At 38.6% G+C, this 132,552-nt stretch overlaps 10 protein-coding genes across 16 annotated transcripts in view; 6 read left to right on the forward strand and 4 right to left on the reverse strand.

Moving 5' to 3' along the window:
• LOC110850558 (venom dipeptidyl peptidase 4-like) overlaps nucleotides 1-1,809 on the reverse strand; it is a 6,439-nt gene extending 4,630 nt beyond the window's left edge. Inside the window, 1 exon segment of the mRNA XM_022097992.1 lies at nucleotides 1,568-1,809. Coding sequence (XP_021953684.1) covers nucleotides 1,568-1,809 — 242 coding nt within the window.
• A 19,479-nt stretch (nucleotides 1,810-21,288) lies between these two features.
• Nucleotides 21,289-26,018, reverse strand: LOC118435885 (tyrosine-protein kinase receptor old-1-like). 5 transcript variants are annotated; one of them, XR_004835049.1, is made up of 10 exons: nucleotides 25,840-26,018; nucleotides 25,122-25,543; nucleotides 24,509-24,679; nucleotides 23,985-24,152; nucleotides 23,538-23,668; nucleotides 23,070-23,238; nucleotides 22,890-23,011; nucleotides 22,681-22,781; nucleotides 22,427-22,621; nucleotides 22,251-22,341 (listed from the first exon to the last, which is right to left on the reverse strand). XR_004835049.1 is itself a non-coding variant. In XM_035852389.1 (7 exons), the coding sequence occupies exons 2-7, from the start codon at nucleotides 25,465-25,467 to the stop codon at nucleotides 22,815-22,817; spliced, it is 1,182 nt and encodes a 393-aa protein (XP_035708282.1). In that variant the 5' UTR covers nucleotides 25,468-25,543; nucleotides 25,840-26,018; the 3' UTR covers nucleotides 22,788-22,814. The 5 variants fall into 5 exon arrangements, 3 of the variants coding, with proteins under 3 accessions (XP_035708284.1, XP_035708282.1, XP_035708283.1); XR_004835050.1 differs by lacking the exon at nucleotides 22,251-22,341 and having other exon boundaries at nucleotides 22,571-22,621; nucleotides 22,681-22,776; XM_035852389.1 differs by lacking the exons at nucleotides 22,251-22,341; nucleotides 22,427-22,621; nucleotides 22,681-22,781 and having other exon boundaries at nucleotides 22,788-23,011.
• A 2,746-nt stretch (nucleotides 26,019-28,764) lies between these two features.
• On the reverse strand, nucleotides 28,765-33,018 carry LOC118435928. Its single transcript, XM_035852459.1, has 7 exons — nucleotides 32,719-33,018; nucleotides 32,128-32,308; nucleotides 31,936-32,057; nucleotides 29,372-29,837; nucleotides 29,175-29,298; nucleotides 28,915-28,943; nucleotides 28,765-28,832 (listed from the first exon to the last, which is right to left on the reverse strand). The coding sequence occupies exons 1-7, from the start codon at nucleotides 32,938-32,940 to the stop codon at nucleotides 28,765-28,767; spliced, it is 1,212 nt and encodes a 403-aa protein (XP_035708352.1). The 5' UTR covers nucleotides 32,941-33,018.
• A 29,671-nt stretch (nucleotides 33,019-62,689) lies between these two features.
• LOC118435800 lies at nucleotides 62,690-66,813 on the forward strand. 2 transcript variants are annotated; one of them, XM_035852227.1, is made up of 6 exons: nucleotides 62,690-63,291; nucleotides 63,361-63,615; nucleotides 63,745-63,921; nucleotides 64,013-64,197; nucleotides 64,274-64,439; nucleotides 64,514-66,813. In XM_035852227.1, exons 1-6 carry the CDS (start codon nucleotides 63,063-63,065, stop codon nucleotides 64,648-64,650), a joined length of 1,149 nt encoding a protein of 382 aa, XP_035708120.1. In that variant the 5' UTR covers nucleotides 62,690-63,062; the 3' UTR covers nucleotides 64,651-66,813. The 2 variants fall into 2 exon arrangements, with proteins under 2 accessions (XP_035708120.1, XP_035708119.1); XM_035852226.1 differs by having other exon boundaries at nucleotides 62,690-63,615.
• Nucleotides 66,814-78,042: 11,229 nt separating this feature from the next.
• Nucleotides 78,043-82,811, forward strand: LOC118435929 (MFS-type transporter SLC18B1-like). The gene is made up of 6 exons (XM_035852460.1): nucleotides 78,043-78,840; nucleotides 79,346-79,414; nucleotides 79,752-80,012; nucleotides 81,451-81,644; nucleotides 82,174-82,269; nucleotides 82,589-82,811. The coding sequence occupies exons 1-6, from the start codon at nucleotides 78,610-78,612 to the stop codon at nucleotides 82,809-82,811; spliced, it is 1,074 nt and encodes a 357-aa protein (XP_035708353.1). The 5' UTR covers nucleotides 78,043-78,609.
• Nucleotides 82,812-84,950: 2,139 nt separating this feature from the next.
• LOC118435930 (gastrula zinc finger protein XlCGF52.1-like) lies at nucleotides 84,951-86,984 on the forward strand. The gene is made up of 4 exons (XM_035852461.1): nucleotides 84,951-84,965; nucleotides 85,623-85,783; nucleotides 85,851-85,929; nucleotides 86,280-86,984. Exons 1-4 carry the CDS (start codon nucleotides 84,951-84,953, stop codon nucleotides 86,982-86,984), a joined length of 960 nt encoding a protein of 319 aa, XP_035708354.1.
• Nucleotides 86,985-87,956: 972 nt separating this feature from the next.
• LOC118435651 lies at nucleotides 87,957-88,723 on the reverse strand. Its single transcript, XM_035852010.1, has 2 exons — nucleotides 88,378-88,723; nucleotides 87,957-88,295 (listed from the first exon to the last, which is right to left on the reverse strand). Exons 1-2 carry the CDS (start codon nucleotides 88,605-88,607, stop codon nucleotides 87,998-88,000), a joined length of 528 nt encoding a protein of 175 aa, XP_035707903.1. The 5' UTR covers nucleotides 88,608-88,723; the 3' UTR covers nucleotides 87,957-87,997.
• A 62-nt stretch (nucleotides 88,724-88,785) lies between these two features.
• Nucleotides 88,786-91,828, forward strand: LOC118435650 (zinc finger protein 813-like). The gene is made up of 6 exons (XM_035852009.1): nucleotides 88,786-89,377; nucleotides 89,479-89,695; nucleotides 90,136-90,228; nucleotides 90,700-91,006; nucleotides 91,074-91,148; nucleotides 91,527-91,828. The coding sequence occupies exons 1-4, from the start codon at nucleotides 89,299-89,301 to the stop codon at nucleotides 90,911-90,913; spliced, it is 603 nt and encodes a 200-aa protein (XP_035707902.1). The 5' UTR covers nucleotides 88,786-89,298; the 3' UTR covers nucleotides 90,914-91,006; nucleotides 91,074-91,148; nucleotides 91,527-91,828.
• Nucleotides 91,829-94,120: 2,292 nt separating this feature from the next.
• Nucleotides 94,121-95,958, forward strand: LOC110850283. The gene is made up of 4 exons (XM_035852184.1): nucleotides 94,121-94,346; nucleotides 95,068-95,168; nucleotides 95,468-95,626; nucleotides 95,700-95,958. The coding sequence occupies exons 2-4, from the start codon at nucleotides 95,070-95,072 to the stop codon at nucleotides 95,802-95,804; spliced, it is 363 nt and encodes a 120-aa protein (XP_035708077.1). The 5' UTR covers nucleotides 94,121-94,346; nucleotides 95,068-95,069; the 3' UTR covers nucleotides 95,805-95,958.
• Nucleotides 95,959-101,541: 5,583 nt separating this feature from the next.
• On the forward strand, nucleotides 101,542-105,040 carry LOC110850264 (fibroblast growth factor receptor 2). 2 transcript variants are annotated; one of them, XM_022097720.2, is made up of 6 exons: nucleotides 101,542-101,657; nucleotides 101,944-102,105; nucleotides 103,830-103,901; nucleotides 104,185-104,310; nucleotides 104,385-104,598; nucleotides 104,666-105,040. In XM_022097720.2, the coding sequence occupies exons 1-5, from the start codon at nucleotides 101,604-101,606 to the stop codon at nucleotides 104,595-104,597; spliced, it is 627 nt and encodes a 208-aa protein (XP_021953412.1). In that variant the 5' UTR covers nucleotides 101,542-101,603; the 3' UTR covers nucleotide 104,598; nucleotides 104,666-105,040. The 2 variants fall into 2 exon arrangements, with proteins under 2 accessions (XP_021953412.1, XP_021953411.1); XM_022097719.2 differs by having other exon boundaries at nucleotides 104,385-104,593.
• The last annotated feature ends 27,512 nt before the right edge of the window (nucleotides 105,041-132,552 follow it).

Here is a 132,552-nt window from a genome sequence, read left to right on the forward strand (position 1 = left end):
CGAAAGAATAATTACTATGAAGGTACGTTCCATCAATGTCACGATTTGGATCAAGTTTTGACTCAGTAATTGCGTATAGGTCAAGGCAACTAAAATTAAGTAAAGAAAAAACCTCATCAACCTTGTTCCTAATACTATTCAAGTTTTGATGGGCTAATTTGAAACCACGAGTGTTTTTTATAAATAATAACGAATTGGATAAACTTGCGATCTTATGCGATGACGAGGGAGAAGGTGTGACGAAACTTGAAGATAACAGTTGATCTTGAGGACTGAGAGACGAACTTCCAGGCGAATGGGAGATTGAAGTGTCAAAGAATCCGTTTCAAATAATCGATGAAATGTTGTGAAGATTAGATGAGCAGGGGGGCATATCCACCCAGGAACGACGTTGGGCTTTGTGAATCCAGAAGGAGGTCTCTTCACGAGAGGGAAACATGTTTTGTGATGAGCAGGGCCACAGATTCCACAAAGTAGTCGATATTTTGACAGCGGGATCACATCTTGGCAGGTAGGACAGAGTAGAATCGACATTACTCATGTAGCAGATGACGTAATTTAACTTGACGAGTTAGAGATGATGAACCGAAAAACAACCAACATTTTGAATACACTTGGATAGTGTATTCAAAATAAATGACAAGAGAAATCAGGATAATAACTTGCCGGATACGGCACTTAAAAGTACCGAAGGGGGGGAGTACCTTCAGAGCGCATACATAAAAGGTCTAACTCCCCCCACCAGAATCCACATTTGGGGGGAAACAATACAAATCCGGATTCAGCTACGTAATAAATGACGGGAAGTAGGACAAGTCCATTCCAGGATGGGGGAGAAAGTATGTAACAAGAATCCACTCAAAAAAGGAAATCCTCGATAAGTCCCGAACGGAAACACGATAAGTGCACAAACCAGCACTAGGGTGTGGAGTTTTCGGAGGGTTACGGTTTTCGGAGGGTAAGAGGGTTACGGGGGTATATAAAACAAGGCTGGGGGTAGTGAAAAAGTGTAAAAACTTATAATTAAAAAAATAATATTTATCAGAGCAAACTGCACATACGTGCACACTCGCTCATGTATTTCGTGAAATCTTACAATTTGACAAAAATTTCGATTTTGAAAAGTTTCCGAGAAAATATTGTGAAGGTTTTTTAATTCAATTTTACAAAAAAAAGTTAAATTTCAGGGGAGAGGCAAACACTGGCCCCAAAGGTGACCAGTTTTACACATTTTTGGAATTTTGCATTACAAATTGGCGAGTTTTCTCATATTTTTATGCAAATATCCTAAACCTGCGCATTGGCAGATAGTTGCATTTGCAAATTTCATACTAACTAAATTTTTGATTGAGTGACACTAGTTTCGTCCAAATTGGTGAGCATACTTTGGGTGACCTCCATTGTAAGCGTAAATTTCGTCCAATATTGCATAAAAATTAGATGCAGCAGCCTTAACTCGTAATCTCCGTATATTAGCTGTCAAAATTTGTGAAATCTTCCCGAACTAAATTCCCGAATTACTTGGCGTTTTCTAACTGTTTTTTTGTAACCCGAATTTTATGCTCACAATTTGTTATTGGCTTCATCCCAGCCAAGGATTGCATCTACATGGAAGGCACCCGCAATCAGAGGTTGATGTTCTGGGTTTGGCGGGATCGAATTAATTAAAATCACGTTTCGGTAGGATCTTCGATTTGGATCCGTGGGTTGTTCACCGTTTACGAAGGTGAGAAATAATGATCCGTCGCGTGAAACGGTTGGTCGATGCGGATCCCACCATCCGACAGGTGTCGTAGCCCACTGTTCCATTATCTAATTTCGACACATTATTTTTAATAGTTGCTCGCCCTTTATTACAAAATATTTGGCCCTTTACCTGAGCACAAATCCCATCTGCGGCGTTACAAGTGTTCCAAACGGTTTTGTTTTGGTGTCGATTGAGGTTCTGAATGATAACACGGTCCGCCGTGGCCCACGTGATGGTGGCGATGTAATATTGCAATCTATTATGCGATTTAGTTAGGAATAAAATGCATACATACTTTCATGTGCTACGATTAACATTGGTTGGATCTAGGATCCATTTGCACCGTAAATTAGGCTGGTCTTATCCGATCCGATTCGAAATATGCGACCATTTACAAACATGGATCGGATCCAGAAATTTTATAGTAAATGGCTTAGTAAAAAATTCCGATTAAGATATTGTCGGATCGGATCGACCAAAAAAATCCTTAAAAATGCATTCTTTGTGGGTAACACTATACTTAAATATGTACTTAACTACGTACGTACGTAAGTACGTACTTATATATTTAAGTAAATTTGGAAAGTCTTACTCCACATCTTGGCTGGGAGGATAGACGATTTGGCGAATGGCCGTGGGATCATCCAATTTTACAATGTGGAGAGAAACAATGGGATTATCGCGTCCAGCCTGCAAACAAAAAATGCCCGATGACGAAAATATACATATTTTTATATTGCATATTAATTTAGCTGTGTGATCCTAATTAATTTTGCCGCGACGAATAACCATGGTTATTATTTTTGTTTTGTTTGCTTAAAAAAATATTTGGCTTTGTTGTAATAAAGTATGTAACTGCCAGTACAAAAAGTTTGAGGTTCTTGCAGAAAATAGACATCTGTCTAATTTGTCTGTTGCCAAAAATTAGTAAACTTCTATTTATTTAGTAGATATAGCTACTTATTGTGCAGGTTTTGTCCGTCTCTGTCAGCAAGATAGCTTTCGAGCGGATCAATTTGTAAGACCTATTTTATGGTATTGAGATCTAATTTTATGGCGGACGAGTTGGAAGATTGGGCCACTCGGGCCACCCCTAAGGGGTGTGGTCGAGGAAAAATCAGATTTTCATTGAAATTGAATCTTGAAGTGAAGCAGAGGGTACCCGCGCTATAGGGGGGATGGGGTGAAGTGAGACTGAAGCTACTTCCGTTTGGATAACGGAGTGGTTCGTAGACTGGGTAGACGGTCTTCCGCACGCCGGGCTCTCCGTAGAGGGGCCACTGGTAAAAATCTACCGTGGAGTCGTCAAACCGGACGAAGGCGAGGCTCGAACTGTCCGTGGAAAACCACATGGCCACCGGACTTCCGTACATTTCCTCTGCGTATTTATAAATCACTCATTTATCACGATTCTTGCTGTAATGATTATCCGACTTTAGAATAAAGTGGCCATCCGAACCGAATCCGGTTGGACCTGGATATTTTTTCATTTGAAAATTCAGATTCAGTTCTAATGGATGGTGTAGCAAGAGGAAATTTCGACTCGGTTCGGATGTAACGAATTTTTGCTAGCATTCGAATTAAAAATACATCAATTAAAAAATAATCAGAGAAAAAACACAATCCTAAAATTATTAAAACCGGAAATTAAACCCGTTATGTAATCTGCTGCCATAGAACTTTCAATTGGATAGCAACCCGATTATTACTCTTATCAGACAATTTAAATTACATGGGCGAATTTACGCCTACTTACTTACATATCTACCAAACCTATCTTTCCCGCTTTGTATGCATTTGGTACAATTACCCCTAAATACGTAAATTACCTTCATACACCCAATCCGAGATGCCGTTAAAGATCGAATCCCCACCGTCGGTAGTGATCTGCACGGCCGCCTCGCCCGCCGCGTGACCCGCTTTGTAGTGAACGTTGTTCCCGTACACGAAAGCGACCGAGTGACCATTCGCGTCCCACACGACGAGCTGCAACTCCTCCTGTTCACCCCCTTCCAAACCGGCCGGTTCAATTACGCTGAACTCGCTGGACATAAACAAACAAAACTTACAATGGAGACTCTTCAACGTATGCGCTCAGATTTTGAAAAAAAAATTACTAATTCAAAATTAGTGAAAATCAAGCATAAATTTAATTAATATAAAATTTTCAAAAAAAGATATCTCCGTTTTCGTTAGATATTTGCATCCGAATAGGAAAAAAATGCACGTTAAGGTGATCAAAGTTTACACTTTCTAAACGTGCATCTTAGGCCAATTTGTATCTCCACCAAAAGTGACCTTCGGGAAATCTCGGTGTCTTTTTGCAAATTTCAATTTAATTAATTTTGACATCGATTGATACAAATTTAGTCAAAATCTGAGTGCATTTGGTTATCTGGTCGTGGCGAGCATCCTCGTGCCAATTTCGTGATTAAATTTGATACACACATTAATTACATAATTAATTGTTCACTCACCCAGTTGCCAGTTCAAGCACGTCGTACTTGGCGAGATAGGAGTGACGCCAGAGCTACAGACAGATAAGGGCAGACTCATTACAAAACTAGACATGACAAGTTAGCTAGTTAGATGACATGGACAAGTTAGCGGGTCTTTCGTTAATGATATACCTTTTGAATAACATACCCATGACACGACTGGCACTTGAGAAGCATCCTCTGTTTGCTTTTCTTCCTTCGTTGGAGTTTAATTTCGTTAAGTCTTTGAGGTACGTTGAATTTTAATGGAGTTTAAAGTTATGTATATATTTACGTAGCCAATTGCGCCACGTGGAGGATTAACCTTGAAGAATGTCTTGAAGTAGATTAGAACTTGCTGACGTATGTAGGAAGACATTGCGTAAGGCAGGGTTCGAAATTTTGCCTGATTAAGCATTTAATGAGAAAATGAATCTAGTTTTAAAATTGGAATTACTGTCGGTTCGAAAAATAGAGAAATAGGGTCACCCGGGGTGGGTGTGATTTTGACTGAAATTAACTCTTAATTATTTTGAAACGACGCAACATTTTTGATTAAATACAACTACTGAATCTTAATCTACATATCATTGTGACAATATGTTAATGTTTTGATAAAGAAAAAACAAAAACTACCTGATATATAACCATTTTTACAAACGCTCGCTTCAAATACACGAAACTAAATCAGACGAAAAAATTTAAATGTACTCAGATTTAAAGGGTGTTAATAAAGTCCGATCCCATGCATTTTTTGGAGCGTGGTTGTTACAAATTCAGCTGGAACTTTTGAACCAGTGAAGTTATTTATTTCAAATTTTTACCATGGGAGGAACAACTAAACGTGTAAGTCATGAGCATCTTAGAGTTGAGATACAAACATTGCATCAGCAGGGGCTTAAACCTACAGAAATTGTGCAAAAATTGGGCTGCAGCCGCAGAACTGTTTGGAAATGGAAGAATAAAAATTTTGTCCACGACAAAATGCGACCAGGGCGACCCAGAAAGGTGTCACCTACCACAAAAAGAATGATTAAAAACAGACTTTGCAAGAAAACCGGTAGTTCATTACGTAATTGAGCAAGGGAGTTAAATGACTCAAAACGCTATAAAGAGAAGAAGAAGCAAATTAACTGTGTGACCGTGCAAAAATTTGTGAAAACTACGAAGTGGGGTCACACAGCTTACAAACTAACCAAAAAAACCTCTCATGTCACAAAAATATATCGATGACCGTCTGAAATTTGAAGAACCCCTTCAGAAAAGTGCCCATTTGAGTGAAAAAAGACTTGGTGAAGAATTGCGCAGTCACATCCTTTGGACTGACGAATCTATTATTGAACTATATCCAAAATTGAACCAACAAAATGTTCGTTACAGGACAGAAAACAAATCGGATGTACCATCAAGAGCGATCCCAAAATTCGGGCTTAAAGTTATGGTAGCGGGTGGATTTTGTGCACGTTGCGTGACCCCTCTACATATCATACCAAAAGGCCAATCAGTCAATGCAAAGCATTATATGGAAAAAATATTACCTATCTATTTCGATAGCATGGGGAACAAGGAAATATTTCCTAATGAAAGAAAAATAGTTTTCATGCAGGATGGTGCTACAGCCCATACAGCAAAAGCGAGTTTGAGTCTCATCAAGACGCAAGTTTCAACGGTCTGGAGCAAGGGGGTGTGGGCCGCTAACGGCCCAGATTTGAATCCCCTGAAGAACCAGTGGTCCATACTTAAGGAAAATGTATACAAAGAGCCACAACCCCGGACGAGGGAAGAGCTAGTAAAAAAAAGTTCAAGATGTATGGAATTCGATTTCCAGAGGCACATTGGAAAAATTAGCACAGAGCCTTAAACAAAGAGTTGAGGGCATGGTTAAAGTAAATGGTAACAAGACCAAATACTAAGGTAAATATGTCGAACATTTTTTGTAAGTATCACGGGTAGTTTTTTTTATACTAGCCTTCACTTTTTTACAGGAAAAATGGGATCGGACTTTATTAACACCCTGTAGGTGTGAATCACACTCGCCCCATAATAAATCACACTCGCCCCAGTTAGCGGGGCGAGTGTGATTCTCGTTTTTTTAAAGTTTGCCAATTTTTTGCTCAGAATATGCTGCTAATTTTTATTTTTTTTGTGGTGGATTTGTAACTAAAGAGTAGTAGTTTCAACATTTGTTGTCATTCTTTGGATATAATTATTGACCACGGATTTATTAGATGAAAAAGTGCAAAATTCAGTCAGTGCAATCACAGACACCCCAGACGACCCTACAAAAATGTGACAGGTTATTTGGCAGTTTGCTCGCATGGCATCAAACAAACACATAAATACTTATTTATAAAAAATTGTGTACTTTTTTTAAACGAGCAGTAATTTGTGTTGTATTTAATTTAGGTAGTTTTCAAAAAAGCATACGTAATGAAACCATTAAGCCTTAATCTTAGGCAACCTAATAAACTGTAAAAATTGTGTAAAACAGTTTTCAAAATTGCAAAATGCGCGAAACCTTGAAACCCGATTTAAATACTGGACACTGCATAGGTTCAAATGAACAAAAGCACATATGTACATAAGCATGTAAATATGTACACGTAGGTATTATAAACATGCCAGTTAAACGCGATCGCTTAAAAAGAGGCAATTTTGTTGTTCCATCCGCCCTAATAAGTAAATTTATAATGATAAATATCTAACCCTTGGCCTTTGTAAGTAAATATTCCATGGAAACAATTTTAGAGGAATTCGCCACCTAAGAAATACATCCTTTACCCCCATGGCTTTTGATGACACGATGTTCGACAAAATCGTGGAAAATTCCGGCGCTTTGGCGGCATATTGGGAGGAAAATTATTTAAGCTATTCGTTAGAGAAGTGCCGACAATCCGTGTGGAAGTCCAAGGCAGCTGTGAAATGCCACATTGTCACCGAGCCATTCTACGCGATTGAAGGTCATGTCAAATATGGCGTCATGTTCGTCCATCACATGGCAAATTCATTCCATCGAACTTCGACAAAGTTCTTTGAGTCCGGAATTTGGAGATTGCTAATCAAGATTCATATCTAGCAGAGCACAAATTTTCAAATTGAGGAAAAGCCGTGGGAAAATGGGGGCTTTAAACCGGCTGATTTGGGCTATGATTCGAGAATGTTGGTAGCTTTTATTGTTCCTCTGACCGGATTTTTTGTAGCGTCGGTTATTTTTGTTCTCGAGATGGTCAAGTTTACTAATGCTAATGTCATTATAAATCTCAGTGCTCTTAATATGTTTCTGACCATTAAACGTTTTAGGATACTCAAGTATATGATTTCTATACGTAAATGGAATAGTGGATAAAGCAACAATTATCGATAATTGCACTTTTTAAACTGTATGTATACTTCTAATGATTGCGTGTAAAAATGGTAAGGCACGTCCACTAAAGTATATGAGCTCGGATCGAGCCCATATTAAAAACTCAGGCTTATCTTATGCTAAAGGTAAAAAGTCCATTGAGAAATAGTCATTTTTATGCTTATCTGCGAGGTTATTAGCGATTTTGATAAGAACTAAATTGACTATACGGACTCGGATCGAGCCCAAATTGAAAATCTGGGCTTATCTTATGCTAAAAGTATCAATCCAATTAATAAATTGGTATTATATTGCTTATCAGCGACATTATTCAATACTAGCCTATAAGCCCGTCTTGAAGACGGGCCGCATTTTAAATTGGAGACTTATGTATCAAAATTATTGAATTATGCTAGGGTAAAACTCACGGACTGTGAACTGTGGTAGACTCCATGACAATTATGATTATGGAGTATTTCTCCACAATTTTCTCTGCCAAAGAGTTTCTCTCGCTGCACAACGAGGGAATGTGGCGTCGATTTTGGGTACACTTCCTCCAGGAAAGGAGTTGGAGGAGGTGTACTATTTGTAGTACCCCCTGCTTTCTACCCATATTTTTGCTACGATTTAATTTGATTTTCTACGATTTAATTTAATTTTCGGATAGGGATTTTTTTTGTGAAGCGACCGTCGTTTAGCTTTTGTTATAAATAATTTGTAACAACCCCTTCTCTCAACTCTGCGAACACAACTTAACTATAATGAATAAAAATAAAAATTATTATGGAGTAAATAAGACCACAAATAATAAAACAATATGGCTATAACAGTATTTGCTTTGTCTGTTAATTTTTTTCACGGTTGTTAAGGTATTTCTTGAAGGATGCTAAGGAATTTTTTCACGTTGCCAAGGAATTTTTTAAATGTTGCTAAGGAATTTTTTTACGTTGCTAAGGAATTTTTTTCACGTTGCTAAGGAATTTTTTTCACGTTGCCAAGGAATTTTTTAAATGTTGCTAAGGAATTTTTTTCACGTTGCTAAGGAATCTTTTTCACGTTGCTAAGGAATTTTTTCACGTTGCCAAGGAATTTTTTAAATGTTGCTAAGGAATTTTTTTCACGTTGCTAAGGAATTTTGTTCACGTTGCTAAGGAATTTTTTTAATGTTGCTAAGGAATTTTGTTAATGTTGCTGAGGAATTTTTTTAATGTTGCTAAGGAATTTTTTTCACGTTGCTAAGGAATTTTTTCACGTTGCCAAGGAATTTTTTTCACGTTGCTAAGGAATCTTTTTCACGTTGCTAAGGAATTTTTTCACGTTGCCAAGGAATTTTTTTAATGTTGCTAAGGAATTTTGTTAATGTTGCTGAGGAATTTTTTTAATGTTGCTAAGGAATTTTTTTCACGTTGCTAAGGAATTTTTTAAATGTTGCTAAGGAATTTTATTCACGTTCCTAAGCAATTTTTTTTACGTTGCTAGGAATTTTTTTGACGTTGCTAAGTAATTTTTGTAACGTTGCGAAGGAATTTTGTGGTCTCATAACCATAACCATAATGATAACTAAAACCATAATCATAACCATAACCATAACCATAACCATAATCATAACCAGAACCATAACCATAATCATAATCATAATCATAACCATAACCATAACCATAACCATAACCATAATCATAATCTAAGCCTAATTGGTGGGCCTAGAACTAGGGTTGCCGCGGGTAGCGAAAATGCTACCCGTTGCCCGGCCCGCTACCCGCAGCCCAACTACCCGTACCCGCACGGGTACCCGTGCGGGTACCCGTTGCCCGTTACCCGTTCTAAGAATTCAGTTAAACATTAACAAACTACCAAAATAACACATATTTCATTAATTAGGTACCCTTCTAGGTTAATAAGAACCTCGAGAGAGTGCTACTAGAAATCGTTGACGATATAATTAGCTGTATTTAACTAACTGTTCATGAAAACAAACTTATTGACTTAGGGTTAGGCAAGAAAGCAGTGGGACTTGATTGTTGACATTTTCATTTAAATGACATTTTTATTTAAAAACACTGGCTTGCAACCTCAATTTTTGCTTTAAATCGCACCATGCTTTTTTTTACTCCTACAAAAACTAGTTGAAGGATCACCAATACCACATAACTATAAAATTACTGAAATCGTAAGTAAGTTATGCTTGAGAAACAATAGTTTTTCCCCGTTTTCTGAATTTATAATGGAATGGTGTGAAGTGCAACATTCCTATTTTGTTTAAATTTTGGAATTGTGTCGTTCAAGTGAATGCAGGACAGTTTTAGCGATATTTGTAATTTGTCAATATATTTGGGATCAAAATTGATGAATTACCGATTTTTATTGGGGAGGGACTGGATTTTTCCCCACTAGTTAAAAATCGCTCCCTTTTCAAATTTGACTTGAAAATTTTTGATAAATTCTTACTATCACACAAACTGCCTCAATAAACACGTTGGTTGTATTGACTTTAACCTTATTTTTCAAAATTTCAAATTTGACAATCTGACAATTGTGAGTGTTGCAATTTACACCAGCTCATTGTTAGTTTGCACTGAGACTGTCGCAGAATTCCTGAAAAATGACGCTCACTATCAACTATGATTACATTCTGCATCAATAATGCAAAATAAATTGTCAAAGTAGATATGTAACTCTGATATAAATCAACTGCTCACTGGCTGCGCAAGGCAAGCTATTTAATTATGTAAAATCGAAATACCCGTTACCCGTGCGGGTAGTAGTAACTACCCGCAGACAAACGGGTACCCGCAATATCGTGCGGGTATGCGGGTAACGGGTACCCGGCCCGTTACCCGCGGCAACCTTACCTAGAACCCCAACAGCCAATCAGAATGCCGGAATGTCACGGAAAATTTTCACGGGACGAACTTTTCGAAATTATAATATAGATTTTGATAAGCATAAATTTAATTACATTATTTAATGTAGCGCCCAATTTAAAAACCTACTCTTATCTTAGGGTAACACTACAAATCAAATTAAGAAATTGGTATTATAATGCTTATCTGCAACAATTCCGACGCTTTTGATAAGCCCCATTTTTCTCATATTGTCTCGATAAGCGCCCACACTAAAAATCTGAACCGATCTTATTCTAAAACTATCAATTAAATTTTAAAGTTGGTTCTACTTTGCTTATCAACGACATAACCGATGTTTTTGATAAGTGTACATTTCTCTATTTAGGCTCGATAAGCTCCGATATTAATAACCTGGACTTATCTTATACTTGAACTCGTAATAAGCTTAAAAATTTTGCCGATTGTTCTTATCAGCGAACCTTATTTTGATATTTATGGGAGGTACACACGGCTCTGCTTGCTACCAGCGAGCAGAGTTTAGTTTTCCATTTTTTTGGTACTCTCTGAAACGTGAGGCTTTCAGTTGGTTTATGCCTCCACTACAATTCCTTAATTCACTAGTAACAAAGTCTTGCTATTTTTAAGTTCCCACAAAAAATTGTAACCCAAGGTTCTCAAATTGTCATCTTTTACTCAATTTCCTATATATTTATATTAAATTGAAACGAATTTCCTCCTCGACTAATGGGTGGTCCATAAATTATGTCACGGTGAATATGGGGGGAGGGGTCCCTAGCATCCGTGACAAAATGTGACAAATAGGGGGGAGGGGATGGCCGATTTGTGACATCACTTTTCCAATGACAATTTTTTCAAAATTTGTACAAATTAAAACCAATAGCATAATTCCAAAAATGCGTAAAAAATTGAGAAATGCAACACAATTTTCAAAATGTGCTTTTCAATTGTTTGAAATTTCGAAAAAACTTTAGAAAAGGTTGGAAATTTCTAAACGATGCAGTTTTTCATTCTGGTCATTGCCATATCTCGCCCTATTACTCGCTCTTGTTGAAACATATGTCTCATTCTGACTCTTGGGAAAATTGAGATTTTGGCGTGACGTGACAAGGAGGGGGGGAGGGGGTACGGTGAGTGTGACAATAGCGTGACAATAGGGGAGGGTGGGGAATAAAAAATGGGGTTTTTGCGTGACATAATTTATGGACCTGGACTAATCAAAAACCAGCGATTTCTGACCAAATCCAATTTTTCATACGTGCAACTAGCTATTATCCTCGCATTTAGGCGTGTCACCTCATTTGCATAAATCTCACTATGCCCATTTTCGGCGATACGGGGTTTCCATATTGAATAAACTCTATGTCTCTCGCGAATGCGTCAAAATATGCAAATGAGGTGACACGCACAAATAATTCCACAGTACGTGACCTTATAAGAGTAGTTACGTGCGTTTTTTCTCAACGGACATTATTATGGTCCATCCAGAAATAACAGACCATCGGACAATGTTAATAATACCGAGAGGCTAACTGGCCGACCTCGCCATAAGGTATAACATGTAGAATTTGAAAATTCACTGTGCGGTCAGTTCTTCACCGATTTTCAAAATGCCGCCCGTTTTGGAAACCTCGACCCCTTGCGCGAAATGTATAATTTCAGATTTTTCAAATTCGGCCCCATCCCCTCGTTATCCAGGTCACAAGGTCAAAAAACGAGTAACATATCTATGTATAATTTGAAATTTCTACGACGTTATTTGAAGGTGTTCGGCGTAAATTCTGGGCGGCAGTGTCTGAAATAGTCAGACCGTCATATTGGCGACTAGTTTGTCACACCCCCTGATGTTGAGTCAGTGTGGGGGTGGTCGAAAGTCAATTCCAATGCATTAAAGGGACAAAAAATTCTCTAAATACTTGGTTTCTGACGTCGCCACCGCACATAATCGTACCCAGGTCACCCTCCTTATCCAACTACCCGTACCCGTGCGGGTACGGGTAGTTGGGCTGCGGGTAGCGGGCCGGGCAACGGGTAGCATTTTCGCTACCCGCGGCAACCCTAGTTCTAGGCCCACCAATTAGGCTTAGATTATGATTATGGTTATGGTTATGGTTATGGTTATGGTTATGATTATGATTATGATTATGGTTATGGTTCTGGTTATGATTATGGTTATGGTTATGGTTATGGTTATGATTATGGTTTTAGTTATCATTATGGTTATGGTTATGAGACCACAAAATTCCTTCGCAACGTTACAAAAATTACTTAGCAAAATTATGGGTGACCCCATGGCGACGGGGGGTGTGGTCATCAGCGCATTTTCCAACACCCCACCCAAGCACGGCATGCGACATATCATTTTTCTCAGCTCACCAAGGGGTTTGCGGTGACATAATTCGAATTTAAAAAAACCACAACCCCTGCGGGTGTGGTCATCGAATCCCGCCGAATCTTGCCAAACCATGGCATGCGACATATCGTTTTTCTCATCTCGTCAAGGCGATCGCAGTGACATAATTAGAATCTCAGAATTAAAAACCACACCCCCGATGGGTGTGGTCAGCGATTCCTGTAGAATCTTGCCAAGACATGGCATGCAGTATATCATTCTTCTCAGCTCTAATGCCCTTTGGATATGTTGTAGTCCCCTATGAGTATTCTAAAACCCTTAAAAGTTTGATGCCATGGCCACATTTGTGTCCGCCACCCATTTGTGTGAGAAGAATGATATACTGCATGCCATGTCTTGGCAAGATTCTACAGGAATCGCTGACCACACCCATCGGGGGTGTGGTTTTTAATTCTGAGATTCTAATTATGTCACTGCGATCGCCTTGACGAGATGAGAAAAACGATATGTCGCATGCCATGGTTTGGCAAGATTCGGCGGGATTCGATGACCACACCCGCAGGGGTTGTGGTTTTTTTAAATTCGAATTATGTCACCGCAAACCCCTTGGTGAGCTGAGAAAAATGATATGTCGCATGCCGTGCTTGGGTGGGGTGTTGGAAAATGCGCTGATGACCACACCCCCCGTCGCCATGGGGTCACCCATAATTTTGCATGGATAAGGAGGGTGACCTGGGTACGATTATGTGCGGTGGCGACGTCAGAAACCAAGTATTTAGAGAATTTTTTGTCCCTTTAATGCATTGGAATTGACTTTCGACCACCCCCACACTGACTCAACATCAGGGGGTGTGACAAACTAGTCGCCAATATGACGGTCTGACTATTTCAGACACTGCCGCCCAGAATTTACGCCGAACACCTTCAAATAACGTCGTAGAAATTTCAAATTATACATAGATATGTTACTCGTTTTTTGACCTTGTGACCTGGATAACGAGGGGATGGGGCCGAATTTGAAAAATCTGAAATTATACATTTCGCGCAAGGGGTCGAGGTTTCCAAAACGGGCGGCATTTTGAAAATCGGTGAAGAACTGACCGCACAGTGAATTTTCAAATTCTACATGTTATACCTTATGGCGAGGTCGGCCAGTTAGCCTCTCGGTATTATTAACATTGTCCGATGGTCTGTTATTTCTGGATGGACCATAATAATGTCCGTTGAGAAAAAACGCACGTAACTACTCTTATAAGGTCACGTACTGTGGAATTATTTGTGCGTGTCACCTCATTTGCATATTTTGACGCATTCGCGAGAGACATAGAGTTTATTCAATATGGAAACCCCGTATCGCCGAAAATGGGCATAGTGAGATTTATGCAAATGAGGTGACACGCCTAAATGCGAGGATAATAGCTAGTTGCACGTATGAAAAATTGGATTTGGTCAGAAATCGCTGGTTTTTGATTAGTCCAGGTCCATAAATTATGTCACGCAAAAACCCCATTTTTTATTCCCCACCCTCCCCTATTGTCACGCTATTGTCACACTCACCGTACCCCCTCCCCCCCTCCTTGTCACGTCACGCCAAAATCTCAATTTTCCCAAGAGTCAGAATGAGACATATGTTTCAACAAGAGCGAGTAATAGGGCGAGATATGGCAATGACCAGAATGAAAAACTGCATCGTTTAGAAATTTCCAACCTTTTCTAAAGTTTTTTCGAAATTTCAAACAATTGAAAAGCACATTTTGAAAATTGTGTTGCATTTCTCAATTTTTTACGCATTTTTGGAATTATGCTATTGGTTTTAATTTGTACAAATTTTGAAAAAATTGTCATTGGAAAAGTGATGTCACAAATCGGCCATCCCCTCCCCCCCTATTTGTCACATTTTGTCACGGATGCTAGGGACCCCTCCCCCCATATTCACCGTGACATAATTTATGGACCACCCATTAGTCGAGGAGGAAATTCGTTTCAATTTAATATAAATATATAGGAAATTGAGTAAAAGATGACAATTTGAGAACCTTGGGTTACAATTTTTTGTGGGAACTTAAAAATAGCAAGACTTTGTTACTAGTGAATTAAGGAATTGTAGTGGAGGCATAAACCAACTGAAAGCCTCACGTTTCAGAGAGTACCAAAAAAATGGAAAACTAAACTCTGCTCGCTGGTAGCAAGCAGAGCCGTGTGTACCTCCCATAAATATCAAAATAAGGTTCGCTGATAAGAACAATCGGCAAAATTTTTAAGCTTATTACGAGTTCAAGTATAAGATAAGTCCAGGTTATTAATATCGGAGCTTATCGAGCCTAAATAGAGAAATGTACACTTATCAAAAACATCGGTTATGTCGTTGATAAGCAAAGTAGAACCAACTTTAAAATTTAATTGATAGTTTTAGAATAAGATCGGTTCAGATTTTTAGTGTGGGCGCTTATCGAGACAATATGAGAAAAATGGGGCTTATCAAAAGCGTCGGAATTGTTGCAGATAAGCATTATAATACCAATTTCTTAATTTGATTTGTAGTGTTACCCTAAGATAAGAGTAGGTTTTTAAATTGGGCGCTACATTAAATAATGTAATTAAATTTATGCTTATCAAAATCTATATTATAATTTCGAAAAGTTCGTCCCGTGAAAATTTTCCGTGACATTCCGGCATTCTGATTGGCTGTTGGGGTTCTAGGTAAGGTTGCCGCGGGTAACGGGCCGGGTACCCGTTACCCGCATACCCGCACGATATTGCGGGTACCCGTTTGTCTGCGGGTAGTTACTACTACCCGCACGGGTAACGGGTATTTCGATTTTACATAATTAAATAGCTTGCCTTGCGCAGCCAGTGAGCAGTTGATTTATATCAGAGTTACATATCTACTTTGACAATTTATTTTGCATTATTGATGCAGAATGTAATCATAGTTGATAGTGAGCGTCATTTTTCAGGAATTCTGCGACAGTCTCAGTGCAAACTAACAATGAGCTGGTGTAAATTGCAACACTCACAATTGTCAGATTGTCAAATTTGAAATTTTGAAAAATAAGGTTAAAGTCAATACAACCAACGTGTTTATTGAGGCAGTTTGTGTGATAGTAAGAATTTATCAAAAATTTTCAAGTCAAATTTGAAAAGGGAGCGATTTTTAACTAGTGGGGAAAAATCCAGTCCCTCCCCAATAAAAATCGGTAATTCATCAATTTTGATCCCAAATATATTGACAAATTACAAATATCGCTAAAACTGTCCTGCATTCACTTGAACGACACAATTCCAAAATTTAAACAAAATAGGAATGTTGCACTTCACACCATTCCATTATAAATTCAGAAAACGGGGAAAAACTATTGTTTCTCAAGCATAACTTACTTACGATTTCAGTAATTTTATAGTTATGTGGTATTGGTGATCCTTCAACTAGTTTTTGTAGGAGTAAAAAAAAGCATGGTGCGATTTAAAGCAAAAATTGAGGTTGCAAGCCAGTGTTTTTAAATAAAAATGTCATTTAAATGAAAATGTCAACAATCAAGTCCCACTGCTTTCTTGCCTAACCCTAAGTCAATAAGTTTGTTTTCATGAACAGTTAGTTAAATACAGCTAATTATATCGTCAACGATTTCTAGTAGCACTCTCTCGAGGTTCTTATTAACCTAGAAGGGTACCTAATTAATGAAATATGTGTTATTTTGGTAGTTTGTTAATGTTTAACTGAATTCTTAGAACGGGTAACGGGCAACGGGTACCCGCACGGGTACCCGTGCGGGTACGGGTAGTTGGGCTGCGGGTAGCGGGCCGGGCAACGGGTAGCATTTTCGCTACCCGCGGCAACCCTAGTTCTAGGCCCACCAATTAGGCTTAGATTATGATTATGGTTATGGTTATGGTTATGGTTATGGTTATGATTATGATTATGGTTATGGTTCTGGTTATGATTATGGTTATGGTTATGGTTATGGTTATGATTATGGTTTTAGTTATCATTATGGTTATGGTTATGAGACCACAAAATTCCTTCGCAACGTTACAAAAATTACTTAGCAACGTCAAAAAAATTCCTAGCAACGTAAAAAAAATTGCTTAGGAACGTGAATAAAATTCCTTAGCAACATTTAAAAAATTCCTTAGCAACGTGAAAAAAATTCCTTAGCAACATTAAAAAAATTCCTCAGCAACATTAACAAAATTCCTTAGCAACATTAAAAAAATTCCTTGGCAACGTGAAAAAATTCCTTAGCAACGTGAAAAAGATTCCTTAGCAACGTGAAAAAAATTCCTTGGCAACGTGAAAAAATTCCTTAGCAACGTGAAAAAAATTCCTTAGCAACATTAAAAAAATTCCTCAGCAACATTAACAAAATTCCTTAGCAACATTAAAAAAATTCCTTAGCAACGTGAACAAAATTCCTTAGCAACGTGAAAAAAATTCCTTAGCAACATTTAAAAAATTCCTTGGCAACGTGAAAAAATTCCTTAGCAACGTGAAAAAGATTCCTTAGCAACGTGAAAAAAATTCCTTAGCAACATTTAAAAAATTCCTTGGCAACGTGAAAAAATTCCTTAGCAACGTGAAAAAAATTCCTTAGCAACGTAAAAAAATTCCTTAGCAACATTTAAAAAATTCCTTGGCAACGTGAAAAAATTCCTTAGCATCCTTCAAGAAATACCTTAACAACCGTGAAAAAAATTAACAGACAAAGCAAATACTGTTATAGCCATATTGTTTTATTATTTGTGGTCTTATTTACTCCATAATAATTTTTATTTTTATTCATTATAGTTAAGTTGTGTTCGCAGAGTTGAGAGAAGGGGTTGTTACAAATTATTTATAACAAAAGCTAAACGACGGTCGCTTCACAAAAAAAATCCCTATCCGAAAATTAAATTAAATCGTAGAAAATCAAATTAAATCGTAGCAAAAATATGGGTAGAAAGCAGGGGGTACTACAAATAGTACACCTCCTCCAACTCCTTTCCTGGAGGAAGTGTACCCAAAATCGACGCCACATTCCCTCGTTGTGCAGCGAGAGAAACTCTTTGGCAGAGAAAATTGTGGAGAAATACTCCATAATCATAATTGTCATGGAGTCTACCACAGTTCACAGTCCGTGAGTTTTACCCTAGCATAATTCAATAATTTTGATACATAAGTCTCCAATTTAAAATGCGGCCCGTCTTCAAGACGGGCTTATAGGCTAGTATTGAATAATGTCGCTGATAAGCAATATAATACCAATTTATTAATTGGATTGATACTTTTAGCATAAGATAAGCCCAGATTTTCAATTTGGGCTCGATCCGAGTCCGTATAGTCAATTTAGTTCTTATCAAAATCGCTAATAACCTCGCAGATAAGCATAAAAATGACTATTTCTCAATGGACTTTTTACCTTTAGCATAAGATAAGCCTGAGTTTTTAATATGGGCTCGATCCGAGCTCATATACTTTAGTGGACGTGCCTTACCATTTTTACACGCAATCATTAGAAGTATACATACAGTTTAAAAAGTGCAATTATCGATAATTGTTGCTTTATCCACTATTCCATTTACGTATAGAAATCATATACTTGAGTATCCTAAAACGTTTAATGGTCAGAAACATATTAAGAGCACTGAGATTTATAATGACATTAGCATTAGTAAACTTGACCATCTCGAGAACAAAAATAACCGACGCTACAAAAAATCCGGTCAGAGGAACAATAAAAGCTACCAACATTCTCGAATCATAGCCCAAATCAGCCGGTTTAAAGCCCCCATTTTCCCACGGCTTTTCCTCAATTTGAAAATTTGTGCTCTGCTAGATATGAATCTTGATTAGCAATCTCCAAATTCCGGACTCAAAGAACTTTGTCGAAGTTCGATGGAATGAATTTGCCATGTGATGGACGAACATGACGCCATATTTGACATGACCTTCAATCGCGTAGAATGGCTCGGTGACAATGTGGCATTTCACAGCTGCCTTGGACTTCCACACGGATTGTCGGCACTTCTCTAACGAATAGCTTAAATAATTTTCCTCCCAATATGCCGCCAAAGCGCCGGAATTTTCCACGATTTTGTCGAACATCGTGTCATCAAAAGCCATGGGGGTAAAGGATGTATTTCTTAGGTGGCGAATTCCTCTAAAATTGTTTCCAAACCATATCGTGGGTTCCCTGATAGGAATGTACTTTGAAAATCCGATTTTATATCCGGTCAAAAGCAGTTCTCGGACTGATTGTATCACATAGTCGGGAAGTGGTAGGAGTGAATCGGACGTTAATTAGCAACAGTATTGTTGGCTTAGGCACGCCGACATGGCCAGGGTCCAGAGGAGGAGTAATAGTCTTTGTGGATTGGTATGGGATTCTGCAAAGTTATTCAGCTTTCCGCTAAAGGGTTGGTTAACGGTGATGCCTATGAGCCCGATTGTGTCAATGGGGCGAACGACAACGATAATTCCTGTCGTCGTTATGACAAAGAAAAACCAGACCTGGAAAATATAAATGTAGTAAAGTATAAGAACATTAACCTTTTAAGGACGAAGTTGACATAATTGTGTAGTATTCTACTTTCCCTTGGGGACGAAATACATAGATATGTGAAATTTAAAATTTACCATTGATAACCAAAATAGATGGCAAAAATTGAAAAATGGATCAATTCCAGTGCAAAATGTGGAAAAATTTGTGGTGGAAAGTGGAATTTTTCAATCTAAATTTTGAACTTGTCCTATATCAACCCCATGCACAAAAGTGGAATTTTCGAGTTATTGGATTTTTTGTCAATTTTGAGATTTACAATTCTAAAATAAATCAGTCGCTAACAGTGTTTCACGTGTTTTTACTTGGTATCGATGAGGTTAGCAGAATTTTATACTCAACTCACCCAAAGTTGAAACGGATTTGAAAGAGTGTGTAATTCCTGTCGAAGCTAGCTTTCCATCAACACAATAAACTAACCGATTAGTCGTGGTATTATAGACAAGAATTTTACTATAATTTGCTCCAACCGTGACACTCATGGGATCAGGAAATATTAGCATGGCATAATTCTCATCCGAACTTAGAAACGGATACTCCCAAATTTGCTTCTGACTTACAATGGAGGTCTCCCAACGTATGCTCACAGATTTAGACGCAACTGGTGTCAATCGATCACAAATTTAATTTGTATGAAATTTGCAAATACAACTATCTGCCAATGCGCAGGCTTGGCGGAGATATTTACATAAAAAGTGGCAAAAACGCGCCCCAAAGGCGACCAGTTTTACACTTTACGAATTTTGCATTACAAATTTACGCGTTTTCTCGTCATTTTATGCAAATATCTCCGCGAAACCTGCGCATTGGCAGATAGTTGTATTTGCAAATTTCATACTAATTAAATTTGTGATCGATTGACACCAGTTTCGGCCAAATCTGTGAGCATACGTTGGGAGACCTCCATTGTTAGTTCCTCTTCTCCCAATACCTTAATTGTGAAATTGTGCTGGAGTCGGACAAAGTTTATGATTCGTCGCCCAATTCCGTTGCAGGTAAGCTCAGTTCCTACCTGACTACGAACCATTGGCTCACATTCTACATGACTCGAAGTCCACCAGCTCTTCGGAATCGAAACACTTGCACCGTGCAAATCAACGCAGTTAATTCTCCGGTATAACGTAGCCAAATCTTTGGCAACATTATTACCGCTAATAATTTGCACCGTGTCGAAACAGAAATAACAGAATATTCCAACCGTCTGATCGATACCAAGCACAAAAACAATTTGTACATCCGTCGCAAATATATCTTTAGGCCAATCACCTCCACTAGTAAAGCCTTCCTTCTGCCACAATTCGACCAGAAATAAAACCCCGTCGTCAATGGAATATCCAGAATATTGTATGGCTTCAAGAACCACGTGAGGTGACGAGGGTTCTATGATGAAGTAGGAGAAACATCGCATGAATTCCGTATCGAATTGAGGAATAGAGTTTCTTGTAGGGATCTTTGATAGAAGTGATTGGTTTGGTGTCGTTTATTTCTCGCGCCCACTTCGAACAATGGACTAAAGTGTGATCAATAAGGTGTGTGTTTAATTCCTCTAAAATTATTTCTTGTCGAAGAAACTTATTGGAAGTTTGTTAGTTCTTCAAAAAAAACTAACTTCAAAATGTATTGGCAGAGTTGTCCAAAATTGTTGCGTAATTCTATCAATTGTTAATTAAACTAACAAGAAATGACCCTAAGGTGCTTATCGAGTCGAGGATTCCCACCTATGTCAAAATGAGCACAATATAGGACTTATGCAGTCAACTGGCGGAATTTCCGTGTAAAAATCACTTTTCGTCAATTGGTGACGATATTTGTGGTGAGCGTATGACGATAATTGTGGGTGGAGAAGACTGGAGATAAGTGTGCGAGAATTGGGTCAACGGAAGCTCCTCCCTCCAATAGGTCTGGGGTAATTAAACGTCAGAGAATTGTAACCGTTGCGCTGCTTCATTAAATTCAGTTTTAAATGGTTTATTTAATGAAATAAGATTGAAATTGAAAAGAAAAATATTTTACAGCAAGAAACAAAGCGGCACCGAATTATTCGAGAGAACTAGGATAACAAATTTTCAAATGTTAAAAATCACCCACATAGTCGTTTCAAAGTTCGGTCCAAAACAGGGATTTTGAATTAATCTTCAATTTGAGAATAAGAAGTTGAAGAATTTTTAGATTCGTGACGCCACATCTTTTCAAAATCCTCTCGAAGGGTTGTGAAGCTGGGTCGGCAAGACTTATCCAAATCCCAGCAGGAGGTCAATTTGTTGTATCTGCAAAAAAATGTTCATCCACAATTAATTTTCAGCCTATTGAGAACAAAAGTGGGTTGAAATATCAATATTTTCCTTTACACTTCGACCGTAGCGTCTTTCGGTTGCTCAAGACGGAGTCCTGATTTCAACATGTCGACGAAGGCTTTAGACCAATTTTCGTTGGGATATGGGACATCGCCAAAACTAAATAACTCCCACAGCACAACCCCGTAACTCCAGACGTCCGATTCAGTCGAGAATTCAAATCCTGTCAAAGACTCGATTGCCATCCAACGCCATGGGAGTTGAGACTAAATGGCAAAATTAATTGTGTAAAATACTCTTTGTCTCGTTAACCATCTCACTCCGTAAAATGCTTACCTTTGTTTTCTTGGTGTAATTTAGTTTTCCATAGAGTTGTTTACTTAGCCCAAAGTCGGACACTTTAGCGATTAGATTTTTGTCCAGTAGGACGTTGCGAGTGGCCAAATCGGCATGAACAATCTAACACAATTAAATACACCTTTTGGCAGCTGTGTATCTTTCTAATATTCACTCACCGATTTATATGCCAGGTACTCCATTCCTTTCGCAATTTCATATGACCATCGAATCATGTCCAACTCAGAAACGATAGGCCATGCTTCATTTTCACACGGAACGACGATATTATCGCTTTGTGGGCCCCCCTTTCTTACGCTTCCTGGTTTATGATTTCTGAGATAGGAATGCAAACATCCATTCTCCGCAAACTCCATCAAAATATACACTTTTCCTACAAGTTAACAACAAAAATTGGGTTAACTAGCTCTCCAACTTTCTAACTGTTTAGAGCTAACGTTCTTTAATGCTGTCAGTACAAGCACCAATGAAGGCGATGACGTTTTGGTGTTTCCCGACGTAAATCATTATCTTAATTTCGGTCAGCAAGCCCTTAAACTCATCTATCTGTGTTGTAGCCTTAGGGAGTTTGACTGCCACATCGATTCCTTGCGAAAGGAGTTGTCCTCGCAGCACGATCGCATAATTACCAAATCCCACCATGTCATTGTGATCTAGGAGATGGAACTATTCTCAAAATTGGAGTACTGATGGTTAGAATGTATTAAATTACCAAATTGAATATCACTCCTATCGATTTCGAAGGATGTGTCATATGACCAAAATTTCCCGTGTTTTTCTCTCAGTTCTACACTGTTTCCTATAATGTCTGGCCTTCCCATAAAAAACTCGTTTATTTCATCTTCTTCAAGTTCTCTGTACCGCTTCGGAAAAAAAAGGAGAAGAATGGTGTGCTCTTTCGTTATATATTTTATTACGTACCAAATTCAGTCGATAGTGTCGAATAACTAGGACCGTGATTGCCATAAAGGCAAGAAAAACAAACCCAGCAACCCCAATGCTTGTCCAAAACATGGCGCCAAGTTTGACATCGTTCTCTTTGTCTGAACCAGGTTCATTTTAAATTCAGAAAAAAAATCATAATCCCAAAAAGAACGTCACCTTCGACATGCACAGTAAAATTGAAGTTGTCACTCCCATTCCAATTTGTTACGTGGCAGGTGTAGACACCACTCATATTTTTATTAACGTGGAGAAAGCTTAGCACGCTGTCTCCTTCTGAACTAATTTCTGTCGAAATTCCATCAGATCGGTCCGAAAAATCCATTTTCTATAAGTGAGGAAAATTATTCTAGATAATTATTTTCAACCTGATTGGTTCGTGTGTTCAGTAATGGTTTTGTGATTTTACTTTTTAGGCGTCATTCATAAATTATGTAACGCAAAAATCGGGATTTTTCAGACCCACCCCCCCATCCTGTAACGCAAACAAAATGGCCGCCTAATACATTGGCTTATGGGGGCGGCCATTTTGTCACGCGCATCCAATACCCACCCCATGCTCCGCGTTACATAATTTATAAATGACGCCTTATATATTAAGATGATTCAAGTGAAAAATTGAAATACCTCGTGTTCAAAATACCATTCATAATCTACCCGAGGTTCACCCCTTCCACTACAAATTAGTCCTTGACTTGCTCCATTGACGAATGTGTGACTGGGATTGGTAGGTTTGTTGATTTTGGCAGGAAATAAGTCTACAATATTGAAATGAAACAGGATTCACAAATTGTCTTCACAAAAGTACACTCAAAATAATTTGGTAAGAAATCATTACCGTACGGTATCACTATCATGCTCTACCGCGTTGGTAAAGATTTATCCCGGAATGGCAATAATAATTTCTGGGAAATTTAAATTCGTTACTCTCTGGCATTAATTTTCTTACCAGCTGGTAATTATATTGCCATTCGGGAATAAATCTTTCCCACCGCGGTAGAGCATCATAGTAACTCCGCATGGTAATGATTTCTTACCACATTATTTTGAGCGTACAACTTGTAAATAACTCACGTTTTGTTTCAAACCTCCTAGATACGATCATATATTCTGATGAGTTCCACCAAGGAGCATGACAATGCAACGCGACGACGTCGGCTGAGAGATTTTTCTCCACCATTGTGAAACCCAGGGTGCCCATTCCATTGATATCGGTTGTGTTGACAAAGTCGGTAGTGTTTTCTATGCATGATAATATAGCCAAACATTAAAAAAAATAGTATTCCATTTAATAATACCTGTAATCAAGACCAGTATTCTCCCAAGCAAATAAGCTGCATTTTTGCTTGATTGCTTTTAACTTAGTTTAAAGCTGCTTTTTTGCTGCATTGAAATAGATGCTTTATTGCGTTTTTGCTACTTATAACATAGTAGTTCTAATGTACGCCGCTAGGTGGCGCCAAGTAAAAGGCAAAAAAGCACGAGTAAAAAGCAAAAAACCAAGTAAAAAGCAATACAACAGTTAAAAGCATGTAAAAAGCAATTCAGCATTACAGCACTTTTTGCTTTTTATCGAACACTGATCAAGACAAACTCACGGATAAATTCTTGAGACCCGTTTCTGTATTCGATCGACAATTTGACCCCGTTCACAAACAGAAATTCTATAGCTCTACAAGTGATCTTGTAGGTTATGTTTGTGTACAATACCAACTCCGAGGGGTGTAGCTTGACCAAGTTCTCTGGCTCGACTTGTCGATAATCAAAATCTAGGAGGGTGGGACATATAAGAAACAGGTTACTTCTAACATGTAGTTTATTAACCTTTTCCCCCCTAAATACGAAATATGACGTATTTGAAATTAAGTTCCTTAGAGACCAAATATGTCATATGACGTATTTCAAGTTTTCCATTGGCAACTAACATCGAAGTTGACAATTGGTCAAAAATGAAAAATCCATTATGAAAAGTGGAAAACGCCATGGTGAAAAGTTGGATTTTTTCAGCCGAATATTTGAATATTTTCTATATCAACTCCATGTTAAAATATGGAATTTTAATTTTTTCGAACTTTTATCAGTTTTGAAAATTTACAAAACTCAAATTCTGTTGTTAGTGGCAACAAAGGCTTCGAAGTTTGAAGTTAAAAAAGGTTAACTGTAATTTCTACGCATTTCTATAATTATATTTGACCCAAATTCAAAACCCACATCGCCGTTTATCAAAGCCTGTAAAGTACTCGATAACAACACGTCCACCAGCCCGGCCTGCTTGCATGTATCCATATCCAGGCAACACGTTAAGTCTAATACACTCTCGAAATCCCTGCCATTCCCTCTTATTAAGGCATTCTGTCAACGTGGTGCCGATGAAGTAGTCATCCACGCACCAGGACGGATCGTCGAAGCAACGTCGAATAAATGCGCAATGCATGGGATTGTTGCATTCTGTAATTTTCAAACTTGCGGCATCATCCCATAGACAAGTTACACGTGTCGAATCCTGACCATAGCAAAGCACCGTGCGACGGATTGAACTTTTTGTGGCCACGCGCATTTTCAACTTTCCCGTAAGGATATCATGTGTTCTCTATATCTCTGTTATTCCCCATAATATCCATTCCTGGTAAGTACTAAAAAAAAGTTCAAAAAATTAGAATTATTTTGATAAAAAAAAATTCTGCTATAAGTTTATACTTTTGGCATGAGCGGGGTTCAAAGTTGGGATTTACAAGGGTAGTGTCACAAGTGATAATCGCGGATTTCACATACAATACATCAAAATGAACACAATATTTGTTATAATGAACTACAATTAGCTGAAATATGATTACTAGTCATAATACATGATATTATAGCACGATAGGGCAATGTTCCCCCGATTTTGGTAAAAAAAATAAATACAGGAAATATATAAAAAAAACATTACCTTAAATGTAACGTACGCCTTGTTGTAATTATTTTGAAGTTGTTCACATGTGCAAATGCCAACTCGATTCAAAGATCTGAAAATAGAAAATTTAAGCCAGGTAGGGCCCCTTGTCGGTTAAAACCGCAATACTACCTGGGATTAGAGTATTAAGGTACATGGCTTGGGGCCGCTGAGTAGAACTACATGGGCATAATAACAAACATAATTTATAATCACTCAATTTAACTTTATACCTTATAACATGATCAAAAATGACTAGATTCATAAAACTAAAAACATTTGTTGTCGTTGGTTTTTATCGTTGGGCTAATACTTAGTATAGTTAGAATAAAATAATGGGGAAAAAAATACTTACCTCGTTTTCAAGTTCAATTTCATTTTCGTAGTCCAAACTGTTTTCATCGGGTTCGACTTGTTGATCATCGTCACCAAATTCTTGTGTAGTTGGTACAGATGGGCATTCTAGCATATGTAGGACTTCTTGAGGTAGAGCCAACTGTTTTCGATAACGGGCTCTTTTGTCCAGATGAAGAGATGATAATAGGGGATCTGAGGTATCCATGGCTCGATTGAATATGTCTGTCATAGTGGCTGTTCGACTAATTTTTCGAGAATGACGCAGTCTATCCGACTTGTACATCTTGTTTCGAGACTCACCTCCTTCTTCTCCAAGGCATCCAAGGGGGATAATACCAGAATTTATGATGTCCTTTCCGTGGATCAGGATCTTGTGCATTGATGCAGGCATCGGGAACCATTGATACAAAGTTAGGTAATATTGTACTACGTTGAAGCAATACTCTCCAAATTTGTCAGCGTTGAGGGGGAGTTGACAAGTTAAGGCCACCAAGATGACCCAGAGCCTTCGAACAAACTCCACATCTAATCCAGTCAACTTTGCGAACTCTTCGTAATTTCGGAATGCTCGACGAGCGGTGTTGCCATCATTGGATGTTCCACTGCCAGTATTATTTGGAAAATCCACCCGCAGTCCCATTTCTTTCAGCAGTAACTGTTGGATCTCTTCCTTCCTCTTCTTTACACTTGCCTGAAGCACAGGTCCACGTGCCTGCCATTTCTGGATATCCAAGCGGTATGCAATGTGTAAACAAAGTTCCAAAAGTCGAATCCAAGCGTGGAGAGGGCTGATACCATGGTTAAGACGCCCGGGCTTCGGGGTAAACAACCCTTTTCCAATATTTTCGATGGAATTAAATGTTGAAGGTTTTGCTTCACAAATCGGGCAACACATTGAAGATTTGACCCCACAAATTGCTGATAATACTTTTCCGTCAATTACAGTAAATCTCAAGTCGAAGTTGATGGTGATGGTTTTCCCCAGGTCCACAAATACTTCAATTGGGTCGAGAACTGCAATCTGATCTTCAACATATTTTTGCTCGTTCAATATTTTTTCCTGGGACTCCTTGATGTATTGCAGGTGTAGGGGTCTGCAAAATCGAATGGATTGAGGCGAAGAATTGTTCCAAATTATAGTTCCATTAGCGGCAGTCAATCTGATTGGAGTCAAAGTTGTTGCAAATATTGAGGAGTCGTCAAAAGATGTTGAAGACTTCTGCTTGTATCTAGATTGTCCAGATGATCCATCAAATCCCCATGAGCAAATTAGTGTTGCTTTGATCTCACATATATGTTGAGAGGCAAATATTTGAAGCAAGACCGAATTCTGCATATTGACAATACGAGATGCAGTATGCTGTAACAGGGAATTCAATGGAATTGATGCTGAGGACTCTGTCACGCACAATTCATCCGCTGGTGGTCTTGAGGAAATCTTGCACTTTTGAACTTCATGGTAGGATGGATATAAAGGACATCCATGCTGGTTAGCTCCTTCTCGAAGCCTCTGGTACTGTGTTTGTGTCAATCCCAAATCCAAAATTAGGGACAATGCTTCTTCAGCAGTATAAGGGGTTGGAGTTGTTGAAGGTTTGCTGAGGGAATCCAGTATTACTTGCTGTTTCGATGGTGACAGGGATTTTTTGATAATTCTGGCTGCCTCAGGATGTCCGTGCTTATTTAACGTCCTAGAAACTGCATGGACAAGGTCGCCAGGATCCTCAGGGGACAAGGATTTCTCAAGTTCTTCAACCCTTCGTCGCTTGGTCCTTTCTGAAGGGAAGAAGTTTTTAGGCAAGACAAAATAACCGTCCAAGTATTGTTTTTCCTTGTCCAAGAAAAAACTCATTCTTCTTGCGCACTTCTGATATTTGGCGACTGTTTTGAAGGCCCAAGCTCTTGCTAATCTGTCCAAGTGATCCTGTTGCAGATCGTTCAAACTTGCAGGTAAAGATTCTGATACAGTTGTCTTGATAAAATTAACTCGTTCAGACGGTGTTTTTAAATTTACTATCTGAAACCCATATGATTTTAATTATTTAAGTAAAAAAAAACAGTAAATTTTTTTTATTAATTTTGAGAATAAAATAACCCTTATATTACCTTTTCGGCCAAAAACTTCTTTTCTATAATTGTTGGTACTCCTTCCGTGTCGTCATCTTCCATGTCGTGTGTCCTTGTTTCTGGAGACTTATCACTTGAGGCCAGCGACACCATCAAGTCAGGTCGGTCTGAAGAAGGCTGTTCCGAGTCGTCATTCGTAGATCCACCGGCATTATCTTTAATTGTGCTCATTTTTTAACGAATAGCCCGATTTAGGTCCGTCAGGTTGCTGTGTGGAGTCCGTATGGGAAAGATCATCATACACTCCGGGTTCAGCTTCCTGACTTCCCACCGATGGGCCCCCCACGGTGTTTGGTGTTTCCGAAATTGGTGTCCAATCCATGTCAATGTCCGTGTCGCTACCGTAATCAATTGTAATCTGAAACAAGAATATTATTTTAACTCATTTACCAATAACACCGAACATCCCAACGATAATTGCCAAACATTCATCCTAGATCATTTAACCAAGTAATTTTCATCATGTCCACGAAGGAAGCTTCTCTTCATATTTCGATTCCTCGGTTCTGCGAAATAAATAAATATTTTAGTTAAATTAATCATATATGACACAAATATAATTTATTTTTCCAATATTTATTTTTTTACCAAAATCGGGCGAACATTGCATTATCGTGCTATAATATCATGTATTATGACTAGTAATCACATTTCAGTTAATTTCAGTTCATTATAACAAATATTGTGTTCATTTTGATGTGTTGTATGTGAAATCCGCGATTATCACTTGTGACACTACCCTTGTAAATCCCAACTTTGAACCCCGCTCATGCCAAAAGTATAAACTTATAGCAGAATTTTTTTTTATCAAAATAATTCTAATTTTTTGAACTTTTTTTAGTACTTACCAGGAATGGATATTATGGGGAATAACAGAGATATAGAGAACACATGATATCCTTACGGGAAAGTTGAAAATGCGCGTGGCCACAAAAAGTTCAATCCGTCGCACGGTGCAAAGCGGAGGAAAGTCTGTGAAAACATGAGTTCATATTGCTAAACCAGTTGACAATTGTTTCATGGAATTGTTTTTCTTTCAAGTCACCGATAATGTCGTAAAACCAGGAAACGATTTCTGTAACATTATTCCTCGTTTGATCCGGATTTACACAAGATATTTTTCTCGTTTTCCTGCTTCCATTCCCTTCCCGGATGTTTGACCATGCTGCCTCCTCCGTTCTCTTGCCCACCCTGGTGGGTTGGGTTCGTGCAACGGAGAAGTGTTTCTCAACCTCGCTGTCCAAGGTGAAGTTAAAGACCAGATGGGGGTCATTATTTAAGATTTCGATTGAGTTGGGTGACTTGCAGGTGAAATGGAGTGGCTCATTCACATAGCCAAGAACTAATGAGGCTGATCCGGGGGAATAAGACGTTAAGTTTTCGTACTTTGTCACTTTAGAAATTACCGAGACCGTTTCATCGCCTGTGGTGCAAGTAAAATTTCCTTGGATTGGCTCCGATAATTGGAAGCCTCTGGTCGGATCATAGGTTGTATAATTTACACGTTGCAGCTATAAACAAAATTATTACATAAACAAATTATAAACAATATAAACAATATAAACAAATTTACTTTTAACCTCTTGGGTACTAAATAAAATCAATTATAAGGCTGTTAGTGATTTATTTTAGAATTGCAAAACTCAAAATTGACAAAAGGTCCAAAAACTCGAAAATTCCACTTTTGTGCATGGCCTTGATATAGAAAAAGTTCAATATTTACGCTGAAAAAGTCCGCTTTTTTACCATGAATTTTTCCACATTTGGCACTGGAGTTGATCCATTTTTCAATTTTTGCCATATATTTTGGTTGTCAACGGTAAATTTTAAATTGCACATACAGTAGCCACTTTTCTTGTTTATCCTTTTTGCAAATGTATGTGCGGATGCCCATATTTTTTTAAGAAATGAACCAATTCTTATGAAAATGCACACAAATATACATTACATATTGGGGATGAAGACTTGTGTAATTTGAAGGTCATAATATTGCATGTTGAGTGGGGGTAAAATAATACATACCACAGAGTTGGAAAACACCGCACACTTGTTGTTTATCCTTTTTGCATTTTGGAAAGTAATTCTTGACGGAATGACAAAGTACTATTAAAAACACTTCAAAATGGACCGACGGGGAAGGTAAAATTTGATTACTACGTATAATTAATTATTTCATCTCACACTATGTAATATAATATGCAGGAAGGCCGGCAAAGAGGTTGCGTTCGAAGTCCGCAAGAAAATAATTGACTTCTACGAGAAGGGAGTCAAACAAGTTCAAATTGCTGAGAAAACAAAAGTTGCATTGTCAACAACTAAGAAAATAATCCAAAAGTGGAAGAAAACCGGAGAAATTGCAAATCTGGCTGGACGAAGAAAACCTCGGTGCACCACTGGTCGCCAAGATCGACTTATGGCCAAGCTCGTTGAGATCAACCCAAGACTTTCTGTGTCAAAACTGAATGCAGAACTGACCAAGAACTACCAATTGACAGTTTCAAACACAACAATTACAAAACGACTGAAGGAATCTGGTCTTCATGGCCGAAGACCATGCAAGAAGCCGTGGCTGTCAAAGAGGAACATCAAAAGACGATTTCAATGGGCGAAAGATCATGCTGGATGGACCGTGGAACAATGGAAGTCGGTTTTATGGAGTGACGAAAGCAAATTCAACATTTTTGGTACTGATGGCATTTCTTACATACGCCGTAAGACAGGTGAACGATTGAAGAGGAAGAACTTGCTTCCGACGGTGAAGCACGGCGGTGGTAACATTATGGTTTGGGGGTGCATGAGTTGGAAGGGACTTGGAAATTTGCATGTCATCGATGGAATTATGACAAAGGAGGTCTATCTAGACATTTTGGAAAGAAATTTGTTGCCATCCAAAAAAAAACTTCGCCTTCAGAGCAACTTTATCTTCCAACAGGATGGTGACCCCAAAAACACCGCCAAGGTTGTCAGTGAGTGGTTCACTAAAAAACGTATAAATAAAATGGACTGGCCTGCCCAGTCACCAGACATGAACCCAATAGAACATTTGTCGACTATCATGAAGAGGAAAGTACGTTGCAGGTCTCCTAAGAACAAATCAGAATTGGAGAAAGCTCTTCGAGAGGAGTGGGAGTCTTTTGACCCAGAAATTTCAAGAAAGTTGGTGGAGTCAATGCCAAAGCGTGTGGCTGAAGTAATTAAGGCCAGAGGAGGTCATACACACTATTAGTAATATTTTTTGTACACAAATCTCGTAATTGTAATTAAAAATCTAGAAAGGATAAACAACAAGTGTGCGGTGTTTTCCAACTCTGTGGTATGTATTATTTTACCCCCACTCAACATGCAATATTATGACCTTTAAATTACACAAGTCTTCATCCCCAATATGTAATGTATATTTGTGTGCATTTTCATAAGAATTGGTTCATTTCTTAAGAAAATATGGGCATCGCACATACATTTGCAAAAAGGATAAACAACAAAAGTGGCTACTGTATCTCTGTAATTGGTACGCAACGGAATATAAATCGTTACGCAAATGTGTAATTGGTACCCATGAGGTTAAGCTCCAGTTATGATTATCAACCAATTTTTTTGATGTCTATTTACCGTCTTATTTGCTGCAATTTGTCGTAGGCGTATGACCACATCCGGGTTTGTTGTTGGACAAGGAATGAGCGTGCTATCCACCACTATCAGCGTTTCTTTGCAGTTTGGCATCACACATTTATCTTGGCCATAATTTCAATTATTTTTATTTCCAAATAAACTTTATTAGAATTACCAAATATTTGATAAAACCTTTAATAAAAATTCTCATAGAACTTTTCAGTCGGGGAGATCCTTGACATACGAGGGCAGCAGCGAGGCCAAGAAATTGAGATGTATAATCAAATCTTACAAAGGCACTAAATCTCGTTACGGTGGAATTTTCTGATTCGCGTCGATTAATTTTCCAATACTGATATTTTGGCGACTTGCCCTAATTAATAAATTTTCAGGAATCGAATGACAAAAAATATTTTAATTTTGGTGCCTTCCCGACCAGCACAAGCACGGCACCAAAAAGGTACCGATTTGCCCAGTCTAATAATATCGAAATGGTACTACCATTTTTAGGTGTTCGGGACCATTACCGTTTCTTCGTAGAAAATATCGGTATCTGTACTCTATACGAACATCAATACCGAATTGGTGTGGGTTAGTAGCGGAAAACAGGGAACGAAAAATCAGCACCGAAATAGTACTTGGTGGACACCGAAGACGAAAAACCGGTAGAATTTCGGTACCGCTGAAATGGGGAAATCCGTACCTTTTTGGCGTCGATATTTAATGCCAAATAGGTATCGATGGTGTTGGTCGGGTTGTAGTATAAAAAATGCTTGTACGTACAATGAATCCTTCAACATTGATCTGAATCGGATAAGGTGCCTCACATTCCAAACCGAACTGACGACTCGTATTTGAAACAAAATCAGGAATGCTATCACTCGGTTCCCAGAGCTGCCACGTAGTGCCAGCAACGGAATGATTGAACCGTAGCGTAGGTGGATTAGAATCAAGACTCCAAGTCGCAGACACGAATTTGAAGAATATTATGATTATTTTCTTCATGTTGTAACTTGCATGTGTTTTATTGGTTTGAGAGCGATGTTCTGTTTGGAATGAAGGAGACGGAAGAGTAAAAAATTATTTTACATTGGGCACACAGAAAATATTAGTGGATTGAAGTTCAGACTCTCAACTTGAAACTGTCCGAAGGTTGCGGTGAGGATAAATCGTCGGGTTGACATAAAGCCACAATGTCTTGCTTTAATTGTACATAGGTCTGTCAATTAACTGGAATTTACACGGAAATATGAGTGGACACGAAGAAATAGTTTATTCGTCAATATTTCGAATACAATCTGCATTCATTATCAAGACAAAGAAAAATTTTTACAAAGGTCTGTCAATTTTGAACAATTTATCGCCATTATTTTGTCAATATTTACATTATTTTCAGTTGAATTAAAAAAAGTCAGGTAAAAATTTGAAAAACAAAATTTAGTATATTTTATCATTAAGAAAGATGTTAATGTTTTGATAATGGATAAATGGATATGAAATATAAATGAAAAAAATGGATAAAATTCGAAATAGGAATAAATCCCCAATTTGATAACACTTTCATTAGAATTGATGCAAAATTGAAATTGCTACAATCAGTTGAATGTACCAACGTACATCGAATGCTCAATTGTGGCGTGCACTGTCATTTTCGTCTGCACGGCATGGTTTTAATTTTTACACCGGCAGGGAGATAACATAATTAACCAATCGGTGTCAACATTAAAGAAAAAGAACCGATGAAAAATTTAACACCTTGGCGGGGAGATGCACACCGGACTATTTGCATTGTATGAATATTTACTAATTAATCCTAAGTAATAAAAATAATATCTAATAAGCCTACAAAAAATATGGCTTAAAACTAAGATTCGGCTTATCCTTAAAACTACAATTTCAAAATATGTAGATATGCGAACGTGCTAAGTCGTTATGAATAACTCGATAATATGTGTTCCACCAAATAGTTTATTGTTGCTCCATTAAATATTACACGATTTTGTCAAACACTACTGAATATTTCTTAATAAGTTGATTGATCCATGCACATAATTGGTAAAATATGAAATAATATTTTAAAACTTATCATTACCCGTGTCAATTTCCCATCAATTTGTAAGGGTGAAAAGAGCAGTCTTAAATTCCCCGTATGGGCAGTCTCTCAACTGCTCGTGTTATTTATGCCCTGTGTGAATTGGGCAGGCTCACCTCATTACAAGTTCTAATTTCTTAGTCCCTGATTTACGTTGTGATACTCATATTGTGATACTCTCCAGTCTGGATTCCTATCTTTGGTTTAATCTCGTCAACCCATGATCTCAAAATTCGGGTATTCAAGACAGGAGTAACCCATTTTGTGGACGGAAAGCGTGTCATAAAAGCGTTATTCATGGGCCGATGTGGGACAGGTTGTGCGCAGATGCTTTTGAACCCAACATTTTTACAATTAATTTGGTAATATAATTATGTAGAGTCGTTTTTGGAATTTGTCTTTGGAATTCTACCAGCACAAATTAGCATCAAAGCCAGAAGAAGTTTTCTGGGTTGGGCGAGCTCATTTCGCGAGTTATTCAATTTGAAATATTGTACCTTTCCAACTACTGATGACAAATTTCCTATTCATATCAAGTACCTACTGAAATTATCTAGCAGAAAAGTAATCCTACTGACGTCCAATTGTGTTGCTCGAGTCACAGTCTATGCACCAAATAGTATTCATTTAGCCCCTCTACGCTTGGTAACTTTAAGTGTTAAGAAACATTATCTAAATACACAGCAAGATATAGTATCTCTAAAAAAAGTGCCCACCCTGGAAAAAATCCGTGGCTGCGCCTATGTTCAGTCCCGCAAACACATCCATCCAACATTTATACGAATAAATGCACATATACCTAAATTCAAATATTTTCATGGTCTCACAAACCCCTGCCATTTCTGGGAAGAAGGATTCGAAACAGGGTTGCCAACGACCACCCTCCCACGGATGGAACCATAACTCCTGCAGTTTGGGAAATGTGGTCGCGTAATTAAGAATTGGTGTATAGAAAGTGACATCAAAGTCGTAATATTTGAAACCAAACGTTCCACTCCGTAATACGAATCGTTTCAGGTTGGGAAAATTAGGCAACTTCAAGACACCATTTCCCCTCAATTTTCTCAATCTTAAGTCGAGATGTTGCAAAGTGTGGGGATGTATGGAGAGGATTTCGTACAGGGAGGTGGCAACCTCGGGGTCAGTATATTGCTCGAATGAGGAGGCGTTGACGGTGTTGTTGATGTATAAGTGGGTCAAGGGTTGGGTCAAATTTAACAGGGACTTGCACTCTGAGGCCGACATGCTTGTCAAGATACGCAATCTGGACAAGCACCTGTATAATTGGAAAGATTACGTCACCAAAAAGTCAGTGCATTACAGAGCGGCCATTACATACTTAGTTACTCCTGGTAAATATAATTTCGTCATTTTATTGATATGCTACAAAATACCGAGATTGCGCCCCTATTTTGGATTTACAATATTTTTATGTTGTCGCATTTTACCGGTTTCCAAGAGAAGTAAGGGGCGTAAACTTGTGGTTTTCCAAAATGTCAATAAAATGATGAAATTATTTTTACCCGGTAAAGCGAAGTCGTGGCCACTCTGAACAAAATCAATGTGTCACTCACGTTGATCATGAACTCTTATCAGTCAGTACAATTGGAAGGACGTCACCTGGCACGCAAAGTTCTACAATGTTGGGAAATACTGCCACTATTGCTGCCATCTTCTCGCCTTGTAGTGCCCAGTACTTGGAATTAAATGATAGCGTTAATTTCTTCACGTTGTTGAATTTCTTCCCTTCGCAAAATTCTTCTTTTTCTTGAACTGGAGGGCCACAAATATGAAGACAGAGGTCGAGTTCGACCAAATTTCGGTATGAATGGAGGAGGATGGTTTGTACAAATTGGAACAAGTTGGCAAAAATTAAATAAATTAATGTTACGATGCGAATTTACAAAGTAGACGTGAATACCCTCATTGAATGGCGCAAAAGTTAGAACACGCCAGGACAGACAGACGGGCATTTTACATAAATATCTACTCTAATTTCCATTTTAAATTATGATCCTACATTTTCATATTGTCCTCGTCTCCGCGGAGGGTGAGATTTGCAAGATCTTCTTCGTCTGAGGGTGAGATCAAGGTAACTTGACCCTCCTCCTGGATACCAAATTTTCAAAACTGATTTTCAAATTCGAAAAATATTAAAATTCATATTTTTACGTGGAGTTGATATAGAAAATATTCAGAAATTCGGCTAAAAAAATCCGACTTTTCACTATCGAGTTCTCCACTTTTCATAATCAAGTTTCCATTTTTTACCAATTTTCTACTCTCATGTTACTCGCCAATGGAAAATTTCTCTATATCATATCAAGTATTTGGTCTCTGACGGACTTGGTTTCAAATACACGATATCTCGAATTTGGTCAAAAAGAGGTTAAGTACTGACAACATGAAACTGATTGAGGAGGACGTCTTTATACACCACCCTCTGCATTTGGCTTAGGGAGACATAAATCTTCATCTCCGTCTTGGGTGGGATGCCCTGCTCGACATCCGCCTTCAACCTCCGTAGTAGGAAGGGACGGAGAATAGTGTGTAGCCGCTGAACCAGCCCCTCATCCCCAATCTCATCCTCGGCAAACCACGAGGTAAAGTCATCCGCAGAGGAGAAGGCTTCCGGGAGGAGAAAGTTGAGCAGGGCCCAAAGCTCGTGAATATTATTTTGAAGCGGTGTGCCCGTCAGGAGGAGGCGGTGACGGGACTTGAGGGTCCGAACGATTCTCGACAACAGCGACTTCTCGTTCTTAATCCGGTGCGCTTTGTCAATTATGAGGTAACCCCAACGGATCTGGATAAAACGATAATTGTAACCATAGTGGTAAAAAACCCGACACGACTCCCCACCTTTTTTAGCAGAATCTTCTCCAGCAAGACCATTTCATACGTGGTGACGAGCACATCCCAACTCTTTAGTTTGTTAAGATGTCCCTTGAACAGCTTCTTCCTCGCCTCCTTGTCCCCAATATCATGGCGAGGGGCCTGAGACTCGGGCACCACCAGCCCAACTCCACCATCCAGTTGTTTAACGTGCTTTTGGGAACGATGACGAGGGCGTGGAAGTGGCGGCCGCGGACGTTTTTCAAGTAACCGAGAAGGGAAATCGAGGTCAACGTCTTCCCGAGGCCCATCATCCGCCAGAATACCGTTTATCCCAGTCTCATAAGTTGACGAGCCAGTTCAACCCTTTCACTTGGTAGTCACGCATCTCACCCCCCGTTATGAAGTAGGGAGAGGAGTCGAACCGCACCCCAGCACCGCCACCATTGCCCCCAGATTCTTCCAAGTAAGGGTCCACTTCATATTCTACTATTTTACGACCGCGTTGGCTAGCAATTCAATTATCATTATTAAAAATCATGTTAAAATCCCTTGATAAAAAATACTTGCCTTCCTCCCGGAGTTGTGGTGGCGGAATTGGCGCTGGTTGATTTACCCACGCCGGTGAATTTCGTGGTGTAGAATTCCGAGCGTTTGAGAATGAATTCGAGTCGCCGCTTTCTTGCTTCCTCCTGGTAGTTGAGAGAGATATATGAAATAAGAAACAAATTAATGAATATTCAAAAAACATGTCCCATTTTTTGAGATGGTTTAAAATAAATTACATCCACTTCTCCGTCTTCTTTTTTTGTTCTTTGACTCCTTTTGTCCTTGGCTCTCGTCTTCGTCTCCATCCTCGTCTTCGGATGGGGGAAGAGACAGTTCGGAGGGACAATCGTCCTCCTCCCCCTCCTCACTCATACTCTTGTGCTCCTAAATGAAAAAATAAGGAAATTCATCTATAAGAACAATAGCACTAAAAAACATTAGTGCAAGAATATTATATAAAGTAATCCAGATTCCAAACCTCCTCCTCGTCCGGGTCGTCATTATCCTTCTTAAATCGTGTTTTCCTCCTCTTCCTCTTCCTCGAGGGGGCTTGCGATTTGAGGAAGTCATCCTCACGGTCGTCGTCAAAGTCATCCTGATATTAAATTATTAACATTTGAAGAAATTTTGGTGCATTTTGATTAACGCTACCTGATCATTGAGAAATTGTCCTTTCTTCTTGTCCTTTTTCTTCATCATGAGCCTCCGCCGTGCTGCACCTGACATTTCAAAGTCGGAGGAGATAGGACTTCACAGAATCAATTTTTGGGTCATCCTTATTGGAGTCGTATTCGTGAAGGTTGTATGCAGTGCCCTCTTCGACCCTGTACCCTGTATGCAGAGTTGAAAATTCACATTGCAAATATGGTCACAATTTTTTATAAATAAAAACCCCCATCATTTCAATATTTTTAATTTTTAATTATTTTAAATACGACTGATTAGTTCATATATGCAGGTATATACATATTATGGTGTCATTGGGTTGCAAACCAGTTTATCTTTATAAACTGATATATATTGACAGTTGAACGAAACACTACAATACAACACAATACATATTTCACACTCATTATTAATCAAGTGGAATTTTATTTAACTATTAATATAAGAATGAAGAATTTGCTGTCCAACTTATATAACTTGCACCTGTTCATTAACATCACAAACTCTCTACCCATTGCCACACCCAGCATTTATATATTGAACAAGGTGCTAAATAAATTTAACCTCTTTCTGACCAAATGCAAGAGATATCGTGTATTTTAAACCAAGTCCCTTAGAGACCAGATACATGACATGATATAGAGAAATTTTCTATTGCCAAGTAACATGAAAGTAGAAAATTGGTAACAAAATGAAAAACGTCATTACGAAAAGTAGACAGCTCGATAGTGAAAAGTCGAATTTTTTCAGCCGAATTTTTGAATATTTTCTATATCAACTCCACGTAAAAATATGGAATTCTCATTTTTTTCGAATTTGAAAATTGAACTCAAGTTCAGGGGTTATTGGCAACAAGGAGTTTGAAGTTACGGTCGAAAAGAGGTTAAATAACTTGCAGAACGCGAAAAAAATGACAAATTATTGGTTTATTGCATATGACGATGCAATCTGTAAAATATGAGTATGGACGAGTGAATGTTACGATGAAATGCATGAAATAAAATAGAAATACTACTAGTGATGGTAAAGAAATGAAACTTTTCCTGCTAAATGATAACCAAAAATTGACGAATTCTTCAAGGTGGTGTCCAACCAATATTTTATTTTGTATCGGTGTACGAGCATGGTTATCATTCGAGGTCGCTGCTGTAGCTTAGCAGCTGTTCTTGTACAGAATTGTGCAATACTAATTGTGAACTTATCTCTGCATCAGTACTGATTGATACAAATTGAGTGTGACAATTCATCCTCTGTCTTGTCCATCATAAAAATAATTGACTAGATAACACCCTGCTAAGTTACGACGAGTGCTAAAAAATTATTTACTTTTGTACTTCATTCCTACTCGACGAGGATGTTGCTCAAATATTATTTCACGGTCCTACTCTGCAGGAACTCCATTGGTAAGATCAATTACTTAACCTCTTGAATACCAATTACACACATTTGTGTAACGAGTTATATTCCGTTTGCCCCGCATTCGCACCCTCGTTCTTACTTTATTCCCAGTCCAAAAGTAACGCGAATTTCGAATTTGGAATTTTATAAATATGCAATTTGTAAAATTTGCGGATTGACCGGACGTAGACGGAAAACCAGAACCAAATTCGGATTCGTTAGCCGGATGCATATTTCCCATTATTGGAAACACACCGAGGACAAAAAATCAGAGCAATTAGACACCTTTACGAACCCTGTCCAATAATTACAAAGCAATTGTGTCCTCACAACAATTTGTGCAAAAATAATCATCAGCTTAAAAAGTGACGGCTGCAAAGTGATCACTCAAATTCCTCTGGCACGCGGACAACCGACGGTGAGCTAATTTTGGCATGCAGGAATAAGAGTGTATAAAATTAGTCTAGGTTAATCGTATTTTAAGCCAGTCTTACATACATCGAGGCGTGGTTGGGTACGAGCATTGCCGGTATACAGTGTTTCGAGTGCAAGGAACCACCAGCAAGGACCTACTGCAAGAAAGTGATTTTTTCACCTATTTTTATCCCCAGGAAACCCAAGGGTACAAGAAACTCTTCCTGTCAGCATAGTTAATAGGGCGCGTCGGTAGATGGCTTTCTATTTCTTGCATTTTCTTGCATATCTTGCACCTCCGGTTTCTTGCATTTCTTGTTTTGCAGTGCAAGTTTCGCGGGTAAAAATAGGAGAAAAATCCCTTTCTTGCAGTTGGTTATTGCCAATAGTTGCTAATGCTAACGGTAAAAACTTGCACTCGAAACACTGCATAATTCCCATCCAAAACAATTTTTCTCAAGACAGTTGGATAAATACGAGTGGTTTTGCCACCCAGTGGAACGTGTGAAGAATGGAGCGCCACCTTATGGTGGGCGCCATCAGGTGTCATCCTCATGACTACTTTATCCTATTTCCCACTGATTTTCGGAAGCGATTTTTTCCGCATTATCTGGTAAAACCTTGTTTGCACCCATTGTATGTAACACTTAGGAGGACAACCCCCCAACATGTGCCTCCCAGATCTTGATGCCCTTTGCATATCTTGTAGCCCTAGGTGAGTGTAGCATAACCCTAAAGTGGTTTTATCCCATGGCCATATTTGTGCCCGCCACACCCCCTTAATGGTGTAAAAAATACCAAAAAAGCCCGTTTATGGGACACTTAAACTGCTGCTAAAAATCCAATTTTTATCGGATTTCGATTATTTAAACATTTTCTTTGTCCCAGATAAAGGGTGTTAATAAAGTCCGATCCCATGAATTTTTTGGAGCGCGGTTGTTACAAATTCAGCTGGAACTTTTGAACCAGTGAAGTTATTTATTTCAAATTTTTACCATGGGAGGAACAACTAAACGTGTAAGTCATGAGCATCTTAGAGTTAAGATACAAACATTGCATCAGCAGGGGTTTAAACCTGCAGAAATTGTGCAAAAATTGGGCTGCAGCCGCAGAACTGTTTGGAAATGGAAGAACAAAAATTTTGTCCACGACAAAAAGCGACCCGGGCGACCCAGAAAGGTGTCACCTACCACAAAGAGAATGATTAAAAACAGACTTTACAAGAAAACCGGTAGTTCATTACGTAATTGTGCAAGGGAGTTAAATGACTCAAAACGCTATAAAGAGAAGAAGAAGCAAATTAACTATGTGACCGTGCAAAAATTTGTGAAATCTACGAGGTGGGGTCACACAGCTTACAAACTAACCAAAAAACCTCTCATGTCACAAAAAAATATCGATGACCGTCTGAAATTTGGAGAACTCCTTCAGAAAAGTGGCCATTTGAGTGAAAAAACACTTGGTGAAGAATTGCGCAGTCACATCCTTTGGACTGACGAATCTATTATTGAACTATATCCAAAATTGAACCAACAAAATGTTCGTTACAGGACAGAAAACAAATCGGATGTACCATCAAGAGCGATCCCAAAATTCGGGCTTAAAGTTATGGTAGCGGGTGGATTTTGTGCACGTTGCGTGACCCCTCTACATATCATACCAAAAGGCCAATCAGTCAATGCAAAGCATTATATGGAAAAAATATTACCTATCTATTTCGATAGCATGGGGAACAAGGAAATATTTCCGAATGAAAGAAAAATAGTTTTCATGCAGGATGGTGCTACAGCCCATACAGCAAAAGCGAGTTTGAGTCTCATCAAGACGCAAGTTTCAACGGTCTGGAGCAAGGGGGTGTGGCCCGGAAACAGCCCAGATTTGAATCCCCTGGAGAACCTGTGGTCCATACTTAAGGAAAATGTATACAAAGAACCACAACCCCGGACGAGGGAAGAGCTAGTAAAAAAAGTTCAAGATGTATGGAATTCGATTCCCACAGACACATTGGAAAAATTAGCACAGAGCCTTAAACAAAGAGTTGAGGGCATGGTTAAAGTAAATGGTAACAAGACCAAATACTAAGGTAAATATGTCGAACATTTTTTGTAAGTATCACGGGTAGTTTTTTTTATACTAGCCTTCACTTTTTTATAGGAAAAATGGGATCGGACTTTATTAACACCCTTTATATTGCTCTATCATATTCAATAGCAAACTCAACTTTTTCGAAATTTTCAAATCTTTTCCATTTACAACAGCCGTCACTGCTTCGAGCAGGGTCAAAATTTGAAGAAGCTATTTATCACAAATTAAAGTACATTAACTGGGTATCAAGGCCGAATGATTGTACAAGCACCAAATCACTAGACGATACAAAAATGAAAGGTCTGTAAAGGCTATCAGGAATTGTTTAAGAAAGTTCATGGAAAAGTGGTCATTAAGGATAACGAAACGTGTGTCACGGTCAACACATAAAATATTCCGGGACGTCATTTTTTATAGTTCCGACCCTATTGAAGCTCCACGTGAACAGAAAGTGAGAAAAAAATACAAATTTCCAAAGAATATTGGATTTGGTAATCAATCTCCAGTCGCACTCAAATTTCTGACCCGGACGTTCTTGAACGAAATTTTAATCAATACCTTTATCTTAGAAGTTGTATAAAGACAGGATTAGAAGCACTAACAAATAAGTTTCATAAAAATGACAAGACGTTTTCTTGGTCGGATGATGCAACTTGTCACTACGCAAAGAAAGTGACCGAGTAGCTCAAATCAAAAAAAGTCAATTTTGTACCAAAACATTTCAACCCACCAAATGTACCTTAACTTCATCCGATTGAAAAAATTCTGGCATTCACCAAGTCAACATACTCTAAGCCTGACGATGTGCCCAATACCTTTCGGAAATTCAAAGCAATATGGCAGAAAATTAGCGCCGAAGGTTGAAAAACCGGTGGAAAAGAATTAACGAAAAATTTCAGAAAAACCATGGCTAACGGAGGTTTAGAATCTTTAGCTATATTCTATATTTGAATGACAAGTATTTGGGGATATACATATGTAAATATTTTCAAATTTCACCGAGTGGTTGTGAAACTGTGGGTATTTTATTGAGGCAGTGCCTTAACTTAGTGGACGTTCTTTACTTCTCCAACTTACTGCTACAAAAGTAGCCTGCCTTGTCACTCGTAATCCTTCCAACATTTTCATCTCACTTTTCAAGTTTCAATAACCTACCAATCTCCAATATCGAGTATCTCCAATCTGCAATCTCGAAATCCCGAATATATCCAATCTCCAATTTCCAATCTCGAATATCTCCAGTCTCCAATCTCGAAATCCCCAATCTCGAATACCCAATATCCAATCTTCAATATATAATACCCAACATAAGATTTCCTAACCTAACCCTACATCATTTCTGTATGGCTCCTGGGGGTATCCTTCAATGCTACGACACAGCATAGCAGAGATTTGGGTTACAGAGTTAGAGGCAGACAAACAGAGACTTGGCTATATCCAGGATATATAATATCCAATATTCTAGGTATTTACCTAACCCTACATCGTGTTTGGCCCCCAGTTTACAGCGTTATATATAGACCGAGACTGGGCTAATATATAAGGTAACGAGCACGTGATGCACGCAAATACGTATAGGGTCTGGTCAGGAAGTAAAGAAACATTTTGAAAATGAATTTGTTTACATGCAAAAAAAATTACATTGAGCAGGAGCGCGGTGGCTTTGTAGTCCATACGATTGACAATCAACATCAGAAAACAAAAATCCGATGTCTTAAACCGTTCAAAAATGAGAACACAAAACTCAGAACAACTCGCAAAAATAATTTGCCACTACTACGAAAATGTGTGCGGGCGCGTGCGGAAAAAGGTTTATGACCACTTCAAAAGTGAAAAAAATTATCCGGGGACAATTTTCCGAGTTGTAGATATGTATGACGAAGAGGGGAGTGCTAAAAATAAAAAATCAAATGGCCGCCCTGCTCTTGTGATGACCCCCAAAGTGATATGTAGAGTTCAGAAGGAATTCAAAAAAGACCCTGGAGTATCTGAGCGAAATTTGAGTAACAAATTGAAAATTGCTAAATCAACTTTGCATGACATCAAAGCCAAGAAGTTGGGAATCAAATCTTATAAGGTAATATCTGCACTAAAGTACAACCAAGGTCATGAAAAAAGAGCCAAGACGAATTGTGGGAAGATTGCTGAAAAAGAGTCGCGCAAAACACGCCCGTAATTATGGTCATGGATAACGAAACCTACTGTCCGATGGATTAAAATGAAGGGCCTGGAATAAAGTACTACTCATGCACTAATTAGAAAACAGGTCAAGATTCAATTAAGTACAAGCCAAAGTCAAAATTTCCCAGGAAGTACTTGGTGTGGCAAGCTTTGGACTCTTTGGGGAATGTCTCAAAGCCGTTCGTGACCACTGCCACCATGACCTCGGAGAGGTATCTGAATGATTGTGTAAAGAAGATCCTGATACCCTTTATCAATAATCGTAATGTTCTTTTCTGGCCGGACATGGCAACATGTCATTATTTAAAAATTGTTTTGGACTACCTGCGGTTGAAAAAAATCGATTTTATTGAGAAAAAGGATAATGCTCCCAACGTCCCTCAGGCAAGACCAATTGAGAAGTTTTGGGCTTCATGTAAGAAAGAAAAAAGTAGACGAACAAAACCAGCAAAAAATTTGAGAGGATTCCGACAGATCTGGACAAATATCTCAAAAAGGGTAGCGAAAAGAGTGGCAAAGCACTTATGGGGAGCGCGCGACAAAAAATTCGCCAGATAGGAAGGATGGGGGTCTATGGACCTTACGAAGCAAAAAATAAATAGGTGAATCCTTGACTTATAATTTGTGAAAATTATTTAGAATTAATTACATTATTGGTTGTTTTACAGGCATTTTCAAAAATGTTCTTTACTTCCTGACCACCCTATATATAACAATAATAACATTCTACGACCCGTAACCAACATTAGATTTTTTATACATTTAGAAGACAAATACCGAATTTCACACTATGTATGGAAATCATGATTGTTATAACTAAGCGAATTATTTACAAGTTATATTAGACAGTAATAAATCAAATCCTAAGGGCTACATACATCAATAACCAGGAGTGGATGTAGAAATAATTCTGCTTATAAAATTTGCAAATGAAATTTCATTTCCGTTTGCGCGTTGGTTTGCGTAAATGAATATGTCTGACACGATGTCTTAATTTTTCTCTGAGTTCCGCCAAAAGCGTCACTATTGCGAGTGCGAGTAGTGCTAGGAATAAATAATAACAAGGCAGAATGGATTCTTGATTGATTTTGGAGAAATTTTCGCCTTCCTTGTTCTTATTGTCCTTAAACAAAACTCTGAGCAAATGTTCTCTTCCATACTTCCCAATTTCCCTTGCCCGATGGCGGGCTACGCGAAGAATAAAAAGAAAAGAAAACCGTTGCCACAACCCACCTTCCACCATCCCATGCCAGGATCTTTTGTAAATTTTAGAGAAAAAATTCCACGACCAAAACCACATCACGTCATTCCTAAATGGTAGGTTTTCTCTCCCCTTGTAAACAACAAAATCTGGCGACAAAATTATTCCGGCAATCAAGGGTCTGGTTTCTGACTCGTCATCCATGATGGCAAAACTTTGACCCTTAATAATGAATTGGTTCCCATCGCCAAACCGAAGAAGTTCGCCTGTTCGAATTACTTTAATTCCTGCGTGGTACCCTTGTTCATTGACTAGAAATATTCGTTTCATAATTTTTTCCAAATTATTTGAAACCCTCCTCCCATAAATTTCTCTGGATTTTGCGACCTCAATTTGAGAAGAAAGCCTACTTAGGCCATCTCTCTTTTGTGAAGTAATGATTAGAAGGTCAGAGTTGGCAACATCTTCTAAAGTACGTGGAATAAATGGGAACATCACCGTGGTCATCGTCGTCGCTAGTTCGCCCTGATACAGTGATGTCATAATAATCGCACACAGCATGAAGCATCCTACTGCCCATATCGCTTTAACCCCCAATTTGGCCGCGAGGGTGGCAATTCGCGAACTGCTTTGCAATACTAGGACGGAGTAGACAAACCAAAACTCTTGAAGGAGTGATTTGACATTCAGAAGACCGTTAACTTGTGTGTACTCCGCTCCATGCAGGAGTAAACCCAGTACCATGCAAGTGAGCAAGACGGCAGTCCAAGTATCAATTGAAAATGGCTCTATTAGAGCTTGAAACCCTTTAAGCGACTTTGGTTTAGGTATAATGATATAAAAGTTGTATGGAATTTTAGTCCCGGGATAATATTCCCTCTTATGGAACGGAACGTCTACAAGAATTGCCCTTAAATGGCCAACTTCAAAATCTTCGCTGATACGGAATAGGTGAACATGCTTATCAAACCGGGTGGAGGCAAATGTAAAATTTCGTCGCTCCGCGATCGTCAAGACGTTACAGTGGGAAACGAAGTAGGATTCGTGGCCACAACTGTCACTACGTTTAGGCTGCAATAGTCTATTAAATTTTTGAACCACTACGGGCCGATTTTGAAGATTTCCATTGCAAGAGTTCCACACCATGTCAAACTCGAATAAGGTCGACACGTCGAGAGTCAGTTGAGAGTTAGATGGAATGCAAATTGTTGAGAGAGTGGGAGAAGATGGATGGGCGATCAAAATTTTTAGCATTAAGGGAACAAAACCTAGCGCAGTAGGATTCGGGTATGGCTGGTTAAGATAGAAAAGAAAATATTCTGGGTTAGAGTATTGCAAAGGTAGGCAAGTAAGTTTCCAACTAGTAGCACTTGGTGAGTTTGGAGAAGAATCCAGGATAAGTACAGTGAGCCATTGTTTCCTGAGTCGAAATAGAGGGTAAGGTTTAGGACAGGGTAGTCGACCGAGTGGGATGACATCTAGCAAAAATGGAGAGTTTGGAAAGTACTGTGACAGGTGTGAAAGTCTGCTGAATTTAGGAACTTCTGTGAAGCGACGAGATCAATTGTGCTGGATTGGAACCATTGTCCAATTCTGGTCATGGCTGGCACTGTATTAGTTGCTCTTGTAATGTGTGGAAGAAGGAAAAGTAAAAAAAGTTAAATGAAGTATGATGGACATGATATTTTGCGGAAATTTGTTTTCTGGATACGTCATAAAGGATTTATAATTGTCAGTTGTAATGACGGCAGCTTGAGACCAAATACAGAGAGGTTTGTTTGGAAAACGCCTTAAAGTGATTAAAGTTGAAGTTAATATTTTTACCAAACATCACCTAATATTACATATTTGTCCAATCTGGTTTCGTGTTGTCAGCTTGCTAGTTTATATAATTATTCAGAATGACAAAATTGTACGTGACTCAATGCTTTTCGTGCTGGGCAATGATACACAATTTGGAGGATCACTTGAAAGCCCAGCTGAAATAGGAAGGCCTACGCTAAGTCTTAGAAGTCATGCGGTTTTGCATGATCTGAGTACATGAGCACTGGTAAATATATACGCATATTGAAATAGTAGACCCAGACGGAATGTGGGCGGGTCAAGCTTTCCAAACACTTGAAGCCTTACATATAACGGACTCCTGTCTAATCTAACCCGCTGCTTTGGGCCTCTGTTTGCCTAACCAAAGGATTTCCAAGTGTCAACAGTGACGGCGCTGGCTTGAGACAGAAGACGTGTCGTGCCAAATATTTGGAAAGTATCTTAAAGTAATTAAAGCTCCAATCAATATTTTTACCAAACCTGGCCTAATATTACATACTAGCGTATAAGCCTGTCTCCCGCCAGGCGGGACTTATTTAAATATTTCATTGCCTCATTAGCTGAAACTCTCTGTTGTAGACGTAAGTCAAAGAAATTCGTAACGAACGTGAAAGTGGAAAATAATTTAAGAACAGCTAGACATGATTACAAACTAATCTTATGGGACTTTTAAGACATTTTTCATCATAGGCCTCGCCCACACGTCACAGGGGTGTCGAAGGTATACTGGCATATCAAATTCGTGTTCAGCATTCAAAATCAGTCAGAATTGATACGCCCGACGTGTATTCGACACGTGTGACCTTCCGCCACACCCACACGGTCACCGGGGCGTCGTAGATCAAATTGAGTATCAAATTCATGCTCGGCATTCAAAATCAGTCAGAATTGATACGCCGGACGTGTATTCGACACGTGTGACCTTCCGCCACACCCACACGGTCACCGGGGCGTCGTAGATCAAATTGAGTATCAAATTCATGCTCGGCATTCAAAATCAGTCAGAATTGATACGCCGGACTTGTATTCGACACGTGTGACCTTCAGCCACACCCACACGGTCACCGGGGCGTCGTAGGTCAAATTGAGTATCAAATTCATGCTCGGCATTCAAAATCAGTCAGAATTGATACGCCGGACGTGTATTCGACACGTGTGACCTTCAGCCACACCCACACGGTCACCGGGGCGTCGTAGATCAAATTGAGTATCAAATTTATGCTCGGCATTCAAAATCAGTCAGAATTGATACGGCCAATGGTCAATGGTCACTATGATGACGGTCCTCCATTTGTCGTGTGTGTGCTGTGCTGTGCTGTGCGTGCTCATAAGCAACATGGTAAAAGGTGATTCTGATGGTGGTCCACCACCACCACTTGTCGTGTGTGTGCTGTGCTGTGCTGTGCTGTGCGTGCTCATAAGCAACATGGTAAAAGGTGATTCTGATGGTGGTCCACCACCACCACTTGTCGTGTGTGTGCTGTGCTGTCCTGTGCTGTGCGTGCTCATAAGCTACATGGTAAAAGGTGATTGTGATGGTGGTCCACCACCACCACTTGTCGTGTGTGTGTGTGCTGTGCTGTGCTGCGCTGTGCGTGCTCATAAGCATAGGGCGGATATGTATTTACTTAAATTCCTCAAAATATGTATATAATATGTACTTAAAAAAGTCCCAAATATGCACATAAAAATGTTTTTCAGTTTAAACTTCCTACTATCTTTAAGTTTTATCTTCGTGAAGATTCAAATTTTGGCGCTTTTATAAGCGAATAATAAAGGAATTAAGTTTTAATCCTCATTTAATGACTCATACTGTGACATTAGCTACATTTCGAGTAATTTTTTGGCATAGGAAACTTATAAAGCGATGCAAACTGGATTTGCCCCTCGTTCGCATGAATTGAACACCATGATCGTGCGAATATAATTGTTAGATGACCTTAAATCATGGACGAAGTTAAATATATTTATATAACAAAACCTCGAAGTATGTATTAAAATATTTATATTTTCAAAAAACATCGAAATATGTATGAAAGTATTTATATTTATGAAAAACCTCAAAATATGTATGAAAATATACATGAAATATGTAAAATATGCAAAACTATGTTTGAACTTTTGAAATCCGCATTATGTGGAACGTTAGTGTACGCAGTTTTAGTACGCTTTGGCTTTTTATGAAAAAGTTAGAAATACACACATATCCGCCGTCTGCTCATAAGCAACATGGCAGAAGGTGACGCTGATGATGGTCCACCAGTTGTTTTTGTTGTTTTTGTCGTCTACATTTTGCGAGGGCTTGTTGCCGGTATCTATATTACACCCCGATTAACACCCCGAGTTTGATACCTTGGTAGTGCTAGTAATAGTAGTATTTGGTAGAAACAAAACATGTAACTGGTCTGAGTTGACGTCGACTTTAATATTGTTAATTTAATTGTTTGTTTGGTAGAAACAAAACATGTAACTGGTCTGAGTTGACTTCGACTTTAATATTGTAAATTTAATTTATTTTGAATTTTCGCGCCATTTGAAACTTTACTTTCTTTACTTTCACTTCCGTTTCGGAAAATTACTTTCACTTCCGTTGCCAACAGAGATTTCCAGCTTATAATATAGATTTGTCCTGCTCGACTTGAATTGGAAAAGGTTGTCGGATTACCTACCTAGATTCCTAGTGTATGTAATTAGAATGAGAAAATTTATTTAACATTGTTCGTGTCTGAATGCCTGGTTAAAGAAGGAAAGAAGCACATTGGCAGGATCACTACATGTGGAGCAATTAAATTGATAGTCTATGTTGGTTTCTACCTACTTCTTACCATGCCGCGCGGTGACCACACCTCGGCAAAACTGCGTCCATTGTCCATCGACTTTTTCTTACGCCCATCGTCCATCGACTTTTTCTTGCTTCCATCGTCCATATCGACACAATATAGTCCATAGGGACGCGCGTCCATACAGGGCGCATCGACTTTTTGCGTCCATCGTCCATCGTCTATCGTCCTGTGACATGTTCATATGTGCGCTATACCCTAATGATGGGATAGTAGCTTCATATGCATGTTCTTTGAGTGAGTTCCGATCGTGTAAGTCAATTTAATAACGAACTTACAACAGACTGTATTGCAATTTGATATGAAGACTCGTTGGGATGTCCGTGGGGACACTCTCTAAGTCTAGATGGAAAGAGGTTGGGAGTTCGGCTCCCACCAACGCGATCTTTTTGCAAATTTGGAATGCAGTCATGTTACAGTCCATTGACTTTTCTTGTGTTCATCGTCCATCGTCCATCGTCCATCGACATTTACTTGCGTCCATCGTGTATCGCCCATCGTCCATTTTCTGCGTCCTTCGGCCACATGGACGCAATATCGTCCACATGGACGCACGTCTATGCCGATGTGTGGCGGTGACTGTATATGATTCTACTGGACCGGTGGCATCCTGCCATCATGGTGCTTGTTTGTCTCCAAGAGGTAATAGCGTGTTTCCAAAACGGAGACAGATATCACTACCCGGTGACAAACTGCCACTATGAGGTAACAGTTTATCACGATTCCTGTAGAGTCATATAAACATAGTAGCAACCCGGTGATTGCCTGTCACCAGGCTTCTTAAGATCTGTATGTTGATTATCATTTATACAAATCGGCTGATCTAAATTTTAATATTTCTGCGCATTTTTTGCATTTTTCCTGACTCCTGGTTGGTGCTTTTTAACGTGATTTAATACCTTTATGCACTAATTTTATGCAGCTATTTTTTACCAGTAGAAACCGTGTTTCGACTGGGTAAAACTAAATTGGCCAGGACGGCGGTCAAAATGCCACAAAATTGTACCGGTTTTATCCACTTTTGTCCGTCCAAAAGTGGACAAAACCACTTTTCTCCACTGGAAGAAGTGGTTGTTTTAACGGTTAAAACGATTTGGGGGTGGTTAAAATTTAACAATCCCCAAACCGTTTTACGTCCAAAAATAAACACTGACGATTAGTAGAAATGCTGCGTAAGAATTTATTCCGTCTGTTTTACCATGAATTTTACACCGACAATTTACCGTCATTAAAATTAAGCCAAATATATTCACAATTATGATAACTTTTGCTATTGTAATTGAAAACTGGATTTCCAACCCCGTTGTTCGCGAGTTTGATTATAGTTTTGTTAGAGCTAATGGAGTAGAGTTTATTTATATACATTTATGTACCTTCTACTACTTAATTTTCAGTTAGGTAGTAGTAAATAAAATACTAATTTATATAACTTTCAATTTTATAGCATGCCAAAACTCAGGAAAGGACAGCATTTTAACCATGAAATTTGATTTTTGCAATGTCGTGTCATGGTTTGAAAACCAGTTTGTAAAGAACTCAAACCTGTTGACGCTTGAATAACAGATTACACAACTTGACTAGAATTATGTTTGCATAATTTTGATGACTTTTTTCTTCATTAAAGTCAAGTTCAAGCAAATATTTAAAACAACGGTTTGACTTATTTACAATCCACAGCAGGTATGCAAAAATAAACGAATCTTATTTAGGGAACAAGTCGGTGATAGCTTATAACCTAGTGGTGTCACCAAAGTAGTATAATGCCACCAAAAAGGTTAGGATGCTTATCACCACGGGCGGTACAAGGTCATATGGGGATGAACATGATATCGGCTATCACCCAGTTTCCTAGAGTGCATGTTGAATGGGCGAGTACCTGAATTGTTTAAGTCGGACGAGGTTAAGGTACATTTGGCAAGGGTAGGTACAAAATTGATGTTTTTCTATTTGAGGTACTCGGTAACTTTCCTTGCGTAATGACAAGTTGCATAATCCGATCAAAACCACAGCTTGTCATTTCTATGAAACCTGTTTATTACTACTTCCAATCCGGCCGTTGTGCAACTTGCAAGCTAAACGTAGTTATTGATTAAAATTTCCTTAATTACAAAGCAAATTGGGATCTGAAATCTGGCTGCGGCTGGAAATGGATTTCTAGATAGTAGATGCGAAATTTATTTGAAAATATATAAAGTGAAATTTAGACAATTTAGGAAGTACGAATCGTACTTCCTCAACTCAGCATTTGCATCATTTTTATCGTACTGTACGATAAAGGTGATGCAAATCCAGTCTATTATAATACTAAGGTATTTTTACTTCATAAATTAAGGTTGGCTGGAACATTAACATGTTAGAAGTTTACGTTGGAGGAAAAAATATTTAGCCTGCCTTCTCAGAATTAAGCTTCTAGAAATAAATAAAAACTTAAACCATCGAGAAATATGATATAAACTAATGCAAATCCTGCCGGTTGTAAAATTAGAGCTTATTTAGTTCATTAATTGGATATCAAATATACACTGACCACAGGAATTGTCCGTCTTTTTTTATATCGTTCGTTGAAATCCATATTTCTCTGGAATTAAATTACCTATTTTAATAATCTTTATTGAAATTAGTAGACCAACTAATTGGTAAGATCATACCAGGAGCTTTCGAAGAAATGTTCTATGTGGGTTAAAAAGATATTCTGCCGCCCGCCCTCAAAATGCAACTCTCAACAATTGTCCGTCATTTTTATTGAAATTCAAATTTCTGAGTCAATTTCAAAAAAACTGAAAACTTAAAGTAACTTAGTAATGAGTTAGGCCTCCCTTAGCAGATATCACTGCTTGACAGAGTCGACCCTTCGATGCTACAAGATTCTGAGCCACTTTCAGGGTCACACTTTCAAACGTATTCGGAATGGCGTTTTTGTCAGTTTTTAAATTGCACTTATCACTTTTATTAACTACACTTAACACTATTATCACTTTTATAACTGCATTTAGCTCGTTTTTAATTTTGTAAATGAACTTAGCTTTTTTTAGTTTTGCAAGTGCACTTAGCTCTTTTTTAAAATTAAACATTAAGCGCACTTAGCTCTATTTAGAATTAGTGCGACAATATGCGATTTTGAAAAATATTTGCATGGAAAGGCTACTATCAACTAATTACCTCCATTCACGAATCCCTCCTCCATATTGCCAATCGAATTGAAAAGCTGCACTGGACCTATTTCCGCCTCCCAGAGCCAGGAAAGAAGACACGCTATCCCAAATATTGGCATGATTGCCATGCATTGAAGTTTCAAGTCGGCAGATCCCTCACCCCCAACAATCCATCGAATCATTCCCAGCACGTACGTGGTAAAGATGACAAGCTGGCAGCGAGAAATTTCCACCCTTTTCCATCCTTGGACACGTTGAAGTTGACAACTTTTAGAATTCCAACGGAATGGGGACGACCACATGAAGGTTGCTACTCGGATGTGGAATATTAAATATGGTTTGAAAACTCTTCCCATAATTTTAGTCAAATAGCAAATGAACCAGTCCACTTGTGAAAAATATATCTGCTATAGATAGTCAAAGTACGAGAAATAAGGCGACACTCTATCATGACAGGTATTTACACAACCCAGTTGCCATGAGCGACCAAGATGACATTTATTAAAGTGACATACTTATTATGGGCTTTGTCTCGCCCATGTCTCGAACCTAACCCCACCAAAAAGGTGGATCATGTTTGTATTACCATTTCCACGAATGTTATTCCTTGCCTGATGCAACATAAATACGTGTAATACTATATAAGATTTGTCCAGTCTCTTTCTGTCTGTATGTATGTCTGTCCGGCGGAACGCTCAATAGCCTAACCTAACCTAACCGTGAATGTAGAGGAGATGCTGGGGGGCATCGCGTCTTCCATCTCGGCCAGGTTAAATAATGGTGGTAGACGAGAAGGGTGGACGAGAGCCTGACGGCCAGGATAGCTCACCGGCTAATTTGGCGGCTACCTTCTCGGCCATTTAAAGGCTGCAAGTGTTCCTGTTTCGACATTAGATTGGCGACCATCAGGAGGTGTGACCGTGTAGACATTAAGGTGGCGACGGCATGAGGGTATGCCCCTGTAAAATTTGACTTGGCGATGCCCTGTGTGTTTGGTCATGACGATTGTGTCTTTTCGAGGCCGTTATGTGGTGCCACTAGCACCACTGAATCGGCTAGTGTGTAATAATCGCCTATATTCCCCAGTTTTTAGTGCTTCATTCAACAGAAACAGTAAGCACAGCCCTAAAAGTAAACTCACCTGTCCGACTTAACTCTCATAATTTAGAATTTTTGGGGCAACGATGCAAATGCAAATTTACATATGGAAGTAAATTCTACAAGGTAAAATTTGCCGAACTGATGTCTAGTCCTAGTAATAAATTGATGATACAAGTATACATCGAAATTATGCAAGTAGCGAACTTTAATGTGAAAATGTACATGTCTTACTTTATCCATTTCAATACATTACCTTGCGCTCTAATCTTTCAGTTATGGAAATCAATAATTGATATTTACATTTTATATGTAAAACTTATTTCTTTTATAAATTTTAATACGTTTCACAAGCCCGATATGAAGAACAAGTTATAAAATAAATTAACACCGAATTTTAAATAACCACTTTAAAAAGTAATAACTTTCATCTTTATTGTCCAATTTTTCCTTCCCATTCCCAAACAGCTCCATTAACCACAACATTTTCGATCACGACGTCATCCACATTTTCTACGACGTAATGCGGATCATTCAAGACTCCATTAAACGTCGCATTTTCCAACCTTAGCCCCACAAAACTAGCATTTGGATGTCCCTCGTAACCCCGCATGTAGCAGGAATAAGGCGCGAATTCCAACAAGGTCAAATTTTGTATCACAAAATCTTTAATGACCGGAACAAATCCCGCGTTGGGACCCTCCTCGTAGAAAAAGTCGACCTCAATCACCTGCCTGCCTACCCGCCCCACGGTAATGTCCCGCAAATAGAATCCCTCCAGCAGACCGCCTCTCAGGGCATTGTTCTTCACGCGGATGGCCGTGTCCAACATATCGCTGGAAAGGTAGATCCTCTCCGCAAAAACGTTTTTGACCCCGCCACTGATGCAAGATCCTAACGTCACCCCGCCATGACCCTCTTCCATGGAACAGTCCTGAATAACGATATTCTCACTGGAGACATTGACCCGCCTACCGTCCGCATTTCGTCCCGACTTGATCGCAATGTCGTCGTCGCCATTGTTGAAGGTGACGTTGTAGATCCACACGTCTTTGCAAGACTCGGGATCCACGCCGTCCGAGTTTGGTCCAAGGCTCGTAATGTTGACGTCACGAACGACCACGTTGTCACAGAGGACAGGGTGGACGATCCACATGGGCGAGTTGGTTATAGTGATGCCTTGGATGAGTACGTTTTTGGAGCGGTATGGCTGGATGAACTGGGGGCGGAGGTAGTGACCTTCGCCGAAGACGCGGTCAACCACGGGAATGTTGTCTTCTGCCATTTGGAAGAGGGCGTCACGATCGATGGTCTGATTTATTGGGGTGGTTTCCCAACATTGGGCGTACCATGTGCCCTTCCATGGCCACCTGGGACAAAGTATGAGGTTGTAGGTCAACTTACAAATTATTCTATATATTAACCTCTTTGTTACTAAATAAAATTAGTTGAAAAACCGTTAGCGACTGATTTATTTTGGAATTGCAAATCTCAAAATTGACAAAATGTCCAAAAAGGAGAAAATTCGACTTTTGTGCGTACCTTTGTTTTAGAAAAAGTTCAAAATTCGGGATGAAAAAGTTCACTTTTTACCACGAATTTTTCCCCATTTGGCACTGGAGTTGATCCATTTTTCAATTTTTTGCCATCTATTTTTGTTGTCAATGGCAAATTTTACATTTGACGTATTTCTGTATTTCGTCCCCAAGGGAAAGTAAAATACTATACACATGTGTGTACTACGTCATTAAGAGGTTAACAAGGTAAACATACCAGTGCTCACAGTCACAATTTCCGTCCAACAAACCGACCCCTGTTAAAGCAATGTTCTCCTCCTCGAAGGCGTATACGAAGGGGGAGTAGTTGATAAGCTCGATACCTTCCCATCGCGTAAACACGAGCGGGTACGCCGTCGTGTTTCGGGTGAAGCGAACAATCGACTCTCGCGTGGCCAGATGAACGTTGACATTGGAACGTATCGTGATGGGGCCTGGGAGTAACAAGGTTGTCATAGTAACGGTTACATGGGGTAACAAATTTGTAACTTACAAGGAATGACCCTCAGGTGCCTATCGAGTTGAGGGTTCCCACTTATTAACAAAATTAACACAATCTAGGACTTATGCAGTGAACTAGCGGAATTTTCGTGCAAAAATCACTTTTCGTCAATTGGTGACGATAATTGTAGCGAGCATGTGGCGATAGTTGTGGTTGGATAAGACTGGAGTTAAGTGAGCGAGAAGAGGGCCAACGAGCTCTTCTGCCTCTCCAGGCTAACCCGCAACTATCATCACACGCTAGCCACAAATATCGTCACCAAATGACGAAAAGTGATTTTCATACGGAAATTCCGCTAGTTAACTGCATAAGTCCTATATTGTGCTCATTTTGACATAGGTTTGAACCCTCAACTCGATAGGCACCTAGGCGTCATTCCTTGTTCGCTGAATTACCCGTAACAAAAGTTCCATTAGGGACCAGGACAACCCCACCCCCGAATATGTTGGCGAGTCCGATCGCATTTCTGAAGGCGTTCGTGTTAGCGTCAACCACGCTGAAGGGGGCCTCCACATCGTCCGCATTGGGGGAGGGCGACGCTCCATAGTCAAGTATGTTGAAAGTGACGTCGGGAAATGTCGGCTCACTGATTCTCGCCAGGATGATGGGGACCTGGTCCCATGGGTCGACCTGCCCGTTAACATCTGGGGAAAATATGAATTATAGAAATATAAAGCCACTTACAAATTTATACGGAGTGGTAACAATCTAGCTTCACTTGATAAATTTAATTTCTTAGTTTTCTCGATATTTTGGGGTTTGGTTAAGTTTAGGTTATTTGGCGACAAATATTGTTACCTCGATCACATATTACCTACCAGGCCGGAGACAAGCGACCCTACCGGCACTAAGACGAAAGTGTATCCGTGTAATAACAAAGTTGTATCGGGATAGTGATAGTTTACTACTGTACGATAATAAATTTACTAACGTACAGTAATAAACTATCCCGACACAACTTTCTTATTACACGGATACAATTTCGTCTTCGTTCCGGTAGCGTCGCTTGTCTCAGGCCTGGTAGGTAATATGTGATCGAGGTAACAATATTTGTCTCCAAATTATTTTAAGTATACCTGCAATTATGCAGAGGAGAAGATGTAGTACGAGACGTGCTGCAGGTGACTCAACCATTTTAAAGTTGCTCTGGATAGTTTTCCGTTGCGAAATTAACTGACAAGATTTTTCGCAAAGCGACCGATTTTATAGTGAAGCTGGGTTTATAAATAATTTTACCCAATTGTTTCGTGCTGACGGTGATCGATAACCGTCAGACTTTAATCAGCCCCACTTTAAATCTCAATTAACCTGGAATGTTTTGCACACGGGGATAATCGCGTGTCATTTGTTTTGCACACGAAACCGCTATTGTTATCAAATTTGGAGAGAAACGCGAGTAGCTTTGCCAATTAGCGGAGCATTCTGATTAACAGTTCGAGGAATTTATCTCTATCCATTAAACCTCTTATAACACATAATAGGTTTTTTAGATGTTTAACATAGATTTGTATTTGCAGGAATCGTTCATATTGCCTGTATTCGTCACAACTTGGTGACGTTAGCAAAAAAATATAAGTTCGCAAGTTGGCACAAAAAATTCCACAAATTATCTTAAGAAACCCTTTGCCAAGTTGTGCATCTCCAAGGATGGAATTTAGTTTAATTTTTCAAAAATATGATGCCATGATAACATGCCAAGTCATGCTGAACACACTTGGGCAAAATAGCGTCCATCGACTATTTTTTGCGTCCATCGTCCTGCGTCCATCCACTTTTTCTTTTGCCCATATCTACAATTTTGCCTTCATCGCCTATATGGGCGCTTATTTGTCCATATGGACGCGTCCATGCCGATGTATGGTGCTGAATACGCATGTTTTAAACACGTCCCGTGTGCACCTGTTGACACGATGAACCATTAAATAATATATTTGCTTATTCTGATACGAATTAAGCTGAAGTTGTCGAAATATGTGCCACTTATGTATCATGGGAATTAAAATAATCTGGTTATGTGTTGCACACGAGGCCAAACCACTCTGATCCTGAGTGCGAGCACTTTCACCTCTCATTGTGAATCGGATTCGATTTATTGTATCAGATAAATGGTGAGTTTGTAAAAAATATCAAAAATACTTCCCACTTCCAAGTATATAAGGCACTGAGAAATTTTATGGATTTTGCCACAATACAGACTTGCTCTGAAAGTTCAATTGTATATGTCGATAAAATACGTTTTCTTATTTGCGTTAGAGTGAAATACTAGCATAAATAAATTAACCTCTTTCTGACCAAATTCAAGATATCGTATCATTTAAACCAAGTCCCTTTCTAGACCAAACACATGACATGATCTAGAGAAATTTTCCATTGGCAAGTAACATGAGAATAGAAAATTGGTAAAAAATGAAAAACTTGATTATGAAAGGTGGAGAACTCGATAGTGAAAAGTTGAATTTTTTCAGCCGAATTTTTGAATATTTTCTATACCAACTCCACGTAAAAATATGGAAGTTTCATTTTTTTCGAATTTATATCAGTTTTGAAAAGTCAAATTCGGGGCTTAGGGTTGATTACGGTCAAAAAGTGGTTAAATATTTACCATTATTTTGAAGCTTTTGAGTGATTGAAATGTTTTTTTTATTCTCTACTCGTTACAACACCTAATCCAAAGATTGTAATCTAAACTTAATATTTATGTACAGTGGAACAATGTATGTACACACACGCATAAAATTTACACCCTGATGTCACCCTTCATGCACTATTTATTTAACATGCCAGTCCTCAATCCGGCCAGTTACTCCAGATATCGATAAGATAATTAAAATGCATTTTATTAGCACCCAATACCACTGGCCTCGGAAGGGTGGGGACAGTTTGTTTATTTCCCCGTAATCTCCCCATGTTAAATAATCGCCTCCCCCTCCTACAATATCCATCGCTTCCGCGGCCATTGCTAAATCCCCATGTCTACCTTCTCGCATAATAATCCCCCTTAATCCCCCCCTTACTCAGCACCACCTGCCACACATGCCCTTTCCTCGACCTGAACGCGCCTTCATGAAATTGAAAGAAATACTTCCACATTCTGAAAAACCTTTCGCCATACTTGTCCTTAATTGTGGGCCAATTCCCTTCGAAATTAGTCCACCAGGCTTGCAACGTTTTTATGTAATCATGCCCAAAATTTTGCCAGTCCTCGAGCACAAAGAGGTGTTCGATCCCCCTCGTAATTTCCGCGTGGTAGGGGACGTAGCCATTGGGGAAAATGTAGGTGATCAGCCATGGTTCGGACGAAGGGGGTGAGGTGGCTGTCAATTCCTATCGTGTGGAGGAGGAAGATTCAGTCCGACTTTAAACACGCGTGGACCGTGGCGAAGAAAATTTTGTGATTGTTCACGTACCCACGTGCTCCAGCATGCCGACGTAGATGACCCGGTCGAAATTTCCGGCCTCGTCCAAGTGGCGATAGTCCATTAACCTCACCTCAACTCCCGCCATGCCGGCACACCGCCTCCTCGCCGCGACGACTTGATCGATCGAGATTGTGATTCCAAGGACGGAGACGGAGTAGTATTTGGCAAGGTGGAAAGCCAACCCGCCCCAGCCACACCCCATGTCGAGGACGCGCATCCCTGGCTTCAAGTTCAATTTGGACGCGATTAGCTCCATCTTGTTGAACTGGGCTTCGCCAAGGGTCGTTGCATTCTTCCAGTAGCCGCAAGTATAGGACATCGAGTCGTCCATGAAGGATTCAAAGAGATCGTCACCTGTTTCAATAGTCGGTAATTAACAAAGACACGGTAACAATAATGAGGGTATTCATTACGGCTTGTCATCGTTAATCTCATCGTTACCGAGTAAAATCACATGAAAAACTGTTAGTGACCGATGTACTTTTGAATCGAAAATCTCAAAACTGACAAAAAGTCCAAAAACTAGAAAATTCCACTTTTGTGCGTGGCCTTGATATAGAAAAAGTTCAAAATTTAGGCTGAAAAAGTCCACTTTTTGCCACGAATTTTTCCCCATTTGGCCCTGGAGTTGATCCATTTTTCAATTTTTGCCATCTATTTTGGTTGTCAAGGGTAAATTTCAAATTACACAAATTTCTCTAATTGGTACGCAACGGAATATAAATCGTTACACACCCAAGAGGTTAATAACGTTAGAAAAACTAGCAAATTTTAGCAATTTTTTTAAGTTGAAAATAATTTTCAAAATTACGCATCTCCGAAGCTAGTATTTAGTTGGCAAAATATTTTTTAAACATATACCAAGTCGTGATGAATACCCCGATTAAGTTTCATACCTAAATCGTAATGGTTCTCCCCAACCTCCCACGCCCTGTCTTTACTCTGGAGATTGAAATAGGAGCAGGCCATATAGTTGAGAAATCTGTTCCAGGGGTGAAACCAGTTCGCGACGGCTACAGCGTCCCCTTCAAAAAGATGATAGGCCAGCGGCGGGATATCGTCAGACTCCCACTGGCCATCCATGCACCCTTCGCCAAGACCAAGCGGACCATGGTTCACTATGCGGGGGTAGAGTGACTTGTCCTTCACCTAGATACCCGTGACAACTAAACCGTCAGCTTTGTCTCCACTCACAATAATGTTTTCCTGATTTGTTGTACCCAGTGTTCGACCAAGCAAAAAAGCGCTTTTTTGAAAAAATGTTTTTTTGCTGAAAAAAAACGGCTTTTTGCTTATCAAAATCGGATGCTTGTTTGCTTTTTTGCTTTATTGAAACTTACAACATGGTAGTTGTGCATTACGCCGCTAGATGGCCACTGCTAAAACAGCAAAATAGCAAACAAGCAAGAGCAAAAAAGCAAAAAAGCATTACAGGATGCCATGCTTTTTTGCTTTTTAGCGAATACTGGTTGTATCCGACCATCGTATCAATTCTATCACATTTAAGACAATGAGGGTATTCATCCCGACTTAGCAACGTTAGCAAAAAATCAAAGTTCGCAAGTTAGCAAAATTTGTTTCTGAAAATTGGCTTGATAAATTATTTTCTAACTTGCCCATCTCCAAGGCTAGTATTTGATTAGCAAAATATTTTTCAAGAATATGTTACGATGCGATGATGAATACCCCCATTACTGTTTCCCAATTATTTACGCATATGAATATTTACGCATATGATTTCACACTCACCTCAATATCCCACCCTCGCTTCCCGTCGAATTCGACCCCACTCCTGGCGAAATGGTGCTTCACGTACTTCTCCACCAAACCGGGGAACAAGGTGAGGACGAATAGTTCCAATTTTCTATACCACTTAATCAAAGGGATGACCCCCTGGTACAAAAACATGTTGGATTTCAGCATGACGATTTTTGCCAAAAAAAACCTACACCTTGCCACACTTTTTTTTACACTGACCACTTTGGAATATTAGCAATTAGTCCAATTTCATCTCATCAACGTTATTTTTTTATCAAAAATGATGAAAAGTTAGGCATGAAGAGAGCTCAATTTAATTTACTTCCTTACTATGGAACGGGCGAGGGGTAAATTTTGCATCAGTTTGCTCCAATTCGCACACATTTATTTACTGATCTGCTCATAAGTAAATAAGTTTGGGGGTCGTGTAGCATGTTACGTGTGAGATATAGTTGTAATGAGTGCGGAGAGTGAATACTCAGCCAACCTCACGGCAGAGTGAGATTCATGGATGAATCACCGCAACAGGGTGCCGCAACAAGTACTTACCTCTTGGGTACCAATTGCACACATGTATGTAACGATTTATATTCCGTTGTTCACCAATTACAGAGATAAATGTAATTTAAAATTTACCCTTGACAACCAAAATAGATGGCAAAAATAGAAAAATGGATCAACTCCAGGGCCAAATGCGGAATAATTCGTGGTAAAAAGTGGTCTTTATCAGCCTAAATTTTGAATTTTTTCTATGTCAAGGCCACCCAAAAAAGTGGAATTTTCTCCTTTTTGGACTCCTTGTAAATTTTGAGTTTTGCAATTCTAAATAAAACAGTCGCTAACAGTTTTTCAACGAATTTTATTTGCTAACGACGAGGTTAATCACAATACATGATTTCCTATGATTTGTCTCCCTGGATGCTGCACGAAACTGGAGGACGGAAGTTTGTAGGAGGGCAAGCATTCGCTAAGCTGCACACTGGCTGGATTCGAGTTTTTTACTGCCAGTCCTAAATTTGAAGAATCTCATAAGGATAACATTGGTGGCTGAGATCTCCTTTGCTCCACGGATCTCCCGGTTCAGGTAAGTATCAAAAAATAGTTTAAAAAATTAGGATTATTTAGCTCAAAAAAACTCGTGCGAATACCAATACACTTTTTCACAATATGGGGTCAAAGTTCCCCGGTGTGCCACAAAGGCTCTTGAAACAGTTGGCAAGTAGTCGCCACCGGCGGCAAAGAGTCGCAGATTTTGCCGACATCCAGCCGAGTACTTGCCACCGCTTTCCCGCCGCCATTTTCACTCGGCAAACCAGTGTATTTGCCGGACTTAATCTGTCTACTTGCCGTCGACGGCCCATCCCAGGCCATAGCAAGCTTTAAATGGTATTTAAGATTTTGCTTCTGGCCACATTCTTGCCAACTACGGCCCGACTCGAATGAGATACCAAAATGCCCCAACTCTTACTTAAAGTAGAGGAAACTTAAAAACCTCCACACCGTCAACATTCTGTCCATCAAATCAGTATTTTGTCTTTATTCCATTAAACGTACTTTGTCATGATTAAATTTGCAGTAGTTATATTTCCCGACGAAGATAACGCCATTGACGTTATATCGTCATCTTGGATTCTTCCGCCACTTATTGCAAATGGGGGGACCCAAGTGAAGAACTGCAGATATCCACCATCAAAAGTTCGAGGTGCAAAACTAGCCAAACTTGTTTGCAATCATCAACCCCCATCTTCGGATTGGTTGGTCTGTTCTTGTCGAGTTTTGAAAGAGTATGGTAAGCAGTTTGTTGCAAAAAAGTATATGGCAAAACTAATTATTTGCTGTTATCTATGTTATTTTCTAGACAATTATTTGACCGCCCGTGAAGCATCAATTAGGGCGGAAGAAACTTCCAACTTGGAGCCATCTTCCGTTGAGGAGGCAGATTCTAGGCGAATCCGAAAACGCATACAAAACAAAGTAAAGCCGCCACCGTGTAATTCCAATAGCAACAAGCTTCAAAAAATAATTGCTGTAGCCGAAGATTCTAGCGACGAATCCAACACGTTGGAGGACGACAACCCGACAACTTTTTGCCTTGGATTAGTTAGAGAAACAGGTAAACCGGAAGGGTGTAACCACTAGTTTACGTCGCCAGTTCATAGTTTATGTTAATTTAAATCATTTAATTAGTATTATAAATAATTAATAATTTAAGTTATGATATTTTTTTCTGTTTATATAAGAGCCGATTTGGAAAGGGGCGGTTATGAAGGTGCAGCTAATGACAACACATTATTTGCACCACCTCATGGACAAATAGAAATATACCCAGGAGGAGGAGATCAAAACACTTCCGCAACCCACCAGGCAGAGGATGTCGAGTTTAAAAATCAGTTCGTACAGTTTCTAGAGGAAAATAGAAGTATGATAATATTCGTATGAATAAAATACGATTGTGTGTATTCTCCTTTCTATTATATTTATACTATGGAATTAACTAACTTTTTTATTAGAATTTCAAGATGCGGTGATTTCCAAGCTAGAAATAATTTCTAGTAAGTTGAAGCACATTAATCTTGGGACGACGTGTGCAAAAAATATTAAATTGACTGGAGCCCCGCTACTGCCTTTAACCAGCAAGGATGGTTTAGCTTCCCTCATAACCTGGCTTGGTATTGATAAAAATAGTGACCTAATGGTACCAGAGAATTTTAATGCGTACTTTATTTATTATGCGTACGCTGGGTATGACCTAATCTATTTATTAACGACAGATCGATTATCTAAGTCTACACGGAGGAGAAAATGTTTCTGCAGTAACCGGAAGCATTCTTTCTGAAATATTTACGAACCAGTTCGCAACAGTAGTTAGCTTTACTGGACAAGGACAAAAAGCGGTTTGTGGCATAAAGGACTCAATATTACCTAAATTAATCACAAGTACGTTAATAAAATTTATTCTCGAAACCATCTTATAATTAAAAATGATTAAGTGTTCTGCAACGATTTTCTAGAGTCGGTGCGGTCAAATAAAGGCTTTAGCCAAGCAACAGATTTCGAGGTGAAGCAGGCAATAATAAACTGGTTGAAGAACGCTGGTGACAGAGGTGGGGGTCGAGCAGCTCGTCGTCAACGTCATTTGACAGGATGAATACAGTCACCCCGAGAACGGAATTACGCCGCAGAAGAAAAGCAACATCACGTATATTGCAATTTATTAGAAGTAAGACGATAGGAAATACTGTGCCGACATTATTATTTAGTGAAGAAATTGTAGAGCCACCAGTGAATGTTCAAATAGTTGAAACTGAAATAAGTAGCGCTGAACCCTCAGATTTTGTATTAGACAACAGTCAAGTAAATGTTGAGTCAGATATCAATTTTCCTTTACTTTTGCCAGATAGTCTTCGTCTGTGGGCTACAGCACATAATGTTACACATATGTGTCTCCGAGAACTGATAACCATTATAAATCCACATATTAACAATATTCTTCCTCTCGATCCTAGAACATTAATGAAAACGCCACGACAGATAGTTATAGAAAAGCTAGGTGGAGGTGAACTAGTTTATTTCGGTATAAAAAAAGGTGTGGAAAGACGGCTAAAACTAAAATTATCGGATTGCAATTTTCCAATTATTAAAAAATGGCAGCATGAGTCTATTTCGAAAATTATTTCAATATCAGTTGGTATTGACGGGGTACCGATTTCTCAAAGTAATACTAAGTCGTTTTGGCCAATTCTTGGTATGCTGGACCAAGCTGTAGATTCAAGTCCATTTATTATTGGATTATTTTGCGGCATGTCAAAGCCAAAAGATACTTTATTTCTTAAACAATTTGTTGACGAAGCATTAGAATTAGAAAGGACTGGTATTTTATTTAAAGACTTACAATTTGCATTTAAAATATCTTGTATAATAGCTGATGCACCAGCTAGAAGTTTTATAAAAGGGTGCAAACAGCATAATAGCTACAACTCGTGTGAAAGATGCGAACAGGAAGGTGAATGGCTTGGAAGAGTAATTTTAAGAGAGACAGTATGTCCACAGAGAACGGATGATAAATTTATTAAAAAAACGGATGCAGATCATCACACATACGACAGTGAATTGCTGAGATTAAATTTAGGCCTGGTGTCACAAATAGTACTTGACCATATGCATTTAGTTTTTCTAGGAGTAACTAAAAAATTATTGAACATTTGGGTGAAAGGTAAATTGCCGCACCGACTTAGTTCACAACAAGTTTTAATTTTATCTAGAAATTTAATTCGACTTAGACCTTTTGTATCCCGTGATTTTCAACGCAAACCTCGTGGGCTCGACGAACTAAATCATTTCAAGGCCACTGAATTTAGACTTTTTTTGCTGTACTCTGGAATAGCAGTATTAGGCGAGACACTTCCACTAAATAAGTTTAAAAATTTTCTAAAATTACAAGCAGCGATGTCAATATTATTATCTCCTAATGCAAGTATAAAATCGTGGAATGATGTAGCCAGGTCGTTGCTCATACAATTCGTAAAAGAAGTTGAATTAATTTACGGTCCAGAATTTATGATATATAATGTGCATTCAATTATACACATTTGTGATGATGCATTGAATTTTGGTAATTTGTCCAGGGTCAGCGCATTTCCTTTCGAAAGCTATATGCAGAAACTAAAAAGCATGCTGCATGCTAAAAATTATCACCTGAATCAAGTAGCGAAACGCTTACAAGAAATTGAGGCAATTGATTTTGCGACAAAAATTATGAAATCTAGTACGCAACAGTTTTCTAATAGTAAATATGATAATTGTTTCTACTTAGGAGATGGTACTTATGTAATATTAAAATATATTAACCTATCCATAAAATATTCAGAGTTTTACGAGGTTATAAAACTTGATAAATTTCCGGAATATCCATTCAATAGCTTAACCGTAAATATATTTCTAGCTAAAATTACGACTAATGTGAGGATTGTTAATTACAGTGAAGTTATGTATAAATGTTTACTTTTACCTTATAAAAATATGTACTTGTGTTTACCACTTCTTCATACTTTAAAATAAATAACAAATGAAAAAGTAAATAATATGTGCAATTACTGGTGGCATTTGGATGGGTATAAGCATTTCCGCAGGTCTGAGCCATGGTCTTGCCACCGGTGGCAAGCCGGTATCAAGTTGGCGTGCCAACTGGAATACGAAGTTGGCCCGTACGCGATCGCCACCGCCAAGCCACCTATGGCCATTCGGACATTTCCTGCAGTTTGCCGACCCATTTTGGCCGCAGCTGCGCCTACTGCGGCCCTGCTAGTTTGGCAAATCGGGTAATTTCAAAATAATTCGCTCAATCGGATACAAAAGGGTCAGACAAACAATGAGAGGCATTACTAACTGGCAAAAGTCTTAGGGATCATGGATAAATTTTGCGTTTTGGCTTGTGCCGAGTACTTTTAATATTATACGAATTTTAAAACTGTGAAGTTACTTTCTGGACATATTATACGTAAGTCGTGGAAGCCGAATCCAGCTGCTTGGTGTTAGATAGGACTTTATGTCGGTGGCGGCAACTACAATCAAAACTCCGGCCGCTGCTAGAAGCAAGGCTGCCAAACTATGAGATATGATATCCTAAAAATAAAAATCTTGATTAAATTTGAATCCAAAAATTTATATAATTAAACAAATTTATAAATTACACATACATAAATTTCAATTAAGTAATTTTAAATATTTTAAGTTACAGTTTCATTTAAGAGAAACTAGCGACTCGAAAATATTTTGCTGTGCAATATGTATGCGCCGAAGTAGGAATTAAGAAGGTAATCCAGAAAATGGATAAGCCCCTCCATTTTTTCAATTTTTGTCGAAAATGGTATTGAAAATAGCATAGTTAGGTATTTCTTTTAAACATGGCACGAAATTTTCGATAACGTCTTACATATTTCAGATAGAAACTAATTTAGCGAAGTTTTGCAGAATATGTATTTATGTTTGCGAAATAAAAACACGCCCATTTAATGGGTAAACTTGCCATCAAAAATCCCATAGTTTTGCAGCAAAATGTTTGCGAAATACTTCGCTAGTTTTTTTTGTTGCTAAACTCCATTAGCACGATATGCTAAGGTTGACAATCCTACAGTCATTCTCAGAGGGCGGGTATGCACATATGTACGTAAATTCCGCAAAATATGTAAATATTCAATATGTGCTTGAACAACCGGAAAATGTGGACATGATAAATGTTTTAAAATTAAATTTTCCACTATATTTTTGAAATATAATTTTGAGGAAATCTTAATTTCTGAATGAAGAAAAATATTTTTGCATAAAAAACTTCGAATTACCTATAAAAATATTTATATTTAGACAAGTACTCCAAATATAAAGGAAAATATGTACCTAGTATGTACGAAAAATGCTCAAAATATATATGAAAATATGTAATATGTAAGAAAATCCTAAAATATGGAAAATATGGAAAACCATGTTTGAATTTTTGCAATCGTGCTTAGATGGGATATCAGTATCTGATATGGTATGCAAAGCTATAAATACATACATATCCGCCGTCTGTTCATTATTAACGCTACAAATAATTTACCGGTATTCTTAATTTGGCCGGGGCTATGTAAGACAAGGAAAAATTAATCAAAAAATTCCAATAAGACTTTTATAAACATCTCCAAATGCGTGTGAGTTATTAATATTTCTAAATTTGCGAGATATGCGATGACTGACGAAACTAAACTGTGATTAACTTATCTCTTCAATTAAGTAGATATTAAAAATTGAATAGGGGCGACGTCCATGAATTATTTCACGTAATAGGCTGGATTTTCTAGACCCCCCCCCCACCCATACCTAACCATGCTTAACCGTCTGTCACATATGTATACGATATCATTGGAGACTTGGACCCTCCTCTCGAGTGTCGTAATTTATGTATGTACCGTCCCATAAAATAGAAATTGCGAATCCCTCTTTAAATATAGGTATTTACTAGAACTTTGCCCCTTTCCAATATTTGCATGAAATTTCGATATATAGTTTAAACATTTCTCACCTACATATTTTATTTGTACGTACGGAAAAAGCTTAACAAAATAAATAAAACTAACCCAAGACGTCACTTTTGCCAAAATAATTAAACTCTTAGCTAACAGCATACCGATGAAAATTAGCTTATGAAAAAGTCTGCTGATTAAAAAAATTAGGTACAAAATTTTGCATATAATTTCACAGGAAAATCAAGCGTTTGGTTCGGTTCATTGGAATAGAATGTAGATAGAATTAATTGATCAGCAGTTAATACTATTTAAATATATCGACGTATGTATCTACGCGCTGAAGAATTACTGCTTGTGGTATCATGTTCTGTCAAAGTTTGAGGACATGACGCTCGGCTCAAATAACGTTGACGTGTAGGATGATATGGGCAAATGCAACGATAAATTGGGAATTCCAAATTTAGAACTAAATTAATTCGCAGGTTTGTTCAACAAACTTGTTTGTAGTGGATGAATGAATTGATTTGAAGTAAAGCGTGGTGAGGTTGATGACAGGGAATAGATTGCTTAGAAATCAATATGTCAAATATTGAATTAGTCATGTACCATGAATTAAGGGTGACGTTAATAAGATAATTAGTCAATTATGCACATGTCAATGTATTTGATTGTTCAACTGGACAATTGTGGTATGAATTGTTGAACAACATGAGGTGAGTAATTTAGCCGAGCAGTGAGTGGAAAAACGTAAAATTTAGTCATGATAATTTTTGTAAGGTTTGACGCCAATAGCATTAAAACTTGACATTTCCCAGTATGAATGCGACAAATGGGATCATTTTTATTTTGCACAATAACAAAGATAAGGTTTAGTAACACAGGAATATATTCAGACTACATATGACCGATTCTCGATAGTTCGTTCTCGTAGTGATTAAATTTTAAATGCGAATAACATACGGATTTCATATTAAGTGCGAATAATATAGTTAGTTAAAAACTATTTTTGCTAATTTATGTATGTCAAGACAGAAAATAATTGTTAATTTTTCAAAACACAAAACAATACATATCCAATTTTCTCACAATTTGCAAGACTTCGGAAGGATTTGGTACTGAAATATTACCCAGTGGTTTAAATATTCGTATTATGTAGTAACTTGTGATATTCTTTTGAAGTTCGTCTTATGGACGTCAGATTAACTAGGGTACTTTAAGACCTTGGAAATTTCTTAGTTCTCTGTTCTTGGTAAGACAAATGCAGGAAATAGAAAAGAAACCTATGCAATAAATAGGTTGTGAAAATTTGTTCTTGTGCTTAATATGCAATTATTTGCACAAGATATTGAAGAGCAAAATAAATTGTCTCATTTCCTTTCACTGAAGTGCAGCTAATTTGAAAAGGAGGAAACCATTTCCGTCCAGGAATGAAATACTGCAATTATGCATACAAAATATTGTTTGGATTTTCTTTTCCATGGCAACCGTTGTATTCCAAGGGGATTTTATGCCTTATTCTTTCCCCACTTGTATTTTGAATCTTGCACCAAAAGTACAGATGGCTTACCTCAATCAACAAATTATATAAAGAAATACATAAAATGTGGAAATCACTAACCGTCGTCGATACAATTATATTGACAATTATTTACTTTTTCCATCAATCGTTCATAATTATCGTCTCGGCACAATTGATCTCTACACCTTTTCCGCTTGCCAAGTTTTTGGCCGGCGGGCCTTCCTGTGGCGTCAAGATTAGTCGCTGTGAATCAGGCTTGACTGATTTTTCCCTTCCGGGGAACACTTTCCCAACAACAGTCGTCCTTGAGTTGAGTTCAAAACCTGTTTCAATTTTTCTAAACGTATTACAAATACGAGTAGGAAAATGTCAAGTATGCCTACTTTTCCATAAATATATAAAATCTGAGAAAGTATTCAGTTATAAACTGCGATTAGCGACTCAACCTTCTCTTCACTTTAACCACATGGTCATGGATTATGCAGATAATACTCTAATTATTGTAGGAGACCCAAACTCCCGGGAGCTTGCGGGTGCATATGACTTCAAAAGTACGCTAGACCTTGTTCCTAAATCCTTTCTAGTGTTTCCACCCGATGAGGAAGGCAACTTTGAATTGTGCGGCATGAAGAAGTGGATGCATTTTGCGCTGAAAGACATGATCTGTACAAAGAGAAAAAAAGAGCCGCTGGTAGGACTATAAGTTTGTACTTGTTTACTTTCATTCATGTGATCTGAGCAACGTAAAAAAAAATTCCTTAGCAGCGTTGAAAAATTTTCTTAGCAACGTTAAAAAATTTCCTTAGCAAGGTGAAAAAAATTAATGTGGCCCTTCTTGAGGACGGGCTTATGGGCTAGTTTACGTAAATGCCTCAACCGTAAGTACCTTTATGAAATTTGATACTACTGCATACAAAAAGTAACGAAACGCTGCCTTACGTACAAATTTTGTTATCGAACCCAACATAAAATTAGTCTTACATGGTTTGTGATCATCTTCATTAATTACAATTTCCCGCAAAATAATGAGTATGTTGAATTTTTTTTATATAAGAGGAGAATATACAATTCGAAGTTATTATATTATCCACGTGGCTGTAAAACTAATTTCCTGCTAAGTTCTTCGTTTGATCAATTATTCATAAAAGATTTAAGTAGGTATGTACCCGAATAAATATAATTGAAGGAGATATTCAAATCTAACCAAGCTGATCAAGTTAAGGGCTTACATATGGAGGCAATATTTACACCAACCCCTCCGAAATGAGGCTAAATGTATTGGGCGATCTAAAATTGCGTTCGCTAGAGCCACCAAACATTGGATACATTCAAAAATATATTCTTGAGCTTACAGTTGCCATTGTTTAGTGGCTCTGACGGCACTGCTGGCTGGTGTGAACCAACTTACTCCAGTCTCACCCATAGTGAACGACTGGTGCTCAGTGCTCGCAACGGGTCGGGTCCCAGGTGTGACCCGGACCCGGACCCGACCCGGACCCGGACCCGAATTTAGAAACGGGTCTTAGGACCCGGTTCACGCCGGGTCCAAAACTACTGATCCCAACCCGAGGGGTCCGGGACCGGGTCTTGAAATTTCTAGACCCGGACCCGAGACCCGGGTGTTCCGTTCTAAAATTATATTTAACGCTGGAGCTTCCAAGTAACATACGTTGATGCCTTTAGGATATGCTGCAGTACGAGTTCTAAGGTGTGCACGAAAACTGAAGGGTTATGCTCCATGGCACCATCTGCGCCCACGACATGCCACGCCCCGTCTAAGGAATTACAGTCACGAAAACAGCTGCATTCAAACTTTTGTCAAAAATTCAATTTTCGCTTCCTTTTGGTAATTTACCTAGTTTTCCTGATCCTACATTTTTGTTTTTTCATTCAAGATTGGACTAAATTTTTATTTAAAAATTATTTTCTAAAATTTCCTGACGAGGTTTTCGAAAAAATCAAAATTTATAAAAGTTGAGTTTGAGGTTGGAAATTAAAAAGTAACTACATATATGCCATGAAGAAAGTAAAAAAATCAAAATCAAGGATTAATGTTAGATTTCTGGTGATGAAAAAGTCAAAAACTTCTTCACATTCTGTGTCTTTGAGTGGGCGCAAATTGGGTCCTCCTTCACTTTTCGTACACTAATTTACAATTAGTGCTACAATATGTAGACACATATTTAAGGATTGACAGTGTCATAGTTATCTTTAACAAAGATACCTCCATATAAATTTTTATCAATAACGATTCAAGTAATTTAATCAATATTTTTTAATGCTTCTTATGAAGCTTCAATGATTAGACATGTTGATTAAAAATGAAATTCTGTCTCTCATCACCCCAGACTAGAAACAGTCATAAGGACCCGGTTTTCGGGTCCGGTTCAAACCATAGGACCCGGACCCTGACCCGACCCGAGACCCGTTTATATACATTATAAAATCGGTGACCCGGACCCGTCGGGTCCGGGTCCGGGTCTTTTAAATTTTTGATCCGGACCCGACCCGGAGCCGGACCCGGACCTGGGACCCGGAAAAAACGGGTCTTGGGACCCGGACCCGTTGCGAGCACTGCTGGTGCTGCTGGAGAGTACAGAGTAGTGATCGCAGGTGGCGATAGTGGGAATGTTTACATTTTAGAAAAAAATGTAAACATCACGTGACTTGCATTCTCGCCGAACAAAGAGCAATGCTACTCCCTCTACTTATAACTCTATGATTTACACCATCAGTTATAATTTTTGTGAATCTGACGTTTCCCACCGATAATTGGAAAACAACGATTAGCAATCAGATAACGACAAACTAATCTGTTAACGAATCTGAAAACGGCACAAAAATATTTCGATTCCTAGCTAAATATATACTTCTGAAATAAATACATTTACCATTTCACTTAATATAAACTAAACACTAATCATGACACCAGGACAACTAACTAAACCAAACTGGGCTATATTCCTAATACCTGCTGCGAACGATTTAATTTTGCATCGAGAAAGCCACTAGAAACCTGAAATGTTTCTCAAACGTTACCTCGTGCTAGTCTTGCTGGTAATCACGATATCATCCACGTACGCCATGATCAGCCCAGAATTACCGCCCGGTAATTTTGGACACTTTGGGCCCTGCGTGATCAAATTTGTAAGATTGAGCAATGATAGGAGATACGTCGACCTAACAGAGCACCTCATCCACACCAACAATCCAACCTCTCTGATCTACACTATTTCTGATCGATTAATATTTTCCAACTTTTCTATCCACGAGGAGAAGAGGGTACAGGACTTTACGTTCTACGAGGTCTGCACGGTCACAGTATTTGTAAAGTATGGAAATGAAGATAATCAAGTTCGCAGTGCGTATCTATACTATTCACGGGATGCTTTCAGAGTTTTGGCACATTCTACATTTATTCTTATCTCTGAACTCCCCAAACCACTCCAAATGACGGCTCAGTACATTTTTGAATATCGCGTGCCCTTCAGAATTTTCCTTGTTGACCTAAAAGTAAACCTGGGTTTCTCAGATTCATTTCTTCCTCTAGAAATGGAATGGTACTTTGTCTGCATATATTGCAAGTACCTATCTGTTTGGGTCACCTACGCCCCTAAGATTAAGACGTTGACAGTAATGTCGTTCCAGGCACATGAATGGCAAAGCCATATCGCTATCGCCACCAACTTATACCACGAATTTAAGCCAGGCAAGATTTGTGGGGCAGTACTACATTGCACCTCAGAAGGCAATGTGCGACGCAAAGGAGATACAATATTTATCGATAAGTTACATTTTAAACATAACCTTTGTTAAGATTCCTCAATCAATTTGGCACATGTATACTTTGGGTTATTACCACCAAGGATTCTGGAAGCATTCCTACATGTATGCAGATACGAATAAACTATTCAGATTCCAGTATCAGGGAAGTAACGCGATATACTGCAACTTCAAGGAGTGGTCTGAAAATACCGATTTAGACATGTGGGTGTCACCTTTTGCCCCTGAGGTGTAGCTTCCTAGTCGTCTTGATTGCAGTGTTCGTTCAAATTTTGAAGGATATACTTCGACTTCAAAAAATCGCTGTTAACTACGAATTTCTTAAACCAGTGGGAGAGGTGGTATTTGCAATTTGCTCAACTTTTGTCAGACAAGATTCAGTTAGTAAGCGGCTCTCGTTGTGGATCGTGGTGTCACTTTTTTCACAAGCTTTATGCTCCTTGCTCAGTACGAGTTGTATTTCACCGCCAATCTCGTAGCGCCACCGCGTTATGTGCCACTTCGCACCCTCAGCGAATTCTTTGCCAACGATTATACCCTTGTTTATGCGTCGGAGAATAGAAGCGGCTTTACTTCAGTTCAGGAGCAATTGAAGGAAGAGTTTTTGCTGAAGAAATTGGGCAAATTTCCCGATGATAAAACCATACAGATTGGGTAAGCCTAAACTACGGATGGATAATGTTCTGTCCTACGACTAATACAGACAATGCGAGTGATATACCAAACTTTTACTGGCACCCCACCCGTAATTTATTGAGGCGACTATGGTGTGAACATTAAAAGAAGAGTATAATTTTTGACGGCTTGTCAATCTTCATTCCTCCTCAGGAAACTAATGAAAAATTACCCAGCTTAAGCTTAGCACTCACGATGGACTTTACGCGCGGAAAACGACTTTTGCAGAAATTCTGCTCAAGTTAAGCTCGAGTGGTACTCAGGTCTTCGCGTGAAACTTGTGCGGAATTTTCCGCGCGAGCAGTTTTCGCTCAATGTAAGCTCAAAGTTTCCGTTAAATCGAGGCAATTCTTTCACGTGAAATATGAGCGGAATGTGACTCGCGCCCCTCTGAGTTCAAAATAAGAGGGCGGAGCAACCTCAAAATCTCATTTTTAACTCAAGGACAAGGCGGTTAATTTAAAATGGGGCAAAGTGAAACCTGTTTTTCAGCTCAAACGACCTGAGTACCTACGAGTGAAAATTGAGCTAAATATGTGTGGAATAGTGGTATTTTCTGTCCGCTTACGAATTTCTCTTGAGCGGAAAATTTAACAGAATTTAAGCACGATGAAATTCCGCGTGAACATTCGTCCTGAGTACTAGGCTTTACAGGTAAGGCTCAATTGGTCATGAAACTTACGTCACATCATAGCCCCCCGCGGTTACTGAGGATGATGGTTGAAAAGCAGTCAAAACATTGTACTCTTCTTTTAATGTTCGCACCATATATGTGCATGTGCGACTGTAACTAATGGTTGGGGTCGTGATACATCAATTCATCATCATTATTCAAATAAAATTCATTCAAATATTCATATCACCATGAGGTCAAATACTCCATATTATGTATTTACTTCATTATTTGATCAAATATTTATAAAATAATCATTATTCCAATCGACGACACTACCACTAAATGCAAACCGCTCTCTGGGTTTGATTCAGCCATATTACTAGGTATTGAAAAATTGGTATTTGGGGGAATGTAAGGTTGTGTATGTAGATTGTGGCCTTGAACGGAATCGTACCAACGCAATGTTTCAATTTTATTTACCTTTATGCGAAATTAAATATTATACAGGATTCATTTAATTACTAGGTACTACTGGGATAATTCGTCTGCCTACGTTACCCATCGAGGCTACAGAAATGTCGCCCTGTTCTCCCAGAAGGACAAAGCATTTACTTATTTTCTCCAAATACGAAATGCAGTCTTGAATGGACATTATGAGTGCTTTCTGATTCATGATATTGCCATAAACCACGGCCGGTTTTCCTTGGTGGACTCCATGCTCAGAGTTGAGATTCAGCAGGCAATCAACGCTCTGGACAAGGGAGGATTTCCAAATTTATGGAATAGGCAAATAATGCATTTGTCTAGGGTGCAAGTGATGAAATTTCCCCGACTTCGAGAGTCGTCACCCTTTATTTCTATGAACATGTTGTCGTCCTTCTTCAACGCTGTGGGAATAACGATGATCCTCCTTGGAGTCCTTTACATAGCAGAGATTCTGACCGACGAAGCAATAAGAGAGAGTGTGGCTCTGGTTGAAAGGATTTGTCACCTTTGCCATAATATCTGTCTCGATTAGATCTAGCAAGTCCTGCAGATATTTTGTAAGCAATCTATCGAGATTTAGTAAACTGGAAATAGAGGGATTTCTAGATGAAATAGTTTTGATTGTACGCTTATCGTATCGGTGACCACATATTACAACCTTTGCTTAGTATATGTTGGTATTGGTATTTATTTATTTCCACACTTGTCGGTGCCCATAGATTTTTACAAAATTGGATTAAACTATTAACAATGGAGGTCTCCCAGCGTATGCTCACAGGTTTTGATCAAATTTGCGTCAATCAATACCAAATTTAATTAGTATGAAATTTACAAATGCGACCATTTACCAATTCGATGGTTTTGCAGAGATTTGACTTCCCTAAAGTAACCACGAGGAGATAAAGGGGAAACTTATTTTTGTTTTACGGGGTACGTGGAGGGCGGGGCCTTAGAAGGGAGAAACACTTGTCGAACTCAGAAGTGCACGTCTTGACCCAAGTTGTCAAATTATTGACCTCGTTTGTTTCTGCGGGAGAGGAAGCGTTGCGTAAGTGAAGAGTGCCCAGTTTTCCTCACTGCCTTACTCGGCTACATCCATCAAAATTTTAGACAGTTAAACAATTCTTTTATTTATATTTGGTGCAAAAATGTTGAAAAAATGTCACAGGTAGGCACAAAGAATAAACAATAGAGGTGCCCCAACCAGACTTGTTCACTTTCATTCATTAGAGTGACTATGACGACAAATGGTCGTGAATGTGTATGAACTTTGACTCAAAATAAGTGTTTCTTGCTGTTACAATAGTGTACAATAGTGTACTAGGGTAATTTATGACGTAAGAAAATACCCTAATTTTTCCGATCCTAGCTTTTAGTATAAATAAGCCTCCAAAACTTTGTGCAGGGGCAGATGAAATGCAACCTTCTATTATGGATTCACTCCAGCTTGACACCCCTGTTTGAATTGGAAAACCGGCCGCCAGTGTGACAATGAAAGGGAAAAATAGATTATGTGAGAAAAAAGTTCAGTGCCGGAACGACTCTCAACATTTATTTATCATAGTCCTAATACTAATACTGTTACTTCTGCTGAAAGAGTTGGAACCCATCGCCGATTTACGTTAGCCGAATGAGCCGAGCCGTATAAAGTATTCTAAATTATTTAATACCACTTTATTTTATTTTGCGTGACAATCATTCAATTTCCAAATTCCAGACACAAAAATGAATGGTTTATACGCCGAAAAAACTAAACTGGTATTGCATAATTGCAAGACTTGCATAATTTACTCATCGATTCTACATACAACAAATATCATCGAAAGAACTAACCATCTGTTCATTAGAAATTCCGCATATGCCGAATATTTTAGGCTAACTCCGTCACATCTTTGTGAGGAGATCTAGTTTATCCTGGATATCGTATTATGTACATCTGCGTTTTGGATTATAATTATGATGGGTATCAAAATAAATATAAATAAAATGAGCTCAGCAGACCATTTTTGTAGTCCATTCTTAAAGTGGAGAATTTTCCAACAAATTTATAAAATGCGGCCACTTGTGGTTAGCTCTTATCGTTACGGCGTTTTTGGTCGTTGCTGCAGTAGCGGGTAAGTTCGCGCTTTAACTTTATAAAAAATTGCACGTTAATTCATTCAATTTTACGCACAGCTCCTCAACTTTCCTTGGATGTTACCAGTGGGAGAGTGATTCTTACAGAATTAGTTCCTGCTCAGCCCAATCCATACAATTTTATTCCAATTTGAAATACAAATAAAGTTCTCTACTGCTCTAGAGAAGAAATTATGTAAACGACAAATTCTAAACGTGTATTAAAACAACAATTCGTAACAACAACTGAAAAAACAAATTCTTATGATGAATTTTTGCTATAAAGCCTTTGTTTTTTTGCAATTGTTCTGATGTTAGTTTTTTTCTTGCTGCAAACAGGATGGTCGGTCGATCCAACTAACCGTCGAATCCGTAACACCATGTATGTGCCTGCAGTTCTGGTTATTGAGCTCCGATAAGGATACGTTAACTTAAAATTAACGTAGATGCCTAGATGTGCCCTTTTAACTTAAACAAATAGTCCCAATAGCTATCTGTTCACCCTTCGTAGCAACCATGGTGAGTCGTCGATGTCATATGATAACAGATCTCCGATGATAACTACTCATCCCTTAGCATTGTATTAAGGGGTGAAGCGAAGCGAAATACCTTCATGGAATTGTTTTGTCTGTCCGTCCGTCCGTATCCACGATAACTTTAGAGCGGATTCGAATCTCGACATCAGGATTTCGCCAATGTGTTTCTAGTTTTTGGGGACGGGATGAGTTCGAAGATGGGCGTTACCGGTCACGGTAATGACGCCGAGGGTCAAAGTTGTCAAATTTTTTTTTTTTCAACGTAGTTTTTGGCGGGGATTTTAGAAATCGCCATCCTTTTTACGCGCCATGACCGTTCGACCATGTCGAGTCACCCCTTTGCTAAATTAATTTGGTTGGGAACGGTTTATTTTAGATGGACTCTACCAAAAGTAGTGCACAATCTTTCCTAATTTCCTCCTTGCTGGTGGAAGGAGCCTCCTTATTATTCTTTGGTTTTATGGATAAAATCAACAATTTACAAACATTTCTGGGGGCATCCATAATTTTGCGGATTATTGAAGGAGCTGCGGCAAGTTCGGTTTTCGCTACAGTTTTTACCCTCGTGTCGGATTACTTTCCGGGAAGCTTTGGGATTTTCTTCTTGGTAAAATAAACTTGAATTATGCCTAACTAGGGAAACTTCCGAGGTCCCCGTCGTGTTGAGGGTATCCACCATGTTTTTTTAGAATCTACTAGGACAATACACGAAGGGTCCATTCATATTTACGTCTGGGAGTCTAAAAAATTACAAACAGTGGCTCTTATTTTTTCTCAAAAATTTGGACTTTTAGGATCAATTTAAACACAAAATTATGAAAATGTAACAAAAACTGCAAAAGTTGTAGACGTGCGAACTTTGTCGAAAATTCGAATTTTTAAGTTTGGCGCCATGGCACGGTGCCAAATATAACTTTTGCACGTAAATATGATCCATAAATATAAATAGCATCCTTCCTATAGGGAGATCCTAAAAAAACGTGGGTACCCTGGACACAACGGGCAGCTCGGAAGTCTTCCTTCTAAGAATTTATCTTTTTGTACATGTGTAATTGTCATATACGTGTCCTACAAGTTTTAGGATTTTTGCCATTAATTCGTATACCTTGTAGGGCGTTCTGGAGTCTTTAACGCCTGCCGGATTTGTTCTGGGACCTTTAATTGGATCCAACCTCTACAGCGTGAGTCAGAGGATTGCTTATTTTATTAGTGTCGTTGACCGCGTCACGAATTACGTAGAAAAGTCCTACAAGAGTAGTTGTATCTGTTAAGATTCTAATTAAATATACATGGTGATGTACAAGTCACGCTCCAATGGAAATTTGTTCCATCGGAAAAACACTTAAATCTCCATTAGTGACAAGATTTTGGATTGAGATTTTTAAAATTATTTGCAAAACTGGTGACGAAATTCTTAAAATGTTGAATTTTAGAGATAAAATTTTTCCCATCGCAAAATTTTGCATTGTAGCGTGGACATTTTTACTACCCTGTACAAGCATTTCTGCTTAATTTCAGTTCGAAGGATTTTCCACTCCTTTTGCCTTTGTGGGTTGTCTCTTTATTTTATTTGCGGGAGTGGGAACTTTCGTCCTACCAAAGAAGGATAACAGTAACGCCACAGATCCCGAAAATACGAAGAAATGCGGTGATAAGGAGGAAATTGATATTTCCCTGTGGAAACATCCACCCGTGTTGGCAAACTTTATCGCAATTTTCCTAACATCCTGTGTCATTACATTCTATTTTGCTTTAATGGAACCATTCCTAAGAATTGAGGTAGCTGACAATAGAGGTCCCCCAACGTATGTTCACAGATTTGGACCAAACCAGTGTCAATCGATCACAAATATAATTAGTTTGAAATTTGCAAATGCAACAATCTGCTAATGCGTAGGTTTGGCAAAGATATTTGCATTTACGTAAGCGAGGGGAAAATGCGCGCCAAATGCTGGCAAATGTTGCACTTTCCCAATTGACTGCGCATTTTTCCTCTCTCTTAAATGCAAATATCTTTGCCAACCCGGCGCATTGGCAGTAGAGGTGAGTCGGGCTCGGGGTTTTTTCGGGCTAGCCCGAGCCGGCCCAGGGCCATAGGGCATTGGACGGACCGGGTTTTTGAGTTTGGGGTTTGATTCGGGCCGGGCCTGGGCGGGCTTTACTTGAGTAGGGCTCGGGCTTTACTCTCGACCAGCAAAAAGCCCGACTGATATATTTCCTGGAGTCAGGAGTGATATGAGAGTCATAAAGTTTAGTCAAAAGCGCACCCTTGTATTTTATATTTGAAATTCACAATTCATTATTGTATTGTCATAGGGGTTTCGTTAAAAAATAATTTCAATATCAAAAATTTTCAAAATTGAAACCGATAGTTATCGGTGTTTAAAATTAACTACCAACGGCAGGGTTGCACAGCTTAAAAGTGTCAAAGGACGAAGAAGACAAGATAAGCCGACGGTGCATGAGAATATTCAAAGAAGGTCAGGCTGTTGGATCAAGCGAGGTCCGCATATCCTGAATCTTTTGGTGTGGCGCCACACAATTTCCACTGATGCGGAAAATTGCGAAAAGGATATTATCCATCCCCGCATCACAAGCTAGAGAGTCTTTTCAAGCAACCGGTTTGACGTTGACGACCAGTCAGCGGCAGTACTTTATCCAACCAGACGTTCGTTCATAAAAACTACGGCTTGTTTTTGTCCTATACATTATTGACATAAACAGTTTTTGATTTATTTATTTTGTACCCAGTGAAAATAATTTAATCAATACTAAACCCTTGGAATTTGTTTGTTAAATATTTATCCTCCGTCTTTTACTAATTAATGTTCCATCATGCATAGTTTAGAGTGCTCTACAAGTAATTGTATAATTGCTCACTCCATGACAAAAAAGCCCGACTAAGCCCGATGGGCCCGGGCTCAAAGCCCTATGGGCTCGGGCCTGGGCGGGCTTTCGAGATTTGGACTTGGGCGGGCCCGGGCTTTTGAATAGGGCTTTTGAGTCGGGCATTGGCGGACCGGGTTTTGAAAATCTTAGGCCCTACTCACCTCTAATTGACAGATTGTTGCATTTGCAAATTTCATACTAATTATATTTGTGATCGATTGACACTGGTTTGTCCAAATCTGTGAACATACGTTGGGAGACCTCCATTGTTAGATCAATTTTAATGTAGGGTATAAAAGTATGAATTGAAAATATAATTGACTCCCAGTTCGCCACAAGTCCATCCGTCATTGGATTGGTTTTTACTGGGTCGGGTCTTCTCTACAGTGCATTCTCCGTGGTTGCCAGCCTTCTAACGGTTGCAATGGGAAGCAGTGGCTGTCTATTTCAAGGTGCTATTCTTATCGGACTCGGGGCTCAGTTCGTCGGAAATTGCGCAATTGTTGGAATAGGAATTGACAGGTTTATGTAGATTCACGTATTTGCAACTAAATACACTGATGTGGTAATAAATTTGTTCCGGACCGGTAGTAAATTTATTAAAGCTGGTAATAAATACCTATCACCGAGGAGTTACAAATATTACCACTGGTAATATTTGTAACTGGTAATTTACTAGTCTGGTAATTTTAAACCTCGGCAGCAGATTTATTACTAACGTAGTAGAGTCACACATACACTCAAAACAAAAATTTGTGAAATCAACATCGCGTCAATATATGACTTAACCGCCTTGGTTACAATGTTGAATCCGAGTTATGATGATTTTGATACCGGTAGTGATAAGGTTGTAACCGAACGGAAAAATTTCATTACCACCCGGATTCACAATTGTTACCAAGGCGGTTAAGTCATATATTGACACGGGCGGTGTTGATTTGACAAATTTTTGTTTTTAGTTTATAATTGACCGCCGGTAATATCGCTTTTTACTGGATTATTCCGAGTGTATTAACGAATTCCGTTCATAGAAATGATTTAATATTTGTAGCAATTTTGTCACCGTGGTAACCGGCATTTGTTCCCTAAGCTTCGGATGTGGATTAACAATTTTTCTCTTCTTCCTCCAGGCTCAAGATATGCTAAAGTTGGTGACATTTCCATAAGAACATACACTCAAAACAAAAATTTGACAAATCAACACCGCCGGTATCAATACTTCACTTAACCGCCTTGGTTACAATGTTGAATCCGAGTTAGGATTAGTTTGATACCGGTAGAGATAGTGTTATAACCGGACGGAAAAATTTCGTTACCACTCGGAATCATAATTGTAAACAAGGCGGTTAAGTCATACATATATTGACACTGGCGGTGATGATTTGATAAATTTTTGTTTTGAGTGTATGGCGTAACTTTATGTATGAGGTTTTTAATAATTTTGAATTATGTTTTTGAAAACGCAGAAAATTATATTGTAATACTGAAAAAGCTTCCAGCATCTCGGCTGGGGCGTACATGAGCTCGCTAACGCTGGGAAGTATGGCGGGACCAATGCTGGGTGGATTTTTGACGGATTTATACGGATTTCAAAAAGCGGCTAATTTCACTCTGATAATAATATCTGCACTAATTTTTTGGAAAAATGTAGAGATTATTTCGTACTTCAGAAAAACTGAAAAAAATTAATCAAGTTCAATCCTATAAATTAAAAACCTTGTGTTGTATTGTATTGTATTGTATTGAAGCTTTATTCTGGGGTCTAACAAGTTCACAGTTACACGCTATGCTCTTCCACAAGTGGCACATATTTTTTAAACAACTATGTAATAACTAAATATATCCACCGACTAACCATCTACATAAATACATGCTCACTAGGTATACTATTTAGGTGGGTGGAGAGTTCAGATATCCCACTCTATGCATTTAATGCACACTATATAGGTGTGAAACAATATGCAAAAATTTCCGTGCTAAAATCATTTTTGAAAAAGTAATGACGATTTTAGTGACGCCAATTTAGGAATTTTCTCAATGCTTTAACAAGCGGTGATTTTTTTTTTCGTTGTGACCTTTACAGATTCATCTGTCTCTCAACCTCTCGGGCCGACATTGTTTCTCTACGATTTTAATTACCGTCCAAAGTATCCAAAATACACAAAAGTGTGCAAAATAGAAAATGGGGCAAAATGTTACAATTTCTTTATCACCAATTTTTTGCAAATCTAGCCACATGTATTTTACCCCCTTATTATTTTGCGTATTTTTACGGCATTATTTGGAATTTTTTGTTTAAACATGTTTTCGTTTGAGAAATTAGGAAATTTCCCAAGCGATGCTCTATTACATATCATAATTCAAAATTAATGGGAGACTGCATAAATACAGGGTGTTAATAAAGTCCGATCCCATTTTTCCTGTAAAAAAGTGAAGGCTAGTATAAAAAAAAACTACCCGTGATACTTACAAAAAATGTTCGACATATTTACCTTAGTATTTGGTCTTGTTACCATTTACTTTAACCATGCCCTCAACTCTTTGTTTAAGGCTCTGTGCTAATTTTTCCAATGTGCCTCTGGAAATCGAATTCCATACATCTTGAACTTTTTTTTACTAGCTCTTCCCTCGTCCGGGGTTGTGGCTCTTTGTATACATTTTCCTTAAGTATGGACCACTGGTTCTTCAGGGGATTCAAATCTGGGCCGTTAGCGGCCCACACCCCCTTGCTCCAGACCGTTGAAACTTGCGTCTTGATGAGACTCAAACTCGCTTTTGCTGTATGGGCTGTAGCACCATCCTGCATGAAAACTATTTTTCTTTCATTAGGAAATATTTCCTTGTTCCCCATGCTATCGAAATAGATAGGTAATATTTTTTCCATATAATGCTTTGCATTGACTGATTGGCCTTTTGGTATGATATGTAGAGGGGTCACGCAACGTGCACAAAATCCACCCGCTACCATAACTTTAAGCCCGAATTTTGGGATCGCTCTTGATGGTACATCCGATTTGTTTTCTGTCCTGTAACGAACATTTTGTTGGTTCAATTTTGGATATAGTTCAATAATAGATTCGTCAGTCCAAAGGATGTGACTGCGCAATTCTTCACCAAGTCTTTTTTCACTCAAATGGGCACTTTTCTGAAGGAGTTCTTCAAATTTCAGACGGTCATCGATATATTTTTGTGACATGAGAGGTTTTTTTGGTTAGTTTGTAAGCTGTGTGACCCCACTTCGTAGTTTTCACAAATTTTTGCACGGTCACACAGTTAATTTGCTTCTTCTTCTCTTTATAGCGTTTTGAGTCATTTAACTCCCTTGCTCAATTACGTAATGAGCTACCGGTTTTCTTGCAAAGTCTGTTTTTAATCATTCTTTTTGTGGTAGGTGACACCTTTCTGGGTCGCCCTGGTCGCTTTTTGTCGTGGACAAAATTTTTATTCTTCCATTTCCAAACAGTTCTGCGGCTGCAGCCCAATTTTTGCACAATTTCTGTAGGTTTAAGCCCCTGCTGATGCAATGTTTGTATCTCAACTCTAAGATGCTCATGACTTACACGTTTAGTTGTTCCTCCCATGGTAAAAATTCGAAATAAATAACTTCACTGGTTCAAAAGTTCCAGCTGAATTTGTAACAACCACGCTCCAAAAAATGCATGGGATCGGACTTTATTAACACCCTTTATGTATCTGGGCTAAGATTTGCAAAAAATCGGTAATAAATAAATTGTAACATTTTGCTCCATTTTATATTTTGGACACTTTTGTGCATTTTGGACATTTTGGACGCCTGTTTTGGACAGTGGCTAGGACCATAGCGAAATAATGTATCCACCCAAGGTGGACAGAGAGTGGAATATCTAAACGTCAATAGTAAAAAAAATTCACCGCTTGTTAAAGCATTGAGAAAATTCCTAAACTGGGGTCACTAAAATCGTCATTACTTTTTCAAAAATGATTTTAGCACGGAAATTTTTGCATATTATTTCACACCTATATTGTGTGCATTAAATGCATATAGTGTGATATCTGAACTCTCCACCCACCTAAATAGTATACCTAGTCAGTCTTTTTCTAAATTGTTATCTGAGTTATTTTAACATATCTTCACATAAAAATTGTTTAGATTTTGCATAAGACATCTTCTTAACATCAAGATCTCTCGGCAACGCGTTCCATAACTTCGTCGTGCGGAATTGAACAGATTTTTTGTAAATTTGAGACGAGGAAGTATCTACACTAATAAGTGGACAAGTACGCGCATTATTTCTCATAGAAAAAGTAATATCACCTTTCACCATATCTTTAAGAGCACATTTTAACAATACATAATCTCTTCTCATCAAAATTGTCATAAAGTTACAATCTTTCCTTAATTTATCAATATATCGTGTGTCACTTTTATGCTTATACTTCCTTTTAGAATACTTATGTACCAAAAATTCACAATTAACACAAAAAATTCAAAGTTCATTCATCTGCCACGTGTGCGGAAAGGAATTCGGCAGACCGGAATTCCTCAAATATCACCTCAGAACCGACGACGACTCCAGCCGCCCAGCGTGTGGCCTTTGTGGGGAAAAGTTTTCCAGTGCGAACAGCGTCCAGGCCCACAAGGTCAAGGAGCACGGGGCTGACCCCTTCATTTGCGATGAGTGGTGAGTATATTAATTAATTTTGCCCAAAATAATAATGTTTTTAAGGACTATTTATTTAACTCTGCAGTGGAGAAAATTTCACCTCGCTGAAGGGGCTGAAAGGGCACAAGTGGAGGCACGTGGGGTTAAAGCCGTTCCAATGCGAGGTAAGGGGAATAAAATAATAGTTTTAATTAATAAGAATTATCTCGCTGCTTAATTAAATTAGTTGGTTGCATTATTTTACATTTTGGTTGGACAAAAAAATAAAACCGAATGGTTGCAAATTTGAATGTTGCGAAAATTATTTCTTCTGCTTGGCAGAAAATAATTTTCGGTTGGGCACTATAAATTTGACCCGTTTTGAAAATTATTCATGGAACTGCGGACACCAATTTGTTGCTCGTCAGTGACGAGTCGTCACGCTTTGTGCCAAATATTTGTTGCCAAAATAATAAAAATTCCCCAAACAACATTATTAATTTCCCCAACTAAAATTAAATCCTCATTTTTCCAGACCTGTGGCGCCACTTTTCCGGTCAAAGGAGAACTCAACTCTCACCTCCGGTCCCACTCCGTCCTCCGCCCGCACCCCTGCCCCCACTGCGACAAGACGTTCAAACACTCGCACAAACTCCGCGCCCACCTCAACCGCTTCCACACCCCTGGATACGTCCCCAAACTGCGGAAATGTCCCCACTGCGAAAAGTCCTTCCGGGCCTCGGTCGCCCTTAAGGCGCACCTCATCCGCGCCCACGCCGAAGGGGGGCCCTTCACCTTCCCGTGCGCCCAGTGCGGAAAGGGGTTCGTCTTCAGCTCCTTGCTCGCCCTCCACTTGAAGCGGGTGCACAGCGTGGATGCCACGGCGAGACGGAAGAAGAGGGTGCAAAGGGCCAGGAGGTCAACGACCCCCAAGGTCAGGAAGCAGGTCAAGGTCACGCAGTCCATTGGGGACAAGTTTCTCGCCGCAGGGGGAGAATTTGGCTTCAATTGCGAGCACTGTGGGAAGGGCTACATGGTCAAGTCAACGCTGCAACGCCATCTGAAAAAAGCACACGGGGTTCTGAGGCCAAGGAAGGTCGCGGCGACAAGGTCTAAAAAGAGGGAGAGGTCAAGGGTCACGAGGAAAAAGAGTGTCGTTACTACCAGGACGAAGAAGTTAGGGAAGAAGAAATCCAAGAGGGGCAGGACGTTCCAGGAAGAAGAAAATGAGGATTCTTAATTTTATATAAGAACTTTATTTATTTAACGACTGTACTATTGAGGAGAAATATTAATAAAATAAGGTGAAATGAGATTCCCTGTCTATCTTATATCCAGTTATTCATTAAAGTTTATAATTTATGAAACTATCTATTTTAAGCTTCTATTCCTGTATTATTTGAACAGTTAAAGATAGTGAATGGCTATCAATACGTACTAAATATTTATATACATATGTACGTACGTTCATATCTAAATATACATATGTAAACATACAAATATTTTATATAATGTTTGTAAAATTAAATGTTTCTTCCGCAGCACTGTTATACTTCACGTAAAGAACTAACACATACATACGTTAACCAAGTACCCTCTTTTTCATTCATCTTGATGCAATTTTCCATGCAACTCTTCCTCCTGCAGACAAAGTGAATGCATATGAATGAGAGTGGTGCATGGTGGTGATATGAGCAGCCTAGCCGGCGAGTTCCCCAGCTGTTTCCATAACAACAGTTATAGATAGCTTGCGTTATGGTACCCAAACGTAAACTTAACCGCAAACTTGAATCCAAACTTTAATTTACGTTTATGTTTGTGTGCAGATATTTAGTTTGCGCAAATGAAGTTTTTTAAACGTTAACATTAACGGGACTGTCGGCGCAATTTTCAACTAATGTACAATTAGTAAAGTAATGTACACATATTTAGTATGGATTTATTCCCATTTTTCATAGAATCTGAAGAAGATTTGATAACGTATCACTGTTTCACAGTAAAAAAGAGAAAATATAAAGTCCTTAGCAGATCAAACATAAGCTTTGACTTAAATAAATTAACAAATGGATCTCAGACATCTACTTATTTCGACTGCCCTCCACCAACACTTGAGGAGTATTTTAATTCTTAACATGTTTTAAATATATAACGCATTAAAATAATAAATACAGATGAATTATTATTGCCAACAATAATTATTTATTCCTGTCGCTTTAATACTTCCAGCAGCATTTCAGAAAAACGACTTTTCTTCTATTTCAGCATCTTGTCGTTGTTTTTGCAATTCTGTCCTGTAATCGGTCCTGTAACTATTGGTCGAACAAGACCAGGTGGAGTATCCCCAGTCTTCGGCAATTTTTTATCATCACATTCAACATCTGACAAATTCTCTGACAGATTCTGAACTGCACCTCGGCGAATTTTCTCGCCTTCCTCTCGATTTGACTTTGAAAAAATAGTTGGACCGGAAACTGGCTTTTGGCTCTCCAATTGAGAAACACTGGTCAACAGTTTCTTCAGCTCGTCCATCTCCTCCTCGAGTATGCCCGATCTAATTTAAATAAATAAAAACTTTATTAATGTGACATGCAACATTAAATTAACATGCATATATATGTATTTTAAATATTTACGCCAGAATGCTGGAGGTCTCGTCCTTTCGAAAACTAGCGAGAAGCAGGTCCACTCTCTCCCTACATGACCGGTCCGTGACCTTCATTTTCAAATTAGACTGGATCAATTTATTTGCGATTTCCACCCACACCGGTTTACGTTTTTTAATCGCGAATGGATTAGTAGTTTCCACTTCCGTCAGCAGTGCGATGTCATACTGCACGTTTTTCTTAAAAGAGAATTTAGCCATCCTGATACCTGTAATTGTGAAAAGAACAAAAAAAATTGTACATCACAAAAAAATTTAGAATCGAGGAAACCGTTCTTACCGCAATTAAGATGTACAGAAACGATGCAGATGTTTATTTTGTAAGAAATAAGCCTTCTCAAAGTCGTGTGAATAATTTTTAAATATTTGCGTTAGCTAATTTGTTTTAATTAATTAATTATTGCAATTTAACAGAAATAAATGTGAACGGTGGAGCAAACGCAAAATGGGTACTTTTTGCGTTCAAGGTTGAGTTTGAGTTTGTAAACAAACACAAAAATCTGGGAGGAGGAGCGACTTTTGCGCTGGAATCAAACATTTTGTGTTTATGTTCAAAAACTATGTTTGTGTTTACTTGCGCAAACAACCTAATACCTTGACACCGTAGAAATAAACACTAAAAACCCATAATTGAAATAAAATACTACTAAACGTATAATTGTAGCTTATGTACATAAATCGTAACCAACAATTTGCGCGACACCCAACCTTTGTAACTACTTAACACGCGTAATTATAATTTACCAGTGTTTCTATAAAATTGGAACTGAAATTCTATCTTGCCACAATCTTTTCCTTCGGAAAATATAATAACAACACCTCCAAGGTTTTGCCGTCCCAAAGAACCCTAAAAATATATTCGAGCTGACATAAACACAATTAATTTGTAACCATGTCCAAGAAATTACGACAACCGGATCTCACACACGAAGATATTCCACATTCCCAAGAAGGCGACGTAAAGTTTGAAGGTATTCAAACTTTATGGCATCTCGTACATATATGCATAAATATACCTCATAATTATTAATCGACACTAAAATAATTAACCTCAGTATTTCTTGAATATAAGTATTTTCAGTCGCTAAAAATGAAGCCATCGTTAAAACTGAAGTGTTTGAAACGTGCCAACTATCTTGTCCCACTTGTGGAGAAGTTTTCCAGGCAGGGAGGGATTTAGAGATGCATTCTTGTCCCCAAGGGACGACCCAGATAAATTATCCATTACCGTGTTCCTTATGTGGAAAAACAATCCCCCTGGGAAACAAGGAAGCAGAAGGTCAATGTTGGTTGGTTGATTTAATTCAAAACTTCGATAACGGTTAAGGTTCCCATGGATGACGCGTTGGCGGGTAATCTCACTCTACCCCTATCCAATGTATTCAAAATGTAATTTTCAAAATCGCATCAACTCCATCAGTTTTCAGATAAACGAAACTTTTCATGTTTTAATCTAAAGCTAATTTTTGGTACTATAAACAAGTCGATTTGATAAAAATTAGCGAATTAATTTTCGAGGAAATTGGAATACATTGACTAGGGGTAAAGTGAGATTACGCGCCAACGCGTCACCCATAGGAACTTTAAAGAATTTGTATTTATCCTGCACATACTTTCCAAGATCACGCAGAATTGTTATGGTCCTTATTCAGACTACGTTTGATAAAAGGCTTCCAATTTCTAGGAGGTGAGCATGAAGAGTATCACTAATTTTTTAATTCGGTTGCAGTACAATCGTTAAACCCCTGGCCAAGTACAGTTGCAACAGATGTGGGCGCACCTTCGACAGGCGATTTAACTTTGAGCGACACATTAAGCGAGAGTATGAACAATTTTACTATTTAACAACATACATATTTTACAAATTTTCCCTACAATCATAAATACATGTTCAAAAAACATTTATTCATTCAAAGCTCATTCGTTCCAAGCAATGAAAAAAATATTCATTCCTTATTCATTCATTCATAATTTGTAAAAAAAATATTAATTGAACATGTATTCATTATTCACAATTCCTTCATTATTTTTCTATTCAAAATTCACAGAATTACATGGATTTCTCAACTTTCCCTATGTACAAAGCATTGAGTAAAAAATGAATAATGAAGAAAGTATTCATTCACAGGAATTGAATAGATATTCATTCATTCACCATTCATCTAGTCAAAAATCGGAATAAAATATTGATTCAATTTTTGAACATTGAATGAATAATTTATTCATCATATTCATCAAATGAATTAATGGGACCACGTATGCCTTCAATGACTTAAATTCTCCTTTTTCACAGCCGTGACTGCAACCCAGACCTGGAGAAATTTCAAGTGACCTCACGGTCATCTTCCCGGGAACTACGATGTCCTCACCCCGGATGCAGACGGACCTACTTGAAACCTTCAGAATTCACCAAACATGTCAAAGTTCACAGTTCGGAGAGACCAATCACCTGCGCACGATGCGGCAACGGGTACAAATTGCTCAAGACACGAATGTGTCGTAAATGAGAGCAAGTTTGGGGACAATCATACCACTTGTCATCGGTGTGGGGCTCGGTTCAAGAAACGAAAATATTTAACAGCTCACCTCCGAGAGAAGAAGTTCGTGAATTTAGGCAAAAATTAAATTAGTAGTTTAATTATTATTTTTGCATGAATTATTTTCTAGTGAATGCACCAGATTAGCTGCGACGAATACTTCGTCAAAAGTACAAGGTGCAGAAGATTTTTCGCCTGACATGATGTAAGTTCCGGCTGTTATAAGTACAGGGAGGTTTAAATGTCACGCTGCGATGGAAAATTTTCAGAAGGGAAAAGTCCCTAAATCTCCGTTAGTGACAAGATTTGGGATTGAGATTTTTTAAATTATTATCAAAACTGTGAAACACTGATGACAAAGTTCTTAAAATCTTTAATTTCAGAGACCAAATTTCGGTAACTAAGGGGACGTTCATAAACTTCATAACGTAAAGGGGAGGGTCTCCAAGAAAAAACGTCCCCTAATGGAAATTTACGAATTTTTCCCATTGAAAAATTTTACTTTGTAACGTGACATTTAAACCACCCTGTACTCATAGTTTCACTACTTATGCATGGTATCATATTTTTTTTGTTTTACAAGTTTCCTCGAAAAAGGAGCGCCCCATTCTGACGAGATAATCATCAAGTAGGAAGTCATCCTAGGTACCCAAGAAGAAGAGATGTCAGCCAGGGAAGATCCAGACGACTTATTTTTATAACCAGGGCTGGGTCATCGTGTCGATTGATGGCAAAAAAAATGTGAACCACAGGCCTTCCTAAATTAGATAAATAGAAGTATAAAAACATATCAAGAATGTTGGCAAATATTTAAATATAGGGACTTAATTTCCCCTGGCATTTCATTTGGATGGAATTGACTGATTTGTATTTTTTTAATAAAAAAGTAAGCATAGCTAATAAATACTTACAAATGCAATACTTGATAGAAATGAATGTGAAAATCATTTCAAGCATTACACGTACATACTGATCCTATCCCTCCAGCATATGCAACTCTTTTTCTTTATAGTGAAGTGATGTTGGTGGTGGCACATATAGCAAAAAAGGCAGGTGCACAGTGTGCGGATCACTGAAAAAGCGGACAAATTATTTTCAGGTTCGACCCCTGGTCGGGACCTTATTTTTGTTTGCATTTTTGCCGACTTTTTAAGGCTAGAGGGTTCAGCAACCACAATCCCTTTGACCTTCGACGACCTGGTGACCGTGTGTATGTGCCGAAAAGTACGACAATTTGATATCTCTCACTTTTCGTCCCATGCACACGGTCACCAGGTCGTCGAAAGTCAAAGGGATTGGTGTTGCTGAAAACTCCAGCCTTAAAAAGTCGGCAACAATGCAAACAAAAATAAGGCCCTGACCAGGGCTCGAACCTGAAAATAATTTGTCCGCTTTTTCAGTGATCCGCACACTGTGCACCTGCCTTTGCTATATGTGCCCCCACCAACATCCACTATAAAGGAGTTGCATATCCTGGAGGGATAGGATCAGTATATGTAAATACTCAACTTTTATGTGCAAGACACTCTGTGCAAAAAAATGAAACACAAAAATGTACTTCTTTCGCGTCCAATATGCTTGATAGATAGTTCAGTAAATTTACATAAATTGCCAAATCAAGGCAAAACTTTTTCCGTGGCTTCCCTACTATTTTAAAATAAGCAGCCATGCTGTGAGGTGTTGCTCAATGCAAAATTCGCATTTTTGCTTCTCAACCGTTTTAATTCCCTTGTTTTTGATGATCAGAGGGCGGATATGTATATACTACGTAAATTTTGCGTACAGAAAATTGAAAATACGCGCATAAAAAATGCTTTTCAACTTAAACTTTCTGCCATATTTATTTCTGAAATTTGATTTTGATGAAACCTTAATTTCTGAATGAAGACAAATATTTTTACATGAAAGCACTTCAAAATATCTACTGAAATATTTATAATTATGGTAGAAAAATACTCGAAATATCTAGAATATGTGCATGTATGAAAAATCGTCAAAATGTGTATGAAAATATGTAAAATGTACGAAAACCTAAAATATGGAAAACTGTGTTTGAATTTTATGCACGAAAAATCCTCAAAATGTATATGAAAATCAGTACGTTAAGTACGAAAACTTTAAATATGGAAAATATGGAAAACTAAATACATTTCAATTTTCCCGATCGGATTTAAGTGGGATGTCAGTACGTAAAGTCTCACAATTAGTACGATCTGATCTGATATGAAAAAGTTAGAAATACATACATACGGCCGTCCATTGATGATATACATATGTACAGTACTGCCTCAGATGAGCAAAGGTGCCTGAGAAAAACACAAAAGAAGGGTCTCTTCACTTCGTCTTTTATATACTTTTGATGCTGGTTGACTTGGTTAGTAAACAGCCCAATAACTTTCCCCTTCCATACCTGTAGCTCAGCTTGAACTTGTTTTTCTTTCTCAATCTTTGCTTAGATTGAATCTAGTGGCCTTGAACTTTACCTTTTTTATATTTACCTTTTTTATTTCAGCTTTCCTTCCCTCGGGTGAGTTTGAATTATATAACAAAACATTCTTACACAATAAACGCAAGATAAATACAATTAGTGGTGTCAACTGTTCCCGGTTCTAACCGAACCGGACTGGACCGGACAGGACCGGACCGGACCGAACTGGTTTGGGACGGTTTTGTATAGAGAACCGATGCGAATCGAAAAAACCGGCTGGTTCGGTTTGGAGCGGATTATTGAAATCAACCAGGGACTTTATATTTTGGAAAAAACTTCTCTGAATTTGTGGAGCTAAACGCTCAAAATGGAATTTTGACTTGGTTATATCTCCAAATTTTCCGAAATGTAATTTTGACTTTGTCACTCCTCCAAAGTTTCTGAAGTGAAATTTTAACTTGGTTACACCTCCAAAATTACGGAAATGAAATTTTGACGTACAATCCCAAATTTTGGTGGCACCTATGACATGTTATGGAAACACTGCCGGTTCGGTCAGGTTCGGATCCGGTTCTGTTTCACTTAAAAAGGTTTCGGTTCTTGAATTTCGGTCTAAGAACCGAACCGAATCGAACCGTGGAGACCACTAGATGCAATACAAACTGATGCTACAAAGCCATACAAAGCTGTCTACATACATCTCCCAACATTGGGAGGAGGGTTCTTCTTCCAAACTCCAAATAATCCAACTCCAACTGAAATGAAATTCTCCACCCAAATCCATCCAGTCGTGCGCAGTATCCTCCTGAGACAGGAGCTTAAGTTTTTTCCCAGAATCTGGAATCCACTTTCGATTTCCGTTAGAACATCGGGAGGATGGAAATGTCGGTTTTTAGCGGGCAAGAAGAAGGCCGAGGAATGGCTGATATAATTTCGTTGGAAAACGGCGTCTACGTTGTCGCTGCTTTGAATGTGGTACGTATTCACAAAGTTTTAATTATCATTTAACTTTGATATGATTAGCAGAGGGCGGCAATGTATGTTCGTAAATTCCTCAAAATATTTATGAAAATATGTAAAATGTTCAAGAACCCTAAAATACATGTAAACATGTAAAAAATGGAAACCTACTCTAACTCCACGCAAGATTGAACTTTTACAGAAATTTAGAATTCTGAGATACTACACCACTGTCACTCTCAAAGTTCCTTGCATTATTTGAGGGAATTTGAGACTGACTGTGGCGTGGTTTCTCTGAATTCTCAATTTCTGTGAAAGTTCAATCCTGCGTGGATTTAGAGGAAGTAAATATGAATTTTTGCGATCGTGCTAACATGAGATGTCAGTATACGAAGTTTTATTACGATCTTATTTGGTATGAAAAAGTTAAAAATACATAAATATGTATCCGCTGTCTGATGATTCGTCAAATTCGTGTCGTCAATTAGAACTACTTTTGACATGTCGTATTTACAGGCAGCACATTTAATCGTACTGGTCTCCATTTTCGCCTATGTTACCTATGTCTTAACCGGATATGGGGATTTGGCTTGCAGCGCTTTCAAGACAGATGAATTAATTGCATGTAGATTGTTAAGATGCTTTGTTGTTATCCAGCAAACTCAATTTTACCTTCGATTACCTGATTGTCCCCATAGAAATTATTTTAAGTAATTTAACGGTTTTTGTTTTTTAGAAATGACTCCAACCACGCGGCTTATCGGGGCGGGAATTCTTGGAGTCTACACCGTTCCAATGATGTACTTGCATGGCAGGCTGTATGCCGCAGTAGAAACGGTCAGTAATCGTTGAATATCTATATTATAAGCTCGAAATGTTTGTTGGCAACGGAAGTGAAAGTAATTTTCCGTGACGGAAGTGGAAGTGAATTTAAACTTAATTACTTACTAATTATAGCTTTATTTAATTTTGAATTTACGCGCCATTCAAAACTTGACCTTCACTTTCGTTGGCGACAGACATTTTCACAGTATAAATATTTCGCGCTCGCCCGGCGAGAGACGGTCTTATACACTAGTTGTTTAAAATAAAGGCGGAATTGATAAAAAATAAATTATTTATACCAAATATTACAGAAAGACGAGGAATTTATGACAACCTGGCTTCAAATTCAATCCGTCCTCCTCATATTCCGCGGCATCGGCTACTCCACCACCCAACCGGCGCTCCTCCTCCCCGAATTGGTCCAACTTTGGATGGTTCACTCGTACCAAACGCAGTTGGAAATCACAAAGGTAATCAGATTTTGGAGAAGAATCAGAAAAATTTAAATCTGAAAATATATTCATGTACTTTTTTCCATCAAAGCTGCAACAAATCCGGACAAGCTCCTCTCCCGTTCCGAAGCAGAAGGTTCTTGGATATAATCCATATGGAGTTGCAGCAGAATTGTGGAAAAGTCATATGAAATAAGATGTCCCATTTTTCTTTCATGGTTTCGTCAGTTCAATTAATAAATTTTGACATGTATTCTTCACTTTTGTGGAATTCTTTTCTTTCGGAAAATTCAATCAGTAGGGGTAAGCATTGTGCGTTGTGGGATATAATTGGTTTTTATCGTGTAGTAAATTGTGTTAAAATTCTCTAATTTTCAGCAATAACTTGAATAAAAGAAATTTATTTAAAAAAAGGAAAGTACTCAGATGAAACAATATTTTTTGATTACAAAAAGTTTATATGTTGACGGGCATCAGGTGAAATTTTGTGCAAGTACATGTTGTAAGTTTGAAAAATTTTGTTAGATTTATTTATGCTTGGATTTAGAGAATTGAACCATTATGACTGACTTTCAGTTCAATAAACGATCCGCAGCTCTCAGCAGTGGTAATGACTGTTATGAATAGAACAAGCAGTTGCTGGCTGCAGCTTAATATTTTAACACATGTAATTGCACGCCATTTACAAAATACATTTGTTGGAATAAATAAAACCACCCATATAAAAATCGGTACGAATACAAAATAAAATAATTTCAATTAATAAAACTTTCACAAAGAAATATCCGGTTCATTGTTTTCTAACAATATTTCAGCGCTCCCTAATCATTAAAACCTATGTAAATGCAATGTCACGTCCTTTGTTTCACAGAAACAATTAAAGTTCAATATCCGGTTATGCATAGTTTTATCACGTAATTTGGGCTAAGTTATTTAGTCGGCGCTAAATGACACAAATAAGAGGTTGTCTCCCTCCATTTAGAGTTATTTCTAATGGATCCCAAGCGTGGTTTCGCCTCGCTACTTATCTATCTCATCTTGCCTTCGGTCACATTGGAAAATAAAACATCCGAAATCGCGTTAAGATTGCGCTTCGAAATTCAGTAAGTTCGAATTAAAGGAGGAAAAGCAAAATTTTGAAATGAAATCTATTTATACTGAAACTTTATTTTGCTTTGTATGTAGCAATGCCGGTGACACTGATATATTTACCAAACCAGGTATGTAGGTACTTGGGAAGATCTCATGATAAGTTAAATTAGCACAAAACAATGACTTCCGGAATGATTCTACAGATCTCCATTTGGAAATTGTTTCATCAGCTGCGCCAAACTGCACGGCGAGAACGAAAGAAATCGGTGACTCGTACAATCCCGTGTTTCCGGAAGTATTTTCCTACAAATTCGCGAATGCATGTATAATTTATACTTTTTACTGAATTTAATAGAATTTCGTGCATCTTTATTGACAATCAAATGTAGTAATCCATGAAATTGAAATTTCGTAGGTAACCAGTAAAAACGCACATCTAAAATTGACATTGTATGAAAATGAGCAATTTACGAAACCCTGGGTACATAGTTTTTTAGCGGTATATTGGGGACTCCCAACTTTGTAAAAAATGGATGTATTTGTTATTGCCTCAAAACACTTTTTTCTCAATTGCGATGCGGTTTATATCTTTTTTCACTCTTTTGGTCCAAAAATAAAATTATCTTAACCTTGATTTTATTGTTGAGCAAAAATATTGGAAAAAATTTCGAAATCGCTGGCGGGATTGAGAAAAAAGCGTTTTGTGATGTAAGCAAAAAAACGATTTTTAACAAAGTTGGAACTCCTTATTATGTATCGCGGGAGAAATAAAATTGCACTTGATTTTTTTAAATCTCCAGATAGTAGGGACCGCAGACGTCTCGAATGACCAACTCATCGGGCAGAATCATGTCAACAAGACTATCAAGATCAAAGACAGCGTGATGCGAAAAATCATGGCGTCGAAAAACCAAACGACAACGGTACATATTTTCGTTTATCAGAGTAACACCACCGCTCAAAATGCTGACAAAATCCTGAAGGCCTTCAAGGGACAAGCACAAGAAATTGGGGTGTGTTAGCCGCAAATAAAATTTAGCAAATATGTATATTTCCTAATTATGTAATTAGTTACATAATTAAATTCTAGTAATTGATAATATCATTCTAATATATCCATATTTATATTACATAATAGTTTGTGCGGGGGGTGATGCTCCAAATTAATAATTTCCGTTGAAACTATCCGACGAATCGTGATAGTTCTCTACTGTTAACATCAAAGTCCCCTCATGGGTTTTAGTAAGGGGGGTAGCGACGTAGGGGTTTTAAGGCCCTGCTACCGTTATGTATCTAATACGAAATGGCGATGTCGAAAGGTACTTAAGAATATCCCTAACTGCCTATCTGAACTCAGTGTACAATCCGCTGACAACACCTCTTGGTAACTATCCGCTGGATTGATCCCCTATGGATATAAACCTCTGAATTCGAGCTACAAGCAAAAGGCCGACTGGATATCTTAAAATACTTTTATTATTCGCGTAAAACCGTTCAAATACAAATAAAACAATTACTCTAGACCTATCAGCAACTATTTCGGAAATATTGCGTGACTGACAAGTGAGTCAACGAGACTAGGCACCGAGACTTCTAAGCGTGGACTGACTTCTCCGTGTCCTTGATGCGGAGAAAAAGGTTCATGATGATGATGATGTTGGCTTGTTTTCGGAACTTCTAGAAGCGCTTCCTCACACTCAGTCACGTACACACATTCTTAGTCAAATGTATATGGCACACAATGCCTAATCAAAACATTACATAAATTTACTTTACATTGCAACATTTTACATATATTCATTTTACGCTGCAACAGTTTGTAATTAACGTAAATATTTTTAAATTTACTGACAATTCCTTTGAAGAAATGAATTGTAAAGTGATAATGCGAAATTTGAACAATTTGCATCTTTCATTAAACTTTCTCTATTTTTGTTAACAGATGAAATTTATACATTTAATCATTTTTGACACACAACATTTAAAATTAATTATACCATCACGGGTTGTATTTACAAGGATTCATCAATAAATCCAAGTCTTAAAACCTTAATATAATCATCTTTTAAGATATCACATTGGCATTGAAACTTACAGGTGATTATTGATACAAAAATTATTTTCATAACTCTCCAAACTTTCTCGATACAAAAGATTGCACCCGCTAGAGCAATAAGTGTACCACAACGAATAAATAACGTTACTATATTCCCTTCCAATATTAACGGTACAAACTTCCTGCCACGCCTTTTTATATTTTTCAGATCAAGCGCAAAATTTCGAAATGTTTGCCACCATTCCAATATCCCTGATTCCATTATTTTCGTTATTCTCTCAACTATCTTCGTATCTCTAAGGTTAAGTAATTGCCATCCGTTATGTTTCCTTACAATTGTCTCTTCTCCCAAAGAAAATGAGTAACGACCATCCATCACTTGTTCGTATCTGGATTGCAAACTATGCTTCCAATCTACCACGGCAACATTGCTACAATTAATACGATCCGTTCCAAATAATTCTCCCAATACGTTTCCAACATCTCTATAAGTTGTTATCACTCGCTCGTAAAATTGTAACCTTTTTTCACTCAAACTGTATCCATGAAATTGTACCCAAGTTTTAAGCAGGGATTCCACATAGTCGAATTCGATGACCGTCCCGTTCGAAAAACCGGTTTCGACAGACTTATAAACTGCATAGATATAAATAGAAAATGAGTTATTAACCAGTTGGATAAGATTCTTGTAGCGAATTGGTTTCAGCGGAGATGCAATTGCCATAATGTTGTCACCCTTGTATGAATTAGTAATCACTACGAACGACAAGATAACCCCGGTTGATACGAAGTACAGATAATTTTTTCCATCCTTGTTGACCAATTTTGGATCATCCTGTTCCAAAAATATCTTAGTTGCTAGGATTAAAAGGTTTGAGGATATTTTGAATTCCAATATTATTACTGCTGAAATCAGGGCACATGTCACAATTAGAAGCCATGTCGATAAAGAGAAGCAATATACAAAATTATTAAAATCTAAGCTACCATATTTTAATCCGCCACATGCCAAAAATGTGGCAGTTTCTTGCCATATGACGGGAAATAATTTCCATTCTGGTGAATCGTAATGATTTCCTAGAATTAAATGGGATGTTGGTTCGGCATGAGAGAAGTAGGACGTCACATTTATTTGGGTCACGGGTGGACAAATTATTCTAAATAGTTCCCAATGTATTAACACTAGACTCGCGTCGGGCAACTGGTTCGCGGAAAATAGAGCAAGTTCAGATGGAATCAGTGGTTTCGTGTTGACAATATTTGTGTAAAAGCGAAGAATGTAGACAGCCCAGAATTTATCCATTTGTAGGAGCTGGTCACATTTTTTGAATGGATCAGATGACCTATTAGTTTTTTCTGAAATGTTTGGAAACTCTAGTAACACAGAATTTGTATCTGTATGGCAAGAAATCAATACATTTTTGACTGTCATCCTCTCTGAGAGAAATATTAAGAATAATTTGGGGTTTGGAATAGGTCTGTTGAATATTGCGCAACAAGCTGACCACAGTTTTTTAAATATTTGCTCAATCACTTGGACAACATGGTTCGGAATTGATAATTCGCGTTTCACATATGGATGAATTTTTTTCTTGGGCAATCATAACCGGATGTAGTCGTCGTATCTCTCAGTTTTTATTTGGTTTGAAGTGTCACCCCTTTCCAGCATTTGGCTGGGTGGAAATAGGAATATTGCTGTGAGGCAGTTCCACCTAGCTGTTAAGGTGTGGTCTTTAAATAAGGTGTCAATCTTGTTACCACTGAACTCGGAAAGATTAAGGTTCCAAAACCAGGCGGGATTTTGCACCGTTTTTTCATACAGAATGTGATAACATTCGACTATTTCGATTTTAGTGGTTGAATCGTATGTCGTACTTGCAACTTGTTCGTGTCGAGAGAGTAAAATGGGATGTGTAAATCCCTGCAAATCTTTACCTTCATAGTTTATTATGTGGGTGAGACAATATTCTCCGAAATTTGGGATAAACGTAGTTCGCGTGGATGTTGCGAAGAGATTGAAAAATAAAATCGATATGTAGAATCGAAACATTGCGAAGAATTTTTGTTATGCAGGAGTAGACAAAAAGGTGTGGTGATAATATAGATTATGAATATGTGGCTGTAGCTATTGCGTGTTTGTGGATGATAAATATGACCCTGTGGTACTAAAATATTCATGGCGTGTGAAACGCTAATGTCAAATGAAGGTAAGGTGTCGTACTTTCGTATAAACCAGGTATCGGTAAATACACGTAGATAAGTTGGAATTAATCTGTTAAAGCAAGCAAACACAAAGTAATTATTTTTGTTGTTTTAGCTAAATTACAAAAGTTACAAAAAACGTTGTTTTTCACTACATACTTACAGCTTGTATTTAAAACAAGTTGTCTAAAATGTGTTTGATTAATAAATATTTTATAAATGCACGAATTTCTTACCACTACCGGATCAAGTGCTTAAACTTGGTTGTATACATTTTACGTGGCGTTTAAGGAAAAATCTGTCGTTTTGGTTACTTAAGGAAATGAAGTTTAAATCGTATATACTTATAACATTGTGCAATGTTAAACAATGTTTTGCGCAAAGTAAGTACTTGGTTTTCCCTGATTAAAAAAGTTGTACTATGACCGACCACAACCACAAAGATAAATTCTTTCACCACATTTGGTTTGATTTGGCTTCTTTATAAGAAAAAATTTAAACTATGGATTTTACAAGAGGAAAACGTACCGAAATATTTATAAAAACCCTCACCAAAAGAGCTTTGCACTCATCCAGAACTTGTTAAAGATCAGTTTACTGTTCGAAGTCAAGCAGGCTTAAAAATTTGCTTGCAAAAAATTTACCATGGCTAAGTTACCATTGATGTCAAAGCTTTACATAGTCGCTGCATTATGGCAGGTAAACAAGTTTTCAAGTGTTTTTATGCATCAAATTGTTTTATTTCTACACTGTAAATAATCTGGTAATAAACATTACCGAAAAGCACAAGTATATGTATGACTCTAGCAAAGTGGTAATGATAAGTTGTCCCGTGTGGTAATGGCTTGGTAATAAGTTTTATCATCATGGTAATGAATTTTTACTACATATCTGGTAAAATATTATTATCAAATTTATTACCGAGAAATCATTACCTGCGTGAATTATTAAGAGTATATTAAATATTTATTTCTGAACTCCTCAGGCTGAATCTGTCACCATAGTGATACTCAGTGTCCTCAATTTGATCGCGTTCGGAAGGTCGGTTGTCTATGATGAGGCAGAAATTAGAATCCAATACTTCCAAATAATGATTGAAATTGGGATGACGATATGCACCGTTTTGTTTACGTACGCGGCTAAATTTGTAAGTGAGGAAATTGTCATTAAATTTGGCAATGGGTTAAGGTTTGAATTGTTGTGTCTCAACTTTCCCATCTTTCATATATCCAAATTGCGATTTTGAAACCTGTTCATCTCCATGGGTTTTTACAATATGAAGATGATTTTAATGCACTTAAACCAGGGTTGCAAGTGGTATATATCACCTGGTGAGATTTAGTGAGATTTAATGATTTATATCAATCATCACAGTTGGGGCTGAGTGAGAAATTTGAGAAATAATGAGCTAAACTTGTAGTTCATGACCCCGCCCGCTAGGTGGCGCTAGTGCATGGCTCACCAATCTCACTATATCTCATATTTCTCACGTCTCACTATTTCTCATTATATCTCACTGAGATGAGATTTTTGAAGGTGAGCTGAGATTTCTGCAACCCTGACCTAAACATCGTTAATTTTTAGGGTTATTAATACGACGATAGAATTTTGATTTGTTCTCTTCCAGAAGGAAATACATATGAAATAGATAAAAAATAATAAGTAAAAACTAAATATTCACTCATTTCAGAAAAAAATTAAAATTCCAGCCTCCTAACCTTGTAAACCTAAAAATTATCGATTTTTAAGCGCATTAAAATCTTCATATTGTAAAAAATCCCACAGAGATGAATATGTTTCAAAATCGCAATTTGAATATATGGAAGGGAAAGTTGAGACACAGGAATTCAAACTCAAAACCCGCATACAAGTGCACGTTAAATCGGTGTAGACAATCCATACAGACACATAGACAAATATTATATTTAACGCTGGAGCTTCCAAGTAACCTACGTTGATGCCTTTAGGATATGCTGCAGTACTAGTTCTAAGGTGTGCACGAAAACTGAAGGGTTATTCTCGATGGCACCATCTGCGCCCACGACATGCCACGCCCCGTCTAAGGAATTACAGTCACGAAAACAGCTGCATTCAAACTTTTGTTCTAAAATTTCCTCACGATGTTTTCGAAAAAATCAAAATTTATAAAAGTTGAGTTTGATGTTGGAAATTAAAAAGTAACTACATATATGCGATGAAGAAAGCAAAAAAATCAAAATCAAGGATTAAAGTTAGATTTCTGGTGATGAAAAGGTCAAAAACTTCTTCACATTCTGTGTCTTTGAGTGGGCGCAAATTGGGTCCTCCTTCACTTTTCGTACACTAATTTACAATTAGTGCTACAATATGTAGACACATATTTAAGGATTGCCAGTGTCATAGTTATCTTTAACAGATACCTAAGTTCAAAAGAGGCAAAAGAGGCAAAAGATACCTACATATAAATTTTTATCAATAACGATTCAAGTAATTTAATCAATATTTTTTAATGCTTCTTATGAAGCTTCAATGATTAGACATGTTGATTAAAAATGAAATTCTGTCTCTCATCACCCCAGACTAGAAACAGTCATAAGGACCCGGTTTTCGGGTCCGGTTCAAACCATAGGACCCGGACCCTGACCCGACCCGAGACCCGTTTATATACATTATAAAATCGGTGACCCGGACCCGTCGGGTCCGGGTCCGGGTCTTTTAAATTTTTGATCCGGACCCGACCCGGAGCCGGACCCGGACCTGGGACCCGGAAAAAACGGGTCTTGGGACCCGGACCCGTTGCGAGCACTGCTTTGCAATAACGGAAGTCTGGACAAGTTTCTACAAAATTTACAAAAAACCTGTTTCAATTTCAATCCCGCTGAATCCGTGGAGACCACAGTGCGGCAATTTTATAGATGGTCGATAGAAATTGCGTCAGGGATGGATTACTTAGCATCCCAAAAGGTATCTATATTATAAGTTGCAAATTTTTGTTGGCAACGGAAGTGAAAGTGGAAGTGAATTTAAGATTAATTACTTTTATTAATTAGTTTATTATACAGATTTTTCATTAATTTTGAATTTACGCGCCATTCTAAACTTGATTTTCTTGACTTTCACTTCCTTTACCGGCAGACATATGCGCCTTATAATTATCGCTCGTCCGGCGGGAGACGGGCTTATACGCGAGTAACACCTAAGATGGAAACATAATTTATTATCATAACTTTTCTAATTTTGGTCATAGTTGGTCCATGGAGATGCTGCCAGAAACATTCTGTTGGATAACATATTAGTCGCAAAAATCTCGGATTTTGGAATGTCTCGCAAACATTACGAGTACCAAGGGTACGCAAGGAATACGGAGCAATCAGTAAGTCACCCGTTAGTCACCCACAGTAATACAAAGTTGGAGAACTATAATTGTAAGGAAATACTAACATCCAGAAATTCCCTTGGCGCTCAATGGCTCCTGAAAGTTTGGATTGTTTGAAATTTTCTGTACAATCTGACATTTACTCGTATGGGGTTTTACTCTGGGAAATATTCAGCTTTGGGGAAACCCCTTGGTCAGAATTGTGTTGGACGTCGAACTTTATAGAAAAATTAAGAGCCGGAGATCGTCTTCAAAAACCAGTTTGCGCCTCTGAATATTTGTAAGGTAATAAATAAAACACGGGTGGAGGTTTTAGGACGTAATTAGTTTTGAACTGAATTTTTACAATAAGGTTATGGTACAATGCTGGAAGACAAATCCAGAAGATAGGCCAATGTTTAAGGATATTCCGCATTTGCTTGAAGGAAACGGGTCAAAGGAAATTTGCGTGACTACGAATTTTTAAGACGGGATATTTGATATCTTATTAAATATTTAAATATCTAAATTTATATTAAAACAACTCTGGCAATTTCTTCGTCTCTTATCTATTAGGTTAGGTTTTAATCTTGAGCAGGGTGGGGATTTAATTTGTGCGACTCCTGCGAAGTCAGTCTTTCTTGGCAATTTCGTTGTAGCTTTTAAATGCTTTTTAAATCTGTGATGTATTTATGTACTTTAGATACATGATTCAGTGTGAATAAAGAAAAATAAGATTTACATATCATTTCTAAATAGTTTACATGCTTGAACATAAATAATCCATGAATTACAAAAATTATTTTGACTCTGGAATTAAAAACAATTTTCTCTGAGCTCCCTATTCTGAACTACTTGACCGATTTCAATGAAATTTTGCACACCTTTAGTCTATGTGTATATATTTCAGATGGTCGATTGATTTTCAGATGTCAAAAATATTAAACATTTCCGATTGTATGGCAGTTTATGTTCGACCCGACCAGATTCTTTCCCGATCAGTATCTTTGTGTATCAGATATGCTAGTATGACACTTTTGACCGTACTGACCTTTGCCAAAATTTGGTGAAAGCATGGTTATGGACACTGCGACATACGATAATGAGGATAGATTCGCTCAAAAAAATTTACACCAGTGAAGATCATGTTAGCGGTAGAGACATTAAAGTCAGAAGAGTAGAGTGTAATTCTTATTGATTTATACGTCTCATTTACTTGAATACCAGGAAGAATGTTTTAAATTATTCAAGGAAGCAATCCTAACATTTACGCATATTTACATATGTGTAACGGGCGGTAATATGACGAAATCGAAGATTTGATTTCATTTATGCAAATTTACATACATATTTAGAGTGTAATGAACTACAACCCTGAAAGAAATAGGACGTAATGAATCTTAGCACAAGCTCTGTGGTTTAGGTTTAACCGAATAAGGAAACAATATCATACCAAATTCCATCAATAATCAATTACCTTCATTGCATATCGCAATATAGCACTTTTTACTATTACTGCGAGGTTCATTCCACAGTTTCTCAAACAACGACAATTTTTCCGCGACCAGTTATAACTGCAACCCACAACCGACAAACATACTTTTGTAACCTTGTGCGCAGTATTCATTACCTCAATCCGACAGAAATAAATCACCGAAACCATATGTACCCAAATTGAGGAAAGAAGCAATCCGCAAAAAATTATAAATACGGTAGAAATTGATTTGGAGAGATTCATTGCTTCATGGCGAAGGGGAGGACGCATCTTGGTCATAATCGATATTGTATAATTTTTCATTTTAGCGGATAGAGTGCCTGACCGTGACGAATTCGTTTTAAAGTAATCGTAACACCCGCTCTCTAAAAAGGCGCTCATTCTTCTGCCCAACTTTGATACTCCTGTATTGTGTACCTGGAATGCTGTAGGGCGTCCAAGAATTGGACGCTTTCCGATAAAGAAGTTTATCCAGTAATAGTGTCTGCAATCAAATACAGATTCATTATTTTTTGGAAACTATTTATGTACTCACTGCTTACCTTAACAAATAATCGAAACATTGCTTCAACTGAGGTGTATTATCAACCCATGCAGTCCTACTACATTTAACTAACTCTTGCTCCAGCATTTCGTCGAATCCAGCTCGATTTTTTAGTAGGCTTAACCATCCTGCAGGGAGATATTCACGTTCGTACGGGTGCTGTAAGCTGTAGGCTAGTATATCATCGTACGTGTCAGGAGATGGCTGTTACATTAAAGTTCGTTAGACATAAAATTGATTAAATATATTTTATAACTTATGATGTAATTTCTTGTTACTGCTAATTTTTGAATCCATGCTGAAGTGGTTTCCCTTGCTGACTGAAATGAATCGAATCTTGGGCGTGCTGCAGTATATCCATGGTGTCTTTCTACTGCGAAATCGGCCAATGCTTTTGCAAAATTAGTTAAGTGCATTCCCAACTGTCTTACTTCGGAAATATATTCAGCTGGCTTATTTAGACCTACGGCTGAAACAATGCTATCTATGTAATCAATGTAGATTGCATTATCTGGTGGTGACATTAGCCTAAACTCAGTTTCAGGGTTTAATTCACGATAGGCCTTTTCCACATAAATTGATACGTTGTACCAAAGATTTTGCGGACATTTGCGGGATTGAGAATTGGGGTTATTTTGTTGGTAGTTGCAAACAGGTGTTGCTAGATCATAAAAATTGGTAACGCTTATTTGAGGGAGTGGCGCACAAAGGTAATTGAGGAGAACTCCAATGTACCCTAGAATTTGTTCAAAGGTTGGTTACTTTTGTGTCCAATTTTGTAGCGAATTCCAATACGCCAATAATTAAATTACCTTGTGTGAATATCAGACATATCAAAAACCACGACCCTAATCCAATCCTGACGACTAATCTCTTGCTCACCTCCCCTATAAGGCTGTACGACTGGCCGACCAAGTTACTGAAGAAAAGTGTCCAAGTGGAAACCAGCCGTTCAGCCTGTATACTGCGTAGATACATGGTTAGAAGTAGTGTCATAATTATAACGGTAGACAGCAGGCTAATCCACAATGTTGCATGAAATGGTGTAAAGTAAATTCTAAAATTATACTTTAATGTGAACCAACAGGTTAGAAAATTAAATGCCTTGTCCCCCGTGATGAAGACGTGATCCGAGAAAGCGATGTCCTTCCTAGTTGCATGGATAGAACGCCTTTGGTAAAGGTGGGAAACTGAGTTTATGAATGGCATTAGACGTAACTTTATGACCATGCAATGAAGCTATTGGCAAATGTGTGTTCACACAACTATATGCAAACATTTTATTACGAATTATCAGAAAAATTTCATTCCACGTGTAGTGTGGGATAATAGACTTTGTTGTGTTGTTTTATATTTATGGCAAACTACGTGACGTTCAATATTTCGTCAGATGCATTAGGGGACATAAAGAATGTCGCGCAAAAGTCACATATTTCTGGACCACCCTTAAACGTGTGCCAAGTCGGCACCATATCATTGGTGCCTTGGATCCCCTTCCCCCATCTCGCGTAACATGCCTAATTTATTGACTTGTCTTAATTCGGAATGTATTTTCGATATAGGCAACTTTATACAAAAACAACTTGACGTACCTAAGCATAAGATGATCCTCCTCATATATAACTGGCTGGGTGGCTTCATCAGGATGGGTGACATCACGATATAGGCGATTAAACATCAAATGATAAATTGTCACATTGCCTCCACATAGAACTATCTCGCTGATATCGAAAAATTTGATATTTTTTGCTTTGAATTTATTTTGACAACCGTACGAAATATACGGTTTGAATATTTGATCGTGCTGCACACCAACGTATAAGGTTGGAGCTAAATCATTGATCAATTTGTCTAACTGCTCATGAAATCCTAACCTTACTTGGGTGGACTTTTTGATTCTTGAAATCCATATAATTCGTGGGACTAAATTCGATATGTGGCCTGCTGTAATGAATTCAACGCTGTTTTTCGAAAAACAGTGATTGCACACCAAGACTAGTTCAGATTTGGAAATTCTCTTCCGTTTTGTTTGAATCTGAACTATAAATACAGTAGTATATATCGGCTGGATTTCATTCACATAGAGTTGCCTCATAAAAAAACTTTTCCTTGGAAACTGAAATCGGTCGGTTGGAATCCAATTGGTGAACCAAAATATGGCAAAGGGACTTTTAAAATATCGTCGACCCTGGAACAACTCTTTCTCCAGTAGGATCGAAGGCACTAACAAATTTCGGCCAGAGTTAACGGCATGTGTCAGCTTTTTAATTTGAATGGTTGAAGGGTTTAAGGTTTGGTCTAACGTTTCTGGAGGATTGGATAAAACAAATATAACCAGCATACTAAGAATTGAAGAGGCTCTAATATGTTGAGGAGATATAGTAGGCAGTGCATCGTACTCCACTTTTCTCAAAAAATTTGAGCTATTTGTTATCTTATAGAACGTGTTAGGCGTTTGAATTCTAAAATCTGGTGGGAAATTGGTTTCCAAGTTGAACTTGTCTGTCACAATGTGAATGTGGCTACCTGGCGATAGTTCACCAAATTCAAATAGTAAGGCGGTAAGTTCGGTCATAATGGGAGAAATGATTTTATACAATTTGATAAATATGTAGAAATATTCTATACCAAAATGACTGGCATGCAGGATAGTCTGAAATGATGGACGATGAAACAGTTTTTGTGCTGACAATGCAGAGGTGTGAGGTGGTTATCGCAGATTTGAATGGGACCACTGCAGTTGGATAGTCCAGCTCAATAATATGGAGGTTTGGTTTATCAATTTTCTGAATGTGCAGAATTAGCAAAGTTATCAGGGGTAAAGTTGGCGAAAACGCTTGATTTTTGACTGTGCGAAAAGCGATACATTTTCCACTCTCGTTCCTCTCACGCTCGCTTCCCCTCTCGTTCGCATAAATTTTCCTCGCTGGAGGTCATCGGTTTTCATGCAACCTCATCATCATTTTAAAATTAAATTAATTGCTCTCAAAAATAAGACCTTATTTATCAGTTCAGTGATATAAAATAAATTTTTTTTAATTACATAAATTAGACTAGGCCATGCAAATATTTTGAAAAATTACGTTCGAAAAGATAGCCAGAATGCCGATTGTTATCGTGAATGGACAATAAATTATTAGTCCCTTTAGTGCAAATTATAATTTTTCAGCAACCCTGATGAAGACAATGTATGATTGTTGAAAGCTTGGTTCTCCAAAATAAAACTATTTAAGTTTTGAATACAAGTCCTCACACCGTAAATATCATTACAACATAACCATGAGAGGATGGAAGGAAGTCAAATTACAAATAAATTATTTATTCTGGACTGTATTTGGATTGTCAATTGTCGAACGATTGGATACAGATTATCATTTGATTTTTATGGTAAAAGCCGTCGCAAAAGTCGTAACTGATTTCAACCGAACGACAACTCGAACCGCGATTTTGTCCCTGTACATACACACGTTTAATGATTGCCGAATTTACAAATGTCGGGAAATTACGGTTGGTTGGAAAGTAAATTTATCTATTCCATTATTTACAATTGTACCAGAAAACTGAAGAAAATGCAGTAAAACCATGAAAGTGGTGAATAGAAAAAATTAAAGTGAAAACCGATGACCTCCAGCGAGGAAAATTTATGCGACCGAGAGGGGAAGCGAGCGTGAGAGGAACGAGAGTGGAAAATGTATCGCTTTTCGCACAGTCAAAAATCAAGCGTTTTCGCCAACTTTACCCCTGATAACTTTGCTAATTCTGCACATTCAGAAAATTGATAAACCAAACCTCCATATTATTGAGCTGGACTATCCAACTGCAGTGGTCCCATTCAAATCTGCGATAACCACCTCACACCTCCTCATTGTGAGTATATGCTAATCAGCAAAAGTCTGTACATAATTTAAACAAGGCTCAGGAAACGTCCTGTAATCCATATATTAGCTTTCCAATTACCTCCTTGAACACGCAATTTTAAACCTCCAGTTCAAACTTTATACGGCCCGAGTTACGAGTACTTATTATTGATTGGGTAACCGTGATGGATTTGATTTGAATTTCAGCCCGCTCGCAATTTTAATAAAGTGGGGACGTGTTTTTTGGCGAAAAATTCCATCATGCTTAACCATTTCCCAATCAATAGTTGTGGCAACCATCCGAGTTTTACATTCTGCCATTCTGCGTATTGCATATCAATAAATTTATTAAATTAAAACCGGGTTGCAAGTGGTATATATCACCTAGTGGGATTTAGTGAGATTTAATGATTTATATCAATCATCTCAGTTGGGGCTGAGTGAGAAATATGAGAAATAATGAGTTAAACTTGTAGTCCATGACCCCGCCCGCTAGGTTGCGCTAGTGCATGGCTCACAAATCTCACCATATCTCATATTTCTCATGTCTCACTATTTCTCATTATATCTCACTGAGATGAGATTTATGAAGGTGAGTTGAGATTTCTGCAACCCTGAATTAAAATAGGTTTTTGCAGTTTAAACTCATGTTTCCATTACTTGCCGCTTAGCAACCTCTTGACTGTATTTACTTCGGATCCTTTCGAAATTTTGAATTAGCCGGCTGGGTTACCGCACGGGGTCCATCGAGATAAAAGTTTGACCCATACTACATACATTCTAACTTGAGGTTTATAGGATTTGTGTTACAACATTTAGCGAAATATGGACAGATATACACATTGACGGTCATGACGGTTACATTAGGCAACCCTAACCCACGCAAAATTGCAAACTATTAACCCAAGGTATTTTTTGGATTCTCTGTTCATTACAATGATTACAGTTTATCCGCAGTTGGCAGAGTTAAATTAGTCAATTTAAAAAATAATTATGCCCATAATCAAGCTTAGGTATCTGGATCTAATGTGTTTAATAAGAACGTTCTATTTATTTAAAGTGGATACATAAATTATCAAAAAAAAGTTTATGTTGACAAAAAATAAACCGTCGTAAACGCACATAAGGAAGTAGCTTCAGACTCACTTTACCCCAGACACTCCCACGACATCGCGGGAGCACTCAATTTCAGTGAATTTCATCTATAGATTCAATTTGTGTAAAAATCGCATTTTGCCCCGACCATACCCCTGGCGCCGAGGGGGTGTGGTCGGATGACCCCAAAAGTGGATAAAATCTTCCCCCTAGGGTCATACATATGTATGTATAATGCCACGAACCGATTCCGATTTTCTCGATCCGTTTTCCCGTTATCCTGCTTGCAGACAGACAGGCGGACGGACAAAGTCTTTGCATAAAGTATATGAAGCTACTTAATTAGTGATGGCTACATGCTACCCTAAACCATGTAGGTAGAGCTGGGGCCCAAATTTACATAAATGTAAATTTGATCGATTTTCAAAATTCCTCTTTATTCTGTCAGAAATTCATAAATAAGGCTTACATCTTTTCCTTTTCCATAATGGTGCCATTGTTGTCAAAGGAATATTGAGGAATTTGGGAAATGTAGGGCAAAACTGGGTTGAAGAAAATTACCACGAGTGCCACCAATTAATGGGTAATTCTTGCCGATTTGTCCAATCATTTTAAAGCTTGTACCCAAGATTTCTACGTCAACGTTGTTATCTATATTATAAGCTGGAAATGTTTGTTGGCAACGGAAGTGAAAGTAATTTTCCGTGACGGAAGTGAAAGTGGAAAAAATAATAATTACTTATTAATTACAGTTGATAATACAGATTTTTCATTTAATTTTGAATTTGTGCGAAACTTGATTTTCTTGGCTTTCACTTCCGTTGCCGACAGACATTTGCACCTTATCATTCTCGCTCGCCCGGCGGGAGATGGGCTTATACGCTAGTGAGAAATACGCTAGTGCGAAAAGGCGTACCCCTTCAAAGTCGAGCTGGAGGCGCACGTGCGTCAAGTTCACACGGGCGAGTGGCCCTTCGTCTGTGGGCAGGACGGGTGTGGAAGCGCGTATGCGCAGAAGAGGTCACTCGTCTTGCATTTGAGGAATACGCATAAAATAGGGGAGCGGAAGACTGGGGTGAAATTGATGAGTGGAAAGGACTGGAGGTGCAAATGAGAAGAAGGTGGAAATCAGTAGCCTAGCCAGGATTGGGGTCTGGGGGGGGACCAGCCCCCAAAAATATTTACATATATGGCTCATTTTAGGCTTAAAATTGGTATGTTTCCTCATGTAATGACTCATACCGTCTTAATAGCCTAAAAACATGCACAGGTACATGTATGTATCTTAGGTTTAAGTATTAAAAACCACCAAGTTTGCGATGGTTCCTTTGATAGCCTGTTGTGCATTCAATGTTAAATTGTACGAAAAAATCAGGCAGCATCAAGGGTTTAATGACCAAATTCTAAACATAACTCAAAGATCAAACCAGTCCTGCTTGAGAAAAATTAGCCAAAAGTCTTCAGAGCTTAGGACATGATCGGAATAATTGTTCCAAAGATTAAGGACTAATATAACGTGTGTAACCTTAATTTTTGGCCCCCGCCGGAGACAAAATCAGCTATAACTATTGATCTTGTTAATGTTTTTCTTTCAAATTTATACCAAGGGTGGAATGAAGATAAATGCTAGAAGCACCATAGCCTTGAGATGCAGGCCTTAGAAGCGGGAAATTCTAAATAAAAATTAAATCATTCAAAATGCTAATGTGCCGGAAAAACGCCGGGGCAATGCACGATTTTTCCAAGGACGTAAAATAGCCTGAAAAATCCAAAATGGTCTCAGCTACCAGAAAAGCACTGACTATTCTCAAATTCCATGAGATAAGTTGTTGTCCAAATTGTGCAAGGGAGTAGAAATACGTAAAACGGATTAAATGAAAATCAATGTAGCCCATTGTATGAAAACTATCGTCCAATAATATGCATTATGTGGTCGCAGTACTTATAACATAATCAAATCAAATCATGGGTCCCCACACTTGCTAGTTTCTGGATCGGCGCACCACTGGTTCGGAAATAATGCGCACCGAACCACACCACGAACCACACCCGGTGTGGTTCGCGGTGTGGTTCGCTGGGTTTTAGACTTTTGCTGGTGTGGTTCGCGGTGTGGTGCGCTGGCTCGGAGCTGTGGTTCGCGGTGTGGAGCGCTGGTTCGGAGGTGTGGATCGGCGGTGTGATTCGCTTTTGTTTATCGCAAGTGAACCTTTTAACATTTGGCACACAATTTTGTCAAGAATGATTCAGTGTGCCGCTTTGCACAGAGCGAAATAATCCAAAATTATCGGAAACAATTCCACGAGCACTTTTTTAATGAAATTTTTGCGTACTCCGAGTTGTTGAGGGTGAAGGCCAAACATATAAAAAAATTGACGAGCCACGCCCACTTTGGGTGTGGTTTTTTCCTGGTAGGGTTAGAGCCAAATGGCATATCAAAAGTTGTAGCTCATGCGATGGTACATCTGCAGTAAAAATTTCATCTAAATCCGTTCACAAACAACAAAGATATCCAATGGCGAAACTCGGCGACAGTCAAAATGCGACGACTTTAGGGGCGTGGTTCTCCGAAAGGGGCAAGTACAATACTCTGAAAATTATTGTAAATTGTAGTCCCCACTGATCTTAACGAATTCAAAGAAAAACGGAGATCTTGATTCTGCCCCTTTCCAAGCTATAAGCCCGGGAACATTGGGAACATTCATGGCGAAATTGTCCAAAAAGGGTGAAATTTGACATGTCGTATCGCAGTAAAAATCGATATCTAGCTTCAGCCAGGTCTAAAAAGTGCGTCGCAGGTGAAATTGACCCATGTCGTCAGGGAAGCATGTCGACGTGTCGAAATTTCGACATGGAGCTAGAGAGGTGAAATTTAAAACTAATACTCCCCTGCCCTCCAAAGTACATATGCAAACACTTTTGATCATGTCGACACGCCATTTCGATAGAAATCGACCTTTTAATGTCCAACTTTGAAAATGTAGATATTGGTTTCAAACTCAAAACTCGTGCTCCACAACTTAAGATACCAACATGTAAATTAATTTTGACTCATGTTGACGACTTATTCTTGCGACAAATCATGTCGAAAGTTTAAAAATGGTTTCTTCCATTGGAATAAACAAAAGCATTTCTCCGTAGTACAATATACTTCCATTGTATTAAATAGAGCAATGTTTTTCGGGTTTCGGCCTGCTCTGGCCTCATCAGGGACACAGCTGTAATATCCGACCCGAAGGTCCCTGTTTTTAAAGTGGTAATCGGTCCACTAGTCTTCATTTGACCAAGAACAAAAATATAGAAGTTTATTCGTCTGCTTCAATTTGTTCAGTAACAAGTTCAACATCATCCAAAGCTCCGTCAACTTCCTTAAAAGATTCAATTTCAGAATCGTCATCTTCCTCTGAATAGAGTTGCCTGGCAGGAAGTTCAGGATTCGGGTCGTCTGGAGCCTGAAGAAGGGCAATGGCTGCCGATGGCAGTGGCAATTTCTTACTCTTTTCTCGCCTTTGACTCATAGAAAGTTCAGAAATGAATGGATCGGAAGAGTCCATAGCCCGATTGAAGACATCTAACAAGTTTTCTTTCCGACTTGTTTTACGAGCATGCATCTCACGGTCTTGTCGATACAGTTTATTTCTGGACTCTCCAGCCTGTTCACTCAACATTCCCATTGGCAAAGCAGATCGAGAAATAATCTGTTCCCCATGGATTAATATCTTGTGGAGGGTGGCTGGCATATAAAACCATGGATAAGCTTTAACATACCTATCAGCAAGTGGTCGACAAAATTCGCCAAATTTCTTAGAATCAACCGGAAGGGACGACGAGATTACACACAAGATTACATGCAAATCTTGCACTAGCCACAACTCTATTCCGAGGATCTCGGCGAATACCACTTGATTTTCAATACTGAAGGCTCTTCTTGCCGTATTTCCATCATTGGATGAACCTGCACCTCCAGGTTTTGGAAAGTCAACCCTTAGAGAAAGTTTCTCCCACAACGCTTCCTGAATCTTCCGCTTTCTTTCGTTCAATTGAGGGTTTTTATCTCCACCTTTCACACGCCATGTTTTAATTCCGTCTACATTTCTGTAGCTAAGGTGTAGGCAAAATTCGAGGAAGCGAATCCAGGCGTGAAGTGGGCTTATTCCATACTGGAGATTGCAATCAGGAATCGGTTTCAATGGGCGGTTTAAAACGTTAAACTCCGATGGAGTTGCACCACAAATTGGGCACACTTGATGCGAAGAAGCTCCAGACAAAATGCTTAAAACCTTTCCATCAATGACTGTCAAATGAAGGGAATATTTAATTGAGGCCGAAATGCCGCTCTCCGTTATGGAGTGGGCTACCAGATTTCGTATTTGAGAGTCAACCCAATTTCGTTCAGCATGAATAGAATCTTCAGTTTCCTTTAGGAATTGGATTCTTAGTGGTCTACAAAATCTTACAGATTGGGGAGCCTGATTCCTCCAAACTATTTTACCTTCCTCAGTTTGCAACTGTAGAGGAATCATGGTAGTAACAAATATGCCTGAATCAGTCGCATTCTCATTAGCATTTAATCTTTGCTTATATTGGGATTGACCTGTGCTGCCGTCAAATCCCCACGAAGCTATTAACTGCAGTTTGAGGGTAGAATTCTTCAATTTTTCTGCAAATTGTAAAAGTGGTTCTTGTTGAAGTTTGAAAATTCGATCCACCGTATGATCAAGCAAGGCTTGCAAAGAAACTGAAGCTAATGTGTCTGACAATTCCAACTGTTCTGCTGGTCTACAGAAGTCCTTCCTGTATTTGCGCAACAAGTAGTACGGAGGATACAGGGAAAAGTCATGCGCGTCGGCCGATCTCTTAAGCATTTCATACGTACTGACAGGCATCCGGGAATCTATCATTAATGATACGGCTTCTTCAATCGACATTGGCGATGGTGTAGCAGCTTTCAGCTTTTCTCGAATTTTTGATGGACGGGTAGGGCTCTTCAAAAGTTCTTTTATTATCGCCCGTAAGTCTTTGTCCGTTGGATCATCTCCTTCAAGAGCACGCGTCACAGACTTGAGTATTTTATCTCTGGGCTCGTCAATGAGAAGCTCAGACAGTTCCTTCTCTTTTGTTCTTTTACGTCGGACGCCCAAAGCAGAATATTCTACTGCAGGTCTTCCCACAACGCCCATTCCAGAGGTAGCTCGAAGTTCGGTAGGAAGATCAAAGGTCGACTGAAGGTACGTCCCATGTCTTTGTGTAAAGCGATCAGTCATTCTATTAGCTTTTTGCCAAAGAGCTTTAAATGTCGACTTTTCATTGCAGACTAGATCTCTAAACTTTTGCTCTTCTTCATCTGAGAGGTTCGGTTTCATTGATGCACCAACGATTTTCTTGATCGCTTTGCAGCAAAAGTCAAGGTCACCTGACTTAAATATGTCAACAAGTGCTGATTTTTGAATGCTACCCATTGCTGTTGAACTGCAATCATTAGTAGAAGAATGGCCGCCTATGGAACTATTCATGGGTTCGTTAGAGCTCATCTCCATCCCTACAAACGGTTGTGTTACCCCGCCGATCTCTTCACTCTCTTCCACACCTCGTTCGTCTTCCATTTTTGCGAAAAATCCACAACACCTAACGAGACAAGGGCTTAACAAGTACAATTTGTAACAAGCTCTCACAGTGTCCTTGAAGGGGAACCACCCCTGTGGATTATAAAGTGTTAGAGTTAACTTGTTTCTATTACTCACAAAATCTACACGTTTTCCGGCCCGTAATGTTTATGTGCCCGGGACCATAGCTCAGACCTGCCTGCTCCTCCTTGGGGTACAAACGGAACCGGGGTTTATTTAACAGGTCTGGGGCCTCTTCCCGGTCCTCCCGCAAGGAATCCTAACAGGATTGGGCTCTTCGCCCTTTGACGCCAGTTGACACGGTGTCTTGGTGGTTCACATGGTGTCATGAATCATTTTTTTTATATAAAAAATGTTTCACCACAAGTGCACAACTTCCCTGAGGCGGCTCCAGTTGAACTGGAAATGAAACCCGGGCCGTGAGCCACCTACTCTGAGAATTACCTCAGATGGACCCAGAGCTCTTCCTGTCACTTCCAGCTCAGCTGGGCGGTATTGCGATCTCGAACTGAAAAGCCTAGCTGATGGCTGATCTAGTCCGATAAGATGCACCGCGGCGTAAACTTGTATAAGTTGTGCCTTGGGGGCTGCCCTTATAGCGAGGCGGACTCGCTGAGGGTCGACACGGTGTCTTGATGATTGACACGGTGTCCCAGCCCATGACGTCTAAAGCGCTTGGCATCACGGCGGTCCTCGCAAGTGGTACTCGTTTGCAGATGTCCATCCGTGAGAGTGGTCTCCGAAGAGATATTGATCCTAACTGAAGAATACAGTAATATTTATAATGTCCAGATCAGTTCCTGATAAATTCGCCCATGGCAGCGTAAGAAAGAGATTGGGGAAATTCTTGTCCCCTTGCGTTCATATTCGTACCAGATTTCTACAAATGCACAAAATAAATTAATAAATTAATAATTTTACAGTGGTTGGGTCATTTACCTGTTGAAGCGGTATACGCCAGTTTTTACTCTTGCAGCGGCGATGTCGTGTTGATGAGTAGCTTAACTGGTTAAACCCGAAAAACTTAAACGTATACAATATACTTATTAGTATATTGTACTACGGAGAAATGCTTTTGTTTATTCCAATGGAAGAAACCATTTTTAAACTTTCGACATGATTTGTCGCAAGAATAAGTCGTCAACATGAGTCAAAATTAATTTACATGTTGGTATCTTAAGTTGTGGAGCACGAGTTTTGAGTTTGAAACCAATATCTACATTTTCAAAGTTGGACATTAAAAGGTCGATTTCTATCGAAATGGCGTGTCGACATGATCAAAAGTGTTTGCATATGTACTTTGGAGGGCAGGGGAGTATTAGTTTTAAATTTCACCTCTCTAGCTCCATGTCGAAATTTCGACACGTCGACATGCTTCCCTGACGACATGGGTCAATTTCACCTGCGACGCACTTTTTAGACCTGGCTGAAGCTAGATATCGATTTTTACTGCGATACGACATGTCAAATTTCACCCTTTTTGGACAATTTCGCCATGAATGTTCCCAATGTTCCCGGGCTTATAGCTTGGAAAGGGGCAGAATCAAGATCTCCGTTTTTCTTTGAATTCGTTAAGATCAGTGGGGACTACAATTTACAATAATTTTCAGAGTATTGTACTTGCCCCTTTCGGAGAACCACGCCCCTAAAGTCGTCGCATTTTGACTGTCGCCGAGTTTCGCCATTGGATATCTTTGTTGTTTGTGAACGGATTTAGATGAAATTTTTACTGCAGATGTACCATCGCATGAGCTACAACTTTTGATATGCCATTTGGCTCTAACCCTACCAGGAAAAAACCACACCCAAAGTGGGCGTGGCTCGTCAATTTTTTTATATGTTTGGCCTTCACCCTCAACAACTCGGAGTACGCAAAAATTTCATTAAAAAAGTGCTCGTGGAATTGTTTCCGATAATTTTGGATTATTTCGCTCTGTGCTGCATCTGTTATTGCAATCTGTACACGCGGATTAATTAATTGGATTATTTTTGCCAAGTAGCATGAATAAAATTACAAAACTTACTAGACGGATAACCATTGGCTATCTAGAATCCGATCTGACTAATTTGTCAACAATTATTAAATAGCACTTAATGTTTGATGTATTTAAGCACACTTTTAAACTACTCTTCCCGTGTTGCCGCCATTCCATTATTTCTTGCGAACCGAGCGGATAAGCGTGTCAAAAACACGTCAATTTCGTGAAAAAAAACGACTGCGTCTTGTCTAAGTGAATTGTCCATCGTTGTGATTACTTTAATCAAAAATTGTTGCACTTGAACAAGAAACATAATAAACGAGGTGATTTTCAGAGTAGATGTAGATGATTGAGACGACGTCATTAACACAATAAAATATCGTCTGATTGCCATAATGACATCCGATTCTTCATCAAAATTATTATCAAACAAACTATTAAAATCCATAATACTGTTGCAATTATGAACATGGGAAGTACAATCAACTGAAAATTCTAAATTTAATTTTAATGATTCTTAGAAAAAATTACTATCACCTTAAAGGTTCCTTCTCTCCTTTGCCGGGACATAGACTTGTTCAATCTGAGATCAAAACGTTGTGTCCGGCGTTCAGGCTTTTTATCTGAGGTACTTGGACACCGGAGCGCTCTGGATCGATCAAGGGCCACATGGGGCCAGTCTACCTGAGCAATCCATGGATGATTTGAGTCAATCCTAAAGCTTGCACCATTTGTGTATAATAAACTGCTCATGCCTTGTGTGCACATGTTTGCACTAAACATGTTCGTCGAGTCGAGTCTTGAACTGTTTGTTTAGTGTGCACATGTTTGCACTAAACAAGATTGTCGTGTCGAGTCTTGAACTGTTTGTTTAGTGTGCACATGTTTGCACTAAACAAGATTGACGTGTCGAGTCTTGAACTGTTTGTTTAGTGTGCACATGTTTGCACTAAACAAGATTGACGTGTCGAGTCTTGAACTGTTTGTTTAGTGTGCACATGTTTGCACTAAACAAGATTGACGTGTCGAGTCTTGAACTGTTTGTTTAGTGTGCACATGTTTGCACTAAACAAGATTGACGTGTCGAGTCTTGAACTGTTTGTTTAGTGTGCACATGTTTGCACTAAACAAGATTGAAGTGTCGAGTCTTGAACTGTTTGTTTAGTGTGCACATGTTTGCACTAAACAAGATTGAAGTGTCGAGTCTTGAACTGTTTGTTTAGTGTGCACATGTTTGCACTAAACAAGATTGACGTGTCGAGTCTTGAACTGTTTGTTTAGTGTGCACATGTTTGCACTAAACAAGATTGACGTGTCGAGTCTTGAACTGTTTGTTTAGTGTGCACATGTTTGCACTAAACAAGATTGACGTGTCGAGTCTTAAACTGTTTGTTTAGTGTGCACATGTTTGCACTAAACAAGATTGACGTGTCGAGTCTTGAACTGTTTGTTTAGTGTGCACATGTTTGCACTAAACAAGATTGAAGTGTCGAGTCTTGAACTGTTTGTTTAGTGTGCACATGTTTGCACTAAACAAGATTGACGTGTCGAGTCTTGAACTGTTTGTTTAGTGTGCACATGTTTGCACTAAACAAGATTGAAGTGTCGAGTCTTGAACTGTTTGTAGTTGATTACCTCGTTATGATCGCCCTTCCCCGCCTTTCATTGCCCTATTACGCCCCGCATATGTGGACCCTAACAGCTATATTTTATTTGTCATTGTTATTGATCGCCGCCCTTCCACTCTTTCCAGCGACCTATTGCCGCGGATTGTGAGGACCCTAATCGCTCCATTATATTAGTCATCATTATTGATCTGCCTGCCCCGCTTTCCAGTCCCCCGCGCCCTATCACTAGGACCCCAGTAATTCTCGTCCAGAAGTTTATACAGTCACATCTGTTCTCGCAGTGATATCTACAATCTCTTCGTATCAAAAAGTCATTCTACTCATAATATCACACGCTACTCTTCATTACACAATTGTCCAATTTGATCGGTCATCTCCTCACGGGTTAACCATTTGACTCGAACCACAATCAAAATGACCAATGAAGCTGTGCCTCCTGTGGTGAAGGTAAATCTTCCAAGTTATTAAACCCTTAATCCTCAACCATATAACGTTATTGGTGTCATATGTTTGGACATACTTGCAATAATTATGTTAATCTGTTTTATTTTTTTACAGGATTCAGAAAAGCTACTTGATAAGGCCCTATCAGTAGGACATGTTGTCTCGCAGCTGGCCTTCGTTTTGTCCGAACCCGTTAATGATTTGACACGTCAATGCACACCCAAACAAACCTCCCAGGCGCTGATTAATTCATTTATGGGAATGTGCAAACGAAATAGCCCATCCATATGGACGATCCCGTTTAAAGAAAACTTGTCAACAGAAGAGGATGTCCAAGTTAACAAAGTATGTGCTAGCAGTGTCATTTATCTTTTCTTCCTCAACTTTGTGCTTAAATACTCTCTTGCTCTCTCACAAATTTTTGAAACAGTTGGTACACAAGTTCAACCAGAAGCTTTCGACGGCTGAAAAGGTCTCAAATGCTTCTTTAATGAAAGTGTTGAATTTATCAGGAGTGAAACAAATTCTTTTTGGATTTATTTGTAAACTGTATGGTAAGAATCTTTTTTAATATCGCGCAAATCTTATTTGCGCATTTAATAAATATTTAAATCAACTATAGGGTATGAAAATAATAATTCTTTTGCTTTATCCTCTTTAAAAAAATTATTAGCTGCCAAGATAGGCCGAGCAGCAAGTATCGAGATATTCCTCGATAACTTCGGACAAGATATAGTGGATGGCTACATCGAACAAAGAAAGGCCGACCCAAAGTGGAAGTACGCATTAGTTTTACTTCCTGAGAGACTAACTGACTTTCCGTTTGCCCCTAACCTAACCACCACTAAGGCTGACAAGATTCAACCAGATGGTACGTTTCTTTAAATTACCTCAACATTATTTTATTTGATTTCTTCCATTTGTTGTATTCATTTTCATTTTTTCTGCATAGACACGTTCTTGGACAAGGAAGTAATGAAGAATCAGGAGGGAAAATCCGTTCAGCATGTCACAATGCAGGATATAAGCGTTAAAATGGCAGGGTTATCCTCGACCGAGCAAATAGAGATACTCTGTAACTATAAAGATTGCCTCGAGGGCGAAGATGATCGGCTCGTTAAAACCCGCGAAACGATTAAATCAACACTTGACGCGGTAAGAAGTGTCCTGGATAGAACCACGTCGAGGAATAGTTGGAGGGAAACGCTGACGCCGTTTGCAAAGAAGTTTTGCGAAAATGATACGGATGCTTCTAACTTGAGGATAAGACTTTGTAGGCTATTTGATGCCGCAAGGACTCAACCCCTCAACGAGTTCCTTGACAACTTGCGATTTGATCTAGTCAAACTCCGCACGTCCTCTGTTCGCCCTATACTAGAACCCTCAACAATGCCAACAACAACAGCATCATCAGCGGTAGCAGCAACAGCAGCAGCGACAATGGAAGCTAACTCTGTACAAAATGCAGACGAGGTTTCTCATTTACCGCTGGACATTTGCACGCCCGATCTAACGGTAGCTCAGCTTGAGCAAAGGAGGCTGCATTTGGAAGGGGAACTGGTCAAGCTCAAAGAAAACAAACAGGTTGTTATTGAAGAACAAGAACAGTTGATCATGACTAGGGTGATCCGTACTACGTCAACAGCCTCCACGAGTGACAACAACACGACGACTAATACGTCCATGACGACGACTGAAGTCAGTTTGTCTGGTATGTTTCACAATTTTTCATTTACATTACTCCCGAAAGTATTGAATTTTATAATTTTCTACATTTCTTTTTCGCATAGCTGACGACGATGAAAACAGCGACGACGACGACGACGATGAAGACGACGACGACGACGACAGCGATTCTGACCTCGAAAAGAATGATGGTGTCTCTGCTGCTAGTACAAGTCTTGATATTTCGCCAGATAACAATGTTGCGGCGGATGGAGCAGCATTGGTGGTGACATCAAACATATCTCCAATCAGTCTGGACAACTCTGGGGCGGCACTACAATCAACCTTAAATTCAGGTTCGCAAATTAACTTCACATCGTGATAAAACTAGCTGGCTACACTTGTTGCTGGGTATTTTGTTTTAACTGTATACATTATTTGTAGATCTTGAAGTTTCAGACAGCGGTGAAGAGGATGATGCTGATGAGACCGACAAATCCGAGATTTCATCCGCCTTTTTGGCCGAAATGGCGACAGGGGTAGCCGAAAACCAGGTTTCTGATGAAGATGGGATACAGGATAAATAATTTCATTTATTGTCTTGATATCTTGTAAAGTCGTACCGCTTGACAATAAGTTGTCATCATCCCAAAAGGTGACAAGACATGCACTATCATTGTGCCGCTTATTAACTGTACTGTTCAAATATGTATTTTGAACGTTTTATTGATAACTACGGCATGAACTTACTGGTTGGACCTACTATTTTTTAGGTTGGGTATATAGTTAGGTTAGGTTAACCTCACCTAAACTAAACATGTAGTACATTAGATTTTTGTTGACAAAGCAGAAACATTTGAATAAAAATGGTTTTATAGAGCAATAAAATTATCTAACATGGTTAATTGTGTCACCTGGGGCCACTCTCAGAGCCCCGCTTAAGCCAAAAAAAATAGACTTAAACATAGTCCGATTTTTTTCCGTCCCAGAAAAAAGTTTAAACTTTTTAAATTTTTAAAATCCGCTTAAAATCTAATCTGATCCGAAATTGAGCCGGGGCACTGGACACGGATTGAAATGGTGTCCAGAGAAAAACTAACGACCAAAACTAAGCCAAAAATGCTGCGACTGCTATTTAGTAGTCGTAAGCCCAAATCTCTCTCTTTCTCTCACCTGTTAGCTCACAAGTAAATACTTCAATTTTACTTGGAACTATTTTTTAACATTTTATTTGAGTATGCTATAGCATACTCAACTAAAATTACAAGCTAATTCCTCCGAGTGACGAACAAGTGATTCGTCCTTGAGTCTCCACCGGGCCTTGACTTGCAAATTATTGCAGTATATAAAAGAAGGCAAACATTTGAGAGACTAAGTGAACGTGATATAAGGGAACATTATAGTGTGCTAGGGTGGTGCGCCAGCTTGGAGCGCAAGAGAGCTTATTAAACTTTATCATCATCTTGAAGGGAAAATAATTACGACGGTCCCTTGTTTCTACAGTCCTACGTTTCTTACTGGTGCATTTTGGAAATACCACAACTATACGCTACAAGGGCAATTTAATAAGCAGTGAAAAAATGAGGCGCACGTTTGTAAGAAAAATTAGTAATTGGAAGTATCGATTTTATCATTTTATTTAAAGTGTTATCAGTTTTCGAATTCTCATTATTATTATTATTGAAACTTGTTTACTAGGACTGATCGCTACAGCTGTTATCGCCACTTCATAAGCACGCGAATCAATTTTAGCTCCTAAATTGCATTCCCGGTGGTATTGATCTACGTGATCCTTCTTTCAAATTTCCGACAGGTTAGAAATTGTGGTCTTGACATAAAATTTGGCCGTGACTCACTCTCCTTTCATTCATTTTTTTACAGATAGACCTCTATTGACCTATCGAGGTGACGAAAGTGTTGATTTATGTTATCAAGTATGGGCTCTACATACATCAATCATTGGTCACAGGTCACGAACGGGCCACTTCCTATCTATGAATAAACCGTAGTAACGTTAGAAGTAGCTCACCCTGCAATAATTTGAATATCACTTTGCACCAATGGTGCCGAATTAGCCGACAAAATATGTACAGAAGCATTTGCAGGGTGAGCTAATATGGTTTTGATTTAAATTCGGACCAAAGGTGCTGAATAACCGCAAGTATAAAATTTATATGTTTTAGCATCAATGGTGCAGAATAATGGAACAAATAGATGTAGAATTTTCAAAAAATTTTGCAACAATGGTGCAGGATAATCAGGTAGAATACCTGAATACAGGTCATGTAGTTTTGCACCAATGGTGTAGAATAAGGCGACAAAATAAATATCCAATTTTGACATAATTTAAATTTTTTGTCAAGAAATCATGATTCCGTAGTGTCAAATTTTTGTTACTATTTTCATCAGTTATTCTGCAGTTTTGGTGCGGTTCGCATCGATTCCCCCAATTGTTTCGCATCAGTTTAAATAACCGATTGTTCGGTACCAACGGTGCTACCTATTCCAAAATTGTAGTCCTTTCTCGGTCTATTTTGCACAATTAATTCGCACCATTTGCGCCACGGATTGTTCGACCCCAATGGTGCGTCTAATTTATTCAATAATGGTCACTGGGATTATTAATTAGCATGAATTGATGCAAAAAACTCGTGAACACACAGACAGACGGACGGACAGGAGGAATTCAATAGCTCTCGTGCTACGCAGTGTGAGCTAATAACGACTAGATTTATCTAAGTCAGTCCCATGTTTGAGTACATGTTGTTTTGAATGCAAATAAAGAAAGCTTGAGAACTCATTTGTATGATGCAATCGTTAATGAAGAACAATTTATTATATACTAATATATTCCCTCGCGATAATTGCACCGACATGAAGACGATAATAATATAATTAAATAATTCACCACGTTCTCAGTCCACCCATGATAAGGCTGCTTCTTCAGCTACTGTAACAATTAATCTCTTATAAAGAACTATTTTCTGCATGCTTTTCACTAGCCCCAATTGAGTACTGCATCTAAACAAATGTGTCACCACCATTAATTATGAGTGAAGACCATTAATTTTTTTTAATCGACTTACTTGTCTAGCAGATTGACGTGACTGAATGTGAGATGAATGACGTGAATGTGAGATTGATCACGGTGGTCAGGTTGCAACCTGTGGGGGAGAAACATGTATATATAATTGTTATTGTTAAAGACAGAAGGTAAATTATAATTACTTACGTTGACAGAATAAGGTTTGATAGTGGAGATCATTTTTGTTATTGATAATGAATTTGGAATGGGCAGGTCGTTTTAACAAGGAGAAAATGATTTTGGAGCTATGGTCGGGCAGGATTTAGTCTCATGAAAAGTTGCGACTGGTTTAAACCAAAAGTTGAGTTGAGCCAATCCAAAAATAATCCGATCAGGGCTCTGGGACGGTCCAAAAAACGGACTTAAACCGCGCTCAAATAAAGATTAGCTTAAGCTGATATTTAAGCCGGGGCTCTGGGAGTGGCCTCTGGTTGTTGGAAAGAGAATTATGAGACACCCACCTGCTGAAATCAAGCTTGTCTCAACTAACTATACCTGATTACGATGGGTAACACGTTTGCACTGCATAAGATCGACCTGTCATACGTGTCGAGTCATAAACTGTTTGTTTAGTGTGCACATGTTTGCACTAAACAAGATTGTCGTGTCGTGTCATAAACTGTTTGTTTAGTGTGCACATGTTTGCACTAAACAAGATTGTCGTGTCGTGTCATAAACTGTTTGTTTAGTGTGCACATGTTTGCACTAAACAAGATTGTCGTGTCGTGTCATAAACTGTTTGTTTAGTGTGCACATGTTTGCACTAAACATGATCGTCGTGTCATGTCTCACACTATTTGTTTAGTGTGCACATGTTTGCACTAAACATGATAGGCGTGTCATGTTAGGGACTGTTTGTTTAGTGTGCACATGTTTGCACTAAACAAGATTGTCGTGTCGTGTCATAAACTGTTTGTTTAGTGTGCACATGTTTGCACTAAACATGATCGTCGTGTCATGTCTCACACTATTTGTTTAGTGTGCACATGTTTGCACTAAACAGGACTGACGTGTCATGTCTCAAACTGTTTGTTTAGTGTGCACATGTTTGCACTAAACGAGATCTCCTTGTTTCCCCAGACAGAATACCTGAAGACTAGCTAATACTCTTGTGAGTTGACCATTCCTCGCTCAGCATCGCCCTTATCCCCCCTGGTACTAATACCCTGCCTTGAGACTAGCTAATACTCTTGTGAGTTGACCATTCCTCGCTCATCATCGCCCATGATCCCCCCTGGTACTACTAGCCTGCCTTGGGACTAGCTAATACTCTTGTGAGTTTACCATTCCTCGCTCAGCATCGCCCCTGGTACTACTACCCTAGCTGAAGAGTAGCATTATAGCTCCACGACGCTCCAGCCCCAATTATTACAAGGTATCTGCACATGCTTGTTTGTAAATTGTATGCTCTCCCCTCCTTACTCTGTAGTGCAATTCCACGTTGCCAAATGATCAAGAAGCATGTCTTTTTTTCTATAAATGAAAAAAATACAAATAAAATTGTCCATTTATGATAGGGTCAAGACAGGACAACCAACAATCACCATATACAAAAAGACCTTCCTTGTAAAGATGGGTAGGTATCTACTAATTTTGCAATATTATAATGAATGACTTGAATTTTAAATTTTTGCGTGATAGCTTGTGACACGTCCGCTGCAGTTATTGAAGACGTCGGGATTCTACATCCTTCTGAAAGGTCATCGACATTACAAATAGGCGACGTCGAAAAGGATAAGCCGGATGGCGATGGGGTAGTCACAAATAGTCGGTCTTCTAGGAATTCAAGTCGGTCGTCGCCCACTTTATCCAGTTCCCCTTTGTCTAAAGAAATGGGGCGGAAAAAGGGTGATAACCAGGAAAATGGAGATGGAGTGTCATCCAGCAGTGGTGGTGAACATGATGACGATGATGAAGCATCATCATCAAAGTGTCAACAATCGGCTGCTCCTAGGGATGATGACAAACCGCCGGGGTTTGAAATTATAGCAGAGGGTCTTTCGTTTGCCGATGCCCTGGAACCAGATGGGCATGACACCCCAACAACTCGGGGTGATGAACATTTATTCATTTTGAGCAAAAACCAGGAATGCACAACACCACATTCTTCCCCACGTTGTCAACCCTGGAGAGCCTGGAGCTGGAAAGCCAACCCGGAGAGGGATATGACAAATCCAGAGCCCATGTCGCTTGATCATGTCCAACCCGCGGTCCATCCCCTTCCAATTTATCTCACTTGGACTTGGATGATGCGCCACTTACAAGTTCTTGTAATATAAAAATTTAACAATTTATTTCAAGACCAACATTATTGAACACCTACATTACATAAAATTGGGTTTATTCTATATAGGTGGCGAGGGAGGTAGAATCCACACACAACCGCTCCGGCCACCCACAATTCCATGCCGAAGCCCATTGTTTGAATTCTCACCGGTTCGAGTGACTGCCAGTCATAGCATTATGCTCGACACAACGAACCCAATTCCATTGTCTTCTCTCAACTTTTGTTCACTTGCTTCTTCTTCTTCTGCTCCTCACATCAGCCCTCGCCATGATTGGACTTATCAAGACACCGATAATCAGCTCACAAGAAAATCGGGTACAGAAAAAAAAACTTTACACAGCATTTTATTTAACCTCTATGCGAAAGAATTCTTTAGGTTATAAAAAAGCTGACTTTTCCACCTTTTTTATTTTTCAAATAGATTGGACGATTGTCAAAATGACGGCTCCACCAGCGCCCTTTAGAGCGGTAGAGCAAGTAGCCCCAGACCCACCCAGCTCCAAACCGCTGCGAACGGGGAGCAGCGTAAAAATTGTCGTCCCTGGCGGTACCAGGTATCCAGAAGGTGTAATCAAAGAGTTTCTTTACGGAACCAGGGACGAGGAATTCAAGAGGATGGACAAACTCAACGCTGATCTGGAACTCCAACGGCTGGATACGAAGAAAGAGGAGACAAATTTTCGAAGAGAGTAAGCCTGTAGAAAATTTAAAATTGCACAACAATAATAGCAACAACGTTTGATGGGTGCAAGTGATGCATTGGTGTAAAGAAAAAAATTTAATAGAGTGCATTGTATATTTGTCTTTCAGCAATGGGAGACCACTGTATTCACAAAAGCAGCACATTGTGTCACATGCCAAAGGCTTCTATATTCAAACACCGCAGCCATTCAAGCAACACAACGTTAACCATTCTGGAAAAAAGAGTCCTCCCTCATCCCGGCTGCGGGCAAGTCCAAAAAAGAGACAATTTGTTGGACATGTTCCAAGATTCCCAGTAGTTGAAGAACTTCCCACCAATGAATTTCTCCATCTACAGTTTACCAACAAGAACTCGTATATGTATAGACTTGCCTCGGAGTTCCTCCAAACCATTGGAATAGTATCGACCTTTGGAGGTCCTTCCCTTCCCCATATCACCGACCTCGATTCAATCATTACAATCAAGAGGAAAATTGACAAGTATTTTGAAAATTTAATATATTTCCTCCAACAGAAAAAGACCTTTCGTAGACACAGAGGCCAGCGGCCTAGTCCCAACACAAACACTAGAGCTCAACCAGCAGTCACCACATCTACTACTTTTACTACCACCACTACTACTTCTACTTTTAGTGCTACTACCTTGCCATCAAGAGCTCCATCCCAGGCGGTGCCATCTCAAATGATGGATTTGGATGAGTCCCACAACTTGGCATCATCATCATCATCATTACCAACGTTGTCGCCGCAAAAAAGAAGGGGTTCTTCCTCGTCGGATGATGACCTAGGATTTTTGGCTGAGGTAGCAGAGCGGGATCGTCCTTTCCTTGCACAAACACTAATGTCCTCTGGCGGCTTGCCATCACCGGGAACAAATGCCACTCCTCCAGCAGCGGCTGATGCAGTCTCGTCTGCCGTGTCAGCCATGGGAAGCGTTATCACCAGTGGTGAGATTTTATACGCATTTTGTTTATTATTACCATTTGCATATCCTCTGGATTTTCATGCTCGATTAAATGTATCGAAAAGGTATATCAAGGTGAAAACTAATCTAATCGATCTTTGCTCGTGTCACTTCATTCAGAAACGATCCAGCAGACCCATGTTCCTTGTCATTCCTCATCCAATCCTGGGGGGGATCCAGTGATTGAGCAGGTGGTCGAAAGGTCTAGTGTGTCTATAGAATTGGGATCCTCAAAGTCAGCATGTGCATCATCTTCATCATCTTTGAAGGAAAAAGAAAAGAAAACAAATAAGAAGAAGCAAACAGTAGCTACTGATAAGAAAAAGATTGACCGCCCCATATTTAGGATTGTTAACCCTGGTATTTTTTTAAAATCATTTTCCTAAAACTCGTATTTTCTACCTTTTTTACTAGTATTTATTTTTTCCATCATCACACAGAACAAGCAATTGTCCGACAAGAGAAGCGGGATGAGCAGAGCAGCAGTCGGAAGGGATTAAAGCGTTAGAATTTTTAACCCCTCTATAAATTAATATACATAATATGCAGCGCAAATACATTCTCTTGAGATTTAGGGGTACTGGTGGCTGATCCTGCTGCTGCTGCTGATGATGATCATGATGGCAGCCTCGAACAACAACAACAACAACAACAACAACCACAGCTGCCTAGAAAGAGACAAAAGAGACAGAGGACATTAAAAGATTTGGGTAGGTACATTTAAATGAAAAGATGTGTAGTAATTTTCTCTGTATTAAAAAAAATCAAGTGACGACCCGTGTTTTTCATTATTACTCACCAGAGTGGCAAAAGCCCCAAATTGAGCTCCCTCTGGTCCAAGGATGCGAAAAAAGCGACAAATATCAACAAGTGGCCTCGACAATGTATATATCTCTGGACAAACTAGACAATTTCAGCCAAGAGTTGAACGATGATACGAGCCTGAGATCCAGCCTAATACAAATCATACTCTGGTCTCATCCTTGTCTTCAAAATGTATGCCAAAATATTTTGCCTCCATTTTCCTCAATCTCCTTCCTTCCTGTTGTATAATCATAAACTTTTTACTTGTGTAGCAAGACTACATACCAGAACCATCCAGACCTTCCCACCATCAGGCGTGGCATCCTTAACTTTATGGGTAATGCGGATATTCTCGCCAGGATGGGAATTGTTATAGAGGCGGACAAAAAGTTAAAAAAGCTATATAAGAATCAAGTTCACAATCTTATCGGGTCTATCCGAAGGGATAGAGTAACTCCCCATGATAAATGTAAAGTCCACACCAGCTCATTGACCCTGAAGCCGTTTTTTGCTCGTTCAGAGTAAAAACGACGTTGACATTCTCTCTCATTATTACGCAAATATTTTTTTAGGTAAAAATTGTAATGTAACCACCATCAAGTTTGATTATCTCGGTTAAAGTTTAGGACCATAGATTTTTTCTTGTTGAGAAATCAAATGTAGAATTTAGTTTAAACAAACCAACCGTACCAATTTGTAGTTTCATAAAAAAATACTTGTTTTTGTTTAAAAATTATAATAATGCAAAAAGGACATCAATTTCTGAGAATGAATGAATTGAGAATGAATTGTAATTACAAGGTTTATTTTTTAGGACATGTTCGTATAATCTACGCTGTTGTTCGTTGTTTGATCACTTTGAAAATATAGTTTTCATCACCTTTCTTAAAATTTGGCAATAATTATGTTTTATTATTATACAATTTTATATATAATAAAGCCAAACAAACTATAACATTAATTATCCAATCTGAGTAGTTGCTTAACTGGTTAAATTGATATACATTGTTATAAACCTGTTTGCGGTATTGGGTGACAAATTTTGCCATATCAATCAAGGTCACCATAATTTACAACAAATAAAAATTTTATTGGTAGATACAAATACAATACAGCGCACCACATACGGAAGTAGCTTTAGCCAATTATTCGACAAGATGTTATATATTTCATAACTAGTGTATAAGCCCGTCTCCTGCCGGGCGAGAATTTATTTGATTACCAAGGAAATTGAATGGGATAGTGCATAATTCCACCACATTACTTTTTTATTTCATCCATATTATTAGCTAGAAATAACTGTTGGCAAGGGAAGTGAAAGTAAATGATCCTCAACGGAAGCAAAAGTAGCTTCCATTTCACTTTAACTTCACCTTAAAGTGGCCAAGATATCCAACATAACCATTATTTACGATTCAAGATAACCATCCAAAACGAACCATCGCCATACCCCTATTCCCAGATAACCACTACCAGAAAACAAACCGCAGATGAATCGTGTCAGCTTTGCGCAGAGTACAATCGTCGCAGTGACGACGTTACACAACTCGTCGACCCTGTGCTGACATGCCACGACGATCATGTTTAGTGCAAACATGTGCACACTAAACAAACAGTTTGAGACATGACTCGACGATCATGTTTAGTGCAAACATGTGCACACTAAACAAACAGTTTGAGACATGACTCGACGATCATGTTTAGTGCAAACATGTGCACACTAAACAAACAGTTTGAGACATGACTCGACGATCATGTTTAGTGCAAACATGTGCACACTAAACAAACAGTTTGAGACATGACAGGTGGATCTTGTTTAGTGCAAACATGTGCAAATTAAAAGTCCCTAACATGACACGACGATCATGTTTAGTGCAAACATGTGCACACTAAACAAACAATTATGACATGACAGTTGGATCTTGTTTAGTGCAAACATGTGCACACTAAACAAACAGTTTATGATATGACACCACAATCTGGTTTAGTGCAAACAGGTGCACACTAAACAAAGAGTTCCAAACATGACAAGGTAATCTTGTTTAGTGTGCACATGTTTGCACTACACAAGATTGTCGTGTGGGTCATAA

This window comes from Folsomia candida, unplaced genomic scaffold (genome assembly GCF_002217175.1).
Source record: "Folsomia candida strain VU population unplaced genomic scaffold, ASM221717v1 Fcan01_Sc005, whole genome shotgun sequence".
Taxonomy (NCBI): Eukaryota; Metazoa; Arthropoda; class Collembola; order Entomobryomorpha; family Isotomidae; genus Folsomia; species Folsomia candida.

Coding starts and splice junctions, on each gene's coding strand:
- LOC118435885 (XM_035852389.1), bottom strand. CDS start 25,467: ATGCGCGTGGCCACAAAAAGTTCAATCCGTCGCACGGTGCTTTGCTAT. Junction 24,153..24,508: donor CGGGTCTCAAGAATTTATCC/GTGAGTTTGTCT, acceptor TATCATGCATAG/AAAACACTACCGACTTTGTC. Junction 23,669..23,984: donor TAGGAGGTTTGAAACAAAAC/GTGAGTTATTTA, acceptor TCAATATTGTAG/ACTTATTTCCTGCCAAAATC.
- LOC118435928 (XM_035852459.1), bottom strand. CDS start 32,940: ATGAAGAAAATAATCATAATATTCTTCAAATTCGTGTCTGCGACTTGG. Junction 29,838..31,935: donor AAATTGCAGCAAATAAGACG/GTAAATAGACAT, acceptor TTTTGTTTATAG/CTGCAACGTGTAAATTATAC. Junction 29,299..29,371: donor CTGGTTTTACGACATTATCG/GTGACTTGAAAG, acceptor ATGTTTTCACAG/ACTTTCCTCCGCTTTGCACC.
- LOC118435800 (XM_035852226.1), top strand. CDS start 63,063: ATGATTAAATTTGCAGTAGTTATATTTCCCGACGAAGATAACGCCATT. Junction 63,616..63,744: donor TGGATTAGTTAGAGAAACAG/GTAAACCGGAAG, acceptor TTTATATAAGAG/CCGATTTGGAAAGGGGCGGT. Junction 64,440..64,513: donor ATTACCTAAATTAATCACAA/GTACGTTAATAA, acceptor ACGATTTTCTAG/AGTCGGTGCGGTCAAATAAA.
- LOC118435929 (XM_035852460.1), top strand. CDS start 78,610: ATGGACTCTACCAAAAGTAGTGCACAATCTTTCCTAATTTCCTCCTTG. Junction 78,841..79,345: donor GCTTTGGGATTTTCTTCTTG/GTAAAATAAACT, acceptor TATACCTTGTAG/GGCGTTCTGGAGTCTTTAAC. Junction 79,415..79,751: donor TTGGATCCAACCTCTACAGC/GTGAGTCAGAGG, acceptor GCTTAATTTCAG/TTCGAAGGATTTTCCACTCC.
- LOC118435930 (XM_035852461.1), top strand. Junction 85,784..85,850: donor CCCTTCATTTGCGATGAGTG/GTGAGTATATTA, acceptor TTAACTCTGCAG/TGGAGAAAATTTCACCTCGC. Junction 85,930..86,279: donor TAAAGCCGTTCCAATGCGAG/GTAAGGGGAATA, acceptor TCATTTTTCCAG/ACCTGTGGCGCCACTTTTCC.
- LOC118435651 (XM_035852010.1), bottom strand. CDS start 88,607: ATGGCTAAATTCTCTTTTAAGAAAAACGTGCAGTATGACATCGCACTG. Junction 88,296..88,377: donor GAGACCTCCAGCATTCTGGC/GTAAATATTTAA, acceptor TATTTAAATTAG/ATCGGGCATACTCGAGGAGG.
- LOC118435650 (XM_035852009.1), top strand. CDS start 89,299: ATGTCCAAGAAATTACGACAACCGGATCTCACACACGAAGATATTCCA. Junction 89,378..89,478: donor AGGCGACGTAAAGTTTGAAG/GTATTCAAACTT, acceptor CTTGAATATAAG/TATTTTCAGTCGCTAAAAAT. Junction 89,696..90,135: donor GAAGCAGAAGGTCAATGTTG/GTTGGTTGATTT, acceptor ATTCGGTTGCAG/TACAATCGTTAAACCCCTGG.
- LOC110850283 (XM_035852184.1), top strand. CDS start 95,070: ATGACTCCAACCACGCGGCTTATCGGGGCGGGAATTCTTGGAGTCTAC. Junction 95,169..95,467: donor TGTATGCCGCAGTAGAAACG/GTCAGTAATCGT, acceptor CAAATATTACAG/AAAGACGAGGAATTTATGAC. Junction 95,627..95,699: donor CGCAGTTGGAAATCACAAAG/GTAATCAGATTT, acceptor TTTCCATCAAAG/CTGCAACAAATCCGGACAAG.
- LOC110850264 (XM_022097719.2), top strand. CDS start 101,604: ATGGCTAAGTTACCATTGATGTCAAAGCTTTACATAGTCGCTGCATTA. Junction 102,106..103,829: donor TTACGTACGCGGCTAAATTT/GTAAGTGAGGAA, acceptor GAATCCGTGGAG/ACCACAGTGCGGCAATTTTA. Junction 103,902..104,184: donor ATTACTTAGCATCCCAAAAG/GTATCTATATTA, acceptor TTTTGGTCATAG/TTGGTCCATGGAGATGCTGC.